The following is a 114,304-nucleotide window of genomic DNA, read 5'->3' as shown; positions in this document are numbered from 1 at the left end:
GAGTTCATTGACCTTTTTCCTGTTGACATGCAGTCTTCTCTGGGGACGCATCAGTGCCTAGTCCCTTACTTCAAATACGCTTTGTGCTTTGTCGGTTGTCCAAGGACCAATAAGCAGGTCCTTCGGATATGGCCAATCGGAGGATCTTATCTTCCAAGCCCAGTGATTGGCGTAGGGGTCATCCGGTGGCCCAGTCAGAAGCAATGAGAAGACTCTGACCTTACAACTGCTCTCCCACTTAGAACTCTGCCTCTGAGCTAATATTAAAGCCCTTTCCCCTCCCACCACAAAGTGAGTGAGCTCCCACCGAAGGACCATCTGGTGGGAACATTTGGGAACATTCCAGGACTACTGCTGAGCAGCATCTTGTATTCTCTCTGTTCTGCCAGGAACTCAAGTCTCCCCACCTAGTCTCCCCCCACCCCACACACTGTCATTTTCAGCTTAATGTTCCCTCATTCTAGTTTAGTGTTTCAGGTCGATCAGAAGAAATGCTCTTCTCCTCCTTAGTTGTTTCTACCTCCTTGCCATTTTTTTTTTTTTTTTCTCTTTTTAGGGCTGCACCTGTGGCATATGGAAGTTCCTGGGCTAGGGGTTGACATGGAGCTGCAGCTGCCGGCCTATGCCACAGCCACAGTAACACCGGATCTGAGCCATATCTGTGACCTAGACCATAGCTTGCAGCAATGCCAGATCCTTATCCCACTGAGTGAGTCCAGGGATCAAACCCACATCCTCACTATGTCAGGTTCTGAAGCCACTGAGTCACAGTGGGAACTTCTGACCACCCTTTTTATTCAATAAAAATTTGTGGGGCATCCAGCCCATGCTATACTTTGGAGGATGCAGAGATAAATAATGGATCTGATTATCTTCAATGTTGCACAATTTTATTTTTATTTATCTAGTTCAGGATATACTTGCTTCTTAGAACTGTGGATTCACGTTTTTTATCAGTTCTGGAAAATTCTCAGCCATTATTTCTTCGAAGATTGCCATTCCTCCGTTCTATTTCTTCTTTTGAGATTTTTAATACATATTCAATGTATCTTAACCACTTTTCCATATAACAATCTCTTTGTCTCTTTGTACTGTGTAATTTCATTTGATAAATCTTTCAGTTCAATAGTTCTATCTTCAGCTACATCTAATATGCTAAGTTTTTATTTTTATTTTGGAAATTACCTTTATTACATTTTTAATCCTAAAAGTTGCATCTTTTGTTTTACTTTTCAAATCTACTTTTTCATTCCTGATACTCTCGTTTTGCATACTTATATTTGTGATTGCAGATTTTATTTCTTTAAACATTTCACAAAGGGCTAGTTTATAGTCTGATTTTGACAATTCCAATATCTGAAATTCTTGCAGGTCTGAATCTTTTGTTTTTTGTGGTGGTATACTGTATTTTCCAAAGATAGTCCTGGAGGGGATGGAGACCAAGGTCAGTCACTTGGGAGGTGGTCAGCCATGCCTGTGGGACTGACTCCTGATAAAAAGCCTGGATACCACAGGTCACGTGAGTGTCCCTGGCCCGGGCACTCCATGTTTGTTTTCATGCGTTGTTGCTGGGAGAATTGAGTGCTGTTCACTAGGCTCTGCAGGGAGAGAGCAAGAAGAAGCTTGTCCTGGTGTCTCCAGTACTGTGGGCTTCTTCCCTTTGCTATTTCTTATTATGGCTATACCCTTGGCATATGGAAGTTCCCTGCGCAGGGATTGAATCTGAACCACGGCAGCTGAAAAGATCCTCTAACCCACTGTGCCAGGCCAGGGATCAAACCTGCACTTCTGCAGTGACTTGAGCAGCTGCAATGGGATTCTTAACTCACTGTGCCACAGTGGGAACTCCCTCCCTTTGCTATATTAAATTTTAAAAATATTTTTATCTATTTATTTTTTGGCCACATTCATGGCATGCGGAAGTTCCCAGGCCAGGGATTGAACCTATGCCACAGCAGCCACCCAAGCCACAGCATTGACAATGCCAAGTCCTTAACTACTGGGCCACCAGGGAACTTCTCTCTTTGCTCTTTTTAATCTGTATCCTTTTACTCTAATAAATCATAACCATGAGGAAAAAGCTTTTCTGAGTTCTGTGTGTCCTTCTACCAAATCCATGAACCTGAGGTGGTTTGGGGGATCCCTTAACACAGGGGTGATTAATGGCATATACCAACAGGAGCAGAGGCACCAATGAGATTGGACATACACAGCACTTAATGACCACAGCCAGTAGGTATGGAGCATATACTGTGTACCAGGCTCTGAGTTCCATGGGCTCCCAGGATCCTCATGACAACTCCATGAAACCGATACTGTGATTAATTTCTTACTTTTACTTTATTATGAATTGTACATTCAAAAGTATAAATTGTAGATGTATGGCTTTAAAAATACTTATAAGTGAACAATGATGAATCATAATCAGAATTCAGAAAAAAGACACAGAAGCCCCCATAAGCTTCAACCCAGTTACAACTCCTCCAATTCCTTGAGCTAAACACCTCTCTAACTTTTGCGTGATAAGGATTTCCTTGCTTGTCTTTTCTTTATAGTTTGACCACCCACGTATGTTGCCATTTCATTGTCCATGCTTTGGAGTTTATTGAATAGATTAATACAGCATATTCCATTTAGTCGTTGTCTGGCTTCTTCTTTTTTTTTTTTTTTTTTTTTTTTTTTGGCCACCCCTTGGCATATGGAGTTCCCAGGCCAGGGATCAGATCTGAGCTGCAGTTTCAACCTATGGTGCAGCCGCAAAAACACTGGATCCTTAACCCACTATGCCAGATTGATGATCAAGCCTGCATCCCAGAGCTTCAGAGATGCAACCGACCCCATTCCCACCACAGTGGGAACCCTGTGGTTGGTTTCTTTCATGAAATATTACATATGTGAGATTTATTTGGGTGGTTGTGTGTATCAGTAATTTATCCTTTTCATTGCTGTATAGTACTCCATTGTATGAATATACCACAAAGTCTTCATCCATTCTCCACTCGATGGAAATTTGAGAGGTTCCCATTTAAGGTTATTACAAATAGTGCTGCTGTGAACATTTCTTCCTGTATAGGTTCCCTTATGCTCAAGTTCAAGTTCTCCGGGATATATACTCAGTATGGAACAGATGGGTTAAATGTTACATGCATTTTCAAATTTGTTCAATAACACTATATTTGTTCCCACTTTAAGATGAAACAATTGCAACAAAAGAGATTTCCCAAGATCACAAAGCCACACTGTCTTGTTCCCAGAGCTCACTCTTCCTTAACACTCGCTGGTACATGATGGGCACCTAATAATCGTGAGCTGTTATGCCGACGGTCATTGGGGGCTATTATTGGGGGTTGCCTTTCCCATACCCATTATTCTGAACTCTGTCCCTATAAGTTAATAATTAACTACCCCCCCCCCAAAGAGCCTGTGATCCTAAAGATTTGCCTTTCCCTGGGTACTGCCTGGTTAATCAGTCACTGCCCCTGGCCGGGCAAGGGGCACTTGGTAAACTTGCTACCTCCAGAGCCCCCTGACCTGGTGTGGAAGCGGTGAAGGACTCCTGATGCTCCGGACCTGTCGTGCGCTCTGCTCGCAAGCCAGCCCCTCCCCTGGGGGCTGGCAGCCCCCGAACTTTGATGGTGGGGCCTTTCACCTCAAGGGCACAGGAGAACTGACCCGGGCTTTGCTGGTGCTACGGCTGTGTGCCTGGCCCCCTCTGGTCACCCATGGCCTGGCGGTGAGCAGTGACTGCGGGGATGGGCCTAGGGGACACCCAGGGCCAGGCTCTAAGGCCTCGCTCCCTGTTACCCCAGCTCCAAGCCTGGTCTCAGCGACTCCTGGGCTCCCGGCTCTCGGGCGCACTTCTCCGAGCATCCATCTATGGGCAGTTTGTGGCTGGTGAGACCGCAGAGGAGGTGACGGGCTGTGTCCAACAGCTCAAGACCCTAGGCCTCCGGCCCCTCCTGGCAGTGCCCACTGAGGAGGAGCCAGACTCAGCTGTCAAGACTGGGTGAGTAGGGGGCCAGGGCCCAGGGGGGCGGGAGGCTGGGAAGGAAGGGGGTTAGTGGGCTCAAGCCCTGACGCCTGCTGGCTGGGCAGTGAGGCCTGGTATGAGGGGAACCTCAGGGCTATGCTGCGATGTGTGGACCTGTCACGAGGCCTTCTGGAGACCCCTGGCCGAACTGGAGACATCCTCATGCAACTGAAGATTACAGCGCTGGCCAGCACTCAGCTCTGTGTAAGGGAGGGGCAAGGGGGGAGGGGGGTGTTGTTGCCCACCAGGTCCCCCTCACCCCCCACTACCACCCCATTCCAGAAGGAGCTAACCTCATGGGTCAGAAGGCCAGGGGATTCCTTGGAGCTGAGCCCCAAGAGACTGGCTGAAGCCATGGACTCTGGGCGGGTAAGGACCTCAGGCTGGGAGAGATGGAACGACTAGTGGGGGATGTGGAGGCGGCAGGCACCTGCCAGGGGCGTGTGCAAAACATTAAGGAGTTCCTGTTGTGGCTCAGCAGGCTATGAACCTGACTAATAGCCATGAGGATGCGGGTTTGATCCCTGGCCTCGATCAGTGGGTTAAGGATTGGGTGGTGCTGAGAGTTGTGGTGTAGATTGCAGATGATGCTTGGATCTGGCATTGCTGTAGCTGTAGTGTAGGCCAGCAGCTACAGCTCCGATTCCACCCCTAGCTTGGGAACTTCCATATGCCATCAGTGTGGCCCCAAAAAACCTCCGAAAACAAAACAAAAAAAACCCACCAAGCCATTTAACTACTTCTACTTCCAAGGTTAAAAAGATCTGAATAAATGTGGCTACAGCCCTGGGGCATGGCTGGAATGAATAGAAAGAACATGGGTCACCTGGGGATTTTAGGGGAGGGGCCTGGGGGCTGCCGAGCTCCCAGAGGCGGGATGGAGATGGCAGCTCTTCAGCAACTAGAAGCAAGTACTCAATCTTTTATCAATCAACTCAGCTCTGCTGGTGCGTGCTGACTAGCTGGGAGCTATGATTAGACCAATAGGCTTTTGGTTCATTCATTCACTCATTCATTCTTTCATTTCTTCTTCATTTCCAAATCATACCCTCCCTGCTATTGGCAACCACTCCATCCTGTATAATGTGAATTTCTTTGTCATCGTGATTTTATTTTGCCAAGTATATGCTATTTGGGGGCATATTTTCTCAACATTTTATTATGAAAAATTTCAAACATATGGAAATGTTGAGGAGTTCTTGTTGTGGTGCAACGGGATTGGCAGCATCTCTGGAGCACTGGGGTGCAGGTTCGATCCCCCGCTGGCACAGTGGGTTAAGGATCCATCATTGCCACAGCTGTGGTGTAGATCACAACTGAGGCTCAGATCTGATCTCTGGCCCAGGAACTACATACGCCATGGGGCAGCCAAAAAAGAAAAAAGGAAAAAAAAGAAAAAGCTGAAAGAATTTTGCAATGGACACCCATATACCTGCCACTGTTAACATTTAACTAGACTTTTTTTAAGACCGTATCTATCCTCCATCCATTCTTTTATCCATCCAACAATCCATCGTATTTTTTTGATGCATTTTACTTCTCCCTCAGATGTTTCAGAATGCACATCCCCTAGTTAAAGCTCAGAAATAATTTCTTTTCAGGTGAAACTTACATAACAATAAAACGCACACATTGTAAATGTACCCTTTGATGAGTTTGGACCGATACACACCTGAGCTATTCAAATCTCCATCAAGCTATTAGACATTTCCATCACTGCAGAAAGTTCCTTTGTGCCCTTCTCCATCCATCTTGGGGATATAGTTTGAAATGTACACAAGTAACACTCTGTTTACTTACTTTTTCCACTGAGCCCTCTGAACTTAATAGCCTTCAAGCCTCTCTGTGTGCATCTCACCCAGTATTTCCACTGCTCCTTCTGGCCCTGTGGTTTGTCTCTCCTGGGATGGACACCTGGGTGGCCTGTGGGTCTCCGCTACCACAAATAATGCTTCCTGGCACCTGCTGATGTTTCTTATTTCAATTTGTAATTGTAAAAATATGTTACAGGTCTTAGGGCTTCAAGGACCAGCCTTAGGGTGTAACGAGATTTACCTCTTCATGAGCTTTAGTTTACTATGTGAGGACGGTGATAGTAATTTCTTCCCAGGATGATTTTAAGGCCTAAAACCCCTGCCAGGCTGGCATCTTCACAATGACAGAGGAACCCTCCTCCTTTGGTGGCATTTGCTTCCCTTGGCTTCCCCAAGACCATCAGACCTGGTCTCCCTTATCCATCTCCACTGGTTCGTTCTCCATCTTCGTAAGGTTTTAGTCTGCCTGGCTCAAATAATACGGAGGTTTCCCCGGGCTAGGTCCTGGCTGTCTCTCCTTTCACATCTTACTCCGCTCCAAGGGGCCTTCTCACCACCCCTCAGAGCCTCAGCTTCCCTGCTCTGCACTAATGATGCCCACCTTTCTGTCTCCAGCCCCAGCCTTTCCCTTGAGCTCCCTGGACACCTGGACACCTTCCGCCGACGTTCCCCAGACTCCATACCCCACTGACCTTGGGGTCTCTCCAAACCTGCCCCTTCCTCCCGTCCCCAACTTAGTCCCCCCTCCCAGCTCCCACCCATCTGTGGTCTCCACAGCGCAGTTCGTGGCTGTCCCGTTCACGGCCATATCCCGGCCCCTGGCCCCTAGACCAGCTATGATAAACGTATGTCAAATGAATGAATAAATGAATGGAGCAAATGAGGTTGAAATAATAAACTGATGGTGGAAAACTTACAGATCACTCACAATGGGCCACTCGCTGTCCTAAGTGGTTTTTATGTGTTCGAGGGAGACATTTACTCTGCCAGTGAGTGGGCGTGTAGGGTGATGCTTAAGAACCCAGGCTCTGGGAGTTCCTGATGTGGTGCAATGGGATATTCAGGGTCTTTGCAGCACCAGGATGAGGGTTCAATCCCCAGCTTGGCACAGGGGTTAAAGAATCTGGTAGGTCACAACTGTGCCTTGGATCTGGTCCCTGGGAACTCCGCCACAGGGAGGCCAAAAAAAAAAAAACCAAAAAACAAAAAAGAACTCAGGCTCTCTAGAAGGTGTGGTTTAAATCCCAGATCAAGCTGTGTGACTTTAGAAGAGTGATCTCACCTCTCTGTGCCTGAGTTCCCCCTTCTGTAAAATGGGGATGATAATAGCCCCTACCTCAGAGAGTGGTGAAGGGTAAACGGAGACCTGGGGTAGCGCCTGGCACTGAGTAGGCCCTCCGAGGCTGCTCACACACCAGAGCTCCCCAGGACAGTTCTCCGATTTTTTTTTTTTTTTGGACCCAGAAGTGTATGGAGCTCCCAGGCCAGGGATCAGATCCAAGCTGTAGCTGTAGACAAATCCGCAGCAATGGCCACGTCGGATCCTTAACCCACTGTGCCGGACAGGGATCAAACCTGAGTCCCAGCGCTCCCAAGATGCTGTCGATCCCATTGCACCGCAGTGGGAGCTCTGACATTCTCTGATTGAAGAGAACTGGGCAGGTGCCCCTCACTCTTCCCTCCTCCTGGAGAGAGTTTTCTCCCCCAAGAAGGGGTCCGTATCCATCCTGTTGGCTGTTCCATCCGTTCCTCTTTCTTTAACCTCCCAATTTCTTTGAACCCAGCTGGACTGCCCGAGTCACCCGCAGCTCACATTCACCCGTGAACCCCCTTAAGAAGACTGTGCATGAATTAGGGACGTTATCGCTTCCACATTACAAATGTAACAATACCCTGGAGTTCCCACCATGGCTCAGTGGTAATGAACCCAACTAGTATCCATGAGGACACGGGTTCGATCCCTGGCTTTGCTCAATGGGTCAAGAATCTGGCATTGCTATGAACTGTGGTGTGGGTCGCAGACGCAGCTTGGATCTGGCGTTGCTGTGGCTGTGGCTAGGCCGGCGGCTACAGCTCTGATTCGGCCCCTAGCCTGGGATCCTCGATATGCCACAGGTGCGGCCCTAAAAAAAAAGAAAAGGAAAGAATGAAATGTAATAATTCCCTAAATATTCGCCGAACTTCTGCCACATTCCAGGTGCTGCACCAGGTGTGGACTTGATGACCAAGACAGACAAAATCTCTGCCCTTAGAGGCACTAATTTTCTAGTTAGGGAGGGGCAAGAGACACTCAACCATTAAAACCAAAGCCAATATGTAACTAGTATAACTCATCATCATAGGGAAGCAGAAAGCTGAGGAGGGGAAAGGAGAGTGCCATAGGGAGGTACAAATTCAGCCAGGAAGACCTCATAGAGCAGGGGACACTGGGAGAAAGAGCCAGCACAGAGGCAGGTGACATCTGGGGGAAGGAGTGTTCCAGGTGGAAGGAACAGCCAGAGCAAAGGCTCTGAAGTGGGATGGCCCCTGGCATATTCAAATAGCAGCAGGGGGGTGGGGTGGCTGAGGCGGGCAGTGAGCCTGGGGGGCAGTGGGCCAGGCAGGGTGGGAAGGAGGTGAGAGCAGCAGGGCCAAACTGGGGAGCCTTGGGAGTTGCAGAGTTTGTTTGGGGGTGGGTTTTTTTGCTTTTTTTTTTTAAGGGCTGCACCTGGGGCACATGGAAGTTTCCAGGCTACGGGTCCAATGGGAGCTATGGCTGCTGGCCTACACCACAACCACAGCAACGCGGGATCCGAGCTGCATCTGTGACCTACTCCACAGCTCATGGCAATACTGGATCCCCGACCCACTGAGTGAAGCCAGGGCTCAAACCCACATCCTCAGGGATACTAGTTGGATTCATTTCTACTGCACCACGACGGGAACTCCGCAACGAGGTCTTTGACGTTTGATGTGGACACTGAGGTCCCAAGAGGCTAATGCGAGGTCACACTTGTGGCACTTATTATGAGCTAGCCACTGTTCCAAATACTTTTTTTGTTGTTTATTCCAAGTCATTTTGCTCTCCCAGCATCGGTCTCCTCACTGGAACATGGGGCTTAGAATAACATCTGCCTACGAGGATCATTGTGAAGATTAAATAAATAAGATAGTATAAGATAGTATATGAAGATCAATAAGTAAGATAGTATATAACATGCATATTGAGTGCTTATCACATGCTGGCACTGTCCTCTGCTTTTTATGTCCAGACACAGCTCACATATTAACTAATTCTTATTCACAGAGCAACTCCACAGGTGGATACTATCATCCTCCCTTTTTTTTTTCCTTTTTTGGCCACGCTGCGGCATGTGGAGCTCCCAGGCCAAGCATCAGATCTGAGCTGTAGTTTCAGCCTAAGCCACAGCTGTGGCAGCGCCAGATCCTTAATCCACTGTGCACGGCCAGGGATTGAACCTTCGACCCAGTGCTTCCAAGACACTGCCGATCCTGTTGCGTCACAGCAGGAACTCCCATCCTCCCCATTTTACAGAGGAGAACATTGAGGCCCAGAGAGGTTGTATGACTTGCTCAAGGCCACACAGTAAGTGGTGGAGCCAGAATTCAAACTCAGATTCTGGGCACTTGACCGATGGGCTCTCTCTACCCACATAAATAGCATCTATATGATGTAACTACTTTTCAAACTGCTAACACTTTCGAAACTGTTTTTCCCTTCTCTGTGGTTGGAGAGAGGGGACTTAGGCCCTGGAAGGGTCCAGTAGCCCTGAGCTGCTCTCACCTCCCCTCTGCCCCTCCAGGACCTCCAGGTCTCCTTCCTCAACACTGAGCAAAACCGGCATCTCCAGGCCTCCCTGAGCCGCTTGCACCGGGTGGTACAGGTAACACCTCTGCCTTGGTCTGGCTCCACTGCACCTGCTGGTCACCCCTGGGGGCCCCACCACAGTCTCTCCCCCTCAGCATGCCCGCGCCCAGCACGTGAGGCTCCTGGTGGATGCTGAGTACACCTCGCTGAACCCTACACTCTCTCTGCTGGTGGCCGCCCTGGCTGTGCGCTGGAACAGCCCCAGGGAAGGCGGGCCCTGGGTGTGGAACACTTACCAGGCCTATCTGAAGGTGCGAGGTGCCCTGGGGGTGCGGGGTGGGGCAACAGGTAGATCACAGGCTGGGATCCCGGTTCCCTCCTGACCTGAAGCTGCCCCCATGCTCTGCCAGGACACCTACGAGCGGCTGAGGCGAGATGCTGGGGCCGCAGACAGGGCTGGCCTGGCCTTTGGAGTGAAGCTGGTACGAGGGGCATATCTGGACAAGGAGAGAGAGCTGGCCCGGCTCCAGGGGACTGAAGACCCCACTCAGCCTGACTATGAGGCTACCAATCAGAGGTGAGTCTGGGCTGGACCGGCCTCTGAGTAATATCAACGTCCGACTTTTCATTCGGGCTCACCTCCCAGGGTGCTGAGTGCCCTCTCTGCCCTCGTCCAGGACACTGTCACTTCCCACCTGAACAGCAGCCATCCCCTTGGGCTCCCTGCTCGGTCCTCTGTCCCCTCTCCCCATTCCGTCCCCAGGTGCAGCCAGAGGGACCTGTTAAGACCTGAGTCAAATCTTGACTCTCTCACGGCAGCCAGCACACTTTCCATAAGCCCCAATCCTGTCCCCTCACTCACTTCACTGTAGCCACACTGGCCTCCTTGATGACCCCAGGGCCTTTGTACTTCCTGTTCCCCCTGACCCGAACGTGCTTCCTGCAGACAGCTGCATTGCTCAATCCCTCACATGTACTTACTGGTACCTTCTCAAGGGACTGTCTCTGTCCTCCCGTCAAAAACAGGAACATCCCACATCCACTCTCTTCTTGGATTTCTCTTTCTCCCAACACTTGTCAGCAGCTGAGGTTTCACATTCAGTTGCTCACTGTCTACCCCATGAGCATGTGGGCCCAGGAGGGCAGGGCTTTCTGACTTGTTCACTGCTGACCTCCCAAGGCTTAAAAGTGTGCCTGCTGCATGGTACGGGTCCAGGTTCTTTGGTGGTGGTGGGTTTTATTTTTATTTATTTATTTATTTATTTAGTGGCTGCCACATTGCAGCAACTTTGATGTGGGATCTCAGTTTCCAGGCCAGAGCTTGAATGAACCTGGCTACAGGGGTGAATGCACTGAATCCTCACCACTAGACCACCAGGGAACTCCTGGTACAGATCTGTTGAATGAATAAACAACCCCAAGCATTTGATACTATTTTTATCATCCCCATTTCACAGAGAATGAGACCAAGGCACAGAGAGGTAGAATCACTTCCCCAAGCTAACAAGTGGCAGGGCCAAGATTTGAGCCTAGGCAGACTGGCTCTAGAACCCACATTCTTACCCACCTCACCTCACCCCATGCAAGTGATGCTCCTTGGACCACCCTCCCACAGCCCTGCAGAGAAGGAATTTCTTCTTTCAACACTTACTCTCAGAGTTCTCGTCGTGGCTCACTGGTTAACGAATCTGACTAGGAATCATGAGGTTGTGGGTTCGATCCCTGGCCTTGCTCAGTGGGTTAAGGATCTGGAGTTGCTGTGAGCTGTGGTGTGGGTTGCAGACGCGGCTCGGATGCCACATTGCTATGGCTGTGGTGTAGGCCGGCGGCTGCAGCTCCAATTAGACCCCTAGCCTGGGAACCTCCGTGTGCCACGGGAAGCGGCCCTAGAAAAGGCAAAAAGACAAAACAAACAAACAAACAAACAAAAACACTAACTCACCAACCACCTGATTTAGATCAGGACCTGTGCGACCAAGGTGGCCCCCAGGTCACAGTAGCAACCAAGGTGGCCCTCAGGCCCTATCCTCAGGGAGCTTTCAAAGCCTGACTCCATTTCACAGTGGATCAAGGAGGGGGCTGTAGAGCCACAGGAACTTACCAAGCTTCCTGAGCAAGTGGCCAAGCCACCAAGACTAAGCTTGCATCCAAGGCCCATGATGGCCCCTAGGCACGTTTGTGTCCCATAGGCTTAATCACTGGCACCATTATTTGTTTTTACTGAGATGTAATTCACATACCATAAAATTCGTTTTTGTTTTTTGTTTTTTTTTTCTTTTTATAGCTGCACCTGTGGCATATGAAGTCCCCAGGCTAGGGGTTGAATCGGAGCTGCAGCTGCAGGTCTGCACCACAGCCTCAGCAATGCCAGATCTGAGCCGCATCTGTGACCTATGCCACAGCTTGTGGAAACACCATAACCTTAACCCAACTGAGAGAGGCCAGCATTGAACCCTCATCCTCATGGACGCTATGTCAGGTTTGTTTTTTGTTTTTTTTTAGGACTGCCCCCTTGGCATATGGAGGTTCCGAGGCTAGGGGCGAATCAGAGCTGTAGTTGCTGGCCTACACCACAGCCATAGCAACACCAGATCCGAACCACGTCTGCAAACTACACCATAGCTCACGGCAACGCTGGATCCTTAACCCACTGATCGAGGCTGGGGATCGAACCTGCGTCCTCATGGATACTAGTCAGATTAATTTCTGCTGAGCCACGACGGGAACTCCATCAGATTCTTAACCCACTGAGCCACAACAGGAGCTCCCGCTATTTTAAAGTGTACAATTCAATGGCTTTTAGTGTATTTGTAAGATGGTGCAGCCATCACCTCTGTCTAATTCTGGAACATTTTTATCACCTCAAAGAAGAAATCCCATCTCCATGTGCAGCCACTTCTCATTCCCACCTGCCCTCTGTCCCTGGCAACCACTAATCTGCTTTCTGTCTCTGTGGCTTTTGTGTATTTTGATGTTTCATATTAATGGAATTATATGAAATGTGATCTTGTGTACCTGGCTTCCTACACTCAGCACAATGTTTTCAAGGTTCGTCCATGATGGAGCATGAGTCAGTGCATCATTCCATGTTCTGGTTAAATACTATTCCATTGGGTGGACAGACGGTTTTTGTTTTTTGTTTTTGTTTTTTTGTCTTTTTAGCAGGGCCAGGGATCGAACCTGCGTCGTTGTGGTTACTAGTCAGAGTAATTTCCCCTGAGCCACGACCGGAACTCACAGACATTGTTTTGTTTATCCATTCTTCAGCTGACAAACATTGGGACTGTTTCCACTTTTTGTCACTGTGAATAGTGCTGCCATCAATAGCCGTGTACACAGTTTCATGTGAACGTACATTCTCAATTATCTCAAAAGTTCAGGTCTCTAGGAGAATCTTTGGGTCATATGATATCCCCATATTTAACTTTTTAAGGAACTGCCGGATGGTTTTCCAAAGCGGCTGCAGCATTTTAGATTCACGCCAAGCCTGGGCGAGGGTTGCAATTCTGCACTTATGCTGTAGTGCAGTACCATTAAGGTTGTAAGAGAGATTTTGAATAAATAATACATTCAGGAGTTCCTGTTGTGGCTCAGTGGTTAACGAATCCAACTAGGAACCATGAGGTTGCAGGTTTGATCCCTGGCCTTGTTGAGGGGGTTAAGGATCCGGCGTTGCTGTGGCTGTGGTGTAGGCCAGTGGCTACAGCTCCGATTAGGCCCCTAGCCTAGGAACCTCCATATGCCGCCGGAGCAGCCCTAGAAAAGACAAAAAGACCAAAAAAAAAAAAAATTCATATGATTCAAACATCAAAATTATATGGGAGTTCCCTAGCAGTCTAGTGGTTAAGGATCCAGCATTGTCGCTGCTGTGGCATGGGTTTAACCACTGGCAGGGGAATTTCTGCATGCTGCAGTCACAGCCAAAAAAAAGACCCGCAAACAACCCATCAAAATGATATGAAAATTGGAGTTCCTGATGTAGCTCAGCAGGTTAAGAACCCAGCTGGTATCCATGAGGAAGCGGGTTTGATCCCTGGCCTCTCAATCAGTGGGCTAAGGATCGGGTATTGCCCTGAGCTTCAATGTAGGTCACAGATGCAGCTTGGATCCCGTGTTGCTGTTGCTCTGATTCAACCCCTAACCAGGGAACTTCCATATTCCACAGGTACGGCCCTAAAAAGACACATGAAAAATTATATGAAAATGAACACCTCCACCCACAGCCCCATCTACTCTGGGTCTCCCTGCTCCTGCAGGTAACCACTTTTGTTAGTTTTTTACACCTGATTCCTGAGTTCCTGAATGCAGATACAGGCAAACACCAAGATTTTTGAGTGTATGTATGCAGAAAGCATCATGCCTGTGGTCCTTGCTTTCTCCTCAGCTGGGTATCTTAAAGGCAGAATAGTCTGATGTTAATGAGCCCAGACCCTGGAGCCACACACAGCCTGGGTTTAAATTCGAGCTTGGCCACTTGGAGGTGTGTGACACGGAGACAAGGGACGTTACCTTGCTCAGCTCAGTTTCCCTCTGTAAGAAGGGGAATAACCGGAACCTCTGCCTCCCAGAGTTGATTCAGAGTAGATGAGTCAATGTGTGCGTGTCAGCCAGGGTCCCAGAGGAAGCAGAATTCCAAGCAAAGGAGTTGAGCTTTATTTTTTTTAAGTTTTATTTTTGTTTTTTAGGGCTGCACCAGAGGCATATGGAAGTTCCCAGGCTAGGGGTTGAATGGGAGCTACAGCTGCTGGCCACAGCCGCAGCAACTTGGGACCAAGCCTCGTCTTTGAACTACATCACAGCTCACAGCAACACTGGATCCTTAACCCACTGAGCGGGGCCAGGGATCGAATCCGCATCCTCATGGCTACTAGCTGGGTTTGTTACTGCTGAGCCACAATGGGAGATCCAAAGGGGTTTAACTTTAAAATTAAATTGATGATGATGATTGTACAACTATAAATATAATAAATGCCAGGCTGCGGGATCCTTAATTCACTGTGCCAGACTGGCATTGAACCTGTGTCCCTGTGCTCACCACACGCCACTAATCCCATTGTGCCGAAGCGGGAGCTCCTTGACAGTCTTTTTACACTTCTGTAACAGTGCCCAAGCCCCTGGTCCTTTTACAGCTGCATGCGCTCCACTGTCCTCTGGGTGTTCATTCAGCCGGTCCCCCGTTACCGGCATCGGGGTCACTGCTAATCCTGCTCTGTAGACAATGCTGCAGTGAGTGACCTTGGGTAAATGTCATCTTATGGGATGTGGCTCTTTGCTGAGAGATGGCCGTTGTGCCAAAGGCTTTATGTCCACCGTCGTCTCACTCCATCCTCACAACAACGCCATGAAAGAGAAGGAAAAGCCTCTGAGGGTGTGTCCCTCGTAGCTGAGGAAGGTGGGATGCAGGTATTTCCTTTTTTTTTTTTTTCCCCTATAAATTTACATATGTTTTTGTTTTTTTGTGTATGTTGGGATGCAGGTATTTCCTGACTCCAGGATCCTTGCCCGAAGCGCCCCTCAGGTCCTACAGCCTAATCCTCACTCATCAGGTGCCATAAATTGAACCTTCATCTCCCTTCAGTTACAGCCGCTGCCTGGAGCTGATGCTGAACCATGTGGCCCATCGTGGCCCCACGTGCCACCTCATGGTGGCGTCCCACAATGAGGAATCGGTCCGCCAGGCAACCAAGCGGTATGAAGTAGGGGAATGGGAGACAGATCCCCAAAGGGTGGTGGACATGGAACGAGGGGAGGGCCAAGAGGTTCAAAGGGGAGCTGGGGAGGAGAGTCAAAATATTTAACCCCTGCTACTCCTGTAGGTCCCATAGGCCCCAGCTGAGCAAGGCATCGCCCCTTACTTGCTGGGGCACGAGGAGGTCCAAGGGTTCCAGGGGAGGAGCTGGGATGCACGGGGGAGTTTTCAGAGGGCCCAGGGCAATGGTGATTTATCAGTGAGTTTGGAAGTGCTTCAATATGTGAATAACTCGAACAGCCCTATGTGTGCAGAAAGGCTGACTTTCAGCACCAGATCCAGCCACACGGTCTGGACTGAAGCGTGGCCTCTTCTGTAGCATGTGGGAGCTGGACATCCCTCTGGATGGGCCCATCTGTTTTGGACAACTTCTGGGGATGTGTGACCATGTCTCCTTGGCATTAGGTATGAATGATCCATCCCCCAGCCCCCACCCCCATGTCCCAGCCCCAGGCCTCATTCTTTCCCAACCAGATCCCTTCTCCCCATCCCAGACAAGGCCTGGCCAGGCTCCCATCCAGCGCCTGCAGCCGGCCCAACGCCAGACCCTTCCAGATAGGTCTGCCCCGGATCTGAAGGCCTTGCAGGCCTGTGTCTGTGTCTGGGGTCTGTTGTTTTTGTTGGTTCCTGATCACGGCATCTTGTTTCCTGTGTGCTTTGGTTACCTTTATTGTGTTGTTTCCCAGGGCCTGAGACCGGAAGATTTATGTTTCCTTCTGCTGGGTACTAAGGGGTACAAAATCACTGTACTTTAAATTCATAGCTTGAGGGTTCTTGAGATATCCCAGGGGTGCAAATTAGGGCTGCAAAAATGTTAGGGCCATACCCTCTCAGAGATGTATTTATCTGTTTTCTTTCTTCCTTGCTCTGCTTATGGTCAAGGTCCTTCCCTGGGTGTGTGTGTAGTGGCGGGAGTTGGGGGGAGGGCTAATTTCTTGTTAATTCACACCCTGAGGGTCTAGATTTTTGGGATTCCAAATTAATCTGGGGACAGTCTTCTTTATAATTCCCCCTGGTCAGTCTTTGAGCCTCCACTTCTGTACCCACGTATGTACCCCCTCAAATGTGAAGTCATCAAACAGCAGTTCAGTTTGCCTTCAGGGTAGGAATGCTTTTTGTGCATGCCTTCTTTGGATTCTCACTTTCTCTCTCTCTTTTCTTTCTTTCTTTCTTTTTTTTTTTCTTTTTTTCTTTTTTTGTCTTTTTAGGGTCGCACCCATGGCACATGGAAATTCCCAGGCTAGAGGTCAAATTGCAGTTGCAGCTGCCAGCCTACACCACGGCCACAGCAACGAGAGATCTGAGCCGCATCTGTGACCTACACCACAGCTCACAGCAACACCAGATCCTTAACCCACTGAGTGGGGCCAGAGATTGAACCAGCAACTTCATGGATACTAGTCGGGTTTGTTACCCCTGAGCTACAACGGGAACTCCCCCTTCTTAAATTAGTAAATTCGGAGTTCCCGTCGTGGCGCAGTGGTTAACGAATCCGACTAGGAACCATGAGGTTGCGGGTTCGGTCCCTGCCCTTGCTCAGTGGGTTAACGATCCGGCGTTGCCGTGAGCTGTGGTGTAGGTTGCAGACGCGGCTCGGATCCCGCGTTGCTGTGGCTCTGGTGTAGGCTGGTGGCTACGGCTCTGATTAGACCCCTAGCCTGGGAACCTCCATATGCCGCGGGAGCGGCCCAAGAAATAGCAAAAAGACAAAAAAAAAAAAAAATTAGTAAATTCCTTATTCTCTTGGAAGCATTTTAATAGCTTTGAGAAATTTTTTTTAAATGATTCCTTGATTTTTAGCTTTGTCAGGGGGACATTTTCTCCCACTCACCTACTCCACCACGTTCTTGGAAATGGAAGTCTGTTCCAGATGGGGCCTGGGGGAGCCTCTTCCCAAACATGAGCCCACACCCTGCCAATGCTCTCCCTCCAGGGCAGGCTGGCTATGCTGTGTACAAGTCCATCCCCTATGGCTCCCTGGAGGAGGTCATCCCCTATCTGATCCGGAGGGCCCAGGAGAACCGAAGTGTACTGCGGGGTGCCCGCAGGGAACGGGAGCTGCTCAGCCAAGAACTTCGGCGGAGGCTGCTGGGGCGGGGCCTGAGGGTACCCCATTAGCATCCCTAGGGGTCATGTGGTCAATAAAGGTCTTGAGCTGCTGCCCAGATGGCTGCCCTGCACTGAAGCCGCCTCCTTGGGGAAGGGCTAACCTCAGTCAGCCTGAGCTAGGGGTCCCTGTAATTCAAGGGAGATCTCCAGATGACCCTAGAGCATGGTAAGGGCATTGATCAGAGACTAATGAAGTCCCCACTCACCCACCCTAAGGCGGCCTGTCCTGCAATAGGCCAGTTAGTGGCTGATGTGGAAATTTTTCTTTACCTCAGTGGACGCCCAGGTGAAGGGCACAGGTGAAAAGCAGACAAGGCACTGATGTCTAGAGACTGGACTAAGGCCATGTGTCCAGGGAAGGACAGAGGGAAGAGCCAAACCACTCTAATTTTTTTTTTTTTTTAAATAGGCTGCACCCATGGCATATGGAATTTCCCAAGCCAGTGACCGAATCCGAGTGGCAGCTGTAATTTATGCTGCAGCTATGACAGATCCTTTAACCCACTGCATCGGGCCAGGGATTGAACCTGCGCCTCAGGAACCACCTGAGCTGCTGCAGCCTGATTCTTAACCCACTGTGCTACAGTGGGAACTCCTTTTTTTTTTTTTTTTCCCTTCAGCGTGCAGTGGCTTGATGTGGTCAAACCCAGGCCTTGGGAAAGTGCCAAATCCTAACCACCAGACCACCAGGGAACTCCCAAACCTTTCTCTCATTTAATAAGCATTTACTGGGTTTCCTTCTGAATCAGGCTGAGGTAAACAACACAGAGAAAACAACAGTGACAAACAATCCCAGGCCTCACAGGCCAACCCAGAGTGGTCAGGGTTGTTGTGATGGGAGGAGCCCAGGAGGAGTATCAGAGAAATGTCTGGAAAAGCCTGGAGGCTGTGGGAGGCCAGGAGTTCCCGTCATGGCGCAGCGGAAACAAATCTGATTAGCCATGAGGTTGCAGGTTCAATCCCTGGCCTTGCTCAGTGGGTTAAGGATCCAGGGTTGCTGTAGTGAGCTGTAGCGTAAATCACAGATGCAGCTCAGATCTGGCGTGGCTGTGGCTGTGGTGTAGGCTGGCAGCTGTAGCTCCAATTAGACCCCTAACCTGGAAACCTCCACGTGCCGTGGATGCGGCCCTAAAAAGAAAAAAAAAGAGAGAGAGCGTTCCAAAGAATAACTAAGTGAGGAGTTCCTGCTATAGCCCAGCGAGTAAAGAATTCAAATGCAGCAGCTTGGGTTGCTGCAGAGGCATGGGTTCCATCCCCAACCCAGTGCAGTGGGTAAAAGGATCTGGGGTTGTGAAACCTTTGGTGTAGTTTGCAGCTGCAGCTCAGATTTGATTCCTGGTCCAAGAAGGTCCATGTACCACAGGTGCAGCCATTAAAAAAAAAAAAAAAAAAAAAAAAAAAGAATAACCAAGTGAATATGGAGAAGAGCATTCAAAGGCAAGGGCCTGTGCAGAAACGCGGGAGTAGGGAGAGAAGGATGATGGAGGATGGCAGGGCCAGATGATGCAGTCTTAGATGCCACACTGCAGGGCCTGGACTCTGTCCCAAGGGCAGTGGGGAATCAGGAGGGTTGGAAGGGGGGTGGGCGGGGAGGACAACACTGAGTCTGGTTGGGCTTTAAGAAGATTCCTCTGGCTGCCACGTGCTGGGTGGACCCTGGGCTCTCTGGTTCAGAGCCCAGAGGAAGCTGAGGTAGGGAATCCTGCCAGGTAACGGGAGCGAGGAATGCTGTGGGGAAGGGGTTGGGGGAGGAAGCCAGTGGAAAGACTAATCAGGAGACTGAGTGGAAAGGCCTGGAGCTGACAGGCTGGATTGGAGGGAGACATTCAGGGAGAGGCCCAGGGCCCTGGCTTAAAGAGGGGACAGTGGGGCCAACCTTGAGATGGGGATCTGGGAGTAAATGCAGTTTGAGGAGATACTGAGGTCAGTGTGGGACCCAGTGGGTGTGAGGATCCAGGGGCAGGTGTTCAGGGCATTGAGGGGCCCCAGGTGTGGGGCAGAGAGAGGGAAGAAACAGCCGGGGCGGGGGCGGTTAGAAGCATGGGAAGACTGGCAAGGGCAGAGACCAGGAACGGCCCATCATTCCGAGCAAGAAGACGCTAACATGTACAGCGCAGCCACGAGGTCTGGAGTGCACCGCCATCTCTAGTACTGGGTCTCCTCCGAGGCGCGCCTAACGAGCATTGCTCAGAGAAGGGAGGCCACTGCGCAAGCGTAAAGGTGGCCAGAGACCGCTAATGGGCATGCGCTTAGGATTCCCGCCCAGATCCTCCGCGACGCACGCACAGGGTCACGTGGCAGTCACGTGGTGCTCACAGTGGGAGTCCAACGGTAGGCGCCAGGCCACCTCCGCCCTCTACCAACCCCCCTCCCCCAGCTCCCCCTCCCCCCGCCCTGCCTCAGACCTCCCCCTCCCTCCTTCTCCTCCTTTCTTCCCACCCCTCCTGCGTCCTCCAGCCCCACCTCTTATCAGACCCTGTCTCGGTTCTGCGCACGGTTCCCTCAGCCCAAGGATCCGGTCCTCAGCCCCCCTTCCTTCTGTCTGTCCCTTCTCCTAGCACATAGGCCCTACCCCAGAATGCAGGTGCTTCCCTAAACCGCAGTCTACGCCCCCCATCCTCAGACCCTCCTGCGGCCAGCAGACCCCAGCCGCTGCCCTCAGAACCTTCCTCAGGGCCCTTTCTCCAGCCCGGGGCCCCTGCCCTCAGACTGGCCTCTTCCTGGATGCCTGCGTCTCACAGCCTAGGGACCCCATCCCTTCTCAGGTCCTACCCTTTAGGCCTCTGTTCCTCCAGCTTTTGGGTAAGCTGCAGACCCTCCTCCTGAGCCCCCCGACTCCTTGCTCTGGCTCAGATCCCGTCCCTCTAGCCTTTCCAGCCCCTCTCCAGGACGGCGCGCCCAGCCCTCAGATGTCCTTAGATCCTCTTCACGCTCAGACTCCCTTAGACCCCTGACCACCTGGTCTGTGGCTCTCTCAGAGCCCACCCTTTTCTCATTCAGACCCCTCTCTGCAAATCAGACCCCTCTTGAATCCCTTCTCTTTTTCATACTGTCCACCCCAACGCCCCAGAACTCCCAGCCAGCTCTGTCTTTATCACCCCCAGAGGTCTAGTCCTTCGCTTTCTCCTGCCCTAATGAGACCTGCTAGCTGATTCCTGGCCAGGAGCTGGTTGAATCCAGAGCCCACAGATGCCCTCGCTTCCTTCTCCGTTCCCGGTGGAGCTGGGCTCTGTTCAGGATCCAGAAGGCCAAGTGGGCCGTCTACATCGCCTGGCTGTGGCCCGGGGCCCAGGCTGGGGCCTCACCAGGCTCCTGCGGAGAGGTGAGACTTTCGCTGCTGGAAATGCCCCTGGGAGACAAGATCAAGGGGCAATGTGTAGGGTGCGACTTCATTTGGCCATTCAGCAGAAGTGTACCAGGCACCTATTACGTGTCAAGGCTCTGTTGTCTGTGATGGGAAACATGACCTTCTGGGTCATTGTGAATGAAATTTATTATAAGAATTTAAGAGTGATGAGGATGAGATAGACACGTTGGAAAGGATGGCCTTTCGGATGGGTGATACTTGGGTCCCACAGCATAAGAGCCAATCATGCACGTAGCTGGGAGAAGAGCACTTCAGAAAGATGGAATAGCCAGTGAAAAGGCCCTGAAGTTAAAACACAAACTAGGTATGTGTAATAGCAACAAGGAGCAAGGGGATGAGGAGAGAGAACTGAAGCTGAAGAGGCAGCAGGTACAGACAGGAAAGGGCCTTAAAAGGGATGTAAATTTTGTTGGATTTTGTTCTGTGTGTAACTGGAAACCATTGGAATTGTAGGCAGGAAATTAACATTGTCAAATGTACAATTTCTGTTTTTCATTGATTTTTGTAAATTGATTGTGTGTCTGGCCACTGTCTGAACTTGCTTAATAGTTGTAGTGCTATGCTGATTCTTTTGCTTTTTAAAAAATTAAAAAATTTTTTAAATTTAATTTTTATTTTATATTGGAGTTTAGTTGATTTACAATGTTGTGTTAGTTTTAGGTGTACAGCAAAGTGATTCAGGTATACATATATCCATTATTTTTCAGATTCTTTTCCCACATAATTTATTACTGAATATTGAGTAGGGAGTTCCCACTGTGGCTCAGGGGGTAAGAACCTGACTAGTATCCATGAGAATGTAGGTTTGATCCCTAATCTCACTCAGTGTGTCGAGGATCTGGCATTGCTATGGTTGTAGTGTAGGCAACCCCTAGTGTAGTGTGATTCAACCCCTAGCCTGGGAACTTCCATATGTTGAGGGAGTGGCCCAAAAAAGCAAAAAAAAAAAAAAAAGAGAGAGAGAGAGAGAGAATATTGAATAGAGTTCCTTGTGCCATGCAGGAGGTCCTTATTGATTATCTGTTTTATATACAGAGTGTGATATGTTACCGCCAGATTCATAATCTCCCCCCCTGCCACATTTCCCCTTTGGTAACCATTGTTTTTGAAGTCTGTTTCTGTTTTGTGAATAAATTCATTTGTATCATTTTTTTTTTTTTGTCTTTTTGCTATTTCTTGGACCGCTCCCGCGGCATGTGGAGGTTCCCAGGCTAGGGGTCCAATCAGAGCTGTAGCCAGACATTGGCCTACGCCAGAGCCACAGCAACGCGGGATCCGAGCCGCGTCTGCAACCTACACCACAGCTCACGGCAACGCCGGATCGTTAACCCACTGAGCAAGGGCAGGGACCGAACCTGCAACCTCATGGTTCCTAGTCGGATTCGTTAACCACTGCGCCACGACGGGAACTCCCATTTGTATCATTTTTAAGATTCCACATTTAAGTTATATCATATGATATTTGTCTTTCTCTGACTTTATTTAGTATGGTGATTTCAAGGTCCATCCATGTTATTGCAAATGGCATTATTTCATTCTTTTTATGGCTGAGTAATATTCCATTGTATATATGTACCACATCTTCTTAATCCATTCACCTGTCAATGGGAATTTATGTTGCTTCCATGTCTTGGCTATTGTGAAAAGTGATGCAGTGAATATTAGGGTGCATGTATCTTTTTGAATTATGGTTTTCTATGGATATATGCCCAGGATTGGGATTGTTGGATCATATGGTAGTTCTATTTTTAGTTTTTAAGGAACCTCCAGAAGTTCCTATTATGGCTCAGCAGTAACAAACCCGGCTAGTATCCATGAGGATGTGGGTTTGATCCCTTGCCTTGCTCTGGGTTAAGTATCTGGTGTTGCCGTGAGCTGTGGCATAGGTCAGCAGCTGCAGCTCCGATTCCACCCTTAGCCTGGGAACTGCCATAGGCTTTCCACACCTTCAGCCCTAAAAAGCAAAAAAAAAGGAACCTCCATATTGTTCTCCATAGTGGTTGTACTAATTGACATTCCCACCAGTGTTGTAAGAGGGGTCCCTTTTCTCCCCACCCTCTCCAGCATTTATTGTTTGTAGACTTTTTTTTTTTTTCTTTTTCATCCCCACCTGCACCATATGGAAGTTCTTGGGCCAGAAATCTAATCCAAGCTTCAGCTGTGACCTCTGCCATAGCTGTGGCAACACAGGATCCTTAACCCATGTGCCACAGCAGGAACTCCTGTAGAATTTTTGATGATGGCCATTCTGACTGGTTGAAGTGATATCTCATTGTACTTTGTGATTTACCTCTCTCTAATAATTAGTGATGCTGAGCATGTTTTCATGTGCTTTTTGACCATTTGTATGTCTTCTTTGGAGAAATATCTATTTAGATCTTCTGTCCATTTTTTGACTGGGTTGTTTTTTTGTTGTTGTTTTTTTATTGTTATAGAGCTGCATGATCTGTTTACACACACACACACACACACGCAGACAGGACTCAGGCCACATCTGCCACCTATGCCACAGCTTGTGGCAATGCCGGATCCTTAACCCACTGATTGAGCAACCAGGGATCAAACCTACATCCTCACAAACACTACGTTGGGTTCTTAACCTGCTGAGCCACAAAGGGAACTCCTGTTTGTATATGCTGGAAATTAACCCCTTGTTGGTAGCTTTGTTTGCAAATATTTTCTCCTACTTTGTAGGTTGTCTTTTCATAATGATTTTCTTTGCTGTGCAAAAGCATTTAAGTTTACTTAGGTCTCATTTGTTTATTTTAGGTTTTATTTTCATTACTCTAGGAGGTGGATCCAAAAAGATGCTACTACCAATTATATCAAAGAATGTTCTGCCTATGTTTTCCTCTAAGAATTTTGTAGTGTCTGACCATACATTTAGGTCTTTAATCCATTTTGAGTTTATTTTTATGAAGGGTGTTAAGGAATGTTCTAATTTCATTCTTTTACATGTATCCATCCAGTTTTCCTAGCACCACTTATTGGAGAGACTGTCTTTTCTCCATTGTATATTCTTGCCTCCTTTGTCATAGATTAATTGACCATAGGTGTGTGGGTTTATTTCTGGGCTTTATATCATATTCCATTGATCTATATTTCTATTTTTATGCCACTGCCATCCTGTTTTGATTACTCTAGCTTTGTAGTATGATTTTCTGTTGTTATCTGCAGACTGTGTGACAGTTTGGTCTCAGCTATTGTCTTTTTTTTTTTTTTTTTTTTGGCCCGCAGCATGTGGAAATTCCCAGGCCAGGGATCAAACCTGTGCCACAGCAGCAACCCAAGCCACTGCAGTGACAGCACAAGATCCTGAACCCACTGTGCCACAGGAGAACTCCTGTACTATTAAATCTTTAAACTGAGATTTCTTTTTCCTGTCATAAGGTGATGGCCAGAACTCCCAAACTTTTTTGCCAGTGGACATTTTTCCCCTTGTTCATGATATTAAAGAGAAGCGTTTGTGTTTTTGCATTAGGTACCATGCTTTCTCATGGGTTTTGATTTATAAATTTTATCAAGTAAGGAAGTTCCCATCTATTCTTAGTTTTCTGAGGTGTTTTTTTTCCCCCTAATGATAAGTAGGTATTGAATTTTATCAAATGATTTTTATGTATCTAGTAAGTGTGATTTTTGTCCTTTAATTCATGAATGTGTTTTGTTACATTGATAGACTTTTTTGTTGTTGAATCATGCTTGTTTTCTGGGAATAAATCGACAGGGTTGTCCCTTTTACTTTATTTAGGGGCTTTGCATATATGATCATAAGTTGAACTGATAAATACTTTCATTTCTGACTCTGGAAACACTCATCTGATTTTGGAGTTAAGGTCATATTAACCCCATAAAAATGAGCCTTGCCCTCATTTTCTATTTTTCTGTTTTGGAACAACTTATATAAGATTATACATGAAATGAAGTGATAATGATTATATCATGAAATGATTTATGTTTTAAGAAAATCGCTGTGCAGGGCAAGACAAATGCAGAAAACCAGTTAGTATGCCATTGCAGAGGATGGTGGGCTACCAAGTAAAATAGGATGCAGTGAATATGATATTCAGAGGCTCCTGAAGAACCGCATTTAGAGGGATTTTGCGGAAGAGACCAAGCTGAGTTGAACCAAGTTCATCATTGATTAGCTGTGTGCCAATTACCTTGGAGTGCAAGGGCAAAGATACCATGCATTTGCCCTCCCTGGGTATATGGGATAGGGTCTGGAGGATCAGGGACTCGGGGGTGATGGATGCAGAGGAACAGAGCTTGGGGCATGACGGATGTGGAGATGAAGGCTTGGGAGGGGGGATCTGAGCAGGATGATGGCAGGCATGGAATTGGTGAGGCGTAGAAGCTGAATCTAAGGAGCTTACTACCTGGATTCAGCTCTTAGATGCAGTGTTCAAAAATAAACTTGAGGAGTTCCCGTCGTGGCTCATTGGTTAGCGAATCTGACTAGGAACCATGAGGTTGTGGGTTCGCTCCCTGGCCTTGCTCAGTGGGTTAAGGATCTGGTGTTGCCGTGGGCTGTGGCGTAGGTTGCAGATGCGGCTCGGATCCTGAGTTGCTGTGTCTCTGGCGTAGGGCAGCGGCTATAGCTCCGATTTGATCCCTAGCCTGGGAACCTCCATATGCCGTGGGAGTGGCCCAAGAAATGGCAAAAAAGACAAAAAAAAGAAAAAAAAAAGAAAAAGAAAACTTGAGAGATTTCTGATAAAATCCAGAGAATCTGCTTTTCTTGAATTTGATGCTGGCCACATGGGCCCTATATTCATACAGTGAACTGGAGCTGGGTGTCTGCCCCAGACAGTGCACAAGGCTCCTGTAAGCCTGACTACCCACAAAGTCCACGTCCTCCTGGCCCCCAGGTACCTTTCTGTGATTTTGACACCTCTGGGATGGGGGATGGATGTCAGTATCACAGCATCAGGTAGATGTCACTTTGTTCCAATCTGTGGACTTAATGGTGAGCACTGCTGAGATGGCATCTGAGGCAAAGGCCCCTGCGGCTGGAAGGTGGGGGTTCCAAGTCATAGAGATGGAACCTGGAGTCGAGGATCCCCCTGTCAAGGAGGGACTGTGGGAGCTGGGAATTGGGAAAGGTGTTGCCAGGACCTCTGGACCTGCAGTAAGGGACAGTGACAGCCCTAGTGTCACTCACTGTCCCTCAGTTGTCCAGGTGGACGGTGAGAACTCTGCTGGGCAGACGGCACTCTTCCTCTCGGCGCTGCTGGGACGCAGCTCTGCCGTGCAGCTCCTGCTGGCCTTTGGTGCCAACCCCAACCAGTGAGTGGATAGGTGGCGACTGCCCCCCTCTCCCGGGGCCCCGAGTCTGAGCCCCACAGAGCCGGTCTCTCTTCTTCCCCAGAGGCTTCTCTCCCTCAGACCCCCTGACCTCCCCTGATAACCCTCCCGTCCCCACTGACCGCCGCCACACCTTGTTCTCTCAGTTCACCCCTTCCTGTCCTCCCGCGACTGTTCCCACTCTCCCCGTGCTTCCCATTCTCCCAGCGATCCTCTTGTCCTCCCAAAGACTCCACTGTGTCCCCAAGTGAGGGGGACACAGTGATATCCACCTCCCATGACCATAGTGACCCTTTTATCTCTCAGTGCTCCTGTCCTGCCACCTCCTGTCCCTGTTCCGTGCCTCTCTTAATCCACCACTGCTCTCTGTTTGCTGCAGCCGCTGCCTGGATGGCAGCACACCTGTGCATGCGGGCGCCTTCTCGGGCCGCAGCCTGGTGATGCTGCACCTGCTGCAGGCGGGGGGTGACCTGCGTCTGCATGACCAGCAGGGCCGCACCCCTCAGGACTGGGCAGAGCAAGGTGGTGCCAAGCAAAGCTGGGAGGTGAGCCCCAGCCAGGGTAGGGCAAGGGTACCAGGACCAGCACCCCACCCTCCCTCACCTCTCATGCCCCCCGTCCAGGTGCTGGAGCTGTTACAGCTCTGCCGGGCCCACATATCAGCACTTGTGCACGGCAGTGAGTTGGCCCCCACTGCGTCCCTGGGGCAGGTGCAGGCCAGCTCTGGACGCAGCCTGCGTGGTGGTTCCCTGCTCTTGCTGCGGCTGGTGCAAGTGGACAGGTAACGGTCCACACCCTGAAGCCTGCCCAGCCCCAACTCCCAGCTACCCGGACTTACTCTCGGACTGCCCTTTACCCCAGGACACTGAGGCCGGAGCAGGTCAGGAGACCCCCCCAAATTCCAGCCTTAGGGTTTGGCCAGGTAAGCAGGAGATGTGGGAGGGAGTGGGGACCACCCCGTTCCCTTCCTGCCTCATGGTTCCGCTCCCTGTCCCCAGCTCAGCAGCCTGGCACCCCTGGGGCTTGTAACGGGTGTGCCCCTTGCGGACCCCAAAGAGCTGCTGCCAGCACAGGGCGAGCCTGACCGCACCTACAAGAGCAGCTCCCACACCCTCATGGCCAAGTGAGAAACAGCCTCCCCCCACACCCCTGCCTGGGCCCAGCAGAGCCCGGCTCTCCAGTTCCCTCCCAAGGAGAAGCCCCTCCTCTCAGCCCTACATGCTCTCCCCGCCCTGCTTCCCCAGCCTCCTGTGGAGGGGCCACCCCGTGACCGTGCGGCAGCTGCAGGCCCCTGGAACCCAGCCTGATGTGCTGTTGGCTGACCTTCAGCACTGCAGGTACGTCACCTCCGGCCTCTCCCCAGGCCAGCCCAGCCCCGCAGACCAGTCTCCCGGCGCCCAGTCGACTCGAGGGTTTCATAAGCAGAAGAGCAGGGAGTGTAGCAACAGCCGCGGTTACAGTCTTCATCTCTGGGCCAGCGCTTGGCATGAGCCCTCCTACTAGGGTGACCCCCACCCCCTCCACCACCACTGGAAAGGGGGTACCCAGTTCTGTGTGCTGCCTTGTAGGCCTCAGAGGGGAGGTGTGTGTAGCTAGGGTACCAAGGACAGGGTGCAGGCTGGGTGCTGGCTGTGTGATCCGGGTCCTGGGTTCTCCTCTCCTGTGGCTGAGGGAGATGGTCAGCCTGATGGCCGAGGCTGCACTCCTGGCACGTGGTGATCTGTGCCCGGGAGCCACCCCCACCCTCTGAGTGGCCTGCTCTCCTCCCGCCCAGCACCCTGCACCACCCCAACCTCTTGCTGCTGATGGCCCTGAGCCCCTCGGCGGACCTGTCGGGGCTGCGCCTTCTCTTTGAACCTGTGTGGCTGGGCTCCCTGCATGTGGTGCTGCACTCACGGGGACCAAGAGAGGGAGTACCTGGCCCCCACCCTGTGCCAGGCCTGCCACCTGGCCACCTGCTGCTGCAGGTGTTGGAGGCCCTGCTGTTCCTGCAGGCCCGCTGGCGTGCTCACGGCGGCCTCAGCTCCCATGCTGTGCAGCTGGTGCGGCCAGGCCTGGCCAAGGTGGGCAGCCTGGAGCACGGGCGCCCATTGCACCAACACTGGCTGCAGCCCAGGTCAGTGCCTGCCTCACTTGCCTGCCCGTGTCCCTGCCCAGCGGCCACTGGCTCACCAGGCCCCTTGGCCTCCGCAGGCCACAGCAGGGCTACCCCTGGGGAGGCCCAGGCCCAGGGCTGCCCCCGCCTCCTGAACTGTACCCATGGCTGCCACTTGAGCTCATCCGCGGTGATATGCCTGCTGCCACCTCAGACCTCTACAGCTTCTGCATCCTGGCCCAGGAGGTCTTCACTGGTCAGTGAGTGATCCTGTTCCCTGTCCCACTGAGGCCCCCCAAGCCCGTTCGGGTCCCCCAGTCATGCTTCCTCACAGGAGAGCTGCCCTGGGCTGGAAGAGAGGGGCCTGAGGTGAAGGCTAAACTGGAGGCAGGTGAGAGCCCGGCCCTGGATCCCCTGGTGCCAGCCCCCTACCAGGCCCTGGTACGGGCTGGACTGGGCCTAGGGCCTGCTGACCGCTGGGGCAGCCTGCAGAGTACGCGGTACCTGCTGCGGGAGGCCATGGCCCAGGTACAGTACAGGGAGGCAGAGGTGGGTGGTGGCCGTGCAGCCTCGGGCAGGGCCCATGTCCCACACCCAGCCTCCTCTCCACAGGACTCGGCTGCTGAGGTGGGCTCCCCAGTGGACTGGACCACACTGAGCCCTTCACCCCGGGGTTGTCCGCCAGGTAAGAGGGCAAGGAGGGAGGGTAGCAGGTGCTGAACATGGCTCAGCTTTGCCCCCGCCCCATTCCAACCAGCTGGTCTGTTCCCCCAGAGTCACTGTACTATGAGGTGGCTTCCAGAGCCAAGACTGCACCCCGGCCCGTGCCCCCTGTGATGTCCCTAGGTCCCTCCCCATCCCAGGTAGGAGCCAAGAAGGGGTGTGGAGGGCCAAGGGAGCTGTGGGGCACCTGGGTAACCCATGCCAGCTCTCTGCCATCGCTCTCTGTAGGTGCTGGGCCACAGCAGAGTCCAGAGGGGTAGAGCCTGGGACTCGGGTAGCAGCTTGACTCTAAGCAGCAGCCTGAGTCCCAGCCCTGACCTCTGCCCAGGCCGCAGCCCCACAGCCAGGGTCAGCCTGCACCGCTGCCTGGAGCCCAGAGCCACGGTACAGATACCCTGAGCCCTGTGTGACTGTTCGTTTGCTCACCTCTGGCCCCTCCTCTGAGTTGTCACCAACCTGTTTCCCTAGCTGCCTCTTCTCTGACCAGGGACCCCCTGGGACCCTGGTGACCCCTGACCAACCCTGCTTCCCCCAGGGCCCTGTCCTGCAGTCCAGCCTTCAGGATTCAGCCTCCCAGCTGTGGACCCAGGGCCCTGAGGAGCAGTTTGAGAGGAAGGTCTTAGCTAAGATTCAAGCCCTGCAGGGGCTGCAGCTGTGCACACAGGGCTGCCCTGCTGGGCCCCCAGCCCCATGAGCCCACCCCCTGCCTGCTGACTCACAGGGAGGCTGCTGGCAGGGAAGGCCACGAGGGCAGGTGAAGCAGGGGACCCTGAGCCCAACCCCTGCCCCCTCCCACCCTCCCAGGCCATTCTGAGCTCTGGCCCTGGAGTGGCAGCTCCAGTCTTTTTCTCCTGCAGGCGCCCAGCCCTGAGCTGATCAGAGGAAGTCTCTTCTCCAGCCTGCAGAAGTGAGAAATGGGGCCCTGCTGGGAGGGCCCCAGGCCCCTTCCTCACCCCTGGGTAACCCTCTGCCCACCCCTCCCCCTCCCCCAGGATGGATCTGCTGAAGGAGATCATAGCAGAGCTGCAAGGTGGATGCCAGCTTGACCAGGCTCAGTCTCATTCCTGACACAAATTGTTAGGGTGCCATGACATCCACATCTTCTCTGCAGATGTCACCCCTCAGAGCCTCCCAGGAGTGACTCCCCACTTAGCACCTGCTGACATGATAAAATGATAAAGCAGCGCATCTGTCACTGCCTCTTTATTCAATGAGCCTGGCCCGAGCTTGACGCTAGCAGGTACATTTTCATCATTTTTATTCGTTAATTTCGTCAGATGGTTTAGTGGGGTATGTGGCGGGGGTGGGGTGGGGGAAGATGGGCAGGAGCTGTCCCCCCACCCCTGTGCACAAGGTCAGGACATGCTGGGGGCTCCTGGAGGGAGAGGGAGGACAGGGAGTTAGCCTAGCCCTCAGATTTGTGCGAGAGCCCCCAGGATGGACGATGGTGGGGGAATGGGCGTGCCCCTCAGCCCAGAGTAGGGGAGCTATGATATCAGTTTAGGGACCCACATCAGAGGCAAGTTACAAAGTTAGAAACCTGGGGTAGGGGTCAGGAGCTCAAGAAAATACAAAACGAGGGACTGGGTTGGGCCAAGATCAGTGAGGGGAGGAAGAGAAAGGAGGATCTCTTCCAGCTCTGGCTCAGCAGTAGCTTCGGGTCTGGCCCTCGGAGTGGAGAGACCAGGTGGGAGTGGGGTAGGGGGGTGGGGGACCAGCCCCCTCCCTCCCTTGCCCCCCATTCCTGTACAGGGACCCCCGGTGGTGCTCACCCCCTCTCCCATAGGCCGGTGGGGCTGCCCTATAGAGCAGAAGAGGCTCCGGAGGGCCCCAGGGCCCAGGCACCCTGTGAGGGGTGTGGTGGCCCCAGGGGGCCCGCTGTTTCTGGGGGAGACGGGGGGCTGGGGGACCAGGATCTGAGCGGCTTCGGGGGTGGGCAGGAGGGGAGGAAGAGCTGGAAGAGGCGGGTGAGGGACCCCTGGGCCCTAAAGCTAGGTTGACATAGAGGGGCTCCGGTCGGGTGGGGCGCCGGGCAGGGTGCCGGGGGGCTGAGTAGCTCAGGTGGTCGTGGGGAAAGCAGGACGGGGGTGGTGGGTAGCTGAGCAGGAAGTCGGGGGACCTATGGAGCGGTGGTGATTGGCCAAGCATGCCATACGAGGCATTGAGCCTATCTGGGGGCACGGAGCGCAAGGGACTCCAGGACCGGCTGGGGCCAGAGTAGGGGGGCCCCTCACCTGCCTCAATTTCATAGTACAGGTTCTCTGCCCTGTCAAGTGGTGCAGGGGGACCCAGGGGGCTTCTCCAGATGGGGGCCGGGGAGCTAGGCTGGAAGGATGGGGAGCTGAGGGGATACAAGCCTGGTTTGGGGACCCCGAGGAAGGGTGGCAGGCACTCCCGGGGGGCTGAGGAGAAGAAGCCAGGGGTAGGAACCTGTGGGGGGACAGAACACAGAAACTGGGCTGCTGTCCCTGGCATGTCCTTGTACCCCCCACCCATCCTGAGCTGGGCACTGACCTGGGCAGGGCCTCTGGGTCCCCTCCTTGAGGTCCCTATGGGCCGCTGGCTCCTCACCAGGCTCCCATCACTTTGTTGCCTCGGTAGGGAGGGTGGGGGTCCTGGAACCCAGGCCCCTGGGTTGGCTCTGGGGTGGGGGGGTGGTCCACTCCCCGAGGGCTCACCACCCACCTCCAGGGACAGTGAGCGGCGGAAAGGGGAGTGGGGAGCAGACGGTGTGCTCCCCTGCTCCTGTTGGCTCTGTCTCTGGGCCACCTGCTGAGCCCGCTCAGCCAGGGCCAGGGCCATGAGGCGTGCTGGGTTCTTGGGGGGTGGAGGTGGGGCCCCCCCAGGGCGCAGGAGGGACAGGGGTGGGGGCAGCAGCGGTGAGTCCACACCAGGACCTAGAGGAATGGGAAAAGGAGTCAGAAGGGTCTTGGGCACAGCCTCAGGGTTCATGAGGGTGCAGGCTGGGCAGGACAGGACTCACCATGCTGGCCTTGGGCTCCCCGGGGAGCAGGCAGCACCAGCTTGCTGCAGATCTCCTGTTGGCAGGTGTCGCTCAGCTGGGCCTCAGCTCCACGCAGCAGCAGGGGGATGAGGTGGGGGCGCAGGCCAGGGCCAGGGCTAAGGGCTGGCGTTGGGGTGGCCGAGGCAGGTGTTCCCCCAGCCCCCAGCAGCTCCAGGACAGCCGGTGGCACTGACACCGCCAGGGGCTCTGAGATGTCCAGGGCAGCGGGTGAGGCAGGGCTAGTGGGCCCACGGGGCGAGAGGGCCTGGGGGGTCATCCTGGGCGGAAAGGCAGAGGCGGGGGCCGGGGGGGCCGGGCTGGCAGGAGGTGCAGGGTCCCCTGGGGTAGGGCTGCTGCATCGAAAGGTAAGGGGGTCAAAGTCAAGCCCCCGGAGCCCCTCCAGGCAGCGGGGTGGGCTGAAGTCCAGCTCGTCACCATCATCTAGCCAGGCTGAGGTTCGGTGTGAGGGGGAGCCGGAGAGCGCCCCCAGGCCAGCTGCTGAGGACTCGGATGATGAGGACTCGGAGGAGGACGAGGACGAGGACGAGGAGGAGGATAGGCTCTCACAGGAGCCAGCGGGTGCCGGGCCCACGGGGAAAGCATCGCTGCTGGAGTGGGGTCGCCGTAGCCTGTGCAGCCTCTGGAGGCCTGGAAGGGCAGTGCGGGGGGAGGGCCGGTCAGGGGTCAAAACTTGACATACCCACATACATCAGTGAGAAGGGGGCACACCACCCAGGAGGTTGGGGGAATAACATGAGAGGCGTGTCCCTGGATAGGGTCCAGGGAGAGCTGTTCAGACACACGGGTGAGAAAAGAAATGAATGGCGAGTCCGTGAAGGGAACCATTCCAGATGCAAAGGCAAGAACCAAGTCTGATGACCCCACCAGCTGTGGCCTCATCTGCAGCTGCTGGGCGGACAGCCTGGGGCGACCATGTCTGAGAAGCACTCGGGCCTTGTCTTGGACAGTTGAGTGTGAGCATCTCCAGGCCTGGGCACGCTCATCATAGCCTCCAGATCCATCAGGGGTGGGGTGGGGTGGGAGTGGGGGGAGGATGGACTAGCAACTCCAGAGGGGATACCCACAGTGGACCAGCAGGGAGTGGTGGAGAGGAAGGAGCCTGAGCTGCACTCAGCAGTGCACATGGCAGCCTGTAATGCTGTGCTGAGTGAGTCCAGGTACAGCATGAGTCCCCTTCTTAAGGACTCTCAGCATATGGAGGGTCCCAGGCTAGGGGCTGAACGTGGCCTACAGCACAGCCACAGCAACCGGGATCCAAGCCGTGTCTGTGACCTACACTACAGCTCATGGCAATGCCGGATCCTTAACCCACTAAGCAAGGCTAGGGATTGAACCTGAGTCCTCATGGATAGTTGGGTTTGTTGCTGCTGAGCCATGACAGGAACTCTGTAGGATACCCTTTAATTAAAAGTTTCAAGACAACTAGAACTGACCCGTACGTTATTGATACCTACACGGGTCTGTGATCAAACTCTAAAAGCACAAGCATGAAGACCATGGAATTTAGGAATTCCCATCGTAGCGCAGCAGAAACATCTGACTAGGAACCATGAGGTTGTGGGTTTGATCCCTGGCCTTGCTCAGTGGGTTAAGGATCTGGCGTTGCCATGAGTTGTGGTGTAGGTCGCAGACATGGCTCCGATCCCGAGTTGCTGTGGCTGTGGTATGGGCCGGCACCTGCAGCTCCTATTAGACCCCTAGCCTGGGAACCTCCATATGCTGCGGGTGCGGCCCTGAAAAGACAAGACAAAAAAAAAAAAAAAAAAAAAAACAAACATGGAATTTAGAGGCTGCCTCTAATGGGGAGGCAGCAGGTGGGAGGGGGACGAGCTCACAGGTAAGGTAGCAGGGTTCTTTTAGTTCTGGCCAGTGGGCTCTGGAGTGATCATATTTTTTTTTTCAAAACTTACGAATAAAAGACTGTCTGAAAGGGCCCTGCATGACCAATGATCACAGCACACCATGAACCAAGGGTGAAATTTATCCAAACACAGATCCAGATTTTAAAAACAAACCAAGACCCCCCCAAATCTGAGTACACCACTTGGAGGCCAGCTTAGGGCCCGCCCCAGTCTCTCCCAGCCCCACCCGGGCATCACATGGGCCACCCCGTGCTCACCAGCCCCGCTGGCCTGCGATGACAGCGACTCCTCACTCTTGGCAGATCTCAATGTGACCGTGTCAGGTCGGCTGCCTGCAGGGAGAGGTAGAAGGGTCACAGGGACCCTCCAGAGTGCCTCCCCAACCACCACACCGACTGCCCCACCTCTGACCTGAAGGCTGTGGTCGGGCACGGGTGCCCCCTAGCCACGGCAGAGGCTTCTTTCGGGGGATGCTGGGGCCCCGGCCCAATGCAAAGAAGGTCTTCCAGCTGCTACCCCCAGGCTTCCGCTGTTTCTCGCCTCTCTCCCCTTTTCTTCTGGGGTTTGGATGAGACATAGGAGGCCGGCTGAGGAGCTGGGGGGCTTCCAGGCTGGCCTCCCGCCTCCCAGGCATCCCACTCACCTTTCCACAGGTGAGGCTGGGGCCTTGGAAGTTGAGGGTTCGGTCGGTGTCCCCAGCCGGCCCTGGGTGCGAGCCTGGGCTTCCTCCAGCGTCAGCAGGCGAGTTGAGGGGCCACTGCCCGCAAGGGACTTGGGCCGGGGGAGGAGGCAGCGGCCTGGGGAGTTGGGAAAGGGGGCAGCTGTCAGCCCTGGGGGCCATTCAAGGCCACAGGCAAAGCCAAGCGCTACAGCCCAAGCCCCGGCCCCGCAGCATGCCCACCCGGGCTGGCAAGGCAGAGGGCCAGGGCGGATCAGGCGGGAACGGGTGGGCAGCAGGCAGGTGAGGAGGAGGAGTGAGGCAGAACGAGCTGATGAGGAGGCAGCTCCCAGCAGCCAGCGAGGATAGCGGCTCTGGCTTCAGTTACCTCGGGCCAGAAGGCCCTCCGACGTGCTGAGTCCTGACTGGGCTGGGGTCCGGGGCAGGGCGGGGAGGCTGGGTGGGGCTGGGGCAGGGTCAAGTCTGGGGACCTCCCACCTCCTCCCAGGTGGACCCATGGCCCCAAGCGCCCCCAGGAGCTACAAGGGGTGAAGGAAGAACGATGTCCGGGCCAAGAAGTGGGGATCCTGAGCGTAGGAGCTGAAATGAGAAGGGGGGGGAGGGGAGGGAGAGGCCGGGGCGGGGTCCTCAAGGAGCCGGGAAGGAGGTCCAGCTTCAGTGGGATGGGGATGGGGCTGGGAGCCCACCTGCCCTCCCGCTGCAGCCCTGACAATGAGGGGGCAGTAGCCAGGGCACCAGGGATGGGATGGGCATACCTGCAGGGTCAAGGCCAGCAGAAGTGAAGGTGTCACTGAACAGGACGTCCACGTGGGTGAGCAGGAACTCCACCACCACTGACTGCACCCGCACCTCCCGGAAGGCTGCTGCCCCCCCCAGCCCCACTGACTCCAGCTCCATGGACCTGGATGGGAGGAGCGGGAGGGTGGCCGGTGCCTGGAGCCCCCGCTGATGGGTTCTGGCTAGGCGAGGTGGGGAGCCACGGAGCAGTGGCTGTCATTCAACGTCTCCGATCTTGTCAAGCTGATCACATCTAGAACTGGATTCTCTACCTTTCCCCAAACCCTCTCCTTCCCTGCCTATTTCATCCCAGTCAGTGCAGCTCTTCTGGCGGCTTAGGTCAAACACCTTGGAACTGTCCTTAGCCCATTTTCCCACACCCACGTCCAATCTCAGTAGACTTTGGGGGTTTCACCCACAAAATTGATCCAGAATCTAAATGCTCCTCCTCCATTGCCCCTGCCCTGGCTCAGCCTCCATCCTGGACCATCCCACAGCCTCCTTCCTGGTCTCCTTGGTCTTCCTGGTCTCTCCTGCCCCCCACAGTCCGCTCCCCACACACAGCCAGAGGGAGCCCATGAACCTGGGTCAGATCAGAGCCCTCCTGGCTCAGAACCCTCCTCTGGCTTTCCCCTTACTCCGGGTAAAAGTCAAGGTTCTCACCATGACCCACAATCAGTAAGTCACTCCCGTATCTGGTCCCCTATCACCTCCCTAATCTTATCATCCCCCTCCTCAACCCCTCACTCATTCTCTCACTCGGCTCCAGCCACACTGGCCTCCCAGCTGCTCTTCCAGCCCACCAGCCCCAGGACCTTTGCACTTGTCATCCCTTCTGCCTTGTTTGCTCCTCCTCAGATTTCCACCTGGGTCCTTCCCTCATCTTCTGCAGGTATTGACTCAAATGGTACCTTCTCAATGGAGTCTTCCCCGCCTACCTTATTTAAAATTGGAAACCTCTATATTCCAGGTTTGTTTATTTATTTTATTTTATTTTATTTTATTTATTTTATTTTTTTCTATTTCTTTGGGCTGCTTCCGTGGCATATGGAGGTTCCCAGGCTAGGGGTCTAATCGGAGCTGTAGCCACTGGCCTATGCCAGAGCCACAGCAATGCAGGATCCGAGCCGCATCTGCGACCTACACCACAGCTCACAGCAACACTGGATCATTAACCCACTAAGCAAGGGCAGGGACCGAACCCGCAACCTCATGGTTCCTAGTCGGATTCGTTAACCACTGCGCCACAACAGGAACTCCTATTTATTTTATTTTTTTAGAGCCGCACCCAGAGTACATGGAAGTTCCCAAGCTAGGGGTCGAATCGGAGCTGCAGCTGCCAGCCCACACCACAGCCACAGCCACGCCAGATTCGAGCCATGTCTTCCACCTATACCACAGCTCACGGCAACGCTGGATCCCCGACCCACTGAGTGAGGCCAGGGATTGAACCACATCCTCATGGATACTACTTGGATTCATTTCTGTTGTGCCACAACAGGAATGCCTGCCTGTCTCTTTTTCCTCACATTTCTTATACCCGCCATCTGATGTACCATCTGTTTTATCTGTTTACAGATCTGTTTTCCTAGAAGAACTGAGCTCCTCCAGGACAGAGAGCTTGCCTGTCGTGGTCACCATCAAATCCTCTGGGACTTACCCTGCTGCTGGCCATGGAAGACTTCTCAGGGAAGCCTCCCCTGCCACCCTATCTAGAAATTCCAAACACCAGGACGCAGATCTTCCTTCCCTGCTTTGTAATCTTTCTCCTGGCCACTCATCACCATCAGACAGTCCTCTGTACTTTCCTTGTGATGGTTCACTGTCATCTCCCGCAGAGCACAGGTTCCTGCTCACTACTGTGTCCCCGGTGCCGAGAACAGGGGCTGGCACATAGGAAGTGCTTCATAAAGGTGTGGTGGGTGAAATGAACCAGAGCACAAAAGCCGAATGGGTTCCTGGGATGGAGTGGGGGCGGCGGGAGACTCGAGGCCCAGCCTGTAGAAGGGAGCTGAGGGGGCAGGCCGGAGAGCTGCCAGCTTACCGTAGCAGGTTGGGTGCCCAAACGATGGCCAGGTTACGGGCATGCATGCTGGTGTTGGCACTGTGTCTCGCCATGCGGGCCAAGTGCCTCAGCAGGTACTCCAGGGTCCTGCGGGCAGGAGCGGAGGGAGAACACCTGAGTCTCAACTCCCTTGGGAGCCCGCCAAGCCCTCCCCTGTCCCTCCTGATTTACCTGTAGTGCGGTGGGGGCAGCTGCTGGATGACATCGTGGACCCGCACCAGGCGTTCCTCCTCCCCAGGCACAGACATGGCTTCCTGTGAGGGCACACGGGCATGATGGGGGCTGGGCTGGCCGCACCCCAGCACCCTCCTCTTCAGTCTCGCCGGCGCCCCTACTCACGCTGAACTTGCCGTAGAGCTGGTAGGTGAGCAGCGGGTTTGGCAGCTCTCGGAAGTAGAGCTTGCAGAGGGAGGACACGCTGTGGATGTCCTGCAGGAAGGCGGGGCCGGACAGCTCAGGGATCCTCTCACTGTCAAACTCATGCCTGAGGCACCAGGTCAAGGAGGAGGAAGACTCGGTCAGAGCTGACCCACCTGGCCCTGTCCTTCCCCGCCCCCCAGTGTCCGCAGATGGCAGTGACCCTCCTCCTGGGCTGGGCTCTTCAGAGGCAGAAACTTACTGAACCCCCTCCCCGCACAGCCCTGTGTACCAAAGACAAGGGCGCCCCCATTTGACGGAGGAGACACTGAGGCTCAGGTGGGAGATGCCCCTACAGGTGCCTATCCAGGGCTCTGTGCTTCTGTGGGCGGGACAGGCTCCATCTACCAAGTTGTGGCATTTTCCTGGCTCCGAGAGGTCCCTGGCAAATGCAGCTGAAACCCCAGTGGCCCCTGCTCACGACTCTCAGGTCAGAGCTCTGCCTCATCTCGCGCTGCCCCTGGGCTCCGCTGCCCCCACCTCTTACCCTGGTACGCACACTGCTCCTCTTCCCTCCTGGGCTCCTGCGGTTCCCTTACTCCCAGGAAAAGCCCAAGTCCTGACAGTTGTCAACGAGGCCCCACGTGCTCTGTCGCTAACTACTTCTCAAATGTCCTCTCCTGCTGCTTTCCCCTTTCAAAGGCTGTTCCCCCAGATGGCCTGTTCCCTGCCCCCTGCCCTGCTCCACAGTGAGCTCCCCAGGAGGCCCTCTCTGCCCACCCTGTTTAAAACCGCAATAGCAGAGTTCCCTTTGTGGCCCAGTGGGTTACAAACCCTACCAGTATCCATGAGGATGCAGGTTTGATCCCTGGCCCCACTCAGTGGGTTAAGGATCTAGTGTTGCCTGAGCTGTGGTGAAGGTCACAGACGCGGCTCGGGTCTGGCGTTGCTGTGGCTGTGGTGTAGACTGGTGGCTACAGCTCTGATTAGACCCCTAGCCTGGGAACCTCCATATGCTGCAGGTGCAGCCCTAAAAAGCAAAACAAATAGACAACCAAAAAACACAGTACCCACCCCACCCCCCAATTTCTTATTATGATCCTTCCCACCCCTGTCTTTTTTCCTCCATAACACTTGTCACCTACCGTAAACTCTCTCATTGCCTTATTTTTTCCTCCAGCACATGGACCCCATGAGGGCAGGAGTCTCTGGTGGTCTTATTCGTCCCCAGCGCCTTAATGCTTGGCATGTGGCGCGTGTTCAGTGAAGGCTGAGGTGTCACTTCCTCGATGAAGCCCTCCCTGGCCACACCTCTGGTCCAACCCCGCCCTATACCCTCCGAACTCCCGCCAATTCTGCGGCCCCAGCACATGGCCCAGGGCCTGGAATAGAGGTGGTGCTCAGTAAATGTTAGTGGAGAGAAGGGGTTGGTGCAGGGCCCTCACCGTAGCCTCTGGATGTTGGATGACACACCCGAGAGCCGGTAGATTCCATCCACCACCCCGTGGGCCTCGATAAACTCAGAGCAGCAGCGGAGCACCTGGGGCACTGGGAGAAGGCAGTGGGGTCAGGGCTGGGCGGGTGCGTCCTGGGTGGAAGGAAGGGGCCGGGTAGGTGGGCCCAGAGCCTCACCGTCCTGGCCTGAGTTGCTGAGATGCTCTCCAAGGTCACAGCCAAACACCCTCTGCCGAAGGATGCCCCGCTGCCGCAGCCGCTGCCGAGAAGGGCGGGAGCGCATGAAGGTGCGGAGGAGGCCGGCCAGCTTCCCACGCGGCCGGGGCACAGCTGCGGGGGTGAAGGCAGGCCACACAGGGTCAGTGCAGCCACCGGTCTGGAGGGGCAGGGGGTGGGAGGCAGGGGCCTGGCCCTTGTTTGCATTACCTGAGGTCAGAGAGGAGATGCCCTGGGGAGTCGGGACACCACTCGGGGGACCGTCGGCATCTGTCGGGTGAACAGTGGGTGGAAAGGATGGATGGCCGGCAAAGGATGCAAGGGGCCCTCCCCACATTGCCCAGGGCACTCACCCCCCTTTAGACCTGGACCCGGCCGCTCAGTGAACAGCTCCACACACTCGCTGGGGAAGAAACCGACCTGAGGAGGGGTCAGGGTCAGTGACTGGGCCACGCGAGCTGGCATGGTGCCCCGACCCCCACCTGTCCTCCCCAAGCCAGGCTCACCTGGAAGCCTCGCTTGCCGCGCCACCAGCTCCGGTCCTCCGTGGGTGGCATGTCGATCACGGAGACAATGTCTCCCACCTGTGAGTGGGAAGGTGCGAGGAGGGAGGGTCAGAAGGCACAGGGGAGGCGGGGCATGGGGGGGACCCAGGCGGAGTCTGCTCCCCCCACAGCCTCACCTCGAAGGACAGCTCGTCCGGTGCCTGGGCTGTGTACCGCTTTACCACGTGGGCGGCAGCCACGGCAGGGATGTTGAGCGAGGCTTCCTCACTGAGGAGCAGCCGCCTGCCGTGGTTGTCCAGCTGGGATGGAGGGGGAGGTGGCCGGGAGGGGCCAGAAGAAGCCGATAAGAAAGACAGAGACGGTTCCTCCGTGCCCAGTGGAGGCCACCACCTGTCGCCCACCCAAGAGCTCCTGTCACGCAGAGCTACCGGTCAAACACCTACATTCTCGCCCCTTCCGTATCCCAGGATTCCCCCGCCCAAAGTCTTCCTGATCTCCACCTGCACCCTCATCCTCTGCAGGAGACACTGCGCATCTGCCATCCAAACCCCGCTGCTTTAAGCCACTCTCGGCTCAGTGCTGTGAGTTACAGCCAAGCCTATTTCTAACCCACATACCTTGAAATCCTCGCATCCCACAGCCCAACACCTGCGTGTGTGCGCACGTGCACACGCACACACACACACACTCACTCACATTCCCTCTCGCAGGCGGGCGCCCACACAGACACTGAAATGCCAGCGCCTCCTCCACTCCAGCTCGTTTCTTTCCTGTGCCCACACACCCTCCCAGGCTGGTTCTTTTCCTCACTCATCCCCACTCTAAGCCCCCCTGCTCCGGCCCACCTCCATCCAGGTGAGCACGGGCCCACAGTTGAGGTTACTGTCCACCAGTCCTGACAGCGTCTCCAGGTACTGCAGCAGCAGCGGGACCAGCATCTGGGGGCAGGTTGTCAGGTTGGGCTTTTGTGCGAAGACCCTAAGACAGCCCACTGCCCCCCCTATACTGCCCTGGCTTGCCCCTGGCAGGGCTGAAGTACAGCCTGAACTCATGGGTGCCACTCGGCTGTTAAGTACTGAAATATCATTGTATCAGGTGGTAAATAGGCTATGCCGAACCCTGTGTGCCCCCATCGGTCTGGCTATTCTGACCCTTTCATGGAACACCCTGGAACCCCTCCAGGATCCTAAAACTAAAGGGACCCTCCAGATCCCTGCTGCAGTTCTAAGACCTCTCCACTCTGACTGGTGGGGCCCTATGAGTGTTTAAATATCTAGCCCCCACCTCCTACCCCACCCCAGACAGTTTCACACTTGACTGCTGAGGACACACCTTGGCTGAGGCAGGGGCTGGGACAACGAAGAGTTTACCTGGGCAGCCCTAGCCCCCTCCGGGGGTGGGGGGAGCTCCGGGAGGCAGGAAAACCTCCGGTCAAATATGCATCGGTGGAGGTGGGCATCCAGGGAGCGGAAGTCATCATAACTGCGGAGAACCGGCCAGGAACGGCCCTGTGGGAGCAGGAAGGATAGAAGGGAGCAGGAGTCCCACTACACTGAGCTGGGGACCATGGCACCCAGTCTGCCAGGCTAGATGAGAGGCAGGAGTGGCTGGCCTCACCTGACAGGTCACCTGTACCCCAAACACCAGCTCATTCTCTCCAGAGAAGCTGGGGCCCTCACGCTCTGGAGACAGCAGGAGCTGTAAAGAGAAACAAAGGCCCAGGTGAGGACGGCACTGTTGTCCTGTCCTGATCTCTCCCGACTGACATCATCTAGGGATGGGTCTGCGGCCCCCTGCTGGGCCTCCCCGACGGCAGGGCCTGGTGATGTCGCAGTCAGCACACAGGGTCTTGGCAGACCAACCAAACGCCTTAACAAAAAGTTGCTACTGAATGACTAGAGGAACAAATGAATGGACGGACAGCTCTCCCCTTCTGCCCCGCGGCTCCTGCCATGGAGCAGCCAGCCCTGCAGATAGGTTTCAGGGGGGGAAAGCGACTGATATTGCTTGAGGATGCTTCAGGGTGGATGGGCTCGCACCTTCCCACCTGGGTGCAGCCCCCATACCTGAATGTGGCCAAAGTCAACGTTCTCATAGTGGAAATGGGCACAGTCAGCCAGCCGAGGGAAGGGACCTCGAGGAGCCGAGAGCCTAGGGGACAGGTGACAGATCACAAGAGGCTCTTGCTCTTGGCCCTCCTCCTAAGCTGAGCCTCTCCCCCACCTCTCACCTCTTCCCAGGCTTCCCCTTCACACTGGGCCCCCCAGTGGGGGGCAGGGGCTGCACTGAGCCCTCCCCAGGGCCATCCAGGCTGTCAGTGCTGCGAGCCTGTGGAGCAGAAAGAAGAATCAGAGGCCCCCAGAGATGGGAGCCAAGGGACAACAGGAGCATTGTTATCTGTCAGCCTGGGCCTACAGGCCTGCATCGCTCCATACACTGCCCTGAGCGGGAAGAGAAGGGTAGGACGGGGTAGGTGAACGCTGGGCTGAGGCTGCTTCTTCGTGTGTGGTCTGGGCTGCGGGAGCTGAAGAGCAGGGGCCAAGTGCGAAACAGGGAAGGAGCATGCTGGTAGCTGGTACCATCTCACCCAGTTTAAAACCCTCTCATAGCCCCTGCAGGATAGAATCATCTCCCATATGTGCCTCTCCAGGCCTCTCATTGGTGTCTGGACAATCACAGCTCCCATCTTATCAGTCTTCCCACTTCCACCTCTTGCTTCCCCCCAGCTTCTTCAGAGCAAGAGCCAGTATATCTCACAAAACACAAATCTGCCTGTCTCTCCACAGATCATGGAGCTTCGGCAGCTCCCTGTTGTCTTTAAGATAAAATCTAAATCCTCTGGTGTCTGTTTACCTCTCCAGCCTCATCACTTCCCATTGCCTCCATTCTCAGAGCTCTCAAACTTCCAAGAGTCCAACTAAAGCACCATCTTCTCATTTCCTTCTAGACCTTTGCAAAGGCTGTTCCTCCTGCATGGCATACTCTTCCTCATCCTTTTCCCGTCCCCTCACTCTTTCATCAGGTCTCGACTCTCAGGTTCCCTCCTCTCCAAAGTTCTCACTGACCCCTCAGGTGGTGTCAGGCCCCTTTCCTGGACTCCCACATCCCCAGAGCCACCCCTATCCTAGGCCTGACGATGTTGCCTGAGCTTTCCTTAATCACAGCCCTGAGCACTCTGAGATGTCACTGTCTGGCGACAAGTCCATCTCCCCCACTGGACAGGGACTGAGTCCCTCATCCCCCAGCATTGTCCAGCACTGAGCTGAACACAGAACTGATGCTCCTCACAGCTGGGGTGGTGCCTGATTCCTCTCTGGGTCTCAATGCCCAGTGCCAGCTCAGTTGCACAGCAGGGGCCGGGGAAAATCTGATGAATAAATTAACCATCTGCCAGCTGAGGATTCCCCAGACTGGGCTCTAGCCTCTCCCTCCTCCAGATCCCTACAACCCTGACTTCATCCTTTGGGTCTCACCCTTAGGTCTGGGTGAGACTTCAGCCCCTTCAGCCCATGAAGCTCCCACAGGCGGGATGGGATCTGACTCTGCCTGGAGCAAAGGGGCTACACAGAGGTCTCAGTGAATATTAAGTGAGCAAATAAGGGAATGAATAGATGAATGAGCAGGAGCAGCATGGTGGGAGAGGGAGACCGCGTGGGAGGGTGGATGAGGAAAAGAAGATGGAGAGGACCCAAGGATCACATCAGGGGTGGTACAATGCAGGCTTGGGATTGGGACGGAGTAAAGAGGAAGGGAGCAGCTGCAGAGGCTGAAGTAAAGGTTCAGACTCGTGGAGGGGAAGGGAGGGGTAGTTGAGAGGCACGGGGCGGGGGGAGATTGACTAGAAGGAAAAGAAAAGGGTCAGGCGGAGGATGGAGCCGGGTGGGGGTGGGGCTCAAGAATGAAAAAGGGACTGGTGGTATGAGGAGGAGGAGGAGGAGGAGGCGGCTAGGCAGGGGAGGGGTGGAGGTTGGGATGCGGATGCTGAGGATGGCTCTGGGATACGAGCTGGTGAAGGACCCAGAGAGCCTTAGCAGGCCCCTGCGGGGGCCACTTAGAGGATGCGAGGTCCTTCCCTGGACCATCCCTTTTTCCTCCCAATTTTGGGTCTTCGTCCACTGTCACCCCCATCCAGGGCGTGGAAGGGGGTATGCGTGCCGAGGGGGCGGGGCCGGGGTAAGGGCTGTGGCCCAAGACCAGGGCAGGGGACTAGACCCACCACGGTGAGGGGTGAGGGGTGAGGGCGGCGCAGGCCGAGGGCTCGGGCGGGGCCGGGGGCGGGGCGCGCGGGGCGTGGCCGCACGCGGACAGACTGATGCGCCGACAGACTGACGGCCGCATGGGCCCCTCACCACCATGGTCGCGTAGCCTCCTCAGGCACCGGCCGCGCTGGACCCCTCGATCGTCGTCCTCGTCGCGGATGCCGCCGCCATGGCGACACAAAGGGGAGGGCGCGAGCCGCGCGCAGGCGGCTGCAGGCCCCGCCCCTAACGGCTGCCGGTGGCTCAGGCGCGCGCGCCCCGAGGGACGGGAGCTACGGGAACGCGGCGCTGCTTCTCATTGGCTCCACTTTTGGCCTTAGGGCGACGCCCCACCCACCATGCAGCTTCTCATTGGCTTCGACTTGGGTCCCACCCCAAGTTCTCTCTGGTCCCTCCCCGCGAAGTTTGACAGCGCCACGCCTATGCATGCTTTTCATTGGCCGTCATTCCCCTCCTGAGACACACCCCCAGGTTCTTTATGCTCCGCTTACACATTTCTTATGCTAAGCGGTGGACCCTCCCTTTAGTCCATTGTCAAAAGGTGACTGCTCCTCTGACACTCTTTTAACTGGATTCTCCCATGGCCGCAAGGTTTTTCTTTATCCCCTAAGCAGCTCTTCAAAGTCACTGGTCAGTCCTGCCCCTGCGCCTGCTAAAAACACACTAAGAACGTGGATGGCCCCTGGTTGTTTTTCACTGGCTCAGATGACTTGACTGGGACATAACCCTAGACACTCTGCGACTTAGGCTCCCCCTATCCACTGGATATTTTCCTTGCTACCTCCTCTACCGCTTCTTACAGGCTGGCCTCTAGTTTGTCTCCTTTTTCCTAGGAACAAATTTAGCCAGCATGCCAAACATGACCACACCACTCATAAAGCCAGTCTCAATGGTTTCTCCCATTGACTGAGGTTCAGAAAATACTCTGTAACAACGCTCTGTCCAAGAGGACTTTCCATTGGTCCTCAACAAGGCTCTCACCTCAGAAGGTATATATATATTTTTTTCCACCTTTGGCATATGAAAGTTCCTAGGCTAGGAGTCAAATCAGAGCCACACCTGCTGGCGCCACAGTCACAGCAACGTGGGATCCAAGCTGCATCTGCAATCTACACCACATCCCACCACAACACTGAATCCTGAACACACCAAGAGAGGCCAGGGACGAACCTGCATCCTAAAGGATACTAGTCAGATTCATTTCTGCTGAGCCACAACAGGAACTCCCAGAAAGTACATTCTTGATCCATCCACTCATTCATTCAAAAACTGGTCACTTAATTTGTGGATATAACAGTAACCAAAACAAGGGAAAAGATACCTTGCCCACATGGAGCTCAAAAGCTAGTGAGAGGAGTTCCCGTCGTGGCGCAGTGGTTAACGAATCCGACTAGGAACCATGAGGTTGGGGGTTCGATCCCTGCCCTTGCTCAGTGGGTTAACGATCCGGCGTTGCTGTGAGCTGTGGTGTAGGTCGCAGACACGGCTCGGATCCCGTGTTGCTGTGGCTCTGGCATAGGCCGGCAGCTACAGCTCCGATTGGCCCCTAGCCTGGGAACCTCCATATGCCACGGGAGCTGCCCAAAGAAATAGCAAAAAGACAAAAAAAAAAAAAAAAAAAAAAAAAGCTAGTGAGAGAAGACAATTAACAAAATAAGAATTTTAAAATATAGAATATTAGGTGATAAGTGCTATGGATAAAAAAAATTAAGCAGAGATTGGGGAAAGGGAATGCTGAGAGGACAAATTACAGCTACCTATTGGTTGAATTTGCTGATCTCACTTCCATAATAGGGATTTCCCACATGCTTGGAGTTCCCTCTGCCTGGAATATTTCCCGGCCCCCACTAAACATGACTGCAAATTCCTTCACACTCCCCTCATGAAAAGGTAGAGTCTATCTCCCCTTGCCCTTGAATCTGGGCAGGATTACGACAACTTCAGTCAACAGAGAATAGGAATGAATAGGAATGGACACTATGTGATTCAAAGGTTAGGTAGTGAAAGGCAAAGCGGTTTCCTCCTTGACCACTGGAATGACTAGCTCTGGAGCCTTGAGGTGTCATGTGAAAAGTGGGTAGTCATTTTTTTGTTTGTTTTGTTTTTCTTTTTTGGCCACCCCACAGGCATATGAAGTTCAGGAGCCAGAGATCAGATTCGAGCCACAGCTGTAACCTATGGCACAGCAGTGGCAACACAAGATCCTTTAACACACTGTGCCGGACTGGGGAGTGAACCTGCGTCCTGGTGCCACAGAGATAACACTAATCTTGTTGTGCCACAGTGGGAATTCCTGCAGTGGTCATGTCATGTCTTGAGGAAACCTAAGCCACATGGAGAGACCTTGTGTAGGCACTACAGGCCATAGGTCTAGCTTGGAGTCATTTGATCCCTAATGCCAGACTTGAGAGTAAGGAAGCTCCAGAGAGTCCACTCCCAGCTATCAAGCCACCTTCCTCTTCCCAGTTGAACCCCTAGACATCATGGGGCAGAGACAAACTGTCCCCAACTGAGCCCTATCCACATTTCTGACTCACAGAATCCATGAGCATAATGTAATGACTGTTTCATGCCACTAAGTTTTGGGGGTGGCTTGTAACCCAGAAATAGTCATTAGGATGGCCCTTTGTCAACTATGAATTCCTGGCACCGCTCAAATGTAATTTCCTCAATAAAACTTCTAGGCCCCGCTCACTGCCCAGCTAAATCAGATTCTGCTACTGTAAACATCTTTTCCTCCTTATATTGAAACAGATCTTCTTGATTTTATATAAATGTATGGTTTAAATACACACAACCAGCAATGCAGGATCCAAGCCATGTCTGTGGCCTACACCACAGCTCATGGCAATGCCGGATCCTTAACCCATTGAGTGGGGCCAGGGATCGAACCCACATCCTCATGGATACTAGTCGGGTTCATTACCACTGAGCCATGAAGGCAACTCTCAATATTTATTTTTCTTTTGAGGTAAACTTTACATACAATGAAATTCACAAATTTCTTTCAATTTTGCTAAGTGTGTACACCTTTGTAATCCAAATCCTTACCCAGCATGGCAACTGGACTTTTTATACGGCATCCCAAGGCTCCAAAAGAAGAGAGAGACAGACAGATTGAAAGAAAACCAGATAGAAATGATATCACCTTTTCTAATCCAGTTTAGAAAGTTAAAGCAATATTGCCTCCCTTGCATTCTGGCAATTACAAAGTTATACCTGGTTTCAAGAAGGGACATAGACTCTACTTTTTAATGGGAAACATGTTCAAAAATTCACCAAGAAAACAATACTTTTTTCAATAATCCAGACAGGTGAAGATAGCCTAGACTGGGTGGGGCAGTCGAAGGGGGCGAGGGGAGGGGTTAAATTCTGGAGAGATTTAAAGGTAGAGGTGATAAGACTCGCTGGTCAACTGACCATGGATGTAAGGGAATGAGGCGTCAGTGACAGCTATGGGGCTTTTGGCCTGAGTAGGTAGAAGGATGGAGCGGAGGAAAGCCAGGGAGTAGCAGGTTTAGGGGGAAGACTGGGAGCTCAGTTGAAGACCTATGGAGTTTGAGACATTGCTTAGAACCTTTTGTGTGCTCTAAGCTCACTGATGTGCAAGTAGCAGGATACAGGAACCTGAGAAAATAGAAGATAGAAATTTGGGGGCTATGAAAATAAAGATGGGATTTAGAGCCATGAAGAATGAGGATACATAGAAAAGTCAAGGCCAGGGCCCTGGGACACACCGAAGTGACAGGTTGGGGCAATGAGGAGGCACAACCAGAGGTGAGGAGAAGGGTGGGGTTCTCGAAGCCAGGAAAGGAAGTGCTTCAAGGAGGGAGGGGTCAGCACACCAAATGCTGCTGCTGCTGCTGCTGGCCCAAGCAGGATATGGACGGAGGCCCAAGTACTGTTCTACATTCTGATGACCCCACTAGCTTCATACCCAGAGGGCAGTTCCACTGGTCTCATCTGAGACAAGAGGATCCCTTCTTTTTTTTTTTTTTTTTTTTTTTTTTTGGCCACACTCACAGCACGGGGAAGTTCCTAGGTCATGAATAGAACAGACCACAGCTGGGGCCACACAGGATCCTTAACCTGATGAGCCACAGGGTAACTTCCAGGAGGATCCTTCCTTCCTTCCTTCCTTCCTTCCTTCTTTCTTTCTAGGACCACAGTACAGCATATGGAAGTTCCCAGGCTAGGGGTCGAATTGGAGCTACAGCTGCTGGCCTACACCACAGCCACAGCAATGCCAGATTCAAGCTGAGTCTGTGACCTACACCACAGCTCACGGCAATGACAACACCAGACCCTTAATCCACTGAGCAAGGCCAGGGATCCAACCTGTGACCTCATGGATGCTAGTTGGGTTCCTTACCGCTGAGTCACAACAGGAACTCCAGGAGGATCCATTCTTAAGAGTCAGATAAAGTGAGTCCCAATCTTGCCCAAAGTCTTACCTAGAACCCCTATCCTGTCCTCAAAAAGGATGAAATCAGAAAAGATTTTGTTTCACTGGTCAGAAACTAGGGTGAGGTAGGGCTGGGCAGAGCTAGGGTATGTGTGTGTGTGCTGGGGGGGACCCATTCCCTAAATTAGCATGACCCTTGACCTTTCCAGAACAATTCCTTTCTCAGAGGTAACCAGTAACCTGAAAAAAGAATTTATTAGGAAAATAGAATTTGTACAATTCAAAGTTGTCTGGCCTCAACAGAGTCTCCTTCTCTCTGCAGTCGCATTCCTGGGGACCCCGGGAGGTGACCTGGCTGGAGGAGACCAAGACCCTGGGTCTTCTGTGTGGCCCAGCAGGCGGGATAATTGTGTGTCCACTTTCCTGGAAAAAAGCCAGGGAAGTAGAGGCTGAGGCATTTGCTCAGGATTGAGCTCTGGGGCTGTGTACGGTTCTGGGACAGGAGCTCAGGAGAGGTGGGCACCAACTGGGGGTCTGAAAGGATTCAGAGGCCCGGTGTTTTAAGTCCTGGTGATGGTTACCTTTTCTGTTGCCGAAGCTCCGCCCTTTGAACCCTTAGCACCTGCAGTACAGGGTCGTCTTGGAACTCGCTGCCGTCGGAGTCTGGGAGGAGAAGAACGAGATTCAGGGGCCGGACCACCATCTAGATCCCCCCAGCCGGCAGCCTCGTGCGCGCACATCGGTGAACTCCAGCTCACCTTCTGCAGCCTTTAGAAGTCTGGCGGCCTGGGAAAGCAGATCTGAGGAGGCGTGGCCAGCAGCAGTTGAAGGCGTGGCTACAACTTCAAGCAGCCCGGCCTTGAGTGGAGGGGGCGGGGCCTTGACCCGAGTGGCCGCCTCCTCAGCTGGAGGGGGCGGGACCTTTGGTAGCAAACGGCCAGCTTCCGTCCAGGGAGTGTCTTTGTCCTTCCGCGGCACTGGTCCCGCTAGGGGGAGCATGGCCTTGCCGTTCTGAGACTCGGCCTCAGACCGAGCCGGCGGGGTCTCTGCCTGCGGACACCATGATTCAGAGAGCGGGGCTGTGACCTCTGGGCGAGGGGACGTAACCTTGGACTGAAAGGGTGCGGCCTTGACTTTCCGACTTTCAGCCTCGGGTGGAGGCGGGCCCTCAGGCCGAGGGGGCGTGTCCTCCAGGCTGTCCGGAAAGAGCCGAGCCGCCACCACCTGGCCCAGGGCGCCTTTGAGCTGCGGGCCAGGCCCATCTTCAGCTGCCTTAACTCGCCCAGCAGAACCCCGGCTTGGGGTTCTGCTTCTCCGAGGCTTGGAGCGCTGCCTCTCGGACTCGGCGGGGCTACTCGGTGCAGGGGTGGGCAGGCCTTGGGGGGCGGCAGGGGGCGCAGAGGTGGAGGCAGGGGGTGTGGGGGTTGAGGCTGGAGGCGTAGAAGTGGAGGCCTGGGGAGCCGAGGTAGAGGCTGGAGGCGCAGTGGTGGAGGCTGGGGGCATGGAAGGAGTGGCCCCAAGAGATACCCAGGGACCGGGCTGCGGTGCCCAGAAAAATCCATGGGGACTGGGGCCCCAAAAGATGGGTGGAGAGAACCCTGGGATAATAGGCCTCTCCACAGGAAAGGCCTCTTTGGGAAAAGGCGGAGCCACACTGCCCCAAAGTGGGAGGCAGTTAGGCTGGGTTCCTAGCGAACTAAGGGTCTCCGTAGGAGCAGAAGTCTGTCGACTGATGGGGACGGGGACCTGAGAGGGAGAGAAAGGGTAGAGGGTCTTCAGTCCCCCCTCAGACTTCCCCTTTTCCAACTTTTCTTAGGATCCCTCTCCATCCCTCTCAGGCGCCACCCTCCCCCCTCTCACCGTAGTGGTGAGGGCAGGGGTCCCGGGCAGCACCCAGGTCCCATCACCCTGGCTTCCTCGAGCCTGTTCCAACTTCCGCCGCTGCCGCCACTGGTACAGAATGTCATCTTCTGGCCGCAGGGGTGCCCGGGAGGAGACCGGTGCTGAAGCAGGGACAGGGGCAGGTGCTGGGGTTGCTTTGGAGTAAGGAGAGGGAAGAGGTTTAAGTCTGGGGCCAGAAGTGAAGAGCAAGGGCCGCCTAGCACATTCCCTTCGATGGTCCCGGAAATTTCTTCAGACAAGCTCTCGCGATAACGTCTCAACTCCTCCGGGAGACAAGGAAGTGGGGAAATGGGCAAATCAGAGACGAGAGCACTCCTGGGCTTCTCAACCTGTCATCATTCAATTCTTCATTCATCAACAGCTATTTATTGAGCTCCGACTATGTACCAGGCACTGTTCTGAAGCACGGTTCTGTACCCTGCTCCTCAGGTACAGAAGTGACCAAGACCCATTCTCCAGAATCTGCTCACTTCTCCCCACTTTACTGCCCTCACCTGCCAACCCCACAGCAACTGCCTCCCATTTCCCTTCTAGCCTGTCCTCCCAAACTCTTCGCACCTGCAGCCAGAGGGAGCCTGTGAACACCTGAGTCAGATCCAGGCCCTCCTGGGTTAGATTTTTCCCCAGGCTGCACCTGTCTCCTGGTATAAAGCAAAACCCTTTGCATCTGTGGTTCCTACTACCTGGAATGCTCTTTCCTCAAGTATCCACAGGGTTCACTTCAAGTCCTTCAGATAGCTGCCCGAGTATGACCTTCTTAGTGACAGAGCCCTTCCCTTGGCCACCCTACTCAAAATGGCAACAACCCCGGCCCTACCACTCTCTATCCTCTTTCCTGTTCGGTTTTTCTCTTTAGCACTTAGCACCTGCTAACTACTAATGATAGTTCTCTGCTTATTTCATCGCTCCCTCCACAACTGCCAGCATTGCAAGGGCAGCAGTTTTTGCCTGTCTAGCCATTACCATATCCCCAATGTCAAGAACGGCCTGGGGTCAGTACCTGTGTCACAAACGCAAAATGAACTGTTTCTGGTGCTCCATCCCAGGGCCTGGCCTTGTGCTGGGGATTCAGACTAAGGGGCCAGGGTCACTGTCTGTCCTCAGTCCCGTGGGGCAGACATCATTCCCCATCATCCAGAGATTATTTCATCAGTCATGATCAAGACACCCACCGTGGTCTCTCAGAAGCCCTACCCACTAATGCTGCACAGAGAAGGGGGTTGGGAGGGGGAATCATCTGGGACCTCTCCTCCCCTCCCCTCTCCATCCTGTGGTTCTACTTCCAAACCTGCCCACTCCCTTCTACCCTGCTCCTCAGGCTCTGGCTCAAGCCAAACTACCAGCATCTATCTCCCACTCCGTGCTGAGAGCAGCCACAGGGAGTCTGTTAACGCCCAATAAAGATCATGTCCCCTGCATGCTCAGAACCCTCCCGTGGTGCCCCAGGAGATAATGACCAAATGCCTCAGGCGTCTACGTGGCCCCCGTGTAATCTGACCCTTGCCAATCTCTTCCACCTCATCCAGCACTACTCTTATCCCTGGTTCCCACCTTTTCTAGTCCGCTGTCGGCCACGTGTCCCCTCCCACCTCAGGTCCTCTGTGCAAACGAGAGGGCTACTGTCCCCATCTTCATCATTCAGGTCTCCACTCAGAATCTCTTCCAGAAAGGCCTTCTCTGACTCTCCAGCATCACAGTCCTCTTCTGCATGGCCCTAATTTCTGCTTACCTGTCACATCTGTTTGTGGAGTTATGTAGTGATTCTCTACCCCCACACTCATTATGCTGTGAGGACCATGAAGGTGGGACCATGCATGGTTCCTTCACTAAGGAATCCCCAGAGTTCCCATCGTGGCTCAGTGGGTTAAGAACCCAACATAATGCATGATGTCCGTGAGGATGTGGGTTCAGTCCCTAGCCTCGCACAGTGGATTAAGGATCCGGCATTGCCACAAGCTGTGGTGTAGGTCGCAGACACAGCTTGGATCCAGCATTGCTGTGGCTGTGGCATAGATCAGCAGCTGCAGCTCCGATTTGACCCCTAGCCTGGGAACCTCCATATGCTACAGGTGTGGCCATAAAAAGGAAAAAAAAAAAAAAAAAAAGGAATCTCCAATCCCGCTTACAGGCTTCAAATACAATAGCTAGTCAATGTTTATGTGAAAGGATGAATACATTTAATCTGCAAAACAACTCATGAAGTAGGTAGCAGTCTTATCCCCATTTTTTTTTCCCCTATTTTAGGGCCTCACCCAAAGCACATGGAGGTTCCCAGGCTAGGGGTCGAATAGGAGCTACAGCTGCTGGCCTACGCCACAGCTCACAGCAACACCGGATCCTTAATCCACTGAGTGAGGCCAGGGATTGAACTGCAACCTCATAGATCCTAGTTGGGTTTGTTAACCGCTGAGCCAGGAAGGGAACTCTCTCTCTCTCTTTTTTTTTTTTCCCTTTATCCCCATTTTATAGGTGAGAAAACTGAGGCTCAGAAAGAGGTGAATAAAAAGAGGAACTTAGAAGGAGCAAAGAATCAGACAGGAGAATGCTTGTGTAGGATCACACAACATGCAAAAACACCACTCTGGTTTCTGTGCTTGCCTGTCCCCACTCATGGGAGTCCCATGAGACATGGAATAAAACAAACAAATGAACATAACAAAACAGAAACTGACTCACAGATGTAGGAAACAAACTAGTGGTTACCAGTTGAAAGAGGAAACAGGGGCAATATAGGGATATAGGATAAGAGGTACAAACTACTATGTATAAAATAAATAAGCTACAAATATATATTGTGCAGCATAGGGAATATAGCTAGTATTTTATGATAACTTTATTATTATTATTATTACTTTGGCCACACCCATGGCACATGGAAGTTCCTGGGCCAGGGACAAATCTGAGCTTCAGCTGCAATCAACACTGCAGCTGGGGCAATGCTGGATCCTTAACCCACTGCGCTAGGCCAGGGATCGAACCTGCATAGCCCGAGAGACAATGCCAGATTCTTAACCACTGCCCTACTGTAGGAACTCTTATAATAACTTTAAATGATGTAAGATCTATAAAAATTTTGAACTACTATGTTGTACATCTGAAACTAATATTGTAAATCAACTGTACCTCAATTAAAAAATATGAATATTCACCCTAAATGGACAGATACATAAATATTCTTCATACTGTTTAGGCCAAATTTTGCTAGTGAATTAGGTAGGGGTGGTGCCAAATTTGAAAAAAAACCTTCTGATTTTGGAGCTTCTCATTCAGAACTGCAGACAGGATGCAGAGAGAGAACCTGCATACGCATCTGAGCTACTGTCACTTTTTTGTTTGTTTTTTCAGGTCCACCCCTGCAGCATACGGAGGTTCCCAGGCTAGGGGTTTAATGGGAGTTGTAGCCACTGGCCTATGCCACAGTCACAGCAACGCCAGATCCGAGCCACGTCTGCAACTTATACCACAGCTCATGGCAACGCTGGATCCTCATCCCACTGAGTGAGGCCAGGGATCGAACCTACATCCTCATGGATGCTAGTCAGATTCGTTTCCACTGAGCCATGACGGGAACTCCTGAGCTATTGTTAACAGAGCCGTGCTAAGTGCTCCATGTATTCACCAACTCATTTAACCTTCACAACACCCACAGCAGACGACAGTTACCATCCCTGTTTGATGGTTGGGGAAACAAGGCCCAGAGAGGCCCAAGGTCACAAAGCTGGTAAGCTGCAGAGCTGGAATCTGCACCCAGACTGCCCTCGTCCTGGCCTCCCCAGTTCCCAGAACTTACCTTCTGCCTTGGGCACAGAGCCCTTGCTGGAGTCGGGGGTGAAGGTGATGGAGAAGGGAGAGAGGCCATCAGAGCTGATAGGGAACGAGGAGCTGCTGGCATCGCTGGGGCTGAGGGAGGAGGAGGAAATGGAGGCCTTGCTGTAGGGAGAAGGCAGCAGTGAGCCAATAGGGGTCTCAAAGGCAGTGAGCGGGCCTGGAAAGCCAGGAGAGGGGAGAAGGAGGGGGGCGGGGGAGGCACCTGCGTTTGAGCAGCCGGGCAGCCCTGCTTTGAAGGCTCAGTGTCTCCAAGTCCAGCAGGGAGGAATTCCATGTGTTGAGGCTCTGTGAGGTGAGAGGGGTCAGAGGCCAGCCCCTATCCCAAAGGCTGTTGGGAAAGGAGCTCTGGATAGAGGGCCTGGATGCCGGTCTGCATTCCATGTGGCACCCCCACATGCTGGCTTAGAATCTGATTCTCCTGCTCAGGGAACAGAGACCTACCTGGTTTTCCTCTGTGGATCCACAGCCCTCAGTACAGTTATTGTTGTGGGAGAAGGGTTAACTCTACCTTCTGGACCAGGCGTGGCTAATCACAACTGTGATTGGCTCAAAGATGAGTGGGGCTTCAAATGGAGCTACTGGAAAAGCCTTCTCTTTCTACCAGAGGAACTAGGTATGTTAGAAGTCTAGAGCCACTGGGGCCACCTTAGCTATTTTCAGGGGAGAGCCTACTTTCGATTGAGCCAAACAAAGAGGAACAGAGAGCCAAGAGAGTTGAGTTTCTCCCAGTATAGTTCAAACACCTGGATATAACTATGCCTGAAAGCATCTATTTTGGGATTTCTTGATTGCATTAGCCAACAAATCCTCCCTGTTGTGGTTAAGCCTCCTTGAACTGGGGACTGACTCTAATTCTATCCCAGGGCTGGTACTATCAGTTCAGGCATGCAGATGAAGGAGTGGACCATGGAGATGTCACCTGCTTTATTTCTTGAAGGGGGGCCGTAGCTTTAGCCTGCGATGCACTGGCCACCTTGGCAAGAGTTGGGATTGATGTGCTGAGTCTTCCTTCTGGTTCACTGGCTCCTGCTGAGAAACCCCAGTTGATTTTGGGGGCGGGGGCAGGAGGAGAGGCTCCTGGGGGGATTGCTCAGGACTGGATGAAACTGAAACAGGTACCTTCTGCAAGTTGACGGTTGGGGTCTGGAGATTCAGGCTGCAGCCACCAAAAGTCAGCTGGGGTTGGGCCTGCAGACTGGCGTTCCTCTCGGCTTGTGGGCTGAGCCTGGCGGAACCGGTTTATATACCTGTGAGTATCAGAGAATTGAGAAGTGGGCAAGATGAGAAGAGCCAAATAATAATAACAATAATAATCACAATAGCCAATGTTTATTTAGCACCATGGCAGCATGTGGAGGTTGTCCCTCAGTATCTGTTCTTCTTACTCACATAATAATGCAATGTCATATAAGACCATAATCCAGGGCACAAAGCCATTCTTCTACAAATACATTTACCAGGTGCCCTTGTAGCTTTACAGCCATGTAACTATGTTCTTGAGCAACAGGTATGAGGAGGTGTGGTTCTGGAAAGTGGATGTGGCTGGAAGCCATTATGGTCCATGAAGGAAATGGCAACAGTCTAGGGAAGGGAGAGCAACAAGACAGAAGGACACGGTGTCCCTGACACCTCAGCTAGGGCCTGCCATGCCAGCCTTGGTTGCCTCTGCCTGGACTATTAGGGGAGGGAGAAATGAATGCTATCTTGTTTAAGCCACGATTCATTTGCGACTCCTTGTTATAGCCGCTAAACTTGAATCCTACAAATCCAAGTGCTTACTATGTCATGGGCATTGGTAAAGATGCTGTACAGACAGTAATTTTTTTCTAATCTTTTTTTTGGGGGGGCCGCACCCACAGCATATGGAGATTCCCAGGCTAGAGGTCTAATCAGAGCTGCAGGTGCCGGCCTACACCACAGCCACAGCAATATGGGATCCGAGCAGCGTCTGTGACCTACACCACAGCTCACAGCAACGCCGGATCCTTAACCCACTGCGGAAGGCCAGGGATCAAACCCGCATCCTTGTGGATCCTAGTTGGGTTCGTTAACCACTGAGCTATGAAGGGAACTCTGGCAGTAATTCAAAGCTTAAAAGAGTCCTAGAGGAGTTCTCATCCTGGCTCAGCTGGTTAATGAACTTGACTGGTATACATGAGGACTCGGTTTGACCCCTGGCCTCACTCCGTGGGTTAAGGATCCAGCATTGCTGTGGCTGTGGTGTAGACCGACAGCTACAGCTCCAATTAGACCCCTAGCCTGGGAACCTCTGTATGCCTTGGGTGTGGCCCTAAAAAGACAAAAAAAAACAAAACCAAAAAACCCTAGAGCATACATGTTATTAATAATCTCAATTTAGAGATGAAGAAACTAAGACAAGATCACATAGAGAATTAGTGACAAAGCTGGGGTTTGAACCTAGCTCCAGAACTCTTAATAACACGCATGCAGGAGTTCCCATCGTGGCGCAGTGGTTAACAAATCCGACTAGGAACCATGAGGTTGCGGGTTCAGTCCCTGCCCTTGCTCAGTGGGTTGACGATCCTGCGTTGCTGTGGCTCTGGTGTAGGCTGGTGGCTACAGCTCTGATTCAACTCCTAGCCTGGGAACCTCCATATGTCGCGGGAGTGGCCCAAGAAATGGCAAAAAGCCAAAAAAAAAAAAAAAAAAAAAAAAAAAAAAGACTAAAAAAAATAACACGCATGCAGCGTGGTCCTAAAAGTGCAGCTCTGGTTGGGATGATTATTATGGGGTGTCTGCCCCCTTCCATTAATCCACACCCTACTTTTCCCCCAGGGCTGTCGGTACTTACTTGGCCACCACGGAGTCCCCACTGTCAGTCAGGGTGGGTGGTGGGGAGGCTCCCATCTGTCCCTCAGTGGTGCTGGGTGGGGAAGGGGTCCCTGAGCTGGGTGGCCAGGATTCCTCAAACAGCTCAGAGGAGTTGGGACATGTAGCCAGAGCCTTGGGAGCTTCTGGGAGCCTGGATCTCTGGGACCTAGATGAGCTCAGGGTCTAAATTAGGGGAGGTGAGGAGAAGAAGAAGTGAGGCTGAAGGATCATCCCTGTAAGGGAATGAAAACACATACAAAGTCTCAATCCAGTGGGGAGGAAACATCCCACAATAGCAACAACTCGGAGTGACTGGGCTGTGATGGGGGATCCAGATGATAGGGGATGGGATAAGGGCAGAGCCATAGGGAGGAGAAGGATTGTCTCTTGATCTTTCACCTCCATCTCTGGTCATGTCTTCTCTCTAGTCGTCACTCTCTCGCTACCGGGCTGGCACACAGCAGTCTCTGTGGGGTATCCTCACCTTGGGGTGCCAGGTCTGGCTTCGGGATGGCCAATAGTGGCTTCGACCCAGGGAAGCATCCCCAAAAGGGCTGTCTTGGGTGGAGAAAATTGACAAGCTGCAAGAGAGGTGGGGGTGTTGGCAGGCAGAACATGGTCATTGCAGCCCTGCTCAGGGGATGTAGGAGGGGGGTGGATGGGAGAATGGGAAGAGGAGGGCAGAACCCTACTACAATTCCCATATTAATTCCTAGAAGAGATGGACTGTAATTCCCATGAAGCACTACAGCACAACCAAGATAATGATACTGGAGGCATGATTCCCATCAGCCCACGGGGTTGTCTCAAAAGAGAATCAAGGCTGATGATTCTTAACCCTGGTCTAGGGTCTATTATTATTGTTATTAGCTGTTCCCATGGCATGTGTAAGTTTGCTGGCCAAGGATTGAACCACAGTAGCCGCAGCAGTGACAATGCCGGATCCTTAACCTGCTGCACCACTAAGGAACTTAGAAGGAATTTTTTCAAAATACTGAAGTGGAGTCCTCACCCCAGACTAAAAGAATCAGAAAATCTGTAAGGGGTTTGGACACCTACACACATCTTTTTCACAGCACCTGAGATGATTCTGAAGTGGAGCTCAGGTTAAGAGCCAAAGCCAAACCTATTATCATTGTACATTTCCCATAAGTCCTTGGGACAATATCTAAGGAGAAAGGGGTAGATGGACTACAATCCCTAGTCACTGGGCTTCGCCTAAGCAAGAAATGTCAAAAGTAACACCCATGGGAGTCTGGGGCAATTTCAAAATAAGGAAACTTAATTCCCAAGATGCCTCAGTACACCCTTACGGGGAAAAAGCCCTTGGGGCCACTAAGAGAGCAGCGTGTAAGACGCCATGGGGTCCCCGGCGGCATGGTGAAGTCCAAGGCGGGAGCAGTTTAAGGCTGTAGAGCATCTTGGGAATTGTAGTTCCAGTGCAGTGGAGAACCAGAGACGCCGGACTCTGGCAAATCTGATCCTAGGCTGTTTTGCTCTCACCCTTGGTCCTCCCCAGGCTTCCTGTGATCCCCAAAGAGGGGTCGGCCTCACCTGCGGTCCATCCCTCAGCTACCCCGGCGATTCTGCCCGCTTGGCTGGGTCACCGGACACATTGCGAGCGCATCTTTGTCGCTTAGCAATGCCCTGTCAGCCCCGCGAGAGCCGCCTCCAAGGCGACCAATGATAGACAGGAAAATAAAAGTAATTGGACCGTGGCCAAAGAAGGTGCTTCACAATTGGCTGTAACGTGAATGAGAGAGCACGTGTGATTGGAGAATCGTAGCAAGCTGCAGCAACTGGCAAGCCCTTGGACCAATTAAAAGGATCTGAAGCTGGGTTCGTGGTTAGGAAGGTTTTCAAAGTACTCTTGCTTTCCTGCAGCCTTGTATTCTAGCCACTCCCCATCTTGCTGCATAAATCTTATCCAGATTCCAGTCTAACTACGGCTTTTCCCGCTGCAGGGGCCATCGGGGAGTTTAGCCCCTCTCCAACCACCATCCCTCCATCAGTCCAGCCAGCTTACCAGTCCCGCCCGGTCATCTAACCACTTCCGTCTTGCTCCAAGAGCAGCTGGTTGCGCCAAGTGCCAGGTCTGGGCTCCTGGCCGAGGTGGCGGGATCAAAATGAGCTATTTCAGGCCCCGGCGCGCGGCCCCCGGGGGGCCATCGTGGACTGTTCTTGCCCGCGCCCCCTGGCTGCTGCTCACCTGGCAGACCCCGCTGCCCTGCGCACCCGAGGCTGAGTCAGAGGCACAGAATTAGGCCCGGCTTGCCGGGGGGTTGGGCTCAGAGCCCTGCTGAGATGGGAATAGGGTCTGTTCTGTGTTCTCCTGACAGCCTGGCCTGGTTACCGCATTCCCTGTACCCAAGAATCTGCTCCTAAAACCTCCATCTGCGTCATCCCCAGAGCGCCTTCGGGGCGGGGGTGGATTAAAGAGACTGGGAATTCTTGGTGGGCTTCTCAGGCTGTGGGTCCCAAACGCCACGCTGTGCTCCTCATCCTGGCCAGGGCTCCGTCTCCTCAGCCTTAGTTTTCCCTTCTGAAAATTGGGGAATGATACCTCCGTGGCATCCAGCAGGCGCTTAATAAATGGCCAAGTCATTGTTGGGCTTTCTAAATAAGGCTCTATTAATGGCCGGCTCTGGCCGCGGTCCCAATGTCCTCGGGCGGCCCGCCGAGGGGCGGACACAGGGCGTAATATAAAGCGGCGCCGGCGCTCGCTGGGGCACTGCAGAGCCTAGGGGCGGCGGCGGAGGAGGATGGAGATCCCGGTGCCTGTGCAGCCGTCTTGGCTGCGCCGCGCCTCGGCCCCGTTGCCCGGGCTTTCGGCTCCCGGGCGCCTCTTCGACCAGCGCTTCGGCGAGGGGCTGCTGGAGGCCGAGCTGGCTGCGCTCTGCCCCGCGACGCTGGCCCCCTACTACCTGCGCGCACCCAGCGTGGCGCTGCCTACCGCCCAGGTGCCAGGCCTGGGGGAGGGGCGGTAAACCGACCAGTTCCAAGGCTGGGGTCCCCTGTCACCCTGAGGGGGGTGAAGGCCTGTCCCCAGACTTTGAGCAGGGTGGAGAGTCCGACCATTCAGAGGGGCTTCTGGAGTATGGATTCTCAGAGGTCGGATTACTGAAAGGGGTGGGAGGTCTGCGTCAGTCTGAGGAAGGTCTCGGCTCCGAGAGGAGTGGAAGGGCTGGGTCACTAATAGGGTGGGGCCGTCTCGCTGAGGGGAGTTCTGGTGACGCCGAAGGATGCTGCTGACCCAGGCAATCTGGGAAAAAAGGGGGAGCCCAGTTATTCCGAAGAGCGTGGGGCTCCCAGGGACTCCCGAGGGAAGGGAATGTGTTGTTATTCTCGGGGAAAAGAATCTTCAAACTGTGTGGTGACTGTGTAGGTCTCCTGGAGAAGCAGAGGGTAGGGAAGGTCCAGTGACTTGAGAAAGAGGGGTCTGGCCACTCAGAAGTGGGGGAGGAGTACTAGTAATTGCTGAGGGCTCAAGCAATCCCGTGACTCGAGTGGGAGGGTAGAAAGAGAACACTGGTGACTGGGGGAGGAGGCATCTTGGCGATTTCTGGGGGCGGGTGGGGCAGTAAGGGCCCCAGGGGCTCTGGGTAAGGGGGCTGAGGAGTCAGTGTCCAGAAGGACACGCCGACTACGGGGTTGTTGACACTAAGGGAGAGGGCGGGCCTCACCCCGTGAGGGCGGAGGTGCCTGATCTTGCGGGGGAAGGGGGCCTCATCCCTCTGGGTGAGAGGGAAGCCCAGCTACTACAAGGGGAAGGATGATTCCAGTTACTCTGGATGAAGAGGTCTTCGGTGGCTACCGCCTAGGAAAGGGGACCCCGCAGTTCCGGAGGCCAGAATCAGCTGCAGCACCAGAACAGAGTCAGAAGCCAGGGGGGCGGGGCCTTGCGGGGTCCCGAGAGCCCCGCCCCTCTCGATGACAATGGGGCTGTGCGCAGGTGCCAACCGATCCCGGGCATTTCTCGGTGCTGCTGGATGTGAAGCACTTCTCGCCGGAGGAAATCGCCGTCAAGGTGGTTGGCGAACATGTGGAGGTGCATGCGCGCCACGAGGAGCGCCCGGTGAGCCCGCTGGCGGGGGCGGGATCAGAACGTGCAGGCGGGAATCATAGGCCGAAGGGGCGGGGCATCTACAGGGAAGGGGCGGAGCCTCTCAAGCTTCTCTCTCCAGGATGAGCACGGATACATCGCGCGCGAGTTCCACCGCCGCTACCGCTTGCCGCCTGGTGTCGACCCGGCGGCCGTGACGTCCGCTCTGTCCCCTGAAGGCGTCCTGTCCATCCAGGCAGCACCTGCGCCGGCCCAAGGTCCATTGCCGTCGCCACCGGCTGCTGCCAAGTAGGGGTCAGAGAACCCTGGGAGCCGCCTCAGGCCCCGCCTTTTAAAGCCGACCTGACTCCGCCCAGCCAGATGTCCCCCGGCGCGCGCCAAGACTATCCGCCCACCCCACCTGGGATCTGCCTTGACCCTTCCAACCTAGACTCAGTCCTGATAACCCAGGCCTTTACACTGACACTCCGGGCTCCTACACCCTCTCCAGCTTACAAACCTCCAGACACTTCTCTAGTTTCCAGACCCTACAAAGCACTGTCCCTCAGCCTGGTCTCCCATCCCCAAGGACCCCACTTGGCATAAAACCCCACTCCAGACACCCTATTTCCTTCTGACTCCTCTAGGCAAACATCTCCACACCCCGTTTCAATCCACGCGCCAAGATTTTGGTGGAGACAGCCCTGCCCCCACCCTAAACCTAGGCAAAACATGCATAATCCCTGCTTCCCCTCAAAGGTCCCAGACTATGCACAGACCTCCCACCCTCAACCATCCTGGCCTGGTCCACAACCTCTGGATCCTTCCCCTCATTCCAAGCAGCTACTCCAGTACCCCTCACCCTCTCCCCTCAGCCATCTTCTAACTTGAAACCTCAGCCAGCTACCCCCAGACTCTTGAACCCTTTTTCTAATCCCCTATTCTAGGCCAACCAGGACCCTCAGCCTCAAACTGTACAGATACCTACCCCATCTCCCCAGATGCTGCACAGATATCCTAGGCTCCCATCTCCAGCTCTAACCAGAACCCCCCCTGTCTTGTCCCTCAAGTCTCCAACCACATAATCCCAGGCAATCCACTTTCCACACCCCTCCCCCTTATTCTCCAAGATCCAAAGCAGCAGCCATTTTCTTTGGCGCTCCACAATCTTTCTCCCTCCTTGAGTTTCTTGACGCCCCCATCCCCTCACCCAGGCCCACTCCCCCAATAAATGTGCTGGAGCTGTGCCAACGGCTTTCTGTCTGGGCCAGGAAGGATGGGCTGGAGCAAGTGGAGGCCAGTATGGGGCAGGGGAATGTTTATTGAGGTGGGGGGACAAGGGAACATCACTGTCGCTCGTACATCTCCCGTAGGATCTTCATGCTTTCCGAGTAACGAAGCTGGTTCCGATGGGATGCCTCCTTCCACCTGTGGCGGGGGTGGGAAGACAGAGGGAGGGCTCAGCAGTTGGAGTAGAGGCCACAGGGATCATGCACGCTGGGGGCTGCTCACCTCTGGCGGATGCGTTTCCAGCGCTGCATGTTTCGGTAGATGAGAGTGGAGGGTGAGGGCTCAGGCTCGGAGGGCTGCATGGACAGAGAGGCCAGGCTGGGCATCCATGCCCAGCCCCACTACATAGGCCCCATCGCTCCGGGGCCAGCCTTGCACACCCACCTCGTCATCAGGGGCACCCTGGGTCTCAGGCTGGAGCGGGGATGGAATTCGGGATCTGCAGGTGTCTCCAGGTGGCCCAGGAGCTGTGGGTGGAGGCAGCTTATACACGTCTCGACTCTTGCTGTTGGTGACCTCTGAACCCTGGGGATACAAGGGCCCCACGCCATGCCCAAGAGAGTCAAAGAGGGGCAGGGACACACATTCCACACCTTGTGCCTGTTGCAGTGGCAAAAGACATGAGAGTCTCACCAGGGACCTGTACTTAGGCATCCGGTCTGCTGCTCCAAGGATCCCTGTTGTCTCCTGTCCAACCCAGGGACCCCCAGTGCCCAGCATAGAGACCTTCATTTACCCTACCCAGCCCAAGGGGTCCCCATCTGCTTCCTTAGGTCAAGTGGTTACAGCTATTTGCACTGAAGACCCCTGCCCCATCCCCTAGCCCTTGGAGGTCCCTGATCCTGGAGTTCACATCTATCTGCCTGACCCTGTCTCCGCTCCCTCCCAGGCCAGACAGCCACATCTGTCTGCTCCAGAGCGCTCCAATCATTTCCTTGGCCTAAAGGTTCGTATCCGTGAGCCTCACTGGATCCGGGGGTCACTTGAGGGACACAGAGACCTGTGCTTACTGATCCTACCAGCAGGGAGGGAGCCCACCGCCCATCCCACCTCCTCATCCTCAGGCAGCGGGGGCAGCGGTGAGCTGGGGGAGCGTTCCCGCTCGCGCACGGAGGGGCTGTTGCGCATCCAGGCTCGGCAGATCGGGTACAGAGGTGTGTTCTCACTGAACTGAGCCAAGTCCACGCTCCGATCAAACAGCTTGATCACGTATGCATCTGGGGTGGTGAGAGCAGGAGGCGTGTGAGGGTCCTCACAAAGCCGCCTGTCCCTGCCCCGCCCCTAGGGCCACCACCTACTCACTGGATCGCTGTGGCCCACCCTCGGCTAGCCCATCATCCATCTCCCTCCTCTTCTTCCTCCTCTGGTGGGGGAATCGGGCGGATGGCCTGTGTGGGAGGGAGAATATCAGGACCAGGGCAGGGTCTGGGGGCCTCTCAGCTGGCTGGGCCCCTGCCCCCTTACCGTTTGCCAGTGGCCGCGATGGAGCAGTCCCTGTGGGAAGAGACAGGGTGTCAGCAGGCTCACCCTTGTCTGCTCGAAACCGCCCAAAGGGCACCCAAAGGGTGATCAAGCTGACATGGGCCCCAACCCCTTAGGCCTTGGGTCTCATCCCCTAAGGCTCAAGGTGCCATCGAGAGGGGACCTGAGCTTCCGCTGCCCCAGGGCCTTTGTACTTGTAGGACGGTGACAGGCGAAGCATGAGGCAGGGGGGTCAGGCTCAGATGAGGAAAGTTACACACCACAAACCCTCAGTGGCAGATCCCATCAATAAAACTCACTTGTTGTGGGCGTCTGAAGGGGTCTTCCTGGCCTCCTCATCCAGACGCTCCCTGGTAGCAGAGAGAAATGTGGGTTCAGGGTTCCAACGGCTCAGAGTGGGCAGGCCCCCAGTGATCTCACCCATTCGTTCCCTTCCTCCCTAAGCCAGCCTCTGGAGTCCCATCCAGGGCCAGGGGGTCCAACCTGCCAGGGCCCCCAACCCCATGACCCCATGCACAGCCAGATCCCAACCTGTCCATGTGACTCTTCTCCAGAAGACACTGCAGAACAGCATCCAGCTGGTTCCGGGCCTTGGCCATCTCCAGCTCTGAGGAAGAAGGGACCAAGCAGGAGTCACTCCCCTGGCCCAAGGCAGCTGGGCAGCCACCTGGGCCAGGGAAGGGTATGCATATCTAATCTTTGGGCCAGGCCCGGGCAGACTGGGAGGACACAGCAAGCAGGGACTACTGAATGATAAGCAACAGCTCTGGGTTCCAGGGCTGACCCACATGCTCATGTGTGACCTAAGGTAAATCACCTTACCTCAAGGAGCCTGTTTCCTCATCTTGAAAATGGGTCTCTGAGTGATACCTATCTGCTCGGACTGTTCTGAGATTTCAATAAACCCATGCTCTATATGACTCTCTTAGCAGGATGCATTAATAAAAAGTAACAACATATGGAAGTCCTCTTGTGGCTCAGTGGGTTAAGGATCTGGTGTTGCTGCAGCTGTGGCACAGGTGGCAACTACTGTGGCACAGGTTCCATCCCTGGCTTGGGAACTTCCACGGGCTGTGGATTTGGTGAAAAAAAAAAAGTAATAACATAGAGTGTTTGGGGAGTTCCTGCACACGGGAAACTAATCCGACTAGGAAGCATGAGGTTATGGGTTCTATCCCTGGCCTTGCTCAGTGGGTTAAGGATCCGGCGTTGCCATGAGCTGTGGTGTAGGTCACAGATGTGGCTCGGATCCTGCGTTGCTGTGGCTCTGGCGTAGGCCGGCAGCTACAGCTCCGATTCGACCCCTAGCCTGGGAACCTCCATATGCCATGGGAGCAACCATAGAAAAGACAATAATAATAATAATAATAATAACACAGAGGGTTTGTTACGTGCCAAACACTGTTCCAAGCACCTCATGCATATTAACCCACTGAGTTTTCACAATGACCCTGGTGGGCAGATATGATTTTTACCCCCATTTTATAGATGAAACTGAGGCACAGAGATGTTAAGTTACTTGCCCAAAGTTACCCAGCTGGGACATTGCAAGGCTGGGGATTTGCACTAGGTCATCTGGCTCCACAACCGAAGTTATAAGGCAGGGGCTCAAACTGCTGCAGAATCTACTCCTCAAATGTGTTTGAGGTATTGGTGTTATTTTAAGTCTGAGTTAAATCTGAATGCAATGACTACATTTAATAAATGGGAGTTCTCATCTAAAATACCCATTTTTGGCTTTTTCCTCCCAGGGAAATGAGATCCGGGCCCACCTGCCTGCAGGCCACAGGCCCTGCCTGGCCTTACCAGCCTGTGGGTCTGCCTCTCATTATCAAAGAACTTAAGGAGGTGACGATGCTGTAAATATCCTCCCCTTGCTCCTGAGGGGTGTTTGCTCTCCTCTTCCAACTAGTAGGAGCGCTGGCCCAGTGCTCAGAGCTTGGAAGGACACTTGGGGACATGCTTTACCAGCCCCGAGACTTCCTAAAGAGCCCAGGAGACGTTACTCAGAGGAGAGATGGAGGGGATGAGGGGCTGGAAGCAGCTGATATTCTAGCAAAGAGCCTTGGGTAGGAGCCAAGGTTTGGATCATGCCCTCATCTCTTTCCCTAGTCCCTGCTTCCCTCCTGAACCTCAGACCTTGGGACCCCATGGCCTCCTGGACCCCTCCCTGTGGACTTCCCCCAGGCTCCTTCCACCTACTGGGTCCCACACTGGCCTCAGTGTCTCTCTAAACTCACCCCTTTTCCTGGACCCCCATCTCAGGAGTATCCCCACTGTCCCTCAGTCCCTCCCTGGGCCTCATCACTGTCACATCGCTCCCTTCCCCACCCTGGCCCTTTCCCTTCTTCTCCCCTGGGCTCCTGACCCCAGTCTCTCCTTCTGATCCACTCGCCACACAGTATCCAAGGGAATCTTCCTAAAACCAAACCTGACCTTGATCCGCCCCTGCTTGGAACCCTCCACCACACTGCGGTGCCCCCGGCTCAGAGTCTGAGCTCTTCAGCCTGGTGTTCACAGGCCTGCATGATTCTGCCTGCTCCTTCTTCACCACCATCATTTTGTGGTCAGACCCCCTTCAATTATTTCGGCATTTGTAAAACTCTCTCCTTGGCTCAAACCCCTCCCTCGGCTCCCCATTTCCCTCAGAGCAAAAGCCAAAGTCATAACCAGGGTCCATAAAATCTGCCCCTCACCACCCACCTCCTCACACTTTCTTTTTTTTTTTTTTTTGTCTTTTTGCTATTTCTTGGGCCACTCCCGCAGCATATGGAGGTTCCCAGGCTAGGGGTCCAATCGGAGCTGTAGCTACCGGCCTACGCCAGAGCCACAGCAACTCAGGATCTGAGCCGCGTCTGCAACCTACACCACAGCTCACGGCAACGCCGGCTCATTAACCCACTGAGCAAGGGCAGGGATCGAACCCGCAACCTCATGGTTCCTAGTCAGATTCGTTAACCACTGCGCCACGACGGGAACTCCCCATCTCCTCACACTTTCTACCTCACTCACTCTGCTCCCGCCACAGAGGCCACCCTGCTGGCCCTCCAACACTCCACACAAGACTGCCACCTTAGAAGTTTGTCATGGCTCAGTGGTAATGCATCCGACTAGTAACCACCACAATGCGGGTTCAATCCCTGGCCTCGCTCAGCAGGTTAAAGATCTGGCATTGCTTGGATCTGGCGTGACTGTGGCTGTGGCGTAGGCCAGCAGCTACAGCTCCGATTTGACCTCCTAGTCTGGTAACCTCCATGTGGCAGGTGCAGCCTTAAAAAAAAAAAAAGAAAAAAAGAAAAAAGACTTCCACCTTCTCCAGTTTCAAAACTATTTCCTTTGTCCTTTAGATTCACTACTCCCTTGCATATGCTCATGGCTCTCTCCCTCACCTCGTCTCACTCCTGATCATATCTTTGTTTCTTCCCCCTTTTTTTGGTTACCGCTTATACTGTTTCACATCATATTTTATTCTTACTTTTTTTCCTTTTTAGGGCTGCACCTGCGGCACATGGAAGTTCCCAAGCTAGCCGCAGAGTCGGAGCTGCAGCTGCAGGCCTCCACCACAGCCACAGCAGCCGGATCCACGCCACATCTGCAATCTACACAGCAGTTTGCAGCAACACAGGAACTTTAACCCACTGAACGAGGCCAGGGATCGAACTGCATCCTCGGGGATACTAGTCGGGTTCTTAACCTGCTGAGCCACAACAGGAACTCCTATCATTACCCTTTAATCTGGATTCTGTGCCTCTCCTACCGCCCTTAACATGCCAGTCTTGAGTTCCCATCAGCTTGGCCCTGACCCAAAATGACTTTCTTTCTTTTACATTCAGTTTTCCCATCTACCACATTTCCTACTTCCTAGGATTATTGGGATACAGTGACTGTGAGGATTAAGAGCCTCCCTGTACTTCAGGTGCTCAGCATAATGCTTGACTCAGGACGGGTGGAAATGGAGAAGCGGAGGCAGAGCCAAGAAAAGGGTCCTTCTCAGAGTCACACAGCTCGGAATGCCCAAGTCTTACCTCATCACCATTCAATCTCAAAGCTATCTTGAACACAGACCGGGAGGTATGAAGGGGGCAGGAATTGCTCGCTGCCTGACCGCGACAGTCAGATGGGCTGCAGGGATAAGTCGCGTCCGGCTTATCGCGATAATCGTCTATCGGGTCTCCCATACCCTGATCAGTCAGTCCGGTGCTCCCCTACAGGCCTCCAACCTCGGGGTCCTCACCTGATTTCTCCACCTTCACTTTCACCGGGAACATGGTTTCAGGCTGGGGTCTGGCTAGATGGTCAGAAGAGCCCCAAAGTGCCTAGGATCACAAATCAAGGCCGGAGGCAGCCGGGGAGAGGTCAAAGGTAAGCTTCGCGTATGGCCAGTCCTCCACCTTGAGCAGTGTCCGGTCGGGACTGCCGCCGATGCCACCACCTCCTCCGGTTCCCCTTCTGTGGGCGGGCCCCTTCGGGACTTGCCTGTTCCCATTAGTCAGGGCAGCCGTCGATCTCGTACCCTGGCCAATTGACAGCTGCCACTGTCGGCTCCCAGCTCTAAGTCCCTCCTTCCTCCGTCCGGGTTCCGGAAACAAACCAACGACTAGCCGGGGCGCTTCCCGGGAGGTGTAGTTCCAGGTTCAGACTCAGCTGAAGTAACGGCGCCTGCGCCGCGCGAGGCACTGTGGGAGACGAAGGGTCTAGTGTTTTGCGAGGCTTCCCGAAGCTTATGGTGTTAGAATCTTTGAGTAACACCAATTTAGCTACTGAACTGGAGTTATTTAACCGTGGGAGTCCCTCTTGGTCTCTTTTCCTAAGAGGAAGATGTCCGGAGTTAGGCTGGGTTCCCTCTTACTGGGCGCTTGCTCGGTTCTAGTTACCTGTTAATCTCTTTTCAGGTGCAACCTCATTCACTGAGCAAATATTAGTGTGCTGAGTGCTCTCCTAGGTACTGGGGACACCGCAGTGAACAAAACGGACAGAAATTCTTACCCTAATGAGCTTATACTTTAGAGGATGGAAGATGAACAACAAACAAAATTTTTTCTTTTTTTTTTTTTGGCTTCTTGGGGCCGAACCCGTGGCATATGGAGGTTCCCAGGCTAGGGGTCGAATAGGAGCTGTAGCTGCCGGCCTACACCACAGCCACAGCAACACGGGATCCGAGCCGCGTCTGCGACCTACACCACAGCTCAGGGCAAGGCCAGATCCTTTAAGACACTGAGCGAGGCCAGGGCTCAGACCCGCGTTTGCCGGGTTTGTTACCGCTGAGCCACAACGGGAACTCCCCTGAACATATTAAATGAAACATAATAGGAAAAAAGAATATAGCCTGAAAGAGACATAGGCAATACCAAGAAGACTGAATTTTAAATAGGAAGGTCAAGGAAATCTTATCTAATAAAGCTCTTGAATACATGTGTCTGCTGCTGCAGACAGTCTCCTTTAGAAAATGGAGAACTTCCATTTACCACAGGTACCTTGGCCCAGATAAATTCCAAGGGGTAACATTATGATGCACACTTCTGATGAGACTAATGAGTGGGGAAGTAATGTTTTCAAATTCACACACAACCAGTACAGGATAGCAGCCCCTAGTAATGGAAGTATCATTCCTTTCTTGGTTCCAAATCTGTAAAATAACATTCCCAAGCAAGAAATTTCCTATTTTTGAGGGATGAGGAGTGTACAGGGAAACAACGCACGTCATGCAAAAAGCACTAAACCTGGAACAAAGTAAGCAATCAATACATGCTTCTGAATATTAATACTCATTTTATGCTTCAACATCCAAAAGATCCGAGGAAGTTAATATTGAGAATTAGGGTCCTTTATTGGGGAATGCCAGCAGAGAACACAGGAGATAGGAAAAAGTCTTAGGGACTTGAGAGGGGCTTGGAGTAGAGGAGCCCATCCTGGTCCTCAGGCTTGTGCACAAGAAGTTGTCAGGGGGTACCCAGGGGTATGGTGAAGGAGAGGTAATCCCCAAGGGCACCCCAACGTGGCCGGTAGATCTGGAAGATAGTGATCCAGGTAGTGAGTATAATCACCCAAAAGAGGAAGCCCACAGCTGAGCGCCAGACATCTGTAAGAGGGAAAAGGAGGGGGAAGGTTGGCTTCCACCTGCTCTCGGGTCTCCACAAGATTGGCTCTCTCTTCTCTTCTACAGAGTTCCAGAATTCTGGAACCCCCATCATCCCCTCCCACCGAGGTTCCCAAGTTCCCTTCTCCCACACCTGATGGCCTCCCTTTATCTGTGCCCTGGACTCACAGCCTTTGATTTGGCTCTGTTCCGTGTATGCCGGGACAAGGAAGGCCTCTCGGAAGAACCAGAAGATGTTGACCAACCAAAGAAAAGGTAGGAAAGCAAACCCACCTAAAGAGAAAAAAACCAAACTGGGACATAGGGCAATGAGGATTCCCCCAACACCCGCCTGGATGATCAATTTGATTTTTTTTTTTTGTCTTTTCTAGGGCAGCAGCCGCGGCATATGGAGGTTCCCAGGCTAGGGGTCTAATCAGAGCTGTAGCTGTCAGCCTACACCAGAGCCACAGCAACACAGGATCCGAGCCGCGTCTGCAACCTACACCACAGCTCACGGCAACGCCGGATCCTTAACCCACTGAGCAAGGCCAGGGATCGAACCCACAACCTCATGGTTCCTAGTCAGATTCGTTAACCACTGCGCCACAACGGGAACTCCTGGATGACCAATTTGAAAGATCCTCTCATATACCGAAATTCAAACGGATATCTCTGCTATCAGGGACTCAGGAATCCTGGCTCCTCCCTGGTACCCAGGAATCAGTCCTCAACCATCTCTTTGGCAGGACCAGGAGGCCAGCTCCCCAACTCCCCTCTTCTCTTGGGAGCCATAAATTTAGGCTGCACTCTCCTCCTTCCTCAGGACCCAGGCCCCTCCTCTCTTGGGACCCAGGAGTCGGCGTCCCCAGCCACGTCAACCTCTAGACCCAAGAATCCAGGCCCTCAAGACCCTCTCCCCTGAGGAGCTCCAGTTCGGCTCCCTCTCTTCTCCAGCGACCCTAGGATTACCCAGGTAGTACTTCCGGCACAGGTTCAACTTCTCCTCGTTGGACACTCGCTCTAAGTTCATAGTTGCTCAGCGGCCGGGTCTTCTGAGGGTCTGCGGGACAAGACCGGAGCTGTGACCCAAAGTGACAGGTGCAAGGATCACAAGCGACCACGCCCCTATATGACAAAAGGAAGAGAAATTGAAGGGTGGGTTTTCTGAAAGAAGGGCATCCCCGCCCCAACGAGCAAGCTGACAGGGTCGAGGTGCTCTTGATGTTTACTGGGGGCCAAAACGACGACCCCCAACTCACCAGGGGAGTCTTACTTCCTCCGGCTTGGACCCGTTGCCACTTTCAACTACGGACTTTTGCGCGAGATGCCGCAAGTGCTTCTGGAGTTTGTAGTCCTTTTCTGGAGAGGCAACGCTGCACGCATGCGCCTTCAGTCAACTCCGGAGGGCGAGTCTGCGGAGAGGGCGCAGGCTTCCACCACGCAAGCGCACTAGCGAGGTTCTGAGTGTCCAGCGGCAGCAATGAACTACACTTCCCATTGCACTTAAGCAACGGAAGCGACGTAAACAGCAGAGAGAATTGGAGCGTTCGGGTAAAAATGGCTGAATATTTAGCTTCGATATTCGGGACTGAGAAGGACAAGTGAGAAAAGGCACAGGGGATGGCCCCTCGGGGTGCCAGGGCAGGGATTTTTGGTTCCCAGGGGGCTGGGAGGCGTGGGGCGGTGTTTCCGGGGTGTCCAGCTCCCCGGCCCTCGGTTCACCTCTGTCTTTGCACCTCTTCCAGGGTTAACTGCTCTTTTTACTTTAAGATCGGGGCCTGCCGGCACGGGGACCGGTGCTCCCGGCTTCACAACAAACCGACTTTCAGCCAGGTGAGACCCGGCACCGAGCCTGGGGGGTGGTTAATGCCTACCCGCCGTCTCTCTTCTGTTGTCCATCATCTTGAGGCTCTGCCTTTTCCGGATTTCTAAGGCCCACCCTACCGCCCCACTTCTTTCTCATGGGACCTCTTCAAGTTCTTCTCCCAACCTTCAGGCCTTTCTCGCGGGGACTTGGTCACGCCCCCGTACGTACAGACCACACCCCTGGGCTGTCCCTCACTGCTAGATGCCCCCCTCTTCTGATTCTGAATGGTGAGCGTTGCTGATGCACTTAACATGCTAACGCTTTTTCTCTGGTGCAGGGTCCCACCCACAACCTTCATACCCCACCCCTTTGCATGTAGCCCCGTCCTCTGATCTCAGGCCACGCCCAATTTAAATTATGTTCAGACCATAGTGCTGCTCAACCTGTACCGGAATCCACAGAACACTGCCCAAACCGCAGACGGATCGCACTGTGAGTGAGGGACCGGTCTTGGGGCAGGGCGGACAGCCTCCCAGCAGGCCATCCTCTAATTTCACCCTGCCCCCTCCTTCAGGTCACGTGAGCGATGTGGAGGTGCAAGAACACTATGATAACTTCTTCGAGGTGAGGGTTGGGCTTGGGGTGGGTTGAGTTTCCCATGGGCCAGGAGCTCAGCTGAGTTCCTCCTGGTCTTCCACAGGAAGTGTTCACGGAACTGCAGGAGAAGTACGGGGAGATTGAAGAGATGAATGTGTGCGACAACTTGGGGGATCACCTCGTGGGCAATGTTTATGTCAAGGTGCCTCGTGTTCCCCCATTAGAGCCCAGAGGTGGAGGCATTTCAATGCCTAACGGCCACCACAGCTAGAGGCCCATCACTAAAGCCAGTCTGGCCCCTGAACTGCTAGCTAATCCCCTGAAGATGTCTGAGTTTGATTGCTGACCCAGACCAACTTTCCCTCAGTTTCGGCGGGAGGAGGATGCAGAGCGGGCAGTGGCTGAACTCAATAACCGCTGGTTCAATGGGCAGGCTGTGCATGCCGAGCTGTCTCCAGTCACTGACTTCCGGGAATCATGCTGTCGACAGTATGAGATGGGGTATGGTAGTACAGGGGTTGGATGGGCACCTGGAGTCCCAGCCTTGTGTGTGTTTTGGGCCTGTCAGTCACAATGGCCTCATCCATCCATCCTCTACCCAGGGAATGCACCCGCGGTGGTTTCTGCAACTTCATGCACCTGCGACCCATCTCCCGCAACCTTCGACGGCAGCTCTATGGGCGGGGACCCAGGCGCAGGTACCTTAAGACTGACCAGCCTGCCAAGACTTCTCATGTGCCAAGGTCCCTAAACCTTCAGAGGAGTCTGATCCTATGCCCCAATAAGTGTCTTGGGTCTTTTGTGCCCTAAGACTAGCCCTGAGGCCATCTCAAGATCGGGACCTAAGTCACAACCCCCAAAACAGCCCGAACCCCAAACGTGGACTCCTAATCTCGAGACGAGCCCCTGTGCACCTATCCTGAGACCAATCCCAGGAACTCTATAGTTACTTCATCAACTGCCATGCCTTTCCCCAGAGCAGAGAAGCAGACCTGGGCTATCTGCATACCACTCCGTATGGCTCTAACCCTTTTCTCTCCTGTCCCCAGGTCACCCCCAAGGTCCCATGCTGGCCACCGTCCTCGAGAAAGAAATCGGCGACGGTCCCCAGACCACCGGCATGGCCGTTTCTGAGACCCTGACCCTCCTGCCCTCTGCCCCTGGCAGGCACAGATGTTCCTGGCCAGGACCCCTCTTCAAAGGTCTCTTAACTCCCCAGCACCATCTTCTCCAGGCTCCGGGTCTCCGTGATGTAATATGTTCAACACAGGGACCTTCTCCTACCACCCTTCCTCTAATAAAGTTCTGTATTGAGGGTTTAGAGCTTCGTTGTTAGCTTGAGCCTAGCTGTGGGCTGGTTTCCTTCCACCCCCGCATCTGATGAAAAGGGGAAGTGGCGCTGGGCTCTGGCCACAAATTCTGCCAAGGAAGGTGGGGAAGCAGCCTGCCCAGGGGGCTAGAGGGACTGTTTGGGTGGGGCTGCCGTTTTGCTGGAGACTTCAGCATATCCATCTGAGGCATCTCAAGGGGAATACAATTGGCTGTGTCAGGTTGGAGGAGACTGGGGTTTGGAGCTAAGGTAAGATCGCTGCATCGAGTGGGAGTCCCCACTGGGTGAGGGCTGGATCCTCCAGGCCCACTCGCTGAGATGGGAATAGGTAGCACCTATTATCCAAGCTTACTCAATGCCAGGTGCTGGTCTAAATGCTTTATTTCCAGTCATGGTTTTACTTCTTGACAATAACCTGAGACAGGTAGTAGTATCCCATTTTACAGATGGGAAAAGAGGGCGGGAAGATGACAGAAGTGGGGTATGAATTCATGCAGTCTGGCTTCAGTCTTCCCTCTAGCTATCTTTGAGGCCTTGTGGCCTCTCTCGTAACAGCGGGCCAGGAGCTTTTGGACTCGGGGGCAGGGGCTAGGTTCCTGGCTTTTGAAGGGGCCTGGGGTTCCTGTGCCCCCACATCTACTGCTTCCTTCTTCTGCCCTGGTTTCCTGGCAAGTGCAGCAGAGGCGCTATGGCAGGAAGTCCTGTGGTCATAGCCCCCCAGACTGCAGGGACCGCCCGGATGGGGCCCCCACACACTGCTCCTGACCCAGGCAGTTCGGCAGGAGGCCTCTCCACACTGCAGCCACCTTGAATATTGGAACCCTGACAACCTGTGTTGTGGCAGTTGCCTGCAGCGCTTCGGGCCCCCGCCCTGCTCCGCTGAGGAGCTGGGATTGTGCATTTACCTACCTTCAGGCAGAGCTGGGGGTGATAGGGAGGGAGGAAGGGGTGAGGTGTGTAGGGTACAGCCCATCAAGCTTGCTCCCCTGTACAGGAGAGGGGCCTTTAGTAGACAAAGGCAGGGAGGAGGGAACTGAACTCCCAGAGAAGGGCTAGTAGGGGTTATGAGCGTCGCAGTGAAGAGGGGAAAGGGCCTCACTAGCACACAGGAGGCAGGCTTGGCAGCGCCAGTGTGAGACCTTGTTTCCTATCAGACTCTATAGAGTTTTTGGAAAATTGCGGCCTCAGTGATGCCGGCGATCATGTAATGCACCCCTTCAAAGAGTGTCCTCCTGGGCAGTGCAACCCCGACAATGCAGAGCTATGATGTAATGCACCCCTTCAAAGAGTGTCCTCCTGGGCAGTGCAACCCCGACAATGCAGAGCTATGTAGCCCTTGTGGCAGCAGAGCAACGGCCCCCACTCCCACAGGGAGCCGCGGCGGAAGCCAGCGGCGCTGCAGAGAGGTGCTTGTCTTGTGGCTGAGCCTGGGCAAGGGTGCAGCTGGCTGGAGGTGGGGCGGGACTGGAGGCGTGGCTTGGTCTTGGATGGGCGGGGTCTGTATCAAAAGAAGGCCTGAAGTCCATGAGAAGAGAAGAGGATGGGGGTGGGGACAGAGTAATATCAGGAGGTGACCTATCTGGGTTAAAAGAGTTGGGGGTAGAGGGTCAGGAGGGGAAGTGGCCCCATTGAGGGGTGGAAGAGTGGGAGGTTTGCGCTGAGGGGGCACGCCTCCCACTTTACTCCAACATCCTCTTCCCAGAAGCCGGTTCCTAAGAAGGAGCCCTGTCTCCTGACACCTGGAAAGCCGAGGGTTCTTAGCTCCCAGGAGACCAGCTCACCAGAGATTCCCGGTCTTTCGTGGACATCTGAGCACAAGGTCTCTCACCAGGCCTGGCGGGGTTTGTTTTGCCCTGTCCCTGGTGCTGGTTCTGCTTGGGACCTTGGCAATAATCGTGCTGGCCCTGCAAAGGCACCGCCGGCGCCGCCACCAGGAGAGAGTCATCCAACACTCCTCTCCTGGCGTGGTTTGCAGTGATCTCAACACCCACATCCTCTTCTCCTTGCTCTCATCTCTTCTCCAGGTTCCCTGGAGGCTTCAGAGGCAGAGGACTCATGGAAGGAGGTCTCTCTGCCTCCAGTCCTAGGAGTGAGTGGAGGATACACCAGGGAGCAGGGAGGGGGGCTGGGAGCTTGCCTTCCCTTCCCCTCACCTCTCCCTCCCACTGTCTCCCAGAGCTGCTGCGTCTGGAATCCCAGCCCCTGTCGCGCCTCCTGGACGAGCTGGAGGAGCTGGTCGTGCTGCTGGATCCCAAGCCTGGGCCTGGTGGGACGATGTCCTATGGCACCACCCGACACCTGGCTGCAAGATACGGACTGCCTGCTGCCTGGTCCACCTTTGCCTACTCACTGCGGCCCAGTTGCTCACCTCTTCGGGGCCCTGATCGAGATGGTGGCAAAGGAGCCCTCTGCCTCTCTGGGCCAGCTTGGCACACACCTGGCCCACATAGGACAGGCAGACGCACTGAAGGTGCTGTCCAAACTTGGTTGATCTGGGGCTTGCCTGGCCTAGTACTCAACAAAAATAAAGTTTCCCTTGAAGTAAGTGCCTGCTGTCACTGGGTCTCTTGAAACAGTCTTAATTGGGCCCAAACCCAAGAGACATCCTCTGGTCCCCCCCACCCCCAGGGAATCTGACCATACACACAAGACCAAACGTATGTTACCTCTGGGCCGCCAGGGTCCTGTCTGAGAAATGGTCCTGCTACCGCTGGAAGAGTTCATCTACAGGGGCCCAGCTGGGTTCCAACTTGGAATAGGTATTACATTTACACTCGGAGCCTTAAGAGATGCCACCATTTACTTCTTTTTTTTTTTTTTTTTTTTTTGTCTTTTGTCTTTTTGTTGTTGTTGTTGTTGTTGCTATCTCTTGGGCCGCTTCCGTGGCATATGGAGGTTCCCAGGCTAGGGGTTGAATCAGAGCTGTAGCCACCGGCCTACGCCAGAGCCACAGCAACTCGGGATCTGAGCCGCGTCTGCAACCTACACCACAGCTCACGGCAACGCCAGATCGTTAACCCACTGAGCAAGGGCAGGGACCGAGCCCGCAACCTCATGGTTCCTAGTCGGATTCGTTAACCACTGCGCCACGACGGGAACTCCCACCATTTACTTCTAATTCTGAACCACGGCCACTCACCTACCTGTCGAGGCTGACGGGTATGCCTGGCTCAGGATGAGTGTGGGGCACAGAGAAACAGGAGCTCCTTACCTGTCCCCAGCACCATACGAACGGAAAGACCACCTCTCCAAACATTGACAGACTTTATTGTGGGGGGTTCCCACCTGGGATCCCACCCTCTTAAATAAAAAAAGTGCATAGAAAAGAAGGGATTTAGAAACCTTTGTACAATATCTACATCCTGGGCCCCCAGGGCAAGAAGGGGGCGATTGCTGGGTGGGCTGGAGGCAGGGCCCTTGCCACCTGCATGCCCACAACCACCCTGAACATGAGGGTGGGGGTGAGATGCTTTGGGAGGGACGAGAGAGCCCCCAGGCTAGGGGCAAGATGGCAGCGGGGGGGCGCGGCAGGCAGCCAAGGCTTCAGTTAAGGAACCGACGGCAGCGCTTGGCGCCACAGTTGCAGGGCAGCTTGTTGCTGGCATCCTCAATGGGGAACTTGTAGTCATAGGTGAGCTCCTCCCCACGCAGGATGCGGCGCAGGGCAAAGATGACGATGTGCTTCTGGCCCTCCACGTGGATGACTCGAGAGAAGCAGTTGGGCTCACACGAGTGGTTGATGAAGCGGGCAGCATTGCCATGCATGGTGGCATCCACCACGTCAAAGTCATCCATGCGGAACATGTAGCACCCAATGCCCTACAGGGAGAGGGTGGGGAGTTAGGGACTCTGCTCCCACGGACGGCCCCTTTGCACCCACTTCATTCTCATGGCCTGGCAGAGCCTACCTTCCCGTCATAGAACTTCTCCCGCTTGTCAGTCAGCACAGAGCGAATGACAATACCAGAGTACTCAATGACCATCTCGCCGGCATCGATGTTGCGTTTACAGAACAGGCCCCGCCCATGGATGGCAGATCTGCAGGGCAGGATGGGCAAGGGGGAGCTCAGGGGGCAGGGGGACAGAACCAAGGCGGCCCCACGACAGGGCACCTGTCCATCCACCCAAGGGGCATCCTCCCCCCAACCCCACTCACCTGTAGACACCTACAGCCTCTTTGGATGTCTTCTTGAGGTGGCGAAAGCGCATGGCCATGGGCAGCTCCAGACTGGTGGCGCGTCTGGTGGGGGATAGCAGGGTCGCACAGGCTGGTGCCCAGGAATGACCTCTCTTGCCCTGGTCACCCTCCTTAGGGCCCTTCCAGACCACCCCCAGCACCCCGGCCTGGCCTCCATACCTGGTTGACCTGAGCTGCACCTCATCCTCTTCCTCATCACAGGCGGCTCCCTCAGGGAGCACCCGGTGTTGGGAGGCCAGGAAGTTGAACATGTCAAAGGTGCACTTCCTGCAGGGGAAGGAAGGAAAGGAGGGAGGGTCAGAGCCATTCTTTTAAGAAGATGCTCCCCCTCCATTCTTTGGCCTGGGCCTGCCGCTGGTGGCGTAAGAAGAATACTGCTTCTACTGAAGACACAGCAAAAGGGGAACAGATGGGATTCATTCTTGTAACGTGAACTCTAGAAATAATTTCTGGAGCAGTCGAGTGTCTTCTCCCTAGACCTCCGTTTCCTTTAATTCCCACCCTGAGCCAGGCACCACACCCCAGACCTCTCACCGGAGATAGACCTCAGCGCGGGCTGCACCATGGGGATTCAGGGGTGGTTCCTCTTGGCCCTCTCCCTGCTGGTGGTAGCGGAACTTATAGTGCTGGCAGCGCTGGGCTCCAGGCAGCTGCTCTGCCAGGAAGATGACAGCATCATGGTGGATGCCCAGGAGCCTTGCCCCACTCATTCCTGGGGAGAGTCAAAAATGAGGACCCCTAAGTCATGCCGGAGGCCCATGTCACCATCGGGCATTCATCTCAGCCCCCAGGTACCACTTCCCGTGGACACCCCCTCAGTTACCACTAAAGGAGAGATGTCTGAGCCGGGCATGCCCACGGGCCTCTTGCACCTTCTCAATCAGAGTTCTCCACGCCCCTGGGGAGAGGGCAGGGCCAGAGCAGTCAGGATGGGGTTCTATGGGACTTCTTCCCTCCCTGGCCACACAACCCCCCTCCACCAACTCACCCTCTAGGCTCTCTGCCTCCACGATGAACCCATCCTCACTGCTGATCTCGAAACGCAGATGCGGGCCAGCCCGTTTAGGGGCCTGGTTCTCTTTGTCCTCTGGGGATGGAGGCTCCTCCTCAGAGCTTGAAGCCTCACCTGGTTCCAAGAAGCAGATCAGACAGAGGTGGTGAAGATCACCCATCCTGGACTCAAAAGCCCCTTGGTCTCCTCCCGGGTGGAAGCACAGAAACAGGGTCTGATGTCCTTCTTGCTGCAATATCTGCCCAGTGAACCCCACAAAATGGACACTATTTTTTCTAAAGGGCCTGTAGGCCCCTTTTGCAGGACACGGTTACGGCTCACTCAAATGCAGTCTGCCATAAATGCCCTTATCTACCCCTCATTCTTCTTCTGTTATCTCACAAAATTTCAAACACTGGAGAACTATTATATTTTGCAAGTGTATTTTTTTATGTGCAGCACACCTCGGTAAAGATTACCAATATAGCATCAGAAAGGCCCATACTCACAAAATCAAATACATGTGCACCATGAGGGATTTCTCAGGGGCTAAAAATTTTAGAGCCAGAACAGACAGGAGTAGCTGAGAGGTGATGTGGCTGTTAGGGAAAGAGAAGGGGTCCAGGACAACTCGGAGGAGTGGGGCCGAAACAACTGGAAAGATAATACTGCCAGACTGAAACGGTGAAGGCTGAGAACTCAGTCTGGGACATGTCGAGTCTGAGATCCCTCTTAGAAAACCTTCCCTTTCAACTAGCTGTTGGAGATGGTGCAGCAGGATACAGAAGCCTGGCCAGCAACTTGGGGGCTATTGGAATCAGAGATGGGACTTAGAGCCAGGAAGCTAGATAAGAGCACCTGGGAGTGACTGGGGGAAAGAAAAGTCAAGGCCAGGGCCCTGGGACACACCGAAGTGACAGGTTGGGGCAATGAGGAGGCAAAACCAGAGGTGAGGAGAGGGGTGGGGTTCTGGAAGCCACGAAAGGAAGTGCTTCAAGGAGGGAGGGGTCAGCACACCAAATGCTGCTGCTGCTGCTGGCCCAAGCAGGATGATGGAGGCCTGACCGCTGTCCCTGGGTTGAGTGGGGTGGGGCTGACGTTTGAGTGGCGCACACTTTAGGAGAGGCAGGACTCACGGGGCCATACTTTCTCCCCACATTGCTTCTCTGGGCCAGTCAGCCCATGTTCCCTCCTGGCCGAACCAAAACTAAACTAAACTCTTGCTGTGTGACCCCCATCATCTCCAGGCTTCACAGCACTCCAGGGTCCGCCACCTTTCCGCACCCTCACTTCCATGAACACAGCAGGACAGAGACCAGAGGCCTCACCGGGCATGCCCTCCCTGTCTTCCTCCTCGGTGCTCATCCTAAGCTAGAGTGCACTTGCTAATTACATGTGTTTCCTCTGGCAACATGTGGTTTGGTCCCAAAGGGCAGGGGACCTGTCTGTCATGGTCACTGCCATACCATGCTATTTCTGTCTGACTCCAACTGTTAAGAAGCCTTTCAGTTAAACAGCCTCGGTTTACTACATTCCGCTCTCATGCTCGGCAGCTGAGTACTACATAATGAGAAGAATCCACACATCTGGACAGGACTGGGGCCACAAGATATTCCAAGTTGCTCAATCACCGGCTTCCTTGGCTGTAACCTGCTCCCTCTCCCAAGCCCTCCATGACCAGCAGAGCACTGCCCTTCCAGCTTCACTGTGTCCATCGGCCAAAACTGCTCCTAGTGTCCCGATCCTGAATACCGATGTCTCCCATCTCTGCGAGCACAGGCATAAATCCGAGATACTGTGGGTCCAGTTCCAGACCACCACAACAAAGCGAGCATCGCAAAAAGCAAGTCACACAAATCTTTCGGTTTCCCGGTGCACACACAAGTTATGTCCACACCATACTACAGTCTCTAAAGTGCGCAACGGATTAGATCTAGAAAAAATGTACACACCTTAATTTAAAAAAACACTTTACTGCTAAAAAACACGGACCACGTGAGCCTTCAGTGAATTGTATTCTTTCTCCAATAGCAACACCAAAGATCACTCATCACAGACCACCGTAAAAAGGTTGAAATATTACAAAAATTACTAAAGTGTGTCACGCAGAAACAAAGAGAGCAAATACTGTTGGAAAAATATCACCAACAGACTTGATCGATACAGGGGTGCCGTGAACCTTCAATTTGTAGAAAATGTGATAAAGAGAAGCGCAATAAAACGAGGTATGGCAGTAGACCCTCTTCACCTCCTTCCCTCCAGCTCAGGGGTCTCCTAGTCACACCTGGCTGCCACCACCCCTCCCAGCTCCTTTGCCATCCACAAGTCCCCTTAACCCTCGTCCTTGCCTCTGCAGTTTCAGCCCTCACACCAAACCCCTCAAAATGGTTAGCTGAGCTTTTTGGCAAGGCACCTGGGTATGGTTCTGGCTTCCTCATCAGCCACTGCCTTCAGTTCTGGACTCTGACCTGACGTATGTCACCTGCCCAGGCAGTACCCCGACCCTGGACCCCACCCACGTGCCTGGTGTCCTGACAGCTGGGACTGCTGACCACTGCCATCCCCGAGCCTCTGGGACACCACTCTCCTCTAGCTCCGGACTCTTCTTGCCCCTTCTCTGGGCCCTAGATGGGCTCTGTTCTCTGGATGACCCCCAGAACTTCACTGATTTTACCAGGCAGCCAACCCTCTGAGTCGGGCACACCATGCTCTGAAGCCCTTCCCTGGGCTCCTGGGCGCGCTGGACAGGCACTTTCAGAGGACCTCTCACAGCAAGCTGAAACTTCATCTCCAGGTCTCTTTGTGCCATAGGCCCCCAAGAGTGTGTCTGTACCTCAAGGACCCAGCCTCAGGCTCGTACCCAGGTCGGTGTGCAGTGTGCAACATGCAGTGGGTGTGTTCTCTAAAGTGGATCAATCCTGTATCTGTCAGTTACTCGGCGGAGGCAAGCACAGGGAAGGAGAGGGTGAGAGGGAAAGGCCAGTCCCTACCTGAGTAGTGGTGCCACTGGGACTCAAGCAGCAGGTCAGGGGGACAATCAGGGGCCTGGGGAGGACCACCTTCTGGAAGTGGCAGCAGAGGGGACCGGTCCTGGAGGGGCCTGTGAGAAGAGACCTGTCAGAAGGAGGAAGGGACAGAGGACCCCGAGGCTCCAGGAAAAGAAGGCTGGCCACTCACCTCGGGCTTTCCCCCCCAGTGGCTTCCCCAGGATCATCCAGGTCAAGAACTCCACGCACAGTGGGCGTTTTCATCCTCACTCGGCTAAACCTGGTGGTGGGGGGACTGTGAGAAAGCTGAGCTGCCTCCTCCTGCCCACCTCTCCCGTGCTCTGCAGCCTGGGCACACTCACTCACCCGCTGCCACAAAGCCCTGGACCCTGGGGGGGGTCCTCCAAGGACTCTCCATCTTCCTCCAGCCGGGGAGTCTTGCTTGGGGGAGGTGCTGGTGGGGAACGGCCAGAGAAGGTGGATACCCTTTTGACGCGGATGGCCTGGCGGGGCGGGCTGGGGGGCCCACCACTCAGCACCAGCGTCAATGGAGGAGGGGGTGGGGGTGGGGCGGGGCGGACCACCCCAACCACTGGCAACACACCCAGCAGGGGTCCTGGGGGCAGAGTCCAGGAAGTGGGGGCTGTGGGGGGGATGGGAGGGGGCAGAGGTGGTTGCTTCACCGGGGCTGAGACAGGGTCACCCTCTCCCGCCATCTTCACAAACACTTGCCCCAGCTTGTTGACAAGGATGATCTTGGATGCGGCGGGCTTGGGGGGCTCAGGGGCAGGGCCCAGGCTCAATACCCGGACCCCTGGGGCCCCAGGGAGCCAGGCAAACGTCCGAGTGGGGTCCGCCGGGCTAGGGGGGAGGCCCTGAGTGGGCTGGCTGCCATTGGCCAGGGGAGGAGCTGGGGGGAGTGGCTCCTCTCTGGGCCCAGCGCCTCCCTCCCCAGGCCCTCCTAGGTTCTTCAACACAAAATCCACAATTTCTGATGGCAAGTCCTCGGGAGGCCGGGCCCTGTCCCCTACGGCCCCGATGACCCCAGCCCGGCCTGCCCCTGGCCCTGAAGGTGGAGTCCCCTGGCCCCGAGGCTGCTGGACTGCCTCGGCCTCGCTGTCTGTGCCGTCATCCACTCCGTCCAGCTGCTCAATGCGGGGGGTTCCAGGGAGGGCTCCAGGGACCAGGGCAGGGCTAGACACCACAGTCACTGGGAAGTGGACGTAGCGGGGCGTGGGGCTGGCCTCCTCCTCTGAGCTGTCCCCGGGGCCCCCGTGGCTGCTCCCCACTGCCCCTGCAGCCACAATCTCTTCCTGGAAGGGCTCAGTCCCCAGCAGGCTGGCCGCAAAGTCCAGGTCAGCAGCACTCAGTCCTGACACCACCTCCATGTCCTCAAAGTCTGGGCCCAGGTCTTCAGGGGGTGGTGGAGATGGGGCCCGGGCAGGGGGAGCCAGCTCCCCTGAGGTAGGTGTGAGGGCTCTAACGACTGAGGTAGGAGGGGGCACCCTGAGCTGAGGAGAGGTTCTGAGAGGGGAAGAGGCCCGCCGTGTTGGGGGCAGCCTGGGAGCCAGGGGGCTAGGACGACGGGAGCGTCTGGGGGGAGCTGGGAAGTCCGGGTCTCCCACCGTAGGGATGTGGTGGGTCAGAGAAGAAGGACTTCCTGTAGGGGGAAGGGTCAGTGTCAGCCAAGAGCTCCTGCCTCGCCCCGCCCCGCCCCTCGCCCGGACGCTCCCAGGTACACACCAGGGGAGGGCAGGGGTCCAAAGGAGACACCCCCAAGGGCCTCCGGGATGGTGAGTAGTTGGGCACTTTGATTCGAGCCCCCGAGAAGGAGCGGGGGGCTGGAGGAGGGGCGCTGCTTGGATCCGGCCGAAGTGGGGGGTCCAGGTTCTGAACAGGTGAATGGTGCTCAGGAGCTCTAGGGATAAGGGCCTCTGTATCTGGTGGGGGGTCCACATGATCTGGGGGGTCTAAAGAGGCAAGAAAATGGCATGTGGGTGGCAGGGGCTCTCTGTGAAAGCTTCTCCTCTCGCACCCTCCATTCTTTCGAGCCAACCGTGCCTTCTCTGCCCGGCCCCTGACCTGGGCACAAGACGCATGGGTCCCAAACCCCTCCGTGGTTTTTGCAAAAGCTCCACACACACCTGAGGTCAGAGATCCTTGGCGACCCTACCTCACCCATCCTTTGCCATCTCCCCACTTTCTGGCTGCCTACAGCTGATTCAGGCCCCACGTGGGGCCCTGCCCTCTCTCCAGCACGGCCAGTCCTACCACTTTCTTACCTGCTCTGCACATCCCTGCCACATCAAAGGCATCCACCCCATCCTGGCACTCACGGCTCCCCATTACCTGGCTCCACCCAATCTGAGCAAGCTGACCTCTGCCACATCCTCCCAACACTCCCTCGTTTCCAGTCGACATGGCTGTACCCTCTTCCCCTCTCTATTCCATGTCATGCTCCAATCCAAGACAAACATTTTACCTGCAAACACAATCCAAATCTCTTCGTTCTCCTATTCAGCCCACAGGACTCTCCCTTTACCGACCTCCAAGCCCGTCCATCCAGCCCTCACTGCAAGCATGGATGTGAGGGGTCCGGTTTGGGAACTGAGTAGATCTAGGTCAGAACCCTGGCTCTACCGCTATGACACCGTGGAGGGCGACTCCCTTCCTGAGTCGTACAGCAGAGCCTGTACATCCTCAAAGGGCCGAGGGGAGCATTCCATGAGCATGCAGCCCCAAATCAGGTGGCTACAAACACTCCTTACAGTTGTCCAGGAGTTGCCACCCGCTGTGAGCAGGCAACACAGGGCTGTCCCCTCACTTCCTGTCAAATGCCGAGTACACTCCCAGCACACTTGGCTTAGCCACTGAGCTATTTACGTTATTGCCATTACAACAGAGACAAGAATGGCGAGCATCCTGGAGACTCCTCAGGGCACAGGAGAATAAGGGGCAGTGGGTAACTGTCTGCGGAGGACAGCACTCGGGGAAGAAATCGAGGGAGTTCCCGGGCGGTACCTGAGGAAGGGGCGGGGCTGTGCACAATGGTCTGGTTCTCCTCCGCTGCCTCCAGGTGAACTGGCTCCTCCCTGGGCCCCCACGGCCGATACTCCAGAATTCGGCACCGATACCAGCAGCGCCGCCGAGCATCTACCGTGCTCCAGTACAGGCGAGAGCACCTGAGAGGAGGGCGTGTGGGACAAGAGGGTCAGGACAACTTGGAAAAGATCCGGTCCTGAGGGTCCCCCGACCCCATCAATGCCCCGGGCTGCTCACTGGTAGCCAATGGGGAAGAGCCGTCCCTCGCAGTCTGAGAGGTCAGACAAAGTGCCCAAGGAGTCGATTCGGATGGAGCCTACGCACAGAGGAGAGGTCAGGGCGGCGGGCCCAGGCAGGGTCCGGCGGACCGAGGTAGAGAGTGAGCTGCTTACCAATGAGCACGTTGATGGCATCGGGTTCAAGCCCCGTCAAGAACTTTCGCTTGAAGTTGATGCCCTCAAAGTCCACATAGACTCGGCGGAGAACATCAAAACCATCAGGGGTCACGATCTCCTGGGAGGTAGGTGGCCAATGGGATTGCTGGACTGGGGGGCGGGGAGGGGGATGCAAGGGAAGGCTCTGGAGGCAGAGCCTGGACAGCTAGGGGCTTGGCTACAGGGCCAGGGGCTGAGGGAACAAGGAGACACTGAAAGGCAGTGGGGGTCAGGCCGAGGGGCTGCGGGGGGTCCCCGAGTGGAAGAGGACGAGATAGGTGAAGAGCCGTCTCCCCTCAGGTGCGGGCCCACCTTGCCATCCAGCAGGTCTGTGTGTTTCTGGCAGAAAACTTTCTTGTCATCCTGGAAGATGCAGTAGCTGGCCCGGGCACACATGAAGTGGAAGTTGCTGAGGCAGGAGGAGAGACAGCAGCCCACCGTGGCTCCCGGCTTCAGGCAGAGCTCACAGCGCTGTGGGTGGAGGGGACTGCTAAGGGGGCAGGCCGGTGACCAGGGCCAGGGCCTGACACTCGGCGCTATTGTCCCTAAGACTCTGCCTGGGCCCCTGTCTAGCCCAGCCGCTCACAGAGCAAAGGCGCACAGCCCACAGAGCCTCTCCCCTAGCTGCACCCAGGGCCAGGCGCACCCCGCAACTATTCCTGACTTTCTTGAACGGCTGCAGTTGGAAGAAAATAACCAGGGCGGAGGCTGAGTGGTGCTGCCCATCTTCCTCATACCGTTGTTCTAACGCGGAACCTGTATTGTTTCGTTAATCCTCGCATCAGCCCCCTGCAGTGGGTGCACCTCTCCTACTTCCTGCACTGGAGATTCTCTACAGTCAGGCCTCACACCATGAGAGAGATTCTAACCCAGGCAACACCTCACCTCACAGGGACGTAGTAAGAGGTAAATGCCAGACTGTACGGAAAGCACCCAGCACAGGTTAAATCAAAGGGAGGTTGTGAATTTTGCTCTCCTAGGCTTCGGGCCCATGTTATGACCAGAAGGCAAGGCACAGAACGGAAGAGTCACTGTCACAGCAACACCAGAGTCCTGGGACAACCAAAAAAGACACCTAGGACCAGCAGTGAAAGGACCAGCTGCGATAGAGACTGTGAAACCAGCGCTGTCTCCACTGCAGGAGGGCCCTACTGGGCCCCCGAGGGCTGCCCGCCTCTCCAGGCCCATGCCCTCACCATCTGCCTCCCTCGAGCCACAGCGGCATGCACGTTCTTGAGGGAGCCATCGTTTTCTTCAAATACTTCGGCTGACCAAATGGCACAGTTGACGTGTGTCCACTCATTCTGCCCAATGTACAGGAGCCGCCCCGCCTCCTGGGGGCAGAGGAGGACTGGCGTGAGGGAAGGACGCAGAGAGCAGACCCCACGCAAGCTGGGGCTTCACAAGGTAGCCCTCACCTTCGAGTCCGCATCCCCATATTTGAGGCAGAGCGCACACTGACGGGGGTCTTCCAGGTGGGAGAATGCAGCTGAATCCTTGCCCTGGAAGGCTGGAAGGAAGGTCCAAGAATGCAGACCTGGAGCTTGGCCCACTAACTCAGGTGATCTGGCCTCCAGCCCCGATTTCCCAGTACCTGTTGAAGGGTCCCCTGGAGGCTGCCCTGATTCTGGGGTCTCTGGTTCCTGCTGCCTCCACTGAGCGTAGACATGGTCCAAGGAGGGGGGCAACACAGCATTGGGAAGGACTCCGCTGTGGACAGGCAGGGTCAGCCTCTGACACATCTAAACAGGGGTGGCTAGACTGGGGCCCACCCATAACAGCAGCCTAAATATGCCCTGGCACCCTCTGTCCTCTGCTCGTGGAATTCCTCTCAGTCTCCTGCAGAAGCCAGGCCCTCTAACGAATACCACCTCTGGCACATGAAATACTGTTTCTCATGCCTGGAACACTCTTCCCCCACATCTCGACTTGGACGGCGTCTCTTCTGGGAAGGCCTAGGCCCTAGGCTCCTAGGCAGGCACCTCCTCTGGGCTCCCACAATCCCTGAACTTCTCCATCAGCGCCCTGTGTGAGTCATCAGCTCACTCACTGCTGTCCCCCGCGCTGCCTTGCATGAAGTAGACACAAAGCAAGAGGTACTCACACCATCTGCTCATCTAGAGCCACTGGGAACCTTCATCTTGGTTCGACTACCTTCCAGACCCTAACCCTGCTCCTCGCCTACTCTCAGTCCACCTCAACCCTGGATTGCCAGGGGCCTTGCCTTTGCCCTGGATCCTGGGATCCCCTCCCACCATCCAGCTGAGCTCACTTGGGCAACCGGGTACTCCGTCGCCAGTACTTGGGGTCGTGGGCGTCGAACCAGCCGAACGCAGACTCTAGCAGCTGGGGAGAGGGTTAACAGTCACGATAAGAACTGGCTTCCTCAGGAGAGTTGACAGGGGCGGGGTCTGAAGGGTGTGAGGGACCCTCACTCAAGCTGCCCTCCAGGCACCTCCCCCCCCAGAGCCCACCTTTAGTAGGAGCCCCTTCATCTGGCCTCCAGCCCGGCGCTCTGGAGTCTCTCCCCCTTCTGAGTGCCTCATCAGGATGCCCACCACGTCCTCCATGAAGCTGTGCTGTAAGGGGGTTTGTCAGGACCAGAGCCTGACCCCCAACCCCAGCCCCCTCCTCCTGGCACCCACCTGTTCCTCTCAGTGTCCCACTCACCACGGACTTGTAGTGGCCTTCCTCGAAGCGCTGGCTCACAGCGTGAAGATCGCAGGGCCCTGGGTGCAGCTGCTTTCCATCCTGCCCGCACTGCAAAGAGGGGAAGTCAGCAGGGCTTGAGCTGGGCCTGGCCCCACCCCGTCCTGCAGTCTGGGTCCCCAGACCTGGGTGCACAGCAGCAGCGGGCCTGCCACCTTGGAGCTCAGCAGGCCCTGGAGCACCTGGCGCAGGCCCCCCTGCAGGGCCCCGCTCAGGGCCTCTCGCCAGCGGGGGTGTGTGGCCCCAGCACACGGTCCACAGGTGTACAGCACCGAGTCTGGCAGCCCTGAAAGGATCTCGTAGTCTTCATCTAGAACAGGCAGGGCGGGAAAGGAAAAAATGTTTTAGGAGGATGTGAGGGCTCTCGGCAGCCCTGTCCTCCGAGGGCCCGAGCCAGAGAGTAGGACTGGGATCCCTGCGGGACAGAGGCCACAGCCCAGCCTCTCCGCCCACTTACCCGAGAGCCCCTCGCACTTGGCATGCACCCAGTGGTCACACTGCGCGCACTGCATCATCTTGCTCTCGTAATCGTTGTCTTCATAGCAGCGTGTGCAGATTGGGCAGTAGTTTCCTGGAGCAAGAGGGAAGAAGAGGCAAGTCAGAGGGGCTGGACTTCTAGCTGCCCGAGTCCCTGTCTGGAGGCCAGCCATCCCCGGCTGCTGCGCAGGCTTGCTTCTGTAATGCCTCATCTCCGGCTGGCTGAGAATAAGGCCACTTTTCTAATTCTGCAGCCCCAATGCCTCTCAACAAAAATAGCTTTGCTAAACATGCTGCCTGTGTAAATAAGCAAGCCCAGGTCTTCAAAGAGCTCAGTGGAGACTTGAGGCTCCAGGAGGTATCTCAGGGACGAGCACAGGGCAGGGCCCTAGCCCCCCACGCCCACTGTCCTCAGAGAGGCTGCGTCCCTCTCTTTCACGTACTATGTGGGCTCCCGTAGAAAAGCACTCTGAGTGGAAAGAAGGGTGCACAGCTCGAAGACAGTAGAAAGCCACTAGAAAAGAGGATCTCTTCCCACGGCCTGTCTAGGAACCTGCCCACACCCCAGTGGCCCCCAGGGCCCCAGTCCCCTGCCAGGTCCCCACCTTTCTCATAGAGCTGGGTGCACCTGGGGCAGAGGCTGTAATCTCCCGACCACTCGACGTCCCAGTTCTTGCCTGGAGTTGCCCCACAGCTCTTACAGCGCACACAGGCTGAGCAGATCTGGGGAGGCAGGGCAACGTTAGCGGGAGAGCCAGACACCAGGCTGGAGCAGTGTGAGCGGGGGATGGGCAAAAAGCAGTGGACAGCAGGCAGGAGACAGATGAGGGAGAATGGCTAAGAGGAAGAAAGGTATGCAGGAGAGGTGAAGAGGAGAAGGGGAGAGGAAAAGAAGCAGGGCAGGAGAGAGATTCAGGGGGGAGACTGGCAGAGGGAGACGGGAAGGAGATCAGGCTAGACCAGCAGACCCTTAGCCCAGGACTACGGAGTCCACAGCCCCTAAAACCATTAGATATAAACTCTGCATGTAAATCTTGTTTACGTGAAATTCTCGAAGAGAACACACGATGTTTATCAAACTCTCAAAGGGACCTCCAACGTCTCCCCCCGCCTGCGAGCCCTGGCCTAGAGCAGGTCTGAGGGTGGTGGCGGCATTCATCGGAACTCCAAAGCAAGGGGCGTGGGCCTCAGCTCTCACCCAGTGGCGCCGTTTGCGTGTGGCCCGGGTTGGGTAGCTGGGCCCCAGGCAGGCTGGGTGGTAAGCATGGCGGCAGCGTTCACACTCCAGGAGGTGCTGTTGGATATGGGAGAAAAACAGCAATGGCAGAACCTACTGGCAGAGGAATACCTCTTCTCCATGCCTCCACCCTCCGCCACAGCCCCTGTGCCCAAACCTTAGATCCCCGGCCTTTGCGCCCACAGACGTGGCAGAACTTGCAGCGGCGGCAGCACCAAGTGTCATGATGTTGGGGCAGGGGCCGCTCAGCCTCCTCCAGGCAGAACGGGTGGAAAGGGTCACAGCAGACTTGGCAGAACACCAGCTAGGGGCGGGGAGAATGAACGATTGGCACCATGAGACCAGGAGGCCAGGGAACGTGACCCTCTTGAGAGGGCTCAAGAAATCAGGCAGTAAGGGCCAATGGAGACTTGGGGGGCTGTGAAAAAAAAACAAGGGTCCAACCTCATGCAGGCCTTTGCTGGCACACAACAAGCACACCATTGGTGGCCCCCCTGGCACGGAGGTGAGTACACTTAGGCCACCCATCAGCCACACGTTCTCCAAGTCACAATCCTCCTAAGAGAAGAGACAACTTCCGGTCAGAAAGCAGCCAGGAACACAAGCCAGATCCAACCTCAAAGCCCTGGTTTCTCAGATAATCAACGTTTCCTCCAATTACAGCCCCCACCACTACCCCGCTCCAAGGCCGTACCTTAAAATCGACACGAACCCGGTGCACACCATCAGGGGACTTTTGTTTTCCCGTCCAGCCATTGGGAAAAGAAGCAAAGGTACCAGGAGCCAAGGTATCCTAGGGAGGGATGGTGGTGCCCAGAGGGCTGTCAGCCCACCCTTTACCAACTTCTCCCTGACCGCCCTGCCCTCTCCCCGAGGCTGCCCAATCCTCTCTTTTGCCGAGATTCTACTTTGCTTTCCAGAAGGACAGGCCTGCTTCACCCCTCAGGGCCTGTCCTCTGGTGTGGCCATAACACGGCACTCAGGTGAGCCTGTTACCCTGACTTGCCAGAAAGCTCAAGGCATGAGCCTTCCACGGGGCTCAGGGTTCTTGGCGTGGGGCTATGCTGACCTTGTCTGGGCGCTTTCGGGCCTTGAGCTGCAACACAGGCTGCAGGGTGGGTTTGCGGGGCCGGCTCTGCTCCTCAGGTTCTGGCACTGGCAGCTCTAGGCAAGACACAAGAGCAGTGAAGTTCCCTCTCTCCTCCTCCCATTCCCCCGAAATGAAATGCTTCAGGATCCCCAGAACCTTCTCTGACCTGGGCCTTGTTCAGTAAGCCACTGAACACCTCCCACACCCGTTCTTCCTGCCCACCCAAACACCCCCTTCTCTGCACTCAGCTACTTTCTGAAACTGATAGAGCCTTGGGCCTGGGAGCCCTGACCCTTCCACACAAATGACACGGGACTGACTAAGAAAGCAGAGGGCAATTCATACCATTCTCTCGGGGGGTCCGACGCCGAGGAGCAGGGGGGCCCCCGGGCTCTGAGTCATCCGAGTCCTCGAAGATATCATAGGAGGGTCGCTGTTTGACGCAGCGCCGGGCTGACTTGCGCTGCAGTAGGAGGGAGTCCTGCTCCTCGGGCCCTGGGGGGGCCGCCACCTCCTCCCGGGGCCCCCCAGCTCCCGCCCCCCGGCGTGGGCCTGGAGGACCAGGGGAGGCCTCAGGAGATTCATCGGAATCCCAGGGCAACAGCGTCTTCACTATCGTCCGGCCTGTGGGAACAGGGGACTCAGTAGGATCTGAGCTTAGCCAGGGACATGGGACAACAGCACGGAGAAAAGCCAGAAAAAAAGGAGGGCAAAAGAAAACAAGTGCAGGAGGGATACAAAAGCACACAATGAAAAAGAAGACGAAGGTGGCAGACTGCAAAGACAAAGGAAGGAGAGCGATGAAAACACGGTTTCGTCCATACCGCGAATCTCAGTAAGACGCCTAAAGAAATGCTCTTCAAACCCCGTTACCTTTTTTGGCCAGCCGTTCCATCTTCCGAGCCTCTATCTTGTCGCATTTCCGGTATCTGGGGAGGGGAGCAGCACGTCACCAGGGTAGGGGACTGGTGGTCTGGGGGAAGAGAGAAGGCTCTCTACAAGGATGCCAATCCCACTGCTCTGCTCTGGTGGGGCAGGAGGCCTGGGTGACTGACAACCATGGGTGGGAATGGAGGCTGCACCTCAGCTACTCACACACAGCACTGCTTCTTGGTGTTGGGGCCCCCAAACTTGGGCTTGTCCAGGCAGTTGACACAGGACCCGCAGTCCTGCACACGCAGGCAGCCCCGACAGTGTCCACACCGTGCCATCCGCATCTTCTTGCCATGATGGGAGGGCAGTGAGCGCCGGGGGGCGTGGGCCAGGGTCCCGCCAGACCCTGCAGGCTCCGAGTCTCCCCCAGGCCCTGCCGACTCCACCTTTTCCCGCCGGGACCGAGACGGGACACTCTCAGTCTCAGACGCTGATGACGTATCTATTGCGGTGGAGAGGCGGGGATGGAGCCAGAGTGCCACCAGGAGTTCCACCTCATCTCCCTGACCTCCCCGAGAGCCCATTCAGCCGGCCCTCTGGCCCCCACTTTCCCACAGGGCTCAGGCTCCGGGTGCTCCCAAACCCGCCCTGAGACCAAGCACTCTCAGACCAACCGACCTGCCACCTAGTCCCAAGCCCCCCACTCGGCTCCCTTTTGCCCAGGCTCTTGGTGCATTTGTTTGCACCCAAATTCGACACAGCTGTCAAGTCTCCCCACAACACACCCGCCCCTACCCTCCGCGGCGAGGTCCTGCCGATCCCGGAGAGGGAGAGCGCTGAGGCGGGGGACATCTTCGGGCACCATGGCCCGGGCCTGACCCAGGGCCACAGCAGCGTGACGGCAGACATGTTTGATACGGGGGCCTTGCACAGGGGACTCGGGGCCCTGGGGGAGAAACCAGGAATACATGTGGAGAGCTGCCCCCTGTGCTCCTGCAACCAGCCTTCTTCAGAGGGCCTTCTTCCCACTCCATACCGACGGTCTCTCTCTCTTAATTTCCATCGATTCATCTTCAGACTTGACAGAACCTCTATCTGGGATCTGCTTCAGAGTCCCCACGACCTCCTCCATCTGCCCTCCTGGGCTTGGCTGGCAGGGAAATAAAGAGGGTCAGAGGCTGGAGAGTGAGGAAAAATGGGGCCAGGGGACAAGCACTGGGGAGGGACTGAGCCACGGAAGGAACCCAGCAAGCTGGGGGACAGGCGAAGGACTGGCTCTGAGGGTTCCCTGCAATGCTGGAGAATGTCTAGGGAGTCAGGAGATGAAGGGTACAAAGAATTGAGGCTGGATGACTGGCTGCAGGGGCCTGGCCAAAGCACCACGCTCACCGGCATCAAAGATGCCACCTTCTGCTGCTGCTGCTGGTCAATCTTGATTAGCTGCACCTTGGCTCGCTTGAGAAGGCTGAACATTTTCTCCTCCACACCAGACAGTGGTAAGGAACCCAGGCCTGCAATCCGGGCCTTTTCCAGTGGTGGTGGCTGCTGCGGTGGCAGTAGCTGTAACTGTGGCTGCAGTTGCGACTGCTGTGGGGGTAGTGCCTGGGGCAGCAGCTGGGTTTGGAAGGCCTGTAGGGGCTGCTGCAGCTGAGCCTGAGGCTGCTGCCCACTGCTTGGAGCTAGAGCCCCAGGAGGGGGTACCTCGGCCTTAAGAGGAGTAGCAACCACAGGGGCAAATCGAGGCAAGCTGAGGTGGTTCGTGCGGCCCACTGCCCGTGGCTCAGGCTCAGCGGGAGAGTCGTCGGCAGGAGGAGGCTCTGGCTCAGGGGCTTCAGGGGCCCCAAGAGGAGTAGTAAGCACCGATTCGTAGATCTTCAGGTGGGCTTCGCTTGGGGTAAACTGAGGGGCCCGAAGCAGCAGGGGCCTCCGAGATGGAGTGACAGGGGCAGGAAGTGGGGGTGGGGCCGGTGGAGGAGCTGGGGGAGGAGGGGGCAGCTCCCGGGTGAGCGAGGTCCAGCGAAACGTGGGTTCCCTCAGGATGGACCGTCTCTTCTCGGGGAGTGGGACTGGGGTAGGCGGAGGAGTTGGGGCACGTGGCGGAGAGGGGGCTGGTGCTGGTTCCTGGGGGGCGAGTGGGGAGGTGGCAACAGGAGGCCGCAGAGTAGGTGAGACCTCCACCTTGGGGGGTTTGGGAGGGTCTTCATCCATGAATCGCCGGGGTGTCTTAATGACACGGGAGGAGCGGGCACTCACCACAGGCATAATAAACTGCCGGATGTTCTTCAGAAAGGTGGTACTTTTGGGGGCCACAGTGGGGGTGTCTTCCAGAGGGCCTCCTGTGGTGGTGCTGGGGACTGGAGTGGGAGGAGAGGTGCCCTCCGGCCCTGCCCGAGCAGCTTCCCGCTCTGCCCGCTGACTGGGAGTCAGGGGAGGCCGGCCCCTCTTCCTGGAGCATGTAGCTGGGACCACGGGAGGAGGGGATTCTTCCCGCTCCTCCGGAGCAGGAGGTGGCAGAGGGGATGGTGGGGGTGGAGACACTGGGGGTGGTGGAGGGCAAAGTGGAGATGGAGGAGATGTTGAGGGGGGTGGGAGGGATGGAGGAGGTGGAGGGGCTGGAGGAGTCAGGGGTGGTGATGGCAGCTTTGCCTCTTCCTTTTCCTCCGATAGCACCATCTCTTGCTCAGCTACAGTTCCCTCTTCCTTCTCTTCCTTCTCTCCTTCTTCCTTCTCCTGCTCCTTGTCTTTCTCTTTTCCTTTGTCCTCCTCTCCCTCCTCCTCCAGCTTCTGCTCCTTTCTCCAGCAGGGGCCCTCTCCCTGTCCAGATCCAACTCTTCCTTGGGGGGCCTCCTGGCAGCTTTCCTCATGTTGATCTTGACCCTGACCTGATTCAAGTTCCAAGGACAATTGTCCCATCTTCACTTTTTTGGCCTTTGAAACAAACTTGATCACGAGGGGGAGCCCACCTCGGCCTCGGCCCCTGCCTCCACGGCCTCCTCGCCCAGACTGTCCTCCACGCTTGGGGGTCCCAGGACCTGGGCCGGGCCCCTCCTTGCACTTCCAGCTGCCAGTTTGGTGTTTTACTGGAACAACAGGAGGTGGGGGCTCAGGTTTGGGGATTGTCACAGCTGCTTCTGCCACCACTACTGCTTGTTGCTTCTTCCTGCAGGGGCCTGCTGGCCGTCCTGGGGGCCGTCCCCGAGACCGACGGGGGGTGGAGGACTCACATGCCCGGCTCCTGGGGGCTGGGGGGGCCTGGGCCCGCCGGAGAAGTTCAGTCAGTGCCTGCACCATCCGTTCTCTGCCCTCCTCACCCCGTTTCCGAGCAGGAGTCTTTGTGGGAGTAGGAGCCACATCTGCTAGGCGAGGAGGCGGAAGGGGGGTCGTCTTATGCTTGCGGCCCCGACCTCGGGGGGCTCGACCTAAAAGGAGAATAGGTGTGGGGAGATGGGTCAAGCTAGCCCTGAGGACTGAGGAAGACTCCAGGAGGGCAGGGACTAAGTCTGTTTCCCCCACAGCCAGTCTAGCTTGGGCTTTGAACACAGAACACACTTGGTAATTGGTGGAGACTCTAGTTGAGCAGGGAAGAGCTGACATGAAGAGCAAGAGTAACATTCCTGTAAAGCTACAGAGGTAGAGTTTCCCCATCACTCACCTCGCTGGGATCGGAGCGCAGAGCGCAGGGAACTGGGGGCCACATCTTCATCTGAATGAAAACCCTGAAACTCCTGATTTAGGGGACCAGGGGTGGAGGGGAGAAACAGCAGTCAGTGCCAAAGCCCTCGTTTCACCTGAAACTCAGGTATTGAGGAATATCCCCAGCTTCCCCCTTAACGTGTCCCTATTTACAAAAGAACTAACGAGGCTCAAAGGTGAGGGGAAGAGAAAACACGATCTCTTCTTAAGGATGGAGGTAGAGAATATTGTGAGCCTTCATCCCGGGTTCCAGACCACACCAGCAGAGCCATCAGTGGTTCACTGGCCCAAAGGGAATAGAACAGTGTCTTCTCAGGTCAGGTAGTAAGCACAACCCTCAGATTCCCTCATACCCCAACTTGGGGAAAAAAGTGGGACCTCTGTTCACCCTCTAAAGCTACAGTTTCTTTTTGAATGAAAATGGGAACTGGGGCACCCAAGTGAGGTGTCCATGTGTGTAACAAGTGGTTTCTCATATTATATGCTCCGAACGCCACAAACTGTCCTAAGTAACACAACCCATACCTTCCTGCCTTTTCTCAAAGGCTAGTGATAAACCCTGAATTAAACTCAAACCTGCTAGAGTGCTCACTCTCAGTCTTCACTCCATTTCTCTGCAACCTGTGCCCCCAAGAGAAAGCTCTTCACCATTCTACCTTCGCTCCACTTTAGGTCAGAAGAGGAATCGGGGCACTAGTGAAATCAGGGATGTGTCCGAGGTTTTGAGGCTGGGCGGGGCACCCGGCAGGTAGGAGCCCAGAGAGCCCCAGCCTGGGTCCAGTAAAGCCACGCTGCTGCTGTCAACCACCACTGGTTGGGCATGCAGTTCCTACAGCCTCCTCGCCCAAACCTCACCTGCCCTAGCTTTGCCAACTACCAAGAAGGAGCAGCCCAGGGCACTTCTGCAGGACCCGCCTCGGGCCCAAGTGTAAGCTGCAGCCCGAGCTTCTCTATGCACTTTCAGAGGCCCCTTCCATCGACAGCTCCGTGCAGCCGATCTCCTCCCATGCCTATTTCTAAGGCCCTTTCCCTCCTCAGAGTCCTGAGGATCCCGCTTCCCCACACCACCCCTCAGGACCACCCAGACCCCTGGAAGCCCCCGGCCTCCGCCCGCCAGGCGCTGGGGACGCCTCCGACTGCCTCACCTCATCGTCGGACTCCCCGTCACTGCTCTCCTCCTCCAGCAGGCAGCCCCGGCTCGGGCCCCAGCCGCGGCCTCGGCCCCGGCCCCGGCCCCGCTGAACGCGCGGGCCAGCCCACAGGCGGCGGAGCCGGCGCAGGCCCCGGCGGAGCCCCAGCAAACGGAGCAGGGCCGTGTCCTCCCCGGGCTCGGCTCCGCCCGGCCCTGCCGCGCCGCCGCCGCGCCGCAGAGCTACCCGCACTCTCTCGGCCCCGCTGCCCCGTCCGCCGCGGCCCCCGCCCCCGCCGGAGCCCCGCGGCCGGCCTGGGAAGCGGCCCCGCGCGGAGCCAGGCCCGGGGCAACTGCCGCCGCCCGCCGCCGCCGCCATCTTGGCACCGTGAGAGGGGCCGGGGAGGCGGGGGAGGGGCGGCCCGTGCGCAGGGCTCGTGTCGGGGCGGGGGGGAAAGCAGAGGAGGGGCGGGGCGGCCGCGGCTCACGACAACAACCAGCGCCGCCGCCCGGCCGGCAGGAGCCGGGGGCTGGGCCGGCCACGCGCGGGGCACCACGGGAGCGGGAGTCCGAGGCCGGCCGGCTGGCCGTCACTTTTAAACCGCACCTGAAGAGCACAGACCCCCGCGTCGCGGCGGGAGAGGGTGAGGCGCAGAGGTCTCAGGGAAATGTAGTCCGACCACCTCGCTCCTTCCGCGGAGAGCTAGGGCCGCGAGAGCTGGGACTACGGGGTCCTGGCCGGACCCAGAAAGCCAGCATCCTCTGCTGCCGGGAGGTGTGGTTCTCATCCCAGACTCCTCCCATTGTTCTTGCCTAGGCCAGAGACCCATATGAACTACCACTCCCAGGGTGCAGTGGGCTTCAGACCCTGGGAACCCCAGAGACGCTGGGAAGTGAAGTTCGCGACTGTAAGAGGCGTGGGCTGGATTAGGGGCGGGGGCAAAGGGTTAGTCTCAGTTCCGGGCTCGACCCCGCAGCAGAGATGCTGGGGAGGTCGTGCGGCCGTTTGGCCCTTGTGCTCAAGAAAAGGAGGCGGGTAGCCGAAAGCAGGGCAGAAACACGTTCCTTTCGAACTCCCGGGCCAGGAGGCCCAGACTCAGACTTCGCGTGCCACTGCTTGCTGTAGAAGGGACGAGTAACTTGTGTTCTCACAGCCTCCCCCCACAGGGCTTGCTGCTAAGTCGGTCAAGACACCGAGTCCTCGCGTCCCGCTGCTTCCGGAGGAGGACAGAGAGCCCCGGGAGACGGGGCGGTGGCTGCCGCGATGAGCCACCAGGGGTCGCTGCAGGACCAGGGGCAAGGTTGCTCACCGCGGGCAGACTAAAGTCTGGACTCGGCTTTATGGTCCTGGGGGGGGCACAAGAAACTCTTTATTTTGGTGATGAAACCGCCAGTCCCCGCACAGTTAACTTTCACTCATGCAAACTTCACTGCCGTCACTCAACACAGGTTCGCCAGCCCGGGCTTCTGCGATCCGCAGTCAACCGAGAGAGAGCTCTCGGCGCCCCTCTTGCGGCGCTTCTTGGAGCTAGCTGAGTTTGGTAGGCTCAGCCGTAGCCGCGGTGCGGGGTCAGACGCCCAGCTGGCCCACCCGTCCTGTCTTACATTCTTTAATTGTACATTTAACTGAAGCCAAAGAAGCTGCTGACAATCCGTCAGGTGGAGGAAGAGGGTCTGGAGGAGGAGGAGGAGGAGTAGAGGAAGGTGGAGCGAATGGTCCATCCTGGTGGGAGCTGGCTGGGCGAGTGGCCGCGCATGTGCGCCTGCATGGAGGCCAGGCTGGGGCAGCCGGCTTTGCACAGAGGGCAGCGGTAGGGTGCGGCCCCGTGCGTCCGCAGGTGCTTGGTCATGGCTGAGAAGTCCCGGGAGCGCTGGGGACAGAGGCTACAGGAGAAGGGCTTCTCTCCTAGGGCAGGTCAAGGGGAAGGCTGGTGAAGGAAAGAACGAGACGACGAAGCCTGGCCTAGTGGTCGGTGGGGGCAATTGGGCAAGGGAGTTGTGCCAGAGCCAGGTGTGCAGAGAGGGACTTAGGAGCCGGCCCGCTGGAGTTTGGAAGGAAGCAGACAATTCGTACTGGGCAGGGTGCCCATACCTGTGTGGACACGGTAGTGCGTCTCCATCTGATGTTTGAGTGAAAACCTCTTCCCACAGACAGAACAAGAATAGGGCCGAGACCGAGCGGGAGGGCGTGGGGGAGGGTGTCGGGGAGATGCGTGGCCTGCTGTGGCCACATGACCCACACAGGTTGCAAGTTCACCTGTGGGGACAAAAGGCAAAGGAGGGCAGGGCTGGGAATCCCAGAGCTGGATCACTGAAACTCTCAGGCCAGACATCCGGGGCCACAGTGGGGCTGAGGCAAAAGCGTCCTCACCCTACTCACCTGTGTGCCTCTGATCAGCCTCCTCCATCTCCCCGGGGCTGAGTGCTGTGGGGCCCTGGGGGAGGGAACCTGGAGGGAGCAGAGTGAAGTACGGATCCTGCTCAGCTGAACTCCTGGAGCCCCAGCCCCAGCTGAGAGACCACGTTACAGCATGCGTGCCAGGCAGTGAGGGGCTTACCTGGGGTAGGGCTGGAGGAGGCCAACTGGTTCTGGCTCCAGAGGCCTTTGTGGAGGTTCAGGGACAGTGGGATCCTGGGAGTTGGATGGGGAAGGGTTACAGCCCTGGCTGCACCTGGCATCCTGGCCAAGCCCTTTCTGGGGAGGGAAATGTCAGGAGTCCTCTGCTGGGGCTGAACTTTGGCTTTCCCTGTGGCAGGAGCTTCCTGACCACTCTCCAGCTCAGAAAGTGTATAGTGGAGATGAGAGATATGGTGCCCTTCCACCCCTCACCGCTGCCTGTCCGCAGCCGCTCCCTCCCAGCTGGAGGTCTTCCATAGGCCCTTCAACTCACCTCTGGTCCTGAGGCCAGACCTCTTGCCAGGCTCCAGTGATGGGGGTGCTATGGGAGAAGGGAGTGCCATATCTGGGCGGCAATAGCAGGATGCTCCACAGGGCAGGCAGGCCCTCCCCCAACCAGGGGGCCTCAGCCCACCAGGGCCTAGGGGTGATGCCGGTTTGGAGGGGACCTGATGGGGGAAGGGGGCCAGGGAGCTCCCGCAGATTTTCCTCAGAGCCCCCTGGACCATCCCTCACCCGCATGATCATTTCTTGCTTCCCATGGCCAGTGGGGGCTTGGTTAAGTTTCTCCTTTAGTCTCATCTGTTCCCTTTGACCCTCCCAAGTTGTCTCTGCCATCTCAGGGCTCTCTCTTGGTCGCCTGTGCCTGTGCAATGTCTCCTGTTCTTGCTCACCAGCTCTAAAGAACATCTCTGCTCTCTGGTTCTCTCCAAAGCCCTCCACTCCTCTCAGAGAATCCCCTATGGGTTGCTCTGGTTCCTTCTGTTGTTCCTTCAGCCTTGGACCCAGCTCGTCTTTGGCAGGGTCCCTTTGAGCCCTCCTGCACGCCTCTTCCAGGGACTGTACCCCCAACACTCTGGCTGCCTCCTCAAGGGGGCCCAGTTCCCCAGGTTGCAGCTCTAGACTCTCCCCATAAACAAAGTGCAGAAGTTGGGCAAAGGTAGAAGGGCTGATGCCTTTTCCCACAGCCCAGCAGCCCCTGCGGCCCAGCTGCTGGCTCACACCTGCCAGCACCAGGCTGTGGGCAGGGAACTCCTGGCTCCCCACTGTGATCAGGGTATCACATAGTGCTGGCCGGAGCCTGGCTGCTAGCCGTACCAGCCGATCAGAGCCATAGGGACTAGGCAGTCTTGTCGGGGACAGGGGCATTTTGCCTTGCCTGGGTACCAATCTCAGAGGTTCTGAGAGAAGGGCCACAGTGTGGGGTCCATGGTAGAAAGGGGAGGGAGGAACAGCATATTCTCAAGCCTGTGGAGGTGAGGGGAGAAAGAGTGAGTGGTCTGAATCCGAACTCTCTGTCCTGAGGGGAGCAAATGGACTAACCCAAGAGAGGACCTGAGCTTCTCTGGAACCATAACAGGGTGGGGGTGGTGGGAGAATGGCTGTTAGACCAAATTCAGGACTTAGAGAGCAAGGGCCAGACGGTTAAGAACTGTATCAAGCAGTGGGGTGAAGACCAGAATAGACGGGTCCTGCCAGCTGGCAACGTCTGACTTAAAGGAAGCAGACATGGATACTGCGGCTTCTCCAAGCTCCTCTGCAGGGAAAGACCTCTGAGTAGGCCAGGCGCCCCTCATTCCAGACAGAGAGAGCACCACGAAACCCAGTCAGCCCTGGAAGTTAGGGATGGAGCAAGATACAGCTTCAGGAGAAAGTTCAGTATGTCCCCCTGCTGCAAGCCCATCAGGCGGAGCTGAGGGTCCCGAGAGGAAGAAAGGGCAGCAAGGCAGGGGTCGTAGCCACAGGAGGGCAGGCTCTCAGGCATCAATCGATCATCTCCCTGAGGCCCAAAACTTCTAGAACCCATCCTCAGAGAAGGAACTGGAAGAGACCAAAGAATCCCATGCAGTGAGTTAAGAGAGGAGGTCAGAAGCCACAGGAGACAAGGCTCCTCGCTCAAGGATGGAGAGACCTTGCAGAAGCCTTGACCCCTGAGGAAGGGGAGAAAGGGAAATGGGAACTATAGAGGGAGAGGCCATTTCCTCTCAAGATTAGGTAGGGAGATGATGCAATTTTGTTTTTTATAAGCCAATAGTGAAGAGTAGAAAGACAGACCCCAACAAGGCAGAAGTTTATCACACATCAAAACCACCACTTTGGACTTTAAGAAAACTGGGAACTCAGAAACAGAGGGACAGACCTAAGTGTGCCACTGCCCAGCAGGCGTATTCCTGGGTGTGGGCTCACCGTGAGTATGGACCCTATAGGAGGGAGGGTTACTGCTTGGCTACCTTGGGGAGAGGGCCACAGGGTGGCAGGAAGTGGACCGAAAGGGAGCTGTAATAGAAGGAAAGTCTCAGCTGGGGAGAGGCCACCACTCACCGGTTGTAGCTTCCTCCTGGACACCGCATGCTCTGAACTGATGTTGGGGCTCCTGTTCCCCACCCTCACCCCCCACCCCCCCCACCCCCGAGCTAGCCCCGCCTCTGACCTCACAGCCTTCCATTGGGTGTCCCAAGTATCAGTCTGCCACAATCCCCCAAGGGGTGTGGTTTTAAACCCCTGGCTCCACTTCACCCTTCCAGGAGAGACCATGGCTCTACTCCCAGAACCCAGGCATTGTCTCCTAACCTCCTGTCTTCTTATTCATTTGTGAACTCCTAGAGTCATAGAAGGGTCTCTGAAGCAATAAGAACTTGGGGATAATCAAACCAGCATTTGACTCTCATCTTTGCCATTTACTGGTTGAGTCACCTTGGGCAAGTCACCTCTCTGAGCCTCAGTTACCTCACCCATGAAATAAGGATCACCTCTGCTTACCACAGTTGGAGGTGGCGGGAAGATGACATGATGAATGTGAAAGTGGTTTCTCGGTACCTCGCATCGCTCAGATAGTATTAGTTCTGTTTCTCAGAGGTGTCAAGAGAGCTCTAGCAGCTGGAAGCTGTTTCTACTTCCTCAGAAGTAAAAAGGACTGAAACATCTGGATTCCAAGGAGAGTGTGAAGGAGGACCCAAGGCATGTCTCCGGCTCCCTCTCCCTGCCTTGGTACTAGCAAAGCCCTGACTGCTTTGTGGGAATGACCCCTGCCATCTGAGCCACCACTGGGAACTGGCTGTGTGAGTGACTCAGATCCTCCTATCAGGCTGTGAAGGGGGCAACCCCAGGAAGGGCCTGCGGTGGTCTTCGAAGAGAAAAAACTCCTTTTCTTGGGTTGATGACAAATGACATTTCTCTGAAATCAGGACTCTGGGGTTTCTTTCACTTCCTGCCTAGGGGGTGAAGGTCCTCAGAGATTTCCCCTCTTTTCACACTGTAGCACTCCTTAACCTGGGGAAAAGATGAGGTCTGAGAGACTCACATTTCTTTTTCTGTTTCTTATTATTTCATCATTCCTCATCCTGTGATAGATGTTTCATTCATAGAAGAAGTGTTGATAAGTCGCTTTATGATATGTGCCTGGCATATCACATATGCCTGATAACTGGAAGATGAACAAGTCAAGCACTGGTGGGCTGCTCTGATGACAAGACACAGTTTGGTTCTCCCTAGGCTTCTGCTTTAGATTCCAGACCTCTCCTAGACTCAAATATTATATCCCTAAACTCTTATTTCACCTTTTGGCACCAGGACTCCAAATGTTCAGATCAGCCTTCTACTCTCTCTCCGGCCCTAAGATGCCGTCCCTCTACCTTTCATTCTAGCTTGGGTGCAGGCAGATATTAACCCTTCCTGGATCAGACAGGGTGTGCCAATGGGTGGGGCTGGTGGAAGGGCAATAATAGTGTGGGGAGAGGGGAAGATGAGTCAGAGTGAAAGGGAAAATGCAAATAAATGGGCAAGCGGTATTCATCTGCTACTCTGATCGTTAAGTATTTTCCATTTCTGAGCTTTCTAACTCCTCACACTACCACACCCAGAGACTCATTAGATACCCATATAAAACATTAGACTTGGACACAGAAAAGTACCAATCTCTGATACGTATGTATACAGAGGGACACATCGTTCCTCCAACACAAAAGTACATACTCCCTTATTCCTTAGGTGGAATAAGTGGGGAAAGAAACACTAAGTTTAGGTATAGGGTCTGGAAGATGATGTCGTCACTCAGTGAAGTGTGGTCCCTCTCACCTCCCAGGCCTACATCATGCGCCCATGACTCAGCTCCCCCACTGTGGTTTGCCAATTGATGATCAAAAGAGTTGGAGATTGCTCAAAGGGCAGCCTTCTCTTATCCAAATGCAGTTGACAAGAGGAGTGTCACTGGGCTCTCAGGAAACCTAAAAGGGAGGGGAAGGGGCAAGGGGACTCCCTGTTTGCTGAACAAAAGCCCCCACGAATGGGAAACCCTACCTTTCCTCCCACTTGGTGTCTACCCCCACCTAAGGATATCCCTTTAGAGCCCGCCTCCTTAGATGTGTCTCTAGAGCCCTCTACACCTCAGCCCTTCCTCCTTTCTCCCTTTTTTTTTTTTTTTTTTGTCTTTTGTCTTTTCAGGGCTGCACCTGAGGCATATGGAGGTTCCCAGGCTAAGGGTCTAATCAGAGCTATAGTCGCTGGCCTACAGCCACAGCAATGCGAGATCCAAGCCACATCTGCAACCTACACCACAGCTCACGGCAACACTGGATCCTCGACCCGCTGACCGAGGCCAGGGATGGAACCCGCAACCTCATCGTTCCTAGTCGGATTCGTTAACCACTACGCCATGACGGGAACTCCACTTTCTACATTCTTGACTGCATAGCCCAAACCCTCTTGCATTGAGCAGTGACAACAGAAGCAGAAGATAATAGCACTTTGACTTGGAAGAGTAGGGACATTGCTTTTTCTATTCCTGAAAAGACTCTCCCCAGTGTCAGAGGCCTTGCCCACCTTCCACTTCCCCAGCTGACTCAGTAGGAATCGCTTGCGATTGAGGGTGAAGTCACGAAAAGACAGGCTATGAGAACACAAGCCCACATACTGGGAGTGGGCAGAGTAAGTAGGAGAGTTAAGGTAAATCATAATTGGAAAAGAAGTATGTGGAAAAGGAGGTGTGATTTTCACCTCTCCGTCCTTTCTAATATTACCAAATAAAGCTTGAAATCTGCTATTTCTTATTCTTACTGATAGGCTTGACCAGAAGCCACTTCAGGCACAACCCAGCTTGATGTAAAAATGTCAACACAGCAATATAAGTATGGCTTCTCTCTAAATATTTTAATTAAACTAAACTAAACTAAACCATCAGAATATGCCAATTAGAGAGATGATTGTTTTATGAAAAATATTCCCCCTTTGTCTTATGTAGTAAACACCCAAAGGCAAGTTAAACAAGATACAATTTAGAAAAGTTCTGTGAACTTCCCACTCTTCTTTGGAACACATTGTTTTCCACAAATTAAACTTCCCACAGCATTTTATATAAATTAAAACCAATTATCCAAACCTTATATAAACCTTCAAATGTTCACTCTTTTTAGTTAAGTACATCCAAAACATACCAGAGAAGAGACCCCACAGGGTGAGTTTCTTTCCTTCCTTGAATTTACGTTCTGCATAACCCAAGATCTGGATCTGGATCTAGTAACAGGCAGGTGAGCTGAATCTAGGTCATACAGAAACCCTTAAGTGGCAAAAGAACCAGACTAGAAGTTAAAACAACTTATGTTTCAAACACATCCTCACAATGGATGGCTTTTTTTTTTTTTCCCAGTGCCTGAGCCATGTGGAAGTTCTACTGGCCAGAGGTTGAACCTAGGCCACAGCAAGAGCACAGCAGTGACAGTGCTGGGTACTTAACCCACTGAGCCACCAGGGAACACCTGGATGGCTTGTTTTCTTCAGCCCTAACATGGGTCTAACTCTTCTGAGGCCCTCAACTTCCTCACAGGGATTGTTTTCTTTTTCTTTTTCTTTTTTTTTCTTTTTAGGGCTACACTTGATGCATACGGAAGTTCCCAGGCTAGGGGTCTAATTACAGCTACAGCTGCCAGCCTACACCACAGCCATAGCAACGCCAGATCTGAGTCGAGTCTTCAACCTACACCACAGCTCACAGAAATGCTGGATCCTTAACCCACTGAGTGAGGCCAGGGGTTGAACCCTCCACCTTACGGTTCCTAGTCGGATTTGTTTCCACTGTGCCATGACAGGAACTCCTTTTTTTGGAGGGGGTGGGGATTGTTTTCAAGACCAGTATTGACTATCAGTATTGCCTCAAACCCAGGAAGAAGGCCCCACTCTGGCCTCCTCTAGTTGTGTCTCTCTCTGTGGGCTAAGGAGTCTAAGGTTAGCCAGGAAGTGCCCACCTGGAATCTGTGCCCCTCAATTCTAGACTATGCTCTGTGAACTCGGAACCCTGGACCTCCTGGCCCAAATGGCCCACTTCAGGGCTTGCACAGGCCCCCCAGGTCTGTACTCTTCAGAGTGGACTATGTGACTGAGGTAATTGTGTGCCCAGACTGGGTGGGAGGGGCATGCAGACAGAGCTTGGACATGTAGGCTATAGCATGTGATGCAGCACCTTGGAGTGTGTGCCAACACCAGGTGTGGGGAGAAGAAGGGAAATCATTTCTAATCTTGCTGAGGCCCCATAAATAACAGGAGAGCCTGCTCTATTCTAGTGGTTCTTAACCTCTTGGGATCACTATCTGTTTTAAAATTTTTGTTTTTGTTTTTGTTTTTTTTGTTTGTTTGTTTGTTTTGCTTTTTAGGGCTGCATCTGAGGCATATGGAAGTTCCCAGTCTAGGGGTTGAATCGGAGCCACAGCTGCTGTCCTACACCACAGCCCCATCAATGGCAGATCCAAGCCGCATCTGTGACCTGCACCACAGCTCACAGAAATGCCAGATCCCCAGCCCACTGAGCAAGGCCAGGGATCGAATCCTCATCCTCATGTATACTAGCCGGATTCGTTTCCTCTGCGCCGTGATGGGAACTCCGTCATGGAATCAACTCTTTACATCAGAAAACTGGAGATTCTCATTCTTGCATGTGAATGACAAGAGAGTCACAGACTTCTCTGAAGCTCATCCTTGGACAAGTTAGACTCCTTATCCTTGTGGCTACTTTTGCCCTCTTCTTCCCCCCTCTCCCTCCCCCAATCAAGCAATACACTTAACAGTTTTTCGCAAAACCTTGTAATCCCCTCATAGGCTACCCCCTTGCACTCCCACCCTTGGTTTAAGAACTCTAGGTGTACAGGAAAGCACTCTGAAAGCTTTAATGCCACGTGGAACTTGAACAGCTGAGTGAAGTTAGCTATCAATATCTTGCCCCTTAAGTATCAAAAGATCTTCAGTAAAGACAACCTGGGAGATTTCCTGAAGAGTGGGATATCTCACCACTTCCTCTGTTCCCCCCCCCACCATGCTTAGAGGATATCTTCTGGAATGATTAGAAAGAGTGTGGGGAGGAAGGGGGGGAACAGCGACTAAAGGGTCCTGGACACAACTCAATCCTGGATCTGAGGTGGTTCTAGAGCCGCCTCAAAGCAATTATACTTCATGCAGGACAAACAATCTGCTGGGATTCAGAGACCTTCCCCTCCGTGGAACCTCCAGAAGACCATAGGCCTCACCTCCTGACCATGTTGTCCAACTTGGACCCAGTACTGGAAAATCTTCCAAGAGCACCCCAAGCAGGAATCCAGAGATGCTCCCCACCCCCCAAGCCTTGCAGTTTCATACTCCCTGCACAGCCTGGATGCAATGATTCTTGACAACTTCCCACTAGGCTTTCCACCTCATCAACACTCTCTCAGCCCAGGCTGGATCCAAAGACTCCAGAAAACCTCTCAAGAGCACACTAGTTTCATTTCTTGGCCAATGATTCCCAATAACCTCTGGAGAGCCACAGGCCTCTCCTTCTGGTCACAGATCCAGGCTCAGTCCAGAGACCCCAGACAAGCTCTCACAGTTCAGAGACCTGTACCTCATGGTCAATGACCCCACACAGACCTCCCAGGGCCTCCCACTGCCCCACAACACACTTCCAAAGCAGGCTGCCTCAGGGACCATGAACAATTCATAGGGAATGCTGGCCTGGTCTCTGAACAGCTTGGCCCAAAGGTGCCCAGGAAGCCCCATTTCCAGCGTCTCCAAGTCAGAGGGCATCTCCGGAGCCTAAAGCCCTCAGCCCTCCCTTCCTGATCCTCACAATGACCACTCAAGGCCCCGTATGCCAGCTTTGCCTGGGCCAGGCCTAAGCCCAAAGAAAAGTAAGGAAATCCATGGCACTCACCGACTCAGGCCCTGTTTCTCTCCCCACTCAGCCTCCCATACAGTCAGGGCGGCACAAGCCCGAGCGGCGGTTAGAAAGTGGACCAGCGGCGCGGCTCGAGGATCGAAGCTCGAGGCCAAGGCCGTGTGCACAGCTCGCTGGTGGAGCCTGGATTCCGAGGCAGGCGCTGATTGGCTGCAGCGCTGGCCACGCCCTCTTCCCTGAGCAGCTCCAACAGCCTGGGAGCCGCCTAGGACAGCTCCACTTCCCGGTGCCTGCCGCCGGACCTCCGCTGATTGGCTGGGGAGCTCGTGCCCACCTTGCTGGTGCTGTGGAGGGACAGGGCCTGAAGTCTGATTGGTTGGCGGACGTAGGATTCAGGCCTCAAAGGTTGAGATCTTATCCGCCAGTCGGCCCTCAATGCTGATGGGCTGCGGAGATTGCCCTGTCCCATCCCCTCTATGAAGAACCTGGGTCTTGAACCTCCTTCACCTAAATAGCCTTGGAGGCTCCCTCCGCAAGTGCTCAGGAATACCACTACTTTCTTCTGTCTTGCCAACCTGAGTAGCTCTCATTGCAAACCCTTTCACTTTTCTTCAACCCCTTACAATCTGTGGAGAAGTTTGATTAGGTGGGAAGCCCTCAGGAGCCAGCCAGGTTTTGAGCGGTTGCAGGCAGCTCCCCTTTCCCGCATCTTGCCCTGCCCCACCAGTGATTGGCTGCAGAATGCACCCTGACACACCGTGAAGTATGCGGAGCCAAGGAAGACACGGGGGTGAAGGGCAGTGCTTTGAACCCCTCATTGGCTTAGATACTCGCGCGTCAAATGCTCAATGACGCCTCGACTGTCAGCTGGGCCAGGATTAATTTTGTACTTCGAGTACCAGCCCGCACCACTTCGTAAAGAGAATGGTCCATTGAGCTGTTCTGCTATTTACTGGCCCAGGGTTAGAACCAGGCCAGCAGGCTTCCTGACTAGGCAGGGCTTTGCTACTGACACACGGTGCCAACCTGCGACTGGCGGACACTGTCTCTCCTCTCTCGCCAGCTCCACTGCGGTTGCACCGTTGATTGGCTGGCTCCACTCTCTCCTAAGTGGCTTAGCCTGGACATAGCCAATGAGGAATAAGGGCGCTTTAAGGAGGTGGGCATTGCTCCGCCGCTTCCACTTCTGATTGGTCCCGAGGCTTGCTTCATCCCCTTTGATTGATCAGGCCAACGGTTTTGGGCGGCGGTTAGAATTCTGTCCCTTTGCTTGGGTTTAGTTTTGGGGCTCTGAGTGTTGTCTGGAGTCTCCTTCCCTGCGTCTAGGAGGGGAAGGACTGGAGTTGGAGAGTGGGGTGGTGGGAGGAGCTGGAAGGGGTCCTGCTGGGGAGGGCGTGACTCAGAGGAGCTTGGGAAGGTGTGAACCGAGACCTCCTAAGGCGAGGTGAGTGCCGGGCAGGAGGGAGATAACCCCTCAAATAGCAGGGGAAAGACAGGCGCTATGGTAACGGTGACAACTCCAGTGTACTGAGCTCTTTCCATGTACCGCTTTATGTATGAATCCTTCTAAATAACCCTGTAATAGCCTGGTTAAACGCTTGAGGGTCTGAGGTGAAGTCACTTGAGTTCCACAGTTTTACAGGCATTGCTGGGATTCCGACCTTGTTCTGGTGAGAGTCCAACATCCGAGCTACACTACGATTAAATAGGGTTGATCTTATAGATGTGAGATGGGGTCTGACGTGGTCAGGCTGGCCTCAGTTTACTTCATCTATAAATGAGGGTTTGGTTTTTTTGTTTGTTTGGTTTTTGGAGTTTTGTTTTGTTTTGTTTTATTTGTTTTTGTCTTGAAGCTGATCCTGAAGGCTCAGCACTCAGCGCATATTTTCAACTCCTCAAACTTTGGGGCAAATGCATTTTCATTCTAGAAAAGGATATTTTAAAAATCAGAATCATCATATCTTTGCCACTTTTTGGCCCTTACACTGAACCAGGCCAGTTTTAAGTGCTTTATGTGCATGATCTGACCAAATCCTCATAACCAGGTCTATTAGATATATACTGTTATTATTCTTACTTCACAGATAAGCAAATTGAGGCTGAGAATAGTTAGTTTCCCTAGGATCTCACCAGGAGTAATTGTCAGAGCTGGAATTCGAACTAGGCCTGTTGCAGTTTGACTCCAGAGCCTAAGCTCCTAACCATTGGTATACACTGCCTCCCATCCTAACAGCTACAGTGTCCAGAGTGTGGGCATACATGGTCCTGGGGAATCCTCATAGCCATCCCAGGAAGAGGAATGATTACAACACCCACTGAAACAGACAACTGAGGCTCATGGAGGTGAAGAATATAGCTGGTCCACAGCTGAGCAAGGAGTGGGGAGGAATGATACATAATCTTCTGAATCCAAACCCATGTTCTTAAGCACTCCTCAAACTGCTTCATTTGACAGATGAAGGAACTGATTCCCTAAGGAGAATTGAAGCTGGAATTCAGACCCAGGTCTATCCAACCCAAGAGATCACCTCTGGAACTGCATGGTCTCTAGGAAGTACGTGTCTGGCAGATCTTGTGTTGGGTCAGGTGAAGTCCTCTTACCCAGCCAGCCTTGTTTGCGAACAGTGAGGTCATCAGTTCCAACTTTGGCCCTAAAGGTGGTTGGAAGAGTATTTCACAGCCCCAGAACGTTTGGGGGTTCTCATTGAGAAGCCTGAATCATAATTGCTCCAATTTATTGAACACTTTTTATGAGCCAAGCAAGGTGGAAAGCATTCTGTGTGTGTTCTCTCATTGAATCTTATAATAATTCTAGGATATAGGGATTATTATTGTCTCCATTTCACTTGGGAGGAAACTGAGATCCCATGAGGGATGCAACACATCTATGTTTGCAGAGCTGGTGGAGCCTAGATTAGAACCCAGAGATCCTTTCTCTAGAGCCCTCAATTCCAGCTGCCCAGATGTGTAGACATGAGAAGATGGAGTGGGGGACCCTGGGTTCTGGCAAGATGGAGTAAGAAGAGTTGTTGGCCTCATTCTGGAATTTAGATTGTAAGATTAGGAGAGTCAACTGTCCGAGAGGAGTAGAGAAGTAACTATGGCTTATTGAGCAACTACCCGGTGCCAGACCCCATGCTGGTTACACTTTAATACATGCTGAGGAGCAGAGGGCCTTGTGATTAAGAAGTTGGACCCTGGGTCCAATCTGCCCAAACTCACGCCCTGGTCTTGCTACTTGCTAGTTGTGAGACATTTGGCAAGTTTACTTAACCTCTCTTGGCCTCAATTTCCTCATCTGTAAAGTGGGGATAATGATAATAAATATCTCTGAAGACTGTCAAGAGGATTAAATGAACTAAGAGAACAGTGGTATCTCTTTTCCTGCCCAATGCCCTGAAATTGAGTTGTTTCCTTGTACTCAATGTCATCTGCCTTGACTCTGGTGTAGACACTGAAAATTAAGGCCAGATATTTGTGAGGGGAGAGGCCAGAGGAAGTGTGTTCCCAGAAGAGGTAGCTAATGCCAAGGCTGTGAAATAGGAGCCAACTTAGTAAGTCTGAGGTACATATAGCAAGAAGTCCAGCTGGAAGCAGGCAGATGACTAAGACTCAGGGGCTCAGCTCAACTGCACACATGCTCATAAGAGGCATCAAAATGACCTTGTACTTTCCAGAGAGTAATGGAGTTTACTCAGGCTTTCATCTCTGGAGAAACCCAAGGCCACGATTACTTTTGAGACTCTGTGTCCAAGCACAGGGATGTAGAAGTGAAGCTTTGAACTCAGGTCGTCTTGAAGGGCTCACGTGTAGGGATGAGGAGACTAGCATTCGCTCAAGTATTTATTAAACTCTGACAGCATATGCCATCTGTACCAAGCCCTGGGAAGATTTAGCCCCTTCAAAATCTTTAAAAGATATAACTTTCTAAAACCGTCTGGAGGTTCCTCAAAAACTAAGTATAGAACTACCATATGATCCAGCAATCCCACTCCTGAACATATATCTAGACAAAACTGCTATTCAAAGAGATACATGCACCCCTATGTTCATTGCGGCAACATTCGCAATAACCAAGACATGGAAACAACCTAAATATCCATCGAGAGACGAATGGATTAAGATGTGGTACATATACACAACAGAATACTACTTAGCCATAAAAATAACGAAATAATGCCATTTGCAGCAACATGGATGCAGCTAGAGATTCTCATACTAAGTGAAGTAAGTCAGAAAGAGAAAGACAAATACCATATGATATCGCTTATATGTGGAATCTAAAATGTGGCACAAATGAACATGTCTGCCAAACAGAAACAGACTCACAGACATAGAGAACAGACTTGTGTTTGCCAAGGGGGAGGGGAGAGGGAGTGGGATGGACTGGGAGTTTCGGGTTAGTAGACACAAACAATTACATTTAGAATAGATAATCAATGAGATCCCACTGTACAGCACAGGAAATTATATGCAGTCTCTTGGGGCAGAAACTGATGGAAGATAATATAAGAAAGGGAATGTATATACATGTATGACTGCATCACTTTGCTGTACAGCATAAATTGGCACAACATTGTAAACTATATATTTTTTATTTTTTTGTCTTTTTGCCTTTTCTTGATCTGCTCCCGCGGCATATGGAAGTTCCCAGGCTAGGGGTCGAATCAGAGCTATAGCCACCAGCCTACACCAGGGCCACAGCAACATAGGATCCGAGCCGCATCTGCGACCTACACCACAGCTCACGGCAACGCCAGATCTTTAACCCACTGAGCAAGGCCAAGGATGGAACCCGGTAGTCGGATTCGTTAACCACTGTGCCACGACGGGAACTCAACTATACTTTAATAAAAAAGAAACTAGTAAATCTGATTTTAAAAAGAACTTTCTGGGAGTTCCTGTTGTGGCATAGGGGAAACGAATCTGACTAGGAACCACCTCGAATTCATATGGTGAAATCTAATTCCTAACAGGGGGTTATTGGGCAATGGGGCCTTTGGGAGGTGATTAGGTCCTAAGGGTGGAGTCCTCATAAATAGGATTAATGCCCTCATAAAAGGGACCCCGGAAAGAGCTCCCTTCCTCTTCCGTCTTGTGGCGTTACAGTGAGACTGCAGCCAGAGAGTGGGTCCTTACCAGAGACCAAATTTGCTAGTACCTTCATCTTGAACTTTCCAGCCTCCAGGATGGCGAGCTGATGATTTCTGTTCAAAATCAAGCCAGCCTGTGGTCTGTGATAGCAGCCCAAACAGGCAAAGACAGAAGGACTGCAGTCCTACTGGACCAGGTCCCTGTTCTTAGGACCTCATTGCATTAAACTCCCTCCTTAAAGGCCCAACCTCCAAATATAGTTACGAGAGTTAGGGCTTCGACACAGGAATTTGTTGGGGAGTGGGGGGAGGACACAATTCAGTCTCTATCATTGCACACCTACCACTGAGGGACTCACTGTCTGGTAGGGGAGATGCGTGTTATTTATATCATGTGGAGGGAGCCGAGCAGATTGGTTATGATGTCAGCTCTGGAATCAGACTGACAGGGTTTGGGTCCTGCCTCTGTCATTTACCAACTGTGTGACCTTGAGCAAGTGTCTTCCACTTGCCGTACGTACCCTGAGAGGATCAGTGAGGGGATACCCTTGAAGTTCTTAGGACAGCCCCTGGCACAGAGTATGTGCTCATTAAATGCTGGCTGCAGTTGTTAATTACAAGTCAAGTGAAAACCACGCTAAGTGCTCTGAAGAAAAACCTCAAGATAGATTAAGAAAGTAACACTCTTATCTGGCCAGTGTTTTTAAGAAAGACTTCCTGGAGGAAGTGATGCTTGCACGCAGATCTGAAGGATGAGTGCTCGCTAACCAGACTAGGGAGAGAAGAGAGTCTTCCAGGCAGGAGGATGTAGGTTTCAGAGCTCTGGAGTGGGAGGAAACGTGGCCCGGAAGTTCAATAGCTCTGGCGCTGAGAGAGCCAAGCCAGGAGGCACAGGGGAAAGTGAGGCTTGGTATGGGCGCAGGCTAGCCTAGTAGGCCAGGCTCAGGTGTGCTGGCATTCTCCTAAGAGACATGCAAAACCACAGAAGGAAGTGTCTTTTTTTCTTTTTCTTTTTCAGAGACTAATTATTTTCCACTCCTGTGGCATATGGACGGTTCCACGTCCGGGATCTAACACAAGCTGTAGCTGTGACCTACGCCACAACTGTAGCAATGCTGGATCCTTAACCCACTGCGAGGTGCCACCACAGACAAGCCGGATCATTAACCCGCTGCACCACAGCAGCTAATCCTACAGAGATTAGTGTAATAAATCCCTATGTACTTCTCACCCAGATGTAAGAACTATCAGTATTCTGCCTTATTTCATCAATACTCCCTCAGTCTTTTTTTTTTTCTTCTAAATGTTTTTCTCCTTGAACACATTCTACTTAAAATGAAAGCTATTGGGACAAAAATCTCTTTATTAAGAGGAAAAGGTACACAGATAATTGTGTTTTTTTTTAATTTTATTGTTTTTTTTTTTTTTTTTTTTTTAGGGCCGCACCCACGGATATGGAGGTTCCCAAGCTAGGGGTCAAATCAGAGCTGTAGCCACAGCTGTAGCCTGTGACCTACACCCCAGCTCATGGCCATGCTTAATCCTTAACCCACTGAGAAAGGGCAGGGATTGAACCACTATCCTCATGGATTGGAGTCATTTTCATTTCCACTGAGCCACGACAGGCACTCCACAGATAATTGGTTTTGTCAAGCAATGGTATATGCTGTTTAAGGAATGCATTTTGTGAAATACCTCGAAAATGCCTGTGAAAAAAGTTTAGCACCAAAATCAACAGCTTTTACACTACAGACATACCTCATTTTATTTTGCTTTGTTTTATTGTACTTCACAGATTCTGCACTT

The 114,304-nt window shown here is 54.3% G+C and overlaps 10 protein-coding genes and 1 long non-coding RNA gene across 42 annotated transcripts; 5 read left to right on the top strand and 6 right to left on the bottom strand.

The window, feature by feature from the left end:
• On the top strand, window positions 3,459–30,184 carry PRODH2 (proline dehydrogenase 2). Of its 12 annotated transcripts, none has more exons than XM_021097111.1 (23): window positions 3,459–3,733; window positions 3,810–4,006; window positions 4,096–4,234; window positions 4,313–4,399; window positions 9,648–9,728; window positions 9,808–9,963; window positions 10,063–10,229; window positions 15,231–15,341; window positions 15,721–15,806; window positions 26,049–26,163; window positions 26,561–26,726; window positions 26,805–26,962; window positions 27,043–27,103; window positions 27,180–27,304; window positions 27,426–27,518; window positions 27,956–28,297; window positions 28,375–28,532; window positions 28,611–28,804; window positions 28,889–28,961; window positions 29,051–29,139; window positions 29,228–29,383; window positions 29,857–29,906; window positions 29,992–30,184. In XM_021097111.1, exons 1-23 carry the CDS (start codon window positions 3,560–3,562, stop codon window positions 30,065–30,067), a joined length of 3,054 nt encoding a protein of 1,017 aa, XP_020952770.1. In that variant the 5' UTR covers window positions 3,459–3,559; the 3' UTR covers window positions 30,068–30,184. The 12 variants fall into 12 exon arrangements, with proteins under 12 accessions (XP_020952770.1, XP_020952769.1, XP_020952776.1 ...); XM_021097110.1 differs by having other exon boundaries at window positions 29,228–29,389; XM_021097117.1 differs by having other exon boundaries at window positions 29,328–29,383; window positions 29,992–30,081.
• Window positions 30,241–45,239, bottom strand: ARHGAP33 (Rho GTPase activating protein 33). 3 transcript variants are annotated; one of them, XM_021097108.1, is made up of 22 exons: window positions 44,291–45,236; window positions 42,172–42,269; window positions 42,008–42,092; window positions 41,559–41,639; window positions 41,312–41,449; window positions 40,787–40,879; window positions 40,118–40,240; window positions 39,942–40,019; window positions 39,789–39,855; window positions 39,646–39,705; window positions 39,397–39,549; window positions 39,210–39,312; window positions 37,747–37,891; window positions 37,579–37,661; window positions 37,387–37,494; window positions 35,321–35,466; window positions 34,530–34,683; window positions 34,298–34,443; window positions 34,144–34,218; window positions 31,983–32,651; window positions 31,514–31,896; window positions 30,241–31,429 (listed from the first exon to the last, which is right to left on the bottom strand). In XM_021097108.1, the coding sequence occupies exons 1-22, from the start codon at window positions 44,294–44,296 to the stop codon at window positions 30,644–30,646; spliced, it is 3,780 nt and encodes a 1,259-aa protein (XP_020952767.1). In that variant the 5' UTR covers window positions 44,297–45,236; the 3' UTR covers window positions 30,241–30,643. The 3 variants fall into 3 exon arrangements, with proteins under 3 accessions (XP_020952767.1, XP_020952766.1, XP_020952765.1); XM_021097107.1 differs by having other exon boundaries at window positions 30,241–31,896; window positions 34,298–34,440; window positions 44,291–45,239; XM_021097106.1 differs by having other exon boundaries at window positions 30,241–31,896; window positions 44,291–45,238.
• Window positions 48,844–59,131, bottom strand: PROSER3 (proline and serine rich 3). The gene is given in 12 exon segments (XM_021097124.1): window positions 48,844–48,927; window positions 48,929–49,028; window positions 49,187–49,268; window positions 49,364–50,351; window positions 50,466–50,641; window positions 54,298–54,437; window positions 54,538–54,620; window positions 55,255–55,361; window positions 55,455–55,582; window positions 57,148–57,350; window positions 57,652–57,748; window positions 58,722–59,131. Coding segments are annotated over 12 exon segments (2,157 nt in total). The 5' UTR covers window positions 58,733–59,131; the 3' UTR covers window positions 48,844–48,885.
• Window positions 59,885–62,457, top strand: HSPB6 (heat shock protein family B (small) member 6). The gene is made up of 3 exons (XM_003127059.4): window positions 59,885–60,127; window positions 61,120–61,242; window positions 61,352–62,457. The coding sequence occupies exons 1-3, from the start codon at window positions 59,930–59,932 to the stop codon at window positions 61,520–61,522; spliced, it is 492 nt and encodes a 163-aa protein (XP_003127107.1). The 5' UTR covers window positions 59,885–59,929; the 3' UTR covers window positions 61,523–62,457.
• On the bottom strand, window positions 62,513–68,442 carry LIN37 (lin-37 DREAM MuvB core complex component). Of its 4 annotated transcripts, none has more exons than XM_021093436.1 (9): window positions 68,216–68,432; window positions 64,513–64,588; window positions 64,281–64,331; window positions 63,964–63,993; window positions 63,802–63,887; window positions 63,550–63,716; window positions 62,884–62,966; window positions 62,722–62,795; window positions 62,513–62,637 (listed from the first exon to the last, which is right to left on the bottom strand). In XM_021093436.1, exons 1-9 carry the CDS (start codon window positions 68,247–68,249, stop codon window positions 62,588–62,590), a joined length of 651 nt encoding a protein of 216 aa, XP_020949095.1. In that variant the 5' UTR covers window positions 68,250–68,432; the 3' UTR covers window positions 62,513–62,587. The 4 variants fall into 4 exon arrangements, with proteins under 4 accessions (XP_020949095.1, NP_001230306.1, XP_013853782.1 ...); NM_001243377.1 differs by having other exon boundaries at window positions 62,884–63,024; window positions 68,216–68,395; XM_013998328.2 differs by having other exon boundaries at window positions 63,802–63,993; window positions 68,216–68,442.
• PSENEN (presenilin enhancer gamma-secretase subunit) lies at window positions 69,784–72,071 on the bottom strand. 2 transcript variants are annotated; one of them, XM_003127056.4, is made up of 4 exons: window positions 71,320–72,071; window positions 71,030–71,185; window positions 70,247–70,351; window positions 69,784–70,060 (listed from the first exon to the last, which is right to left on the bottom strand). In XM_003127056.4, the coding sequence occupies exons 2-4, from the start codon at window positions 71,088–71,090 to the stop codon at window positions 69,921–69,923; spliced, it is 306 nt and encodes a 101-aa protein (XP_003127104.1). In that variant the 5' UTR covers window positions 71,091–71,185; window positions 71,320–72,071; the 3' UTR covers window positions 69,784–69,920. The 2 variants fall into 2 exon arrangements, with proteins under 2 accessions (XP_003127104.1, XP_003127105.1); XM_003127057.4 differs by having other exon boundaries at window positions 71,030–71,120; window positions 71,320–71,453.
• On the top strand, window positions 71,514–76,340 carry U2AF1L4 (U2 small nuclear RNA auxiliary factor 1 like 4). Of its 9 annotated transcripts, none has more exons than XM_013998347.2 (11): window positions 71,514–71,611; window positions 71,831–71,893; window positions 72,057–72,154; window positions 72,293–72,359; window positions 72,442–72,491; window positions 72,568–72,666; window positions 72,832–72,965; window positions 73,067–73,162; window positions 73,514–74,043; window positions 75,819–75,883; window positions 75,971–76,339. In XM_013998347.2, the coding sequence occupies exons 3-9, from the start codon at window positions 72,152–72,154 to the stop codon at window positions 73,596–73,598; spliced, it is 534 nt and encodes a 177-aa protein (XP_013853801.1). In that variant the 5' UTR covers window positions 71,514–71,611; window positions 71,831–71,893; window positions 72,057–72,151; the 3' UTR covers window positions 73,599–74,043; window positions 75,819–75,883; window positions 75,971–76,339. The 9 variants fall into 9 exon arrangements, with proteins under 9 accessions (XP_013853801.1, XP_013853802.1, XP_013853800.1 ...); XM_013998348.2 differs by having other exon boundaries at window positions 71,994–72,087; XM_013998346.2 differs by having other exon boundaries at window positions 71,518–71,611; window positions 71,806–71,893; window positions 71,994–72,087.
• On the top strand, window positions 73,973–76,340 carry IGFLR1 (IGF like family receptor 1). Its single transcript, XM_021097227.1, is given in 4 exon segments — window positions 73,973–74,043; window positions 75,819–75,883; window positions 75,971–76,170; window positions 76,172–76,340. Coding segments are annotated over 3 exon segments (369 nt in total). The 5' UTR covers window positions 73,973–74,043; window positions 75,819–75,849; the 3' UTR covers window positions 76,307–76,340.
• KMT2B (lysine methyltransferase 2B) lies at window positions 77,042–97,033 on the bottom strand. The gene is given in 38 exon segments (XM_003127067.5): window positions 77,042–77,613; window positions 77,703–77,832; window positions 77,951–78,034; window positions 78,152–78,259; window positions 78,527–78,704; window positions 78,816–78,890; window positions 78,981–79,118; window positions 81,974–82,083; window positions 82,161–82,250; window positions 82,337–83,630; window positions 83,714–83,749; window positions 83,752–83,940; window positions 84,992–85,152; window positions 85,250–85,328; window positions 85,405–85,525; window positions 85,759–85,917; window positions 86,643–86,780; window positions 86,865–86,956; window positions 87,041–87,156; window positions 87,719–87,792; window positions 87,921–88,025; window positions 88,117–88,206; window positions 88,281–88,465; window positions 88,613–88,726; window positions 89,238–89,355; window positions 89,831–89,926; window positions 90,027–90,173; window positions 90,314–90,427; window positions 90,564–90,662; window positions 90,939–91,033; window positions 91,305–91,583; window positions 91,833–91,888; window positions 92,055–92,334; window positions 92,628–92,778; window positions 92,869–92,982; window positions 93,222–95,251; window positions 95,485–95,557; window positions 96,671–97,033. Coding segments are annotated over 38 exon segments (8,157 nt in total). The 3' UTR covers window positions 77,042–77,337.
• On the bottom strand, window positions 97,993–103,323 carry ZBTB32 (zinc finger and BTB domain containing 32). Of its 7 annotated transcripts, none has more exons than XM_021097174.1 (6): window positions 101,594–101,656; window positions 99,546–100,519; window positions 99,213–99,349; window positions 99,035–99,103; window positions 98,747–98,911; window positions 97,993–98,560 (listed from the first exon to the last, which is right to left on the bottom strand). In XM_021097174.1, exons 2-6 carry the CDS (start codon window positions 100,418–100,420, stop codon window positions 98,310–98,312), a joined length of 1,497 nt encoding a protein of 498 aa, XP_020952833.1. In that variant the 5' UTR covers window positions 100,421–100,519; window positions 101,594–101,656; the 3' UTR covers window positions 97,993–98,309. The 7 variants fall into 7 exon arrangements, with proteins under 7 accessions (XP_020952833.1, XP_013853793.1, XP_020952837.1 ...); XM_013998339.2 differs by having other exon boundaries at window positions 99,213–99,286; XM_021097178.1 differs by having other exon boundaries at window positions 99,213–99,286; window positions 99,546–99,593; window positions 101,594–101,644.
• On the top strand, window positions 108,693–113,870 carry LOC102166468. The gene is made up of 3 exons (XR_303806.3): window positions 108,693–108,849; window positions 109,861–109,959; window positions 113,517–113,870. It is a non-coding gene; the product is annotated as an uncharacterized LOC102166468 (long non-coding RNA).

This window comes from Sus scrofa, chromosome 6 (assembly GCF_000003025.6).
Source record: "Sus scrofa isolate TJ Tabasco breed Duroc chromosome 6, Sscrofa11.1, whole genome shotgun sequence".
In the NCBI taxonomy this organism is placed as follows: domain Eukaryota; kingdom Metazoa; phylum Chordata; class Mammalia; order Artiodactyla; family Suidae; genus Sus; species Sus scrofa.
The sequence above is the reverse complement of the archived record's forward strand: the minus strand, read 5'-3'. Positions and strand labels throughout refer to the sequence as shown.

Coding starts and splice junctions, on each gene's coding strand:
- PRODH2 (XM_021097109.1), top strand. CDS start 3,560: ATGCTCCGGACCTGTCGTGCGCTCTGCTCGCAAGCCAGCCCCTCCCCT. Junction 3,734..3,809: donor TGGTCACCCATGGCCTGGCG/GTGAGCAGTGAC, acceptor CTGTTACCCCAG/CTCCAAGCCTGGTCTCAGCG. Junction 9,729..9,807: donor GCTTGCACCGGGTGGTACAG/GTAACACCTCTG, acceptor TCTCCCCCTCAG/CATGCCCGCGCCCAGCACGT.
- ARHGAP33 (XM_021097106.1), bottom strand. Junction 39,706..39,788: donor GGGTCCAGGTCTAAAGGGGG/GTGAGTGCCCTG, acceptor TTCACCCGACAG/ATGCCGACGGTCCCCCGAGT. Junction 31,897..31,982: donor GGGAGCCCAAGGCCAGCATG/GTGAGTCCTGTC, acceptor CCATTCCTCTAG/GTCCTGGTGTGGACTCACCG.
- HSPB6 (XM_003127059.4), top strand. CDS start 59,930: ATGGAGATCCCGGTGCCTGTGCAGCCGTCTTGGCTGCGCCGCGCCTCG. Junction 60,128..61,119: donor TGGCGCTGCCTACCGCCCAG/GTGCCAGGCCTG, acceptor GGCTGTGCGCAG/GTGCCAACCGATCCCGGGCA. Junction 61,243..61,351: donor CGCGCCACGAGGAGCGCCCG/GTGAGCCCGCTG, acceptor TTCTCTCTCCAG/GATGAGCACGGATACATCGC.
- LIN37 (XM_013998326.2), bottom strand. CDS start 64,555: ATGCTGTTCTGCAGTGTCTTCTGGAGAAGAGTCACATGGACAG. Junction 63,025..63,549: donor CGCTGCCTGAGGATGAGGAG/GTGGGATGGGCG, acceptor TTGTATCCCCAG/GGTTCAGAGGTCACCAACAG. Junction 62,796..62,883: donor AGGGTGCCCCTGATGACGAG/GTGGGTGTGCAA, acceptor CTGTCCATGCAG/CCCTCCGAGCCTGAGCCCTC.
- PSENEN (XM_003127056.4), bottom strand. CDS start 71,090: ATGAACTTAGAGCGAGTGTCCAACGAGGAGAAGTTGAACCTGTGCCGG. Junction 70,352..71,029: donor GTGCCGGAAGTACTACCTGG/GTAATCCTAGGG, acceptor TTTTCTCTTTAG/GTGGGTTTGCTTTCCTACCT. Junction 70,061..70,246: donor ACAGAGCCAAATCAAAGGCT/GTGAGTCCAGGG, acceptor TCCCTCTTACAG/ATGTCTGGCGCTCAGCTGTG.
- U2AF1L4 (XM_021097218.1), top strand. CDS start 71,681: ATGGCCCCTCGGGGTGCCAGGGCAGGGATTTTTGGTTCCCAGGGGGCT. Junction 72,360..72,441: donor AACCGCAGACGGATCGCACT/GTGAGTGAGGGA, acceptor CCCCTCCTTCAG/GTCACGTGAGCGATGTGGAG. Junction 72,966..73,066: donor TGTCGACAGTATGAGATGGG/GTATGGTAGTAC, acceptor TCCTCTACCCAG/GGAATGCACCCGCGGTGGTT.
- ZBTB32 (XM_021097174.1), bottom strand. CDS start 100,420: ATGCCCCTGTCCCCGACAAGACTGCCTAGTCCCTATGGCTCTGATCGG. Junction 98,912..99,034: donor GGCTGATCAGAGGCACACAG/GTGAGTAGGGTG, acceptor TTGTCCCCACAG/GTGAACTTGCAACCTGTGTG. Junction 98,561..98,746: donor GCACTACCGTGTCCACACAG/GTATGGGCACCC, acceptor GACCTGCCCTAG/GAGAGAAGCCCTTCTCCTGT.